Source organism: Amblyomma mixtum, chromosome 2, assembly GCF_055824585.1.
Source record: "Amblyomma mixtum isolate Tamu chromosome 2, ASM5582458v1, whole genome shotgun sequence".
Lineage (NCBI taxonomy): Eukaryota > Metazoa > Arthropoda > Arachnida > Ixodida > Ixodidae > Amblyomma > Amblyomma mixtum.
In genome coordinates this window covers 215,616,409-215,760,271 of record NC_143013.1, presented here as the reverse complement: position 1 = coordinate 215,760,271, position 143,863 = coordinate 215,616,409, and the positions used below count along the sequence as shown (strand labels likewise).

Sequence of the window (143,863 nt, the reverse complement as noted above, 5' to 3'; positions counted from 1 at the left end):
AGCTTGAGATACTTTAATACAGGGTGTTTCACCTAAGACTTTTCATAGCTTTCAAAAATAGGTTTTTTGAGTTAGAAGCGCACTTTTTTTGGCATAGTATTTTCAGCAGTCTAGTACATCAGAATACAGCTAAGACGTGCTAACTAACAGGCCTTAATTAATATTAAATGGTTAACTTTTTACCTGTTGCAGTTAGGCTCCTTAATTATAGAAAGGCTACTAGCCCCCCGTAAATAATAGGCATATCAGTTTTTAAAATTTCAAAAACGCGGCTACCGTCGGCGCTAGGACCAAACAAACTTTTGGCTGTTTCGGTGAGTTACGTGCACTGGACGAGTTGCTTTGCCTGCAGGTTTCTTGAAAGCGCCTGTATTATGGCGTGATGTAGCCATAATTTGATGGGCCACAGCGCCGAGGGTCACCGCCTTTTCGGAACTCTAGGAACTCTAAGAACTGATATGGATATTACTTACGGTTGGCTACACGCATCTCTATAATTAAGGAACTAACAGTAATAGTTAAAAAGTTAGCAATTCAGTATTATTTGACCATCCTACTAGATAGCAAGTATTATCTGTATTCTGATGTATTACGCCGCTTGCAACGCTATGCCGAAAAAATCGCTATTATAACTCCAAAAGCCAATTTTTAAAACTTGTGTAAAATCTTAGGTGAAACAACCTGTATATTCTGGGTTCATCTTGTAATGATGTTCCGTTTGACAGTGAAACCTACTTCCTCAAGCCCTGATGGATTTTGCGCTACCTATGCATCTCCTCATGCTCAGGACGACGCAGAATCTCTCTTGCTGACTGCGGTTGATCCGAGTGTTGGGCGTCTTCCATAGCACGTTTTCTACGCCCTCTACTCTGAACCACAAAAAAAGACGAAGTGACGATGGGGGTCTGAATAGGGATAGTGCTTGCTTTGTATGCCGGCAGTTACGAGTCAGCGAAGCTGCCCACGGTTTTTTACGGAAAATTGTGATGCACCTTGTGGCGAAGCGCTCCATATTATCTCCAGCCAACTGGGGTCACGAGCTGCTCCAAGCTCTCATAAATGATGCTTGGGAATATTCGGTTTTTTTTTTCAGGAAACGTGAAGAGTAAAACGTGGTAAAAATATAATTTTATGATGTTCCAGGGGGTTCTTGAACCTGATTTTCTAATTAAAAAAAACGCCTTGATTTTTAAGTTGCGCCAAAAAAAGGCCCAAAGTAAGAAATCATGGATCTAGATAAGATACTTTTCGGTCACTCAATAAAACAACCCTAGTTCGTAGTTCACGATAGGTCATGATGAGCGAAGTATATTTTCTCTGTGCTAAATTACATTCGGGTTGTAATTTGGCCGGAGTGCGGATGCCCATGTAGAATTTTACATACCTAAACCCAACTCATAACGGTGATATTCACCAAGAAGAAAACATTCTCGAAAGTGTACCATCATGTCATGACCATGATGTGAAGCTGGGACTATCACCATGGTCATAATTTAAACGACGTCAACTGCAGGGCAAAGGCTCGCACCATTGTCCTCAGTTGACCCTATCCAGCTCCAGCGGCGGCCAACTCATCCCCGCCAACATCATGATCTCATCCGCCTGCCCACCACCTTTGCCACCTTCTGCTACGTGGGGTTCTAACTGGGTTCACTTATGGCCCAATGGTAAGGTCTGGTGCAGTGTAGTTTTATTTCGCACCCATCGCAGTAATTCCATCCGATTCCGTATTCGGTTGCATAGCGCCATGGGAGCCAAGGCTGCTATTATGACTAGGAAACTCACCGACCATGTCGCCCATAGCTCCCATGAGGCATATGGGCCAGGCTGCTTGACCTCGGTCCACATTGAATTCCTTCATTATTCCGACGTAGAGGAATCCCGACGATCGGATGGTGGCCGAAGCGAAAAGCGTGGTCAGAGCGCAGATGACGGCCACGTACCAGCACTGATCGACGCCTCGCGTTCCCTGTGGCGGCTCCTTCACATTGTCAGTTCGGCGTTCTTCCTGGACAGCCATCCTACAGAGAAAGTAAGAAGTGAGTCGTCCATGATTTCATGGACGACTCTAGCGTTTTGCTTATAGCATCCAGATAAACGCACAGTGGAAATAAATGCGAAAAGCAGAGCGTGTTCGCCACGTACTGTTCGCATTTATTTTTATCCCGGCTGTGTGCACCTCAGTGCGAAAAAATTACTTCCCCATCATCAAGCAATTAAATGGAGGTCAAATGTTAGAAAGAATTGAATAATTATAATGATCATTTCGGAACTCACTGCCGCTCCCTTGTAAGTCACCACTACGCAAAGTTGTGAAATGCATCCCAGTCACGTGATGCACAACGAAATAAAGTTAAGCGAAACTGAGTGCGCGTCTTTAACCCGAAATGAGCTTTTTCCTCGCAAGAAAGCCTCAGTTTCTTGCTCACATATCTTACCGCCCTCTCTACCATAGCAGCCCTGCGGGTTTCTTTGCAATGGGCAGCGCAGGTTAGGCGATGAACGAGGCAAATATCTGCACACTTTCCTAAGGAGAATTCAGCCCTATAAACGCTTCCCCTTGCTGCAGAATACTCGGAAGAGAAGTCTACAGGGAAATCAAAAGCATGTAATCAAGGCTATTGCCGTGATTACCTGTTTTCGACTATTGTCGTGGTGTGACTAATGCCAAAAATGCGAACTGATGCCGCCACCCCCGGTCACCGCGGACTTCGCACGAGAACCCAGCTCGAATAGAGTCATGGCCGAAGGCATTTTGTATGCCTTGAATGGGTTCTTTACAAAGGTTTTAACTGATTCTTCTAAATGTGCTTAGGATAGCCAAAATTATTATATATGTGGAGCAGATGGGCTGTAACAACACTGGTATATTCAACAGGGCTTCTTGGCGGGATAATTGGCGCATGAAGTTAGGCGCCTCTGTAGTTGTGTCAAGTCAGTGTCTTTTGCACTCTTTACTTCGCTTCATCGATGTAATCCCGCTGCAAGTGACGCCATTCCCAAGGCTCCCTATTTATTTCAACTAGTCGGGGTTCTTAAGCGTTGAGTAGCCTGGCAGACCACAGAGCCATTTTTGTATTTCGCCGTCACCGTAATGCGGCGGCCTAGAACAAGGTTTCCCTCCTCCCCCGCCTCCCTTCCCCTCTTCATTCGACTCAGCAGTGATACTCCAAAGTCGCTACGCTAGCCGTCGAGTCTAAGAGAGTGTTCATCCACTAAATGAGTCCATCCGCATGAAGTGTGCGTCAAGGCAGACACTGGAAGCGAGAAGCGCCGTACGCGGAAAAAAACTGTGTAATCACGTACCCCAACCCGGAACTATACCACAGGCTTTACCCCGGTACATACCCGACAAATATATGCAAGGTCTGCAACGCCAATGTAGCCACTTTAACTCACATGCTCTGGGACTGTAAGAAAAACCTTCACGGTGCTAATTCCGGAACCCTCCCGCCGCGGTTGGCCGCTGCCTTGCGCAGCCCCAGCCTCGGGGACCAACTCTGGGCCGTCCAGCAGGCCCGCGAGGCGACGGCGAGGCAGCGCCTCGACGTCCCCACGTGGGAGACCTAAGGCCCCGTCGGCGAAAGCTCTGCAGGACTATGAATAAAGTTGTTACCAACCAACCAACAGACACACACATTCGGAAAAAATCTGAAAATTTGGCACCCCTTTGCAGCACTTGACTTCAGTTAGGCTTGGTTTTTTTCTGCAACAGCTGTACGCATTGGCCAGTACTGCTGTTAGCAAGAGTGGCTCGCCCAATGCATGCCTCACCTAAAGTTGTGGCGCATATGATTCCATGCTGTTGATGGCATACGAATATGCTGATCGCAACCGGAGGACGCTGCGGAGAGCTTCAGTAGTACTAGGATGCATTTCAATAATGCTGGCATGAGGTATTACTATACTGAGAAAGAAGAATTTCGCTTGATGTGTATGCGTAGAATACGGGCGCCAGTATTTTGTGCTCGGAGCTAATCTCGGAGACGTGACTCTTAATTTTTCCTCTTCTGGTGTACCCACCAAGGAAGCAACTGTTAATGAGGGCAAATCGAGATAAGTTATTCGAGGTGTGTGGCTGTGCTTATCAGGTGCTACAGTTCAGCAGCTGCTCGGAAGGAAACGCGAATGTTATCTCATGCCCTGTGGGTCATGCCAAGGAAGGCAGTAAGAAGTGGAGGTTACAAAAGAAAGGTCAGCGGTAACTACAAGACATCCTATCCACCGTCTTTGTCTTGCGGCCAGTCAAGGTTTGCGCCGTTCCGTTGTCCTTGGTTCTCACAGGTTATTACCGTTATTATAAAAGCGATGTCAGGTGAATGTTTTTTGAAATTGTAAGGCGAAAGCGTTTAATGGCTCATACTGTCGTCCGTTAGCAGAGGCTGTCACCTTTAGCAGCGTGTGAATTCGGGAAATAAAAATGATAGGAGAAACGAATGGCTGCTCCAGATAGAGGAGGCAAAAATAAACCTAGACGCCACGTTTCATGACTGTAGAGTAGTTAGTTAATTAATTATAGTCAAGAATGTCAAAATTTTGTCGAAATAACGCAGAAGTCGATATAGCCACGGGAACGGTCTGACGTCATATCCTTCAGAAGTCGTCCCGGCATAGTGAAAATTCTCACAGAATGGTCGGAAAAACGCCGGATTTGTGCAAACTATATGGAAAAGTGTGTAATTAAGCGTAATTAAGAGTTAAGATCCCCGAAAGTTGTAGAATGTTGGTGTCGATATAGCCACGGAAACGGTGTGACGTTACATCCACAGAAGTCGTCACGGCATAGTATCCTCGGCTTTCGCCTCTCAACACTTTAATTGCCAAACTGTCCTCTCAATTTTTTTTTTCTGAAGGCAAAAAAGTACACTTTACGGTCTGTCAAAAACTGTCATGCGCTTTAATTATTCGGTTCACTTCAAGTTTCGGCGGCATCAACTGTCGCCTCCTTTTTCCTCTCATGCAGCGTGGTATATTTGTTTCAATTAGGGCAGTACCCCACAGAAGCCTTCAAATGTTTGGTTACGCTGGTGTGGGCATGATTATACATTCTTTCCGTCGGCTGACCCAGTGTGAGCTTTCTTCGCAAAACGATATGTATTGCATCGTCTCGTGAGAGACGTAGTGGTTTGAGACCACTTGCATGGTATACAGCTAGTCAATGTAATCGTAGTTTTGTTAGCGCCATAATCTGGGAGAGGAAGGAAAAAAGAGAAGTACGGAGCTTCGCGAGTAGTGATAACTGAGGGTGATGAATTACCTACCTACGGCCGACCCAACGGAGAAGAACAGAAAGAGTAGAAAAAAGTTATGGCCTTCGCTTGGCTACTCTTGAGGTTTCAGCTTCACGCGATGTAGAAACTGTCATACGACTAGTCAGTTTCAAATTCGAGGGACTAAAAGCTTGCATTCGTGATAGCTGTGGATCAATATTGAGAGCAGCGAGGCCTTTTAGCATCACTGTTTTGCAGCAATAGAGGCAGTTAATTGCCATTTTTACTTTGTGTTCGGCTCACGAGCTGAAGTCGCTGTGTTACTCAGCGTAGAAGTCTTTGGCGTGGACTTACTGCCTTCTATTGATAACTACGCGGATGATGGCGGAAATTTTGAGGCCAACATCTGGCAACTGCTACGTACTAGGAAAATAATGCTAAATGAATTTCGTTAGAATGGGGCTGTTTTGAAATTCTGCAGTCTAAACATGCACTCCAACAGGTGTGCGTAAAATGTCAATAGTTGACATCCTCAATTATAAGGCTGGAGACGACAGTATCATGTCCCCTTGAGTTCATCTGGCAGCGGTACGCACAGCCGGCGGCAAAATAAGTCGGGGCATGCGACAAGTGGCCAGAATCAGATAAAACTGCCTCACCGCGCCGTCTAACATGGCAATTCTGGGGTCGAAACATCACAGTGCGCGTCCTTTTATACTAGCAGCCGAATCTTTTTTCTCGATTTGATTTGAGTAGCTGATTATATGCAATATGCAGCGTTTGGTGGTAGGGGTCGGTTTCTTTATTCACTACGTCACCTTCGCACCTAGGCGGCGCATAGCAAGAGTGGAGCGAACTGCGAGCGTCACGCTGTAAATAAAGTTAATGACGCCTAACGCCAAAATCTGAATGCAATCAGATAGTCCGCTGCAGGCGAGAAAAAAGGACACGGCTGCGAGCAGGAAAGGACGCGCATTCCCACTGCAATGCTCAACACCAGGAGTGCAACGTCAGATGGCGCTGCGATGCAGTTTTACTTTCGGCCGCCTGTCGCGTGCCCCGACTTATTTTTTGCCGCCTATAAGTACGCCAGAAAACGGCTTTTGAGTACTGCTCTCTGTTTAGTTTTTATAAAGTCTGATTTTAAACACCATGTGAAGCCGCAATTTAAGGCGCCATGTGTTAAAGGATTAATGGATTGTATTATTGGGGTTTAACATGCCAAAGCGACTCAGGCTATGAGGGACGCCGTAGTGAAATGCTCCGGAAATTTTGACCACCTGGCGCTCTTTAACGTGCGCTGACATCGTACAGCACACGGGCCTCTAGAATTTCGCCTCCATCGAAATTGAACCGCCGCGGCCGGGATCGAACCCGCGTTTTTCGGGTCAGCAGCCGAGCGCCCATAACCACTGAAACACCGCAGCGGGGCTAGCCATGTGTTAAAGTACGCAGAGTAAGGTATCAGTTGAGTAAGGCAAGGACATTTTAAGGAAGAACATTGCCAGCGTGACTTTGCAGCCACACGGACACTGCTTATCTCAAAGGCAACAACAATGCTAGCGGAATCTTTATGGTCACAGTAACAAGACCTTGTCTACAGGCAATTCAGCCTGTAAACCGGATGCAAGCAAGAGAAGTCGATTCAGGAAGGCTGTCTGCCGGCAACATCTTGGCCACGGACTGCTTTCTTTTATTTACCAATGCACTTGCAGTGTTCATGCTCTTCCTCTACTTTCAGCGTTATGTACGGAGGCATGTTTCGTTCTACGCATTCTAATTTCTCAACTCAGCAACGCACTCAGGCTGTAGAAATGTCGCCTTCTTGAGTCTGCGCGATTCCGTGCAAAGCTGGTAAACTCGAGCGGATATCTCCGTAGGACTGCAGCCCGCTTTTTCGAATTTATCACAACATAACGTGCCATGCACTGAAATGAGAATAAAGAGTTATTTTTAAGGCCACCAAGTATGTTTCTATTGGGTTGCGTCGGCTTCAAAAGTGCGTTACGCAGGCTGTACGTTCACGTTCTGAAAAATATGCTATTCGCAGTTGAAAAAAAAAACAAAACGGCACATCCATGTGCAGATACCATAAAATATTTTGTTCTGTTTCCGTAGCGACTGATTTTTTTGTTTTGTAATATGTTCCTGCAGTGAATTTATGTAGTCTGTAGTTCTCTAGCACATTTTTTTTTTGGGAGCAACTGCACAAATTCTTGTTGTCATGACAAATACTTCTATTTTTATTGCAAGGTCATTAGCAAACAAAATTAACAAAATTGGTCATAACTGCATAAATTTTCGGTTTTGCTTTTCGACTGAAGTTTGTGAAAATCCTCAAACCAGCTTCGTTTCGACCACTCAGCCACGCACTGTTCTCCTGATAATTTACGTTTTTTTCTCATTCAAATATGCGCTTCTTGCTACGACCAAAACGACAGTCTATGCCTTGGTTCTTACCGTTCACCGAAATCTTCAAAAGAGAACCATTTTGCCTTTCGCTTCCGTAGAAAAAATCACTCGTGATAGGATACTGAAGTCATGCACCGTACCCAGCAGGAAAGTGAACAGAATGTCATAGTTGCTGAGATATCGAAGCTTACTACTTCGCTCTGGAAATTATAACTTATTTTTAACGTTTGCGTTTGTGCACTCATTTGACCCTTCAATTGCTACGTGCATGTCACTGACATGGAAGCGTTGTTTCTATCGCTGAGTATGCCGCCATAACGAAGGTCACACTGTCTAATTGGCCGCGAATTCTTTTTAATTTATTTATTTACTTTCTATTAAAATTGCTTCCGACAGTTGATTCAAAAGACAGTTGATTCAAAACAATGAAGAAGCGCAAATAAGTAAATTATTTATACGGATTTTAAAGTTTGTTGCTGGTTTTGGTGGTTTAACGTTTCAACGCTGCTCTGGTTATGATTGGTTGAAAAGACGCGCGTTATACTGGGAAGTACCTAGAGGAACAGACAGGATGAGCGGTCGCCCTGTCTGTTTCTGCTCCTTTGCCCCAGTCTAATGTGATAGTGTTTTTAATCAATCATGAACGACCAACTAAACTATCTTTGAGCCTGCACATCAAGCTCTGAGGGACGCTGTAGTGGCGGGGCATCAATTCCTTGCTTGAAGGCTAAAACATTCATAAACTTGAACGGACAACGTTAGAGGAAAAGTCAAAATACACGGAAAGTCAGTTTCGATCAACATTGAACAGATTCTTTATGAAAACGTCATTGCTGCTGAGCACTACATTAGTATTGATATTTGAGGGAGTTGGTGCAGCATCTTGACAAAAAGAGTGCAAAAGACGATATACGTAGAAAGAACAGACGCCACAAGCGCTCATTCGCAACTGATCGTTTCACACACTCACAAAACGCCAAGCAGTAGAAATCAATTCCGCGCGTCTAGGCATGAAAGCTCTCTTTCATGCAGGACAACTTGTTTGTCAGGAACACAGGCGTGCTCGCTCTTACATATATGATAGGCCTCTGACACCTCTTTTCAATTGATTACGATGCCAAAAAAAAAACGTTGTTTCGTCAACAGAAGGCTTACACCAATGGCATTTACAACAATGGTTCGCTCGACTTGAAGAAGGTGTTTTTTTTTTCAGAAATAGCTCGTGCTCCTGCGAGCGCACATTCAAGCATCGGCCAGTTTGTACGATACACGAACTACCACAACAAAACCTTAATTTTAGTAGACCATCGCTTTTTGACAACTCACGTTATGGTTTACATGATTCACCGCAGATCCCCTAGCCCTGCCACGCACATTATTACCAGTGCTTGCGCCGACCATAGGACAGATTCTTCCAACTTTTTTCGGGACCGAAAAAGCACATTGATACCGTACCTATTACCGATAGAACCGCTGCTTTTTTTCATTTCTTCGCATCTTCAGCAATCGTGGCTTTTGATATCTCGCTATCTTTAACTTTCTTAAGCATCTAATTGCAGGCGAGTGACAAGACGTCCCCAGGAAAACCAGCCACCTTTATTCTGCCAACTTTTTCACAAAAACTGTCATTGAATGACTCAATACATGACTTGCGCTAAGATGGCCCAAGACATCCCAAAGCAAAGACCCATTTAGCAATTTTATAATGTTCTCATTGAAAATTTGAGGTGAGACTTTGAAGTCGAGTTTAAAAATTTGGCTCTACAGCAGTAGCAATAAAAGCTATGGTCATAAAATTTGAAAGGAATATTGAAGATAGACGCAGCTTGCAGTAGAGTTAAAAATTAGTTTTAAATTTTGAGCAGTTTTTTTATTTTTGTTTTTTACTTTTTTATACGTTTGTACCTTTTATTTAAGATCTACTACCCGCAGAGTGTTCCAATTTTGTACAAAGGTAGCAACAAATGCTTCACAAAACTGGAACTAGAATTATGTTCCTACAACAAAAACTAGATTTGTTACGTTTTTTTACTTTTGCCGATGCATGAAAATTGCCACTTATGACCGGTCTTTTTATGCTAGAAAAAATAAAAATGCACCTAGACTATTTATTCTAGTTCCAGTTATATAACGGTCACTAATGAACACCTCAGAGAAGTTTTGTTTGCTTGTGCCCTATAGTTCCCGAGAAAAAGGTACACAAAGTTCCAAAAATGTTGTTTTGAGAAAGACGCCGGTAAAGTCCTTGAAAGCATTTTTATTCTTAAAAAATTCCCTGGGCTGTAGTCTTTTGAAATGGCAGCATCGCCATACCCTTTCTCTTTGTTTCTTCTGTCCTTTCCTGTTTCGCTTCAGATCTCAGCTTGAAATAATTTTTTTTTATCCTCCGTCTGTCTATAGATGCTAGCGTTGACACACACCGAGGCCCAGGGGTGGCTCCCAAATGTTTCAGCACCCTTACTCGTGCTACATTTCCATCATTAAAGAACGTAATTTCATTATTGACAGCTGTTTCAGCTGTCTTGAGACTGGCAAAGATGGTTTCAGGACACCTCACCCAGATTAATTGTTAGTACATCGACAGCACAAGCGAACAGCGTCGAAGATTAGCGCGCAGCCATAAACAGAAGAGCAACAGAAGGAGCCCTAGTGGCTTAAAGATGAACTACTCACAAGAATAAATTCGAAACCGAAACCGAATCCTTCAGAGCATTGACTTTTGCACGTATCGGAAACAAAGAGATTGAGTCGAGATCGGAGTTGAGATCAGTGGTCGAGATACACCCACTTTTCCTGACAACGTGTCGAAGAAAAAGGACAAACAAATATTTTTGAAAGAGCGAATACCCCAGTGTAATATATTTTCTGAAAGATAAAGAAATTCTCTATCAGATGACTGAAAAATCTCAAAACTGAATTTTTTGACCAAACAAAGTCTCACCCCACCTTAAAAGCGGCGTCACCGACCTCGGGAAATAGTTCCAGCGCACGTGATTAAGATGAAAACGCAGGTTTATGCCCAGGAACTGCAAACAGTCATCGGAGGGCGTCTCAAAGGTGAACGCAAGTCCAGAGACGTACAGCTTCGTTTTCAGCGGGATCACCGTATTTTGAGTTTTTTCTTTCTAAGATACTAATGATGTTGATCGCTTATCCTTTAAAAAAGCCAAACATGATGAAAATACTGTTTTATCCTTGTACATACTGAAACAGTTTTTTTTTCCACGCGGCATGTTTTTCTGTTTTTCTTCCTATGCTTGCGCCAGAGGTAGTATACAGCGTGTGTCCCCAATAGATTTTACAAAATTTATAAATCGGCTCTTAAAGTTAGAAGAGCGCTTTTTCCGCACATCATTGTCAGTGGTGTAGTTCATCATAATACAGCTAAGACGTGCTAACTAGCCATCTGGTTAAAAAATATTGAACACTTAACTTTTTAACTATTGTTGTTAAGCTGCACAGCTACTGAGTGGCGTGTAGCGTGCCGTATTATTATCCGTATCAGTTTTCAGTATTTTGATGACGCGGTTACTCTCGAGGCTGCGGCCAAACAAATTTGGGCTATTTCGGCGTCTTACGTGCAGCCAATTTTGCTGGCCCACAGCGGCGAGGGTAACCATCTTTTTGAAATTTTAAAAACTGATATGAATATTACTTAAGGTGGGCTCTACGCCTGTGGACAATTAAGGAGCCTAACAGTAAGGGTAAAAAAGTGAACTATTCCAAGTTAGTCAAACAGCCTGCTAGTTAAAAAATCTTAGCTGTATTCTGAAGTGCTACAGCGCTGACAATGTCATGCTGAGAAAGCGCTCTTCTAACTCAGAAGCCTGTTTTTAGACGGTGTGTACAGTCTTCGGTGAAACACTGTATATTCTCTTCAGATATAATATCAGTGTAATGTGCATTCTTCTTTGAGACGCCTTATCGTTTCTTTCAACATCTCCCCATTCCCCAGTTCCGTTTTTCCCCCTGCTGTCCCTCTGTTTCTCTTTTTAAGTTGTATTGTATATTGTTCTCTTCAGCATTAAGTTATCTTCTACCCTGCACCTCCTCCTCTCATTTTTAAGGAACCCTTGGATTCCACACTTTTTCCGGACCCTCTTGCTTTCGCGCTTTCTCCCAATCTGCCCCGGCATCTCTTTTTTCTTTAAATTATTTTTTTGTCTCCCGGTATTTTGTTCTGCCATGCTGCTCAATTCCTATATTGAAGTTTTTTCAGGTCAACCGCACCAGCCAGTCGCACCAAGCCACCTGTCGCAGCTGAACCAACAGCCTTTCAAGCCCACTCTCGCTCTCTCTCCACTTTCCACACCCCGGAATTCCTTTCTCTACCATGATACTGTACAAACTGGGGCTTACCTGAGTATCAGCTCTGTCCATCGCCATTATGATGAGGTTCTGTTGCCATGTGTCGCAATTCTTTTTCTACACTGTAAACTTTGCATTTCTTCAACACTACTTTCTTTTTGCGTGGCGATATTATAGTTTCGCCCACTCACAAAATATCGTAACTCTTGTTCGTACATCTCCAGACACACTGCTCGCGCGGACTTCAGTGTTGATTTCACAGCTGCAAAGGCGTACAGCAGCGTGGGCTTTTCTGGAGCATTTTACGCGGAAGCTCTTCCTTAACTTATTTTCATTGCTAATATTAGAGTATCCTTCCAACACTAGCTAAGCCTTACCCGCCAAGCGTAACTTGCAGTCTAGTTAAACACATTAACCGTTTCGAAACTTGGATCTACACACAATGTTCTAATGAGAAGGTCTTGAAATCGCAAACTTCGTAGTGGCAGTAAGATGAGGTAACAAGAACAGCGCATCGCCTTAATATAGGCGTCATGCTTTAAATAAATCCCTAAATCCTTCACCCTCGTTCAAAGAAAGCATTACTTGAAAAATATTTGAAGCACTCAGGATGAAAAAAAAATGCTTCTTTGCGTGATCAACCACGCACGCCATCTTCCCTCAACCCTAAAATCTACAATCGCGAGTTCTTACTGCAGAAAGCAGTTTTCTCATCGTGATATGCTCTAATATTATAATTTCATGTGCATCAGTTGTGCATCCAAATTTCTGGCTAGATTTTACGTAAGCATAACCTTTACCCAGGGTTTAAAATTAAAAAGGAGGAGGTCAAGAACTGCGCGTACCTTTCATGTGGGTGTTGCAGCGCGATGACGAGTGCACTGCACTGAAGGGAGCACGCGACACTCATGCGTAAACTGGGAGGCAGTAGAAAAAGGTGTTATCTGATAAGCGAGGGAGCTGCTATTGACGTATACTAAGCAGAAACAGCTTCTTCGAGGTCTTGTGCTGTCGGCTTTAAACTGCCTCAAAGAAATGTAAGATGACGGCCTGTGCTCCGGCCTGTGGAACTTTGCCATGAAAGTCACGCTGGAGAGACTCCATACGTCTTATAAAAGGTATTCTCGAGGAGATTAAGAAAAAACAGGAGCAATTCTTCTCTTTTTCTTTATGAAAGCATTAATTGTGGCAAGCAACAAAAAAGACCCGCCTAAAAAAAAAAGAAATACGTACGCTTAAGCGCAAAGGTAGTGATGTCCTCAGGCCTAACAGCACACTTGTCCTGCGCTTCTTTGTTTTTTCAGCTGTCTGCGTCAATTGGCGCAGTTTGCCATGATGCCGTTCGTGGACATGATTTTGTCTAGATCGAAATTGGCTTCCTGGGTAGTACGCAATTCATTTATGATGAAACAGCACTCGAAAACGATCACAGGACGAAAAGGCTATAAGCGAAGCGCTGCGTCTAAAAGACACGTAACAGAAGCTTTAATTACTACGCCGGTGATGGCACACTGCCTCGAACGGGTCGAAGTTGCACAAAGTAGGGCTTTCTTTGGTATGTCTTAAGGGATACAGGGCGAAAATATATCTAAAAAAAAGCTACACTTAGCCCTGCTGGACAAGGCCTGAAAGAAAAGGAGAACGACGGTACGGCTGGAAAATCGCTCGATGGCACGTCAGGGCGCACGGTCTCGAAAGCGTTCTTGATAGCTCCTGCGTAAAAATGTTCTTATTGATCATGTGTAGCAATCTTCTAACGCCTCTTCCAATAGATGCCCCTCCTCTAGCGCTCTGAAGGGAAACGATGGGAATGAAGTAATTTTTGTACGCAAGCCATCTTAGTTATCTATATGTAGTTACTAATCCAGTTATTAATATATTATTTCGTTCTTTTTACTAATCTGTGCCCACTCCTACCATGTCTCGCGTATTAGACGGCAGTATTTGTTAATAAAATAAAAGCGGAACACGTGCACCTCATGAAAAGGAAAAAAAAATCCGCACTTTCCGCAACATGTTTGCTTAACTTTATTAACATTGTTCTTGTGTTCGAATTTTTTGATAACACTGGTTTAACAATTTTTTGCTACATGTGCGATAGCAGCAGTAATCGCTCCAGCACTGGCGTCCTCAAGTGAAGCCAAGTACGTAAACCGTATGGTTGAAAGTTTTGTAATAGGCCCGCAGATAATAAACTTGAAAGTGCTACATAATACCTCTAGTTCATATATTGACTCTATTTTTCACAATTTATTGATTTGTTATGTGGCTTTAAATGACGAGTAATGCATAGCATGAGTGAAAATAAAGATATAATGAATATATCTTGATATAATGAAAATAAGTTTTGAATTTTTTTCTAACTTCTAGCTTTCACATTAAAAAAAAAACAGCGCAAAGGACGGGTCAAGAAAGTAACAATAAGGAAAACGCTGACTCTCAACTGACGTTTCATTTCAGAAGGCAGTAATAGATAAGGTTTGATGGGGGGGGGGGGATGTGTGGTAAGAAGGAAAACCAGAAAACACAAAAACAAAAACAAAAGTGCCAACAAAAAAGGTTTATACACAGAGACAACAAAAAGGCTAACGTGCGGCTTAACGCATGTCGAGCAATGTAATAAGAGATCGTGCGTTGACACAGGCTTGATTCTCCATGTGAATGATGATGGCTTCCCAGATTTCGCGTGCGCGTTTGTCGTGATATTTCTTTAAGATGCTTGTTGGGTTAAGTAATGGTAAACAGTCTGCACAACTGGCGCAATAAGTAGCAAGGTTGCAACGTGCTGCCGATCCAAGAGAATTGTGATCTCCAAGCATCACTGATGCACCTTCCCGTTTGTCCTACATACGATGTTTCGCATGACAAGAGAACCTCATACAAGACATGCGTTTTACGATGTGCAGACCTTTGCATGTGATTTGTGCCACACGCTACAGCTGGGGCCTCAATTGCGGCCTGATTTCTGGCTCTCTTCAAGGGGTGGGAGCGAAAAAAAGTAACAAAGAACAGGTTAAAGAGTACCTGCCGCAGCATAGCTACGAAAAGTTTAAACCTGCAAAAATTAAAAAAAAATGAAAGAGAAAGAAACCTGCGATGTAATTTAAATAAAGCCCCAATAGGAATAGAAGGGCCATATTACGCCTGTAGTAGAACGCCAAAACAAAAGAGGCGGGAAGGGAACAGAACGTTGGCTAATGCCCGAAAAAGATGAAAGCCAGGAGGCAACTGGAATGGCAGTAAAAGACAATAAAATAATGCTCCGTAAAAATAGGTGGGATAGTAAATGAGAGGTTTCGTGGTCAAAATACATTACAGCCGAAAATCGAAAAACGCCGCTAGGCCATCCAATTAGGACTAGGGATATAGACAAGGCGGAGGAGGTGGCAATAGCTTTAGTCATCACGGAAGCAAACAGAAACAACAAGAGCTACACAATAGTAACAGACTCACAGGCTGCATGCAGATGCTTCCGATGGGGAAGAATAAGCAAGCAGGCCGGCACCCTCCTCAGGGTGGCGACAAAACTCTAAAACATGCAGAATGTGGTATTGGCCGCTGGGCACGGAGGAGTGAAGGGAAACATTAAAGTCGACGCGATAGTTCGAGGTTACACAAACCGAGCGAGCGACGACAAGGGGGAAACCAACAGTACTCCGAACAGCTACGGAGAGCTCATTATGTTTTGGAAGTTAGGACGCCGTAAGTACCCGCTTACCCACAAGACAACCACAAGACATCACACAACTACATGGAGACGGCTACAAACAAACTCACAACCAAGTCGCGACATACACAGTAAGATTTGGCCTACGCTCCAGAATGCGTTTGGTGCGGAGAGAAAGCCATAATCTACCACTCCGCATGGGGCTGTCGGGCGAACCAGATAGAGCCCAAAATTACAAACCCGTGAGTCGAGCAGTGGGAGGAGCTTCTCTCCAGCTGCGACCCGCAAGATCAGCTTGCGCTGGCTGAGCGGGCCGAGGAGGCAGCAAGAACCAATGGGATCCTGCACCTAGGAACACCACCTGCAGCTGAAGACCCCTAACACTAAACCCATCCCATTTTGCGGAATAAAGTTTTATACTACTACTACTGCCAAATATCCACGCGAACAAAAATAACAAAAGAGGCTGGAAGACTGTAAGAAGCAAAGAATTGACGAAGAAGAGAAAACAACAACAAAAATTCATGGTACGGAGTATGTCAAAACCACTGCAGTTCGGTGCAGCAACCAAAAATAGAAATATTAAAGACAATTACCATGCAAAAATAAATGAAAAAAGAGAACGAAAAGAAAAGAAAGAGGTAGGCAGTGAGGGATTCGGCTATACGGGAAACTCCTTGCAACTTCTTCCGCATAGGTATCTGCACCACGAGCATAGTACCATTACCTTCACACAATGGTGAAGAAATAGAAAGGGATCAAGATAGGAACGGTAGAAAAAATATATATGTCATCGGAATGAATAACAGTGCGGCGGTAGTCGATTAATACCATACTGAAAATTTCGACCGGATCTTTTCAGGCGGCGTGCCTGTGGAATAGCAACTGGTAATTCGAAAGCGCGGCACAACAATGCACAGGCAGGATGCAACAGTTTTGACTAGCTATATGTGACTTCAAAGGACCATGCTTTCCTGAGCCGCGAACGGTTGAAGATTGTTTGGGACAACTAATAAGCTATTCGTTATTTGGAGCTAAAAAGCAGCAACGATATAAGCATGAAAACGTATCGAGAAACTCAGTATCATTGGACGAAATGCTGTACAGATGGAGTAGGGGATTGGAGGATTTGAACAAAGCTGCTTCAAGGTTTTTCATCAACACTGTCTGCTGCACTAAACTTTATTTGCACTCTGGCCAATCCATAAGTCACGTCTGTCGCATCAAAATACTTGTGGGCCAAAGGACAGGAGATCACGTTCCCAGATTGTGACTAGTGGAGCCACTGCTCCCTAGCGTCTTCTTATACGGACGGTGTTAAATTTATGCCTCACCGGTGCATGCTCCCTAAATTGTGCAGCTTTCTTTCTCTTTGGAAAAGCTTAACGCGCGAAAGAAAAATATTCAGGAATACTACAAAAAAAAACATTTGGCGAAATTTCACTCTTCTAAAGCTTGTTATACAAAGCGAAAGCTCGGTTTGGCTAGGTGAGGTAATCATAATTCAAATGAGCAGCAGCAGCAGCCTCCACCGCTAACAGTTTGGTCTTTCTTTTCTGGTCGTACTTCCGTTGCTTCGCAAGTCTAGCTTTTTGTTTTCAGCGGCTCGTATAACTCGCGTCCTCTGCAGTACGTCTTCTCGGCGAGCTATATCAACTGGATGATCGGACGCAGCTTGACGGCGACGCCGAAGACTTACAAACTCGACACGGCGCGCACCTCATCCATGGCGAAACTGAAGGAGATATCGTCTACGCAGCAACTCTTACTCTCTCCTAGTCACGTGGTTTTACAACGGCGGAGCGGCTAGCGAACGCAGCTGCTCCTCTCCTAGCCTGTCTTCTTGTAATCACGTCGTATCACAGCAGCGGAGCCGGCGAGCACGCGCCGGTGCGCCTCTGTTTGTTGAGTCACGTGGTTTGCCCGCGCTCCCAGGCCTCAAGGTCAAATGCGCATCAAGATTGACCTCAGTATTCATTTAGTAATAGAGCTTTCGCTCCAAAATTCAGGGCTGAAATGCTTGGCATGGGATCTCCGTGGAAGACAACTACGCCACAAAGAGTCAAGCGCCTGCTGGGCATGTCCAATTGTATAACATCATGAGCGTGAATACCAAAAAGGTGGGACTTGAGGAGTAGAGGGGTACTCGAATTTCGCGAGGCCCGTAGACTCCGTAAGCAGACCGCATTAGATCCAGAGGTGCGTTGCAAGGGAATAATGACATGATGGCGTACACTGAAGGTAGATGAAGTACACAAGTTAAAGAGGGCATTGCTCCTCTTTTGAGTTCTACTTGTTTTTGGCCGACGTTCGAAAATCGTATGGGTACCTCCGCTCACCTAATTCGATTACCAACGCATCGCAAGACCAAGTGGCCAGAATTGCAATGAAATCAGCCGGGCGCGAAACAGCAATCCATCGGTGCGCTGTGCCAGCACCGATATCGCAGAAACAGCCCTTACTTCTCTCACAGTCCTGATTCGCTGCAAGCTAGTATAATTATGCCAGTCACATCATTTGCCTCGCAACAGCAGTATTTTGGATGCTTCTGATGCGATGTAGCGCTCATACGGGCAGCGGCGACTTAAGTCATATCATGAGGAGGTGGCATGGCTCATAACCATTTCTTCGGATCAAAGTAAACAATGTAAAGCTGCTTTCGCCTATTTACCGTCATATCTCTCTTGTAATCGGTGCTATTTAGTAAGGCTACTAAATGAGATCGAGTCAAGATTGCATGCTCAGAAAACATATATGAGAAAATCGCCTCATAATGCCTCAGACTGCAATACAGGAGGTAATGACCGGCGCTATACCATTTTTACATTTTTTTGGGTAGTCGGTGCTCTGAATAGGCTTATCTAAAAGCATGGTTCCTCTGTTACGATTTAATTTTTCCCACAGCTTTACCACCATTTTAGAGGAAACCCCCAGTGCAGTCTCGGCAGACATCAAACATATAGAAAACTTGAAGGAAAATCAACTGCAGTGGCACATTAGCCCAGGCGGTCTTCATTTTGTGCATTTAAAATATGCTTTCCGAAAATGCATCAGTGCAAGCGTGGGAGCTGATAGTTTTATATTAGAGCTGCCCCAGGCTAAACACAGTACTTAGACGAGGCTCACAACTGAGCAAGGCATGTAGGGTGCTGTTAAGCGGGCGTTGCTTACAAAGAGTTTTTAAGGAGCAGAAAGTAAAACGACAGTATTTTTGCCGCATTTTTGAAACTAGTCCTGAGGTGTGCAGAGAGTGAGGTTATGCATTTAGACTGACCGCTTTTCAACTCCGTAATTTCCTAATTTTGCTCTTCACTAGACTGGGCTCCTGAAGATCAGTACAGCAGTTTTCATTAAGTTGCGGACGAAATCCAAACGAATTCTTCCGTAAGAGGGAAGGGGTCGGTGGCAGTAAGCCCTCGAGAACAATATGGGCAATCCCGCTGAGAAGGTTACGCTTCAAAAACTGGTACGCACTCTACTCGAAGAGTGTAAAACTGACCGCTGTATGCTTTTTACCAGCTGTTCAATAAAAAATAAAGACACCAGCTTTCTCAGCTTTTAAGGGGCAAACCTCCAACACATCATTCTATTGGTTCCAAAGGATGATTTGCTGCTGCCTTCAGCTATTGCTCTGCCTGTATTATTGTTTATGGCGCTGTGCACTGGCATGGGCAGTATCGAAGATACGCATGGTACAGTCAGCACTTCCCTTCTTGAGAAACAATACCTAAAACCGACACACAAAAAGTACCGAAATATTAAAGGTGTTCAGAATAACGTCACTATCACAAAAAATTTTGCGAGCATGCCTGCTATAGTCTGTTTACCGTGCTTACCCATAATGCCTTTACGCAATACAATAAATTTCAAAAATGTGCGTTTCTGTCGCGCTTCCAACGGCAAGTAAGCAATACCCAGGCAATGCAAATCATTCTAGAATGTGTGTAAGAAATGTAGAAAAGGGGAGGTATACGCTTGATGGTATCAGCACTTGCTTAGGGAGCCGTATATGACAAAAAAAAATTTCTATTGCAGATTGTTCAATTAAACCTGAAAGAGCTGCTTGAACCGAATTTTCCATGGCAGAGCAGTATTTTTATGCTACACTATAATGCTCGAGTCCGTGCTATCAATAACAAGGAACGCACCGCATTTTTTTCACGTTTTTCCATCTACGCTTTAGGTCAATCGATTTTTGGCGCACTTCAGTGCTCACGTATGGTAATCGCAAGGTGCTTCAGAGTCTTGCTAGTGGCTGGAAATGAGGTCTTGATGGTACGCATCACTTCACCGCCGAGGGGGAGCCAGAAGAGCTTGGTGTCCTTTATGCGCCAGCATTGTTGCTCTATGTCCAGGATGTGCTGATGAGAAAGGGACGTGTTTAAGGCGAGAAAGTCTTTGAAGAGGGTTACTTCGCGAACCATTGCATTCTGCGAAGCCTGCGAGGAGCAGTACACGGTGAGTAGGAGCCGAGTGCCCCCATGCCTAGACGTCTCCAAGATATCCACTATTGGCGTTAACTGGCGTATGACATTTGTCATGGCTCCGACAACGCTGAGGTGCACCCGCGCGAGCTTGGGAAACTTGGAAAAGGCTGAAAGAAGCAAGTTAGGGCCGCTAAGTGCGAACACTCTGATGCTCTCAAGGTTTCTGCATTCGGAAAGCATCCCTAGGGTGTCGGGACCAAACGCTCTGCCGTTCATGCCAATGTGCCGAAGCGTATCGCGGCAACTTTTCACAATCTCTTTAAAGTGGTGCCGCTTCATGGTAAGTCCAGGAACGTCCAGGTGCTCGAGCCGCCGCGGCGTCCTGAAGGCGGCGTCGAACCACCCGCTGCCGCATTCACCCCTCACGGTAAGCACTTTAAGCTTAACGAATCCCTGTAGTGCCTGCGCAGCGGTTACGTCGTTCTTGTTGTGAATGATCCCTATTGAGAGCGACTCGAGGTTGGGACAGCTCTTAGAGGCATGCAGCAGTCCAGTCGTTGAAATCTCGGTGATATATAGACGAGTGAGATATTGCAGGCACTGCAGGCATTCCCACGTGTCTTTGCGAGAGATCCAATCTGAATTGACCATGAGTCGCTGGAGATTGGGACAGCTGGCGCATATCTGGTGGATACCATCGTCCTGGATGCGAAGTGGGTGCGCCATCAGCACCTTAAGGCAGCTGACGTTTTCTAGCACGCGTATTTCAGTGGGTAGCAGAGTGTCCTCGCCGCAGAGGGTTATACCGCTTAGCGACGGACTGTTTCGCAAGATGTCGGGCGTGGAAGGATGTGATAGCGCACGGCTCTGGATCGCCAGATGATTCAATCGGGAGAATTGCTTCGAGGCCGAAGCTACAACGGAGAGGTGAACAGTACCTCCCGAGACGTCCAACTTACGGATCATGGTGGCCCTGTCCAGGACGTCACGGACATCTTGCGCACTCTGTAGCCGTGAATCAATGCACACATCAGTCCACAGATAGGGATCGAACGCCAGCTTTTGCCACCTCTTTGACACATTGGCGAGAATAACTAGGCAGGCTTGGGAAAGGTAGGAGAATATTTTCAAAACGACTTCCGCGGGCAGGTCCTCGAAATGCATTGCGTACTTCGTCCTTTTTGCAAACTGCGCTGTAGCGGCTTCTTCTTCAACGTCAACCTTATTGCATCAAGCGTGTGTACTTCCCCAAATTTTAACGCCTAAATTGATTCCAGGCGTGCGAGCAAAATATCTGGGAACCAAGTTTTTCATCATCAAACCTTATAACGTGTTGATACTTTGCGTCAATGCTCTTTCGTTTACGGTTCGCGGTGACGCTTCGGCATCTGCGCTGCGAAACTGTGGTATAATTGAAAGCTAAGCACGCCCTGGTGTCAAAGAAGAGGACCCAGTTCTTTGATATCATATGCGGTGGGCCTGGCGGCTAATAGCGTAGGCTGCACACATTGTTCATTGGAAGGAGGACATGCCGTCCTAGTTATCTAGATGAAAGCTTTGTCTTACCCGCTGCGAAACTTGCGAAATGAAGGAAGTAGGAAAGAATAAACATTGCATTGAGGAAGAAAGAGGGTGACTGAAAAAAGAAGGTGCAGTCATTAGTTCGAGACCCCACTGGCTCTGGTCGACGCAGTTGAGGTAGCGATGAGCGCCTCCTGAGGCTTCCAAGAGGGCTCATATATTAAATAACGGCGATCTGATTGCTCCAAAATTCGGATGTTTACCGATTGTAGCGACGCTAGTGCTAAATAGCGTAAACGGTGCTCAAGTTACAAATTTCAGGATTGTTGAAACAAAAAAAAAAAACACCTGCCTTGAAGGAAGCAGAAAATGAAGTCTTCAAAGTGTAGAAAAATTGATATCTTTTATTGCCGCTTCCAGATGGAGCTTCCATTCCTAAACACCCGCAATCTCCTGCTACGACTAGCCACTTTTCAAAGAGTTGTTTCCCATCTCGTATGATCGAACAACTCTAATCTAGATGGCCATTGAAGAGTGATATTAAAAGAGAAAGAAGTAGTAAACGACAACAAAGAAAACATATCCTTGACAGAATATAGCAACACACAATGGGCTTCAATGGGCAATCGATTAGGATAGATTTCTGCAGTAGTGACATGCAGTGCATTGAATTCGTACAGCAATATTTTCGTTCTGTTCTGCGTCTGGCGCGGCAGTTTTAATATCAGACAGTTCCCAGCTTGCCTGATCTTTTTGAATTGCTGCTTAGATAGCTTTCGTGCCCACATCGTTAGTGTAACATTATGATACGCCATTTTAGCAACCATTATTCTTATGGGATGCTTAAGAACCGAGATGACAGAAAAGACTTATTTGCTTCTGTTTTATTCATTAAAATGGTTTGTTTCTCGAAACTTAAGGTGGCCGCGGCAAATAAGCGTTTTCAGCATTTTCGATTTATCGCATTTTTTTCATAATCCACAGGTCTTCCACTGTCTTGTGATTATAAGTGTATCGTTTCCGGACATCACGCAAGCGGAGCGGAGCACTATGCGCTTGCCCCTGTCCTTCCTTCTCTGTCTTTTTTCTTCGTCGCAGCGCTGGTGAAGTAGGGAAGCGGAGAAGCTGAACCAGTCAATGGCATCTCAAATATCATAGTTCATTCACAGTCATCCGCTAACCTATCTATTAGCTCCGCCTCGATAATCTCGCTGGTTGACATTTGTTTCTCGCGGCAATGGTGCATTCTTTGTAAAATGGCACGAATCTCAAGCTGGGACAGGGCCTTTGGCTGCAACTTGGTGCACTGCTGATGTCACTTCCTACAGTGGGCATCATGGAACCCTCCCCACTTTCCCCCTCAGATTTCTACAATGCTCACGGTGGTGGTCGCTGACACACCTACCACTTTTCCCAACATATCTCTTGACGCATGAAACCGGTAGATTGTACACGAGGGTGTGTGTAACGTCTTTCTATGTCATGTCTGTGCGCTTCTAGTTTTTCGAATGTCTCGCCAAAACACCTAAACAATCCCTTTTCCGCCCATTGGCTTACGCTTGTGCGAGTTCCTCCGAACTAACCCGTGCTTACCCGAGTTAACCCGACGCTTCACGCAGAATTCTTGGTTTGGGCCGCGTTAAGTAGTGCCTTCGCAATAAGTTTTAATTGCTACGTCCCTGCTTGAAGGGCTACTGATAGTACTGATACTGATGAGCGTAACCGTGTTAGCGTATGTTACAGGGCGGACCAAACCGCAGTTCCGCGACTAATTGCGGTTATCGCGAACCGAGCTTGGCGACCTCGGTTTGCGTCGTTAACCGAGAATATGGCGGCGTCTGTGGACGGACAGTGCCCGTAGGCGTCCGAGTTTCGAAAAGCGTACGAGCTGGTGAACTTCAGCAACGTACTTTTTTCGTGCGAAGTCACGTTTCAAGAGCAATAGATTAAAATAGGCAGTGCGTAGAGTGCCGTCCGACGGCACTTTGGTGCAGCCTCAGAGTGCCGTCCGACGGCGCAGCAACAGCGTACTGCAGCATCGTCCCGCGATGCTCGAACTTCACATTCTAGCGCTGTAATGTCGAAAAAGAACCGCTACCTGCGCCGCATCTTTAGAGTAGGCGACAAGTGCGCAACGCTCGCTGCACCGGATTTCGTGAGCTGACTGCGGTGGTGCCACCTGCGATCGCGGCGGACGGCGGCGCTCTGACAGTGTGCTACTCCCTAGTCGCCGCTAGGCCTAACTTGTTTCGCATCGAAGCCACAGCGGACGGCGCTTTTCAGTTGACCAGCGCTACAGTAATTGGTGTACTGATTGCACTGCCTTACAGACTACCCCACTGTCTCATGCTAAAAGAAAATATATGATCGATTTCAGCGACAGCTTAGCAGCGGAGCTAGCGTGCAAGAGATCGGATCAGCCGCAGTACACCAGCGGCAGCTTCTACGCCCTAGCTTGTATCGCAGTTATTAGACTCGGTACAGATCAGCGGTCCTCGAAGAGGAATCATTTTTGACATTCCCTTCTCCCGGGGCTTATTATTTACGACAGCACGAAAGCTTAGCACGGTTTTCAGACGCTGGCGCCAAGGCTCCGTCGCAAAGGCGTCGTCTTGGCGCGGACGGCTTGCAGGAGGTGCGCTGATGTATGTACTACGGCAGTGGAGGCAGTACTGCCACCGGACGGCGCCGTCGGATGGCACTCTAGACACTCCGTTGTAAGATATTTCAAAAGCTGCTTCGCTCGGCCGATCATCTCGTCATTTCGTTCGTTGAACCCGGCCGGTGGGTGCCGAAACCGAGAACGGTAGCGAGCCGTGTGACAAGGCGAACCGCGGTTTGAGATAACCACAGTTAAGTTCGGCAACCACGGTTACACTAACCGCTGTTAACTCTGCCCGTGTAACAAGGGTATAAGTAGACGCTAAAACCTAAGGTATAATTCAACATGCTTTTCTTGTGGTGCGTTTAACACCGCGTCAATGCTGCTTGAGTAGACTCACCAAGAACGGTCTGACTTCACATTACTTAATGCTTCGCGTGTACGATGCTTATACGGCAGGGGCCGTGGTTTCTTCAAAGAGGGACCCGATCTCGAACCGAGCATTATCCAACCTGAACTATTTTCTGCAAGAACTTTTTCTGGCAGTGAAACGGAAGCTAGGGACCCGATACACGCCCTGTCTTGCTACGCAGCGTGGTATGCTCTCCGAGCGCACTTTTTAGTTCCATCATAAAACCCAGTATACAGGTTGATCTTTTTAACGTTCACTGATATTTATTTGAAACATTTTCAGACATACGTTGGAGAAAGGAGTCAATGCAGGTAGATTGTACAGGAAGGCAGACATTGTGTACTGATATGGGTGAATATTTCAGGAGTAATTAACTAAAATTATCTGCTAACTTTCTTCTTCCTGATCTTAGTACCAAAGTTATATTTTTAAATTGAAGGTCATCAACATCGAAGGTGAGCTTTGGTTTTAAATTTTATGAATTGGCAATTTCCTGAATCGTCACTTTTTTAGAATTTTGATAACGCGGGTACCCTCGGCGCTATTGCCGAACAAGTTTTGGCTATTTCGACGAGCTGCGTGCAATAGAGAGATTGCTTTGCCTGAAAGCTCATTCGAAAGGGCACGAATTTTGGCGCGATGCCGCCAAAATTTGTTGGGCCACAGCGCCGTTGGTAACGGCGTTTTATAAATTCTAAATGCAGATACGGATATCATTTACGGTGGCTACGCACCTCTCAAAATTAAAGAACCTAGGAGTAGAAGTGAAAAAGTTAAAAAAAGTTAACTATTCAATATTAGTAAACATCCTGCTAGCTAACACGTCTTAACTGTATTCTGATCCGCTAGACAGTTGATAATGCTGTGCCGAAAAAAGCACTCTTCTAGGTCAATAGGCGTATCTTAAAAATTGACTAAAGTCTTACTTGAAAGACCCTGTATATTACGACGCCTCGCTTAGTTATGTTGTGTATACGAATGGCACGCCTAACGCAGTTATCACCTAAAGACGCGAGGCCGATAGTTTAAGGCCGGTTTAAGCGTAACTAATTCGCATCTCAATCAGTGGACGCGAAAATCAAATGCAGGAGCACTTTAAGGTATTCGAGGTAATTAAGGTATTACGATACTGGGCAAAAAGCTCCTCTCTTGAATTCTATGCACAGAATACGGCTTCCAATGACTTATGCTGAGGGGTGGTCTGCCAAAAGAAAGCAGCCCTAGGTTTTTTTTAGTGGACTCAGCTAGAAAGCAACTGTTAATGAGGGCAGTGCAAGATAAGTTACACGAGGTGCGTAGCAGCTATTATCAGATACTAGACGAACAGGTTACTAACCTAACCAGAACACATGCTGTCCACCCATTCTTATCATTTGGCTAGTCATAGGTTTCATCTTTTTGGGCTGTTTGGTGCAGAGATGCTGTCGATTTTACTTTTTTAGGAACGCCAGATAAATTTTCTTGAAAGTATATATATTTTTTTTACCGTGTGTTCAAAACTTTCATGCGCTTAATAATCAGTCCTTTTCAAGTTTTTATGCAATCAGCTGTTGTTTGCTCGTCGCTACTTGAGAATGGCATAAATATTGCAATTTAGGCAGTACTCCATAGGAGCACTCAAATATTTACTTACTTTCGGTCTGTACATGATCATTCTTTGTTGTAAAGGCTGCACATTTGTGAGCTATATTTCACGGAAAGAGATACAACACGTCCCTTACAAGACGTTCCGGTGTGACAGCGCTTCTAAGGTACACATAGGGTCGTCAATAAATGATAGAGGAATGGAAGAAATGCACACACAGGTTGCTCGTGGTTTTCAAGAGATTTCGGAATTTTACGAGTTGTGCTAACTCAAGATGATAAATATGCACCTAACGCCAGCCAGACGCACAGCACCAGAATGAACATACAACAGAAATGGCGTGCTTTTGGCCGCTCTTAAGGTTGTAGCTTCGCGCGACTTAGGAGCCGTCATATTTTAAGTAAGCTTTAAAAGCAAAGTGCTATGTGCTCGCATTTCCGATACCTGCGGCAGAATGATGAGAGCACCTTCTTAACATGTATGGTTTGCAGCTATTGGGAGAGGCGACTGTCATTTTTCTTTCAATTTCAGTTTAATTGATTTTAACGTCACAAAGCCACTCAGGCTAAGATGACTGGAAATTTCCGGAGTAGATGACTCAGGAAATTTCTACCACCTGCGATTCCTTAACGTGTGCTGATATCCCACAATACACGGGCGTATAGAATTTCGCCTCCACCGAAATTTCACCGCCGCTCCAGGGATCGAATCCACGTCTGTCAGATCAGCTAGCAGCCGGGTGCCATAACCACTGAGGCAACGAGTCGGCTTTATTTTCAATTCAGTTTTGGCTTAGGAGATCAATTAAATGCCCTATGAAGTAGCTGCGTCACTCATGGGAGAAAGTTTTTGCCAGTTCACACTTGTATTGATAACTACGGGGATGAAGTAGAAAATTTTGAGGCAAATAGAAGGAAACAGTTGCGTGCTAAGAGATGCGCAGTTGCGCATTCCTAGTCGAGAACGCAAGGAATGCGGCATCCTCAAAATTTCCATTGTAAACATGTACTCGTTCTGCTGTGACTAAAATATTAATGACCGACTGTTATTTACTAGACTGGCGCCGACAGTGTTACTTCTTTGTGAGTTCATCTGGCAGCATAACATACGTGCGAAAATGGCTTTTGGGTATTGCTCTGTATTTAGTTTCCAAAAGATCTTATCCTGAACAGCCCGTGAGGTCGCAATTTACGTGTGGTATAATATAGTGCAGAGAGTGATGCACCATTTGAGGTACGCAATGACCTTTTTCCGGAAGAACACTGCTAATGTGACTTTGAAGCCGCACGGATACCGCTTATCTCAATAGTAACTGCACTGCTCGCGCAATCTTTACGGTCATATTTAGGGGACCTTTGTCTGCCTGTAAACAGGAAGCACGCAACACAAGTTTAGAGTAGCGAAGGCTGTCCAGCGGCAGTATCTTGGCCGCAGACACCTTTATCTTTCGTACCGAGCCACATGTGGTGCTCTGGTCACGTGGCTCTTGACGTCATGGGTGCATTTTTACGCAGACATCTTTTCGTCCATTCGCCGAGATTCCTCTGCTAAACAACGTACTCAGGCTGTAGAAATGTCACCTTTTTAAAGCGGCGTAAATCAGAACAAAAGAGAGCAAACTCCAAAAGATATGCCGATATGACAGCAGTCCGCGTCTGTAAATATGCCACGACATCGAGTGCCGCGCAGTGGAATGAAAACAAACCGCTCTTTTTTGTAGCCCGCACGTTTTGCTCTTATTGCACGGCCTGCACGGCAAAACTGCGTGATGCAGCTGTCTGCAGTTATTTGCCGGGAAATATATCAAAAGTCACAGCGCAGCCCCGTTCTGAGCACCCAGCCTCGAACTGCTCTGTTAACAGATTTAAGCGCTTTTCGAGTTTCCAAGCTGCGCTTCATGCTTTGAGCAGAGCAGTAGTTTATGCCTTCAGCTACCGCTTAATTCTCACCATGCTCTCAAATCTAATACATTACCGTTTTTTCCTTCCACCTGCACAGCGAAATAGCCACTCTTCGTAAGACCCTAAACTCATGTCACAGTACCCGGCCAGCATCAAGTTGAGGTTAATTTCATTGTTACTGACCTACAGGAACCGAAAACTTCGCTCAGAAAATAATTATCCTGCAGAAATACTTTCGTGCACGCATTCCTCCCCTACACACCTTTTATGGCGGTGTGTAGATACTTAACAAAGGATAAGTTATACTCCAACGAGCTACCAAAGACATAAGTGCTCACGGGCCATATTCTGTAATGATTTATGTAATGGTTCATGCAACGAAAGCGACAGAAGATGAGAAAAGAAATGGCCAATACGTGACACTGCTGGTGACGGTTTCCGCGCCTCCTCTAACCGCATTCCTGCCGCCGCATCCAGGCCGGCTGAGCCTCACTGCGCCAGTTCATCGCAGCCTCGCCGCGGTGGCTCAGTGGTTACGGCGCTCGGCTGCTGTCCCAAAAGACGCGGGTTCGATCCCGGCCGCAGCGGCTGAATTTCGATGGAGGAGAAATTCTAGAGGCCCGTGCACTGTGCGATGTCAGCGCAGTTTAAAGAACCCCAGGCGGTCGAAATTTCCGGAGCCCTCCACACCGGCGTCCCTTATAGCCTGAGTTGCTTTGGGACGTTAAACCCCAACAAACAAACAGACAAACAAGCAAACAAGCAAAAAAACAAACAAGCAAAAAAACAAACAAGCAAACAAGCAAACAAGCAAAAAAACAAACAAGAAAACAAGCAAACAAGCAAAAAAACAAACAAGCAAACAAGAAAACAAGCAAGCAAACAAGCAAACAAACAAAACAGTTCATCGCACAAAAGAGGCCCAGTTTCATCGCCCAGACGTGATTAACGGTGGTATCGCTCCTGAGGCGTGCCGTACTTGACCTCGTGCTGCGTCATTTCTGGGAGTCACCCTCGGTCTACCAATGCGACACAGGCTTGAGACGCGTTTGTGAAAGTAAGCGGTATCAAGAACGCGTTTTTTTTTATTGTCGGCGTCACGTCATTAATGATACTCTACGTCAATGGAAGAAGTAACAAAACTCGGGAATTGAGCGGAAATGGACCATTGCAGAATGTGGTCCGAAAATGCGCGAGCGCCTCCAAAAAATATCTCGCTAGATTCGATCCGTTTTTTTTTTTTACCACCATGCTCATTTCTGCTAGAAAGCACGGTTGTCCGACAATGCTTCCACCAAAATTCAGACGGGTAGCAGTTGCGAGCTGTTGGTACAAAAAAAAACAGGTATAGGGGTGCGTTTATTAGGCGTCCTCAAGAGACCGAACCGCCGTGCAGGATCTGGCAGCGTAGACGGGCGTAGCCAGCACCAAGAGAGCGGGGCAACTTCGTCGTCGTCAGGCGCAGCGGAGTGTCGGCGCATAACTTCGTCGTCGTCAGGCGCAGCGCAGTGTCGGCGCATGGCGGTAGCGGAACCTGTCACAGTTGGCACACTACAGTTTCCCCCCGGTGAAAAGGAGCCATCCTGGCGTCTTAAGGGGAAGGAAGAACAGAGGGGTCGTAGTACGGCTTCAGTCGGTTGACGTGGACGGTTTCGCGGCCACGGCGACGCAAGTCCGCAGCGGGTGCAACAGGCTCAACAATATAATTGACCGGAGATGTTTGCTTGAGAACCCGGTAGTGACCATGATACCGATGCAGCAGTTTCTGCGAAAGGCCGGGAGTTGTGGGAGGCACCCGGAGCCACACAAGGGAGTCGGCAGGGTAGGAGGTAGAGGCCGCGGAAGTGTCGCGGTCATGTTTTTGCTGCCACTGGGTCTGCGTGGTAAACGAGCGAGCAAGCTGGCGGCATTCTTCGGCGTACCTGGCAGCGTCGGACAGTGGCGTGGACTCGGAAATGTCGGGTTGGTAGCGAAGAAGAGTATCCATCGTGCAGGGGGGCTCGCGGCCGTACAGAATAAAGAAGGGAGAGAATCCAGTGGTGGTTTGTGTCGCAGTGTTATATGCGTAGGTGACGAAGGGAAGAACTTGGTCCCAGTTGGAGTGGTTGGCGTCGACGTACATGGACAGCATGTCACTGAGGGTTCGGTTGAAACGCTCGGTCAGGCCGTTGGTCTGAGGGTGGTAAGACGAAGCGGTTCGATGGATAATGCGGCATTCCTTTAGGAGGGCCTCAAGAGCGTCAGACAGGAATACGCGTCCACGGTCGCTGAGCAGTTCTTGAGGAGCACCATGGCGAAGAATCAGGTTCTTTAGAAGAAAGGAAGCCACGTCGCGGGCGGAGGCAGATGGTAATGGAGACGTTTCAGCATAACGTGTGAGATGATCCACGGCCACGATAATCCAGCGGTGACCAGCGGGAGTGGGAGGGAGGGGGCCGTAGAGGTCTATGCCAACGCGGTCAAACGGGCGGGCAGGGCAGGGTAACGGCTGCAGTGGAGCAGGCGAGGTGTGAGGCGGGCATTTACGCCGTTGACAGGATGGGCAAGATCGCACAAAGTGGCGAACAAAGCGGTACATGCCACGCCAGTAGAATCGGAGACGCAGACGAGTATAGGTTTTCAACACGCCGCCGTGTGTGCACACTGGGGGTCCGCATGGAAAGCGGCGCAAATGTCGGTGCGTAGATGGCGGGGGATCACGAGGAGCCATTTGCGTCCGTCGAACAGGTAATTGCGACGATAGAGGAGACCGTCCCGAATAGAAAAGTGACGGGCTTGACGTAAGAGGGAACGGGACGAATTATCAGTCGTAGGACTCGAAAGGAAGTTAATAAGAGTGGCGATCCAAGGGTCTTTCCGCTGCTCGGTGGACATGTCGGCAGTGGCAAGCGAGGACAAGTCGTAAGCAGACACAGGAGCAGGCGATGAAGCACTAGGTAGCGGCGAGCGGGAAAGGGCGTCCGCGTAATTATGCTTGATGCCAGAGCGGTAAATGACATGAATGTCATACTCCTGCAATCGCAGAGCCCAGCGAGCTAGGCGGCCTGACGGGTCTTTGAGAGAGGCCAGCCAGCACAGGGCATGGTGGTCGGTTACTATACAGAACGGGCGACCGTAGACATAGGGACGAAATTTTCCAATAGCCCAAATGATGGCCAAACATTCTCGTTCGGTAACAGAATAGTTGGCCTCCGCTTTGCTCAAGGTCCGACTGGCGTAGGCGACCACATATTCACGGAAGCCAGGTTTGCGTTGAGTGAGAACGGCACCCAGTCCAATACCGCTGGCGTCAGTGTGGATCTCAGTAGGCGCAGTCGGGTCAAAGTGGCGCAGGATGGGAGGCGAAACCAAAAGGCGGCGCAAGGTGTCGAAGGCGTCATCGCAAGCAGGCGTCCAAGCGGAGAGGTTGGAGCTGCCTGCGAGTAGCTGGGTCAGAGGAGCGATGATCGTGGCGAAATTCAAGATGAAGCGACGGAAGTAAGAGCAAAGGCCAACGAAGCTACGGAGCTGCTTCAGTGAGGTGGGCTTCGGAAATTCGGCAACTGCACGAAGTTTGGCGGGATCCGGAAGAATGCCGTCTTTAGAGACTACATGTCCTAAAATGGTGAGTTGTCGGGCAGCAAAGCGGCACTTTTTCAAATTCATCTGGAGCCCAGCGTCAGTAAGACAAGTCAGAACGCGCTCGAGGCGGATGAGATGAGAAGAAAAGTCCGCAGAAAAGACGACGATGTCATCGAGATAGCAAAGACAACTCTCCCACTTGAGTCCACTAAGGATAGTGTCCATCAGGCGTTCGAAAGTTGCCGGGGCGTTGCAAAGGCCAAACGGCATGACGTTGAACTCATATAAGCCGTCAGATGTTATGAAGGCAGTTTTTGAGCGATCAGCGTCAGCCATGGGCACCTGCCAGTAGCCTGACCTCAAATCCAGCGAGGAGAAATACTCAGCTCCCTGCAAGCAGTCCAGGGCGTCATCGATTCGTGGCAGGGGATAGACGTCCTTGCGTGTGATGTTGTTGAGCCGGCGGTAATCAACACAGAACCTGATGGACCCATCTTTCTTTTTTACCAACACAACAGGAGACGCCCAGGGACTGTGGGAGGGCTGTATGACACCCCGACGGAGCATGTCGTCCACGTGATCAGAAATGACGCGGCGCTCAGAAGCCGAGACACGATAGGGGCGCTGGCGAAGAGGGGCGTGTGTACCGGTGTCGATGGTGTGCGCAACGACAGACGTACGGCCCAAGGCAGTCTGAGGAAGATCGAAAGAACTGAAGCGCTGGAGGAGGGCGACGAGTTGATCACGTAGCGCGGGTGGAAGGTCGGCGTCAATGGCACGGTGGAAGACGTCGGAGGGCGGTGGATCATTCTGAACATCACAAGAGCTGAGCACATCGACATCGAAGGAAGCGGTGGTATCGAGAATAGGGTAGGGAAGGCAGGAATCAAGTTCTTCAATACGCCCGAGGCATTCACCTCGGAGCACTGCTGACGGGCACGAAGATGGGTTCGAGACGTAAATTGCACTTTCTCCATGGTCGATCGTCAGAACAGCAAAGGGAAGCAGGAGGCAGGGATGGCGGGAAGCGGTTTCGGAAGGCGTGAAGAAAACAGTTGAATGAGGGACGCCGACACAGGAGAGCGGCACGAGGGCAGCAGAAAACGGAGGAATGTCGGTATCAGTCGCGACCACAAGTTTGGCAGACTGCGTAGGTACGTCGCAAAAGGGAGCGTCACACAGCGGAGAAAAGGCGATTTCAGCTCGAGCGCAGTCAATAACGGCACGATGAGTCGAAAGGAAGTCACATCCCAGGATGATGTCGTGTGAGCAGTGAGACAGCACAATAAACTCGATGGTGTACAAAACATCTTGAATGAGGACACGGGCCGTACATGCGGCTGAGGGATGAATGCGCTGTGATGAGGCGGTGCGAAGCGAAAAGTCAGAAATTGGTGTAGTCACTTTGCGGAGTCGGCGGCAGAGAGCTTCACTGATGACAGATACTGCAGCGCCCGTGTCGACGAGGGCGAGAACCTTGGCACCTTCCACGAACACTACGATTACATTAGCGGGACGACACGGAGGACTTGAGGAGTTCGAAACAAGCGCAATTCTTGCCCCCGGAACTGCGGCTGTTAGTTTCCCTCAAGCGCGGAGCTAGAACGTCGCAGCATCGGAGAAGGGGAACGGCGTCGAGGGGAAGGCGATCGGCGAGTGGTGTAAATTTGGCTATCAGGGGAAACAAAGGGGGGACCAGGTGGCCTTCTCGGCGAGGATAGTTCGGCATCGTACGGGTAGGAGCGCAGGTCAGGTCGCGAAGGCGGAAGGCGCTGGCGGCAAAGCCGCGCGACATGGCCGGGCAGACCACAGGCGTAACAGATGGGTCGGTTGTCCGCAGTACGCCAGGGATTGGTAGGATGTGGGCGAACCCTTGAAAACGGAGCTTGAGACGGGGGCTCTGACGGCGGCGGAGGACGCAAAGAAGGGGCGGCCTGGTAGGAATCGGTTGCCGGCGTATGTCGTGGCCTGGCCACCGCTTGGGCGTACGTCAGGGGTGCTGTCACAGGCGCGGGCACAGGGCTGGACGGTAGCAGATCAGCGACTTGGTCTTGCACGACACGGCGAATGGTAGGAGCCAAAGACGGGGTCGAGTCAGGAACTTGGCGGGCGGGGTCTTGAAAATGGGATATGAGGGACAGCTGGCGAGCGACCTCTTCACGAACGAAGGCTTTGATGTGGTTGAGAAGAGGGGAGTCCTCAGGAGTAGTACCGCCCAGGGCCAGAGTGGAGAGGGCTTCGTCGCAGACACCGGCACGCCGTGTAGAAGCGCGCTGCTTGCGGAGCTCGTCGTAGCTCTGGCAAAGCTTAATGACCTCACTGACGGTGGTGGGATTTTTCGCGAGGAGCATCTGAAATGCGTCGTCAGCGATGCCTTTGAGGATATGGTGGATCTTGTCCGCTTCTGGCATGGAGGCGTTGACACGTTTGCAGAGGTCAACGATGTCCTCAATGTAACTTGTGAAGGTCTCGTCGGTGTGTTGAGCGCGGTCCCGTAAGCGCTGTTCGGCACGGAGCTTGCGCACCGCAGGGCGGCCGAACACTTCCGCAAAGCTCTTCTTAAATACGGGCCAAGTGGGTAGGTCCGCCTCATGGTTTCGAAACCAGAGGTTCGCCACGTCCGTGAGATAAAAGATGACGTTAGTCAGCTTGATAGTGTCATCCCACTTGTTATAGCTGCTCACTCGCTCATACGATGACAACCAGTCCTCAACATCTTGGTCGGCAGTCCCACTGAAGAGGGCAGGGTCACGCTGCCGGATGGCGCTAGAACAAATGACGGTGGTTGAACTGGCCGCCGGTGTTGGGGCAGTCTCATCTGGCATTGTTGACACAGGCGGCAGCGTACGGCTCCGGAGTTCCAGGTTGGTAGGGGACGAACTCAGCACCTCCACCAATTATAGGGGTGCGTTTATTAGGCGTCCTCAAGAGACCGAACCGCCGTGCAGGATCTGGCAGCGTAGACGGGCGTAGCCAGCACCAAGAGAGCGGGGCAACTTCGTCGTCGTCAGGCGCAGCGGAGTGTCGGCGCATAACTTCGTCGTCGTCAGGCGCAGCGCAGTGTCGGCGCATGGCGGTAGCGGAACCTGTCACAGTTGGCACACTACAGAGGCAACAAAAGTTTGTGACACCTTATCAGGTTGCCGGCATACGCGAGAAGCACGCCACAGTCTCTCCTCATCGGCGGGATCACTTCTATACCACGTGTGACAGGGAATATTAAGAAATTCTCAAAAATAGGTTTTTTCAGATAAAGATATGAATTTTCAGAATAGTATTACCAGTGTTGCGGACTCCAGAAAACCGGTGAATTGCTTTAAGTAGTAAGCTGGCTAGCTAAATTTAATAATTCACTTTTTAACTACCACAGCCAGACGCCTATCTGCAAACAGATTTGTTTTGTAGCCAGGTGTTAGTAACAGCCATATCAGTTTTTAGAATTTCGAAAATGCGATGACGCTTTTCGCTGTGGCTAGAAAAAAATTTGGCTTTTTTTCTAGTTGCGTGCACTGGAAAGGTTGCTTTGCCTCAGTGCTTCACGAGGAGAAGGAAGAAGAGGAAAGGCAGGCAGGTTAAGAATGGTTCTCGAAAACGCATATATTTTGGCACGATGTTTGCAACTTTTGTACAGCTGCAGCGTCGAGGAAAATCGCGTTTTCGGAATTCTAAAAACCGATATGGCTACCATAAAGACCGGCTAAAAATCTCTAATTGCAACCAGTTGCCTAGCTTTGATATTAAAAAAGTTAATTATCCCAAATTTAGTCAACCAGGTTCCTATTTAAGAGAATATACTAGCTCTCCGGTGTGCGCTAACACTGGCAATACTATGCCGCAAAAGCTATATTTTTACCACAGAAAGCCTATTTTTGAAATTTACTTGGTCTTCTCTGAAACACTTGGTATATAGCCCCAAGCACACGCAAGGCAGAGCCGGCGCTTCCAGACGAGCACCCCTCGACGCGTGACATGGACCTGCCTATCTTTGGACCACTCGGTGACGCAGCGTGATATGTGAGCAGGGGCTGCACATTCTGAGTACGTCTGTTCCTCATAGCAGATGTATGCGACTGGGAAGCATCATTTTCATGACTCTGCACGCAAAACAACGAAGTTTTATGTCTGGCCTATATGTCGAATACAGCTTTCAAAATTTATTTTAATGCAAAAGCTATCCTCGGCGCCCTTGCACCGACAAGGACACGCCGAGGTGACCCAGCATTTCTCAAATCTTAACCTTGCGTTTGGCGCATGATAGCCGCCGTTGCTTATGCGCCACTGAACCCAACTCAACTGAACTCAATGCAAAAGCATGGCTAGTTCCATAACTAGAATACCCGGCGACGTGTGTGCGTGCGCGCGTGTGCGTGTGTGTGTGTGTGTGTGTGTGTGTGTGTGTGTGTGTGTGTGTGTGTGTGTGTGTGTGTGTGTGTGTGTGTGTGTGTGTGTGTGTGCGCGCGTGTGCGTGTGTGCGCGCGTGCGTACGTGTGTGTGTGCGTGCGTGAGTGCGTTGCATGCTCGCAGATGGTGCAGAAAATGTCTACGATAACAAGAAAGATAGTGTGACGTCATCAATGGTGGCATGGCGCACACATCAGGCCGAACACATTTTTTATTTATTGCCTGGCTTTGGCAAGTAGCATTTAACCTTAAAAACACTAATACGGCGCTGTCGTGGTCAGTCAACACGAGTCTGACATCGTCGGATTAAAATTCATGTGATATACACAACGACTCTAGTCTTGAGATCCACTCGGGAGGCTCCACAGCGGGTTTCTGGATGGCAAGAAACCAGTCCATTCTTTCCCGAAAGTAAATTCGGGCAGATTGTGCATCCGTGCCACAATGATAGCCTGCTGTTCTTCAGCGCCATATTTGTAAGCAGCGCGAAACAATAGATCATGTGTTTTTTTTTGTATTGCTAGAACGGGGTTTATTTTTGGGATGTGTTAAAAAGGTCAATAAAGAGCTACCACTTGACGCGCCGGGAATTCATTATTTAAGCACTGATAATGAAGATGGTGTACCATTTGATCTCATAATGTTCTTGGGCCTCGATCATGCTGAACACTGCGAATTCGCATTTTCCTGTGCATGCCGTTGGTTAATGTGATACTCGCCACTGGGCGACCTCAATGTGGAGCCAGTTCTCCCAACACTCGTACCAAAATTGTGACGCAACCGCTTGTCGTACAGCGCGATGGTGTGCACCGCTCGTGTTGTTGGCTTGTCCCTGAGGATACCCACAGAAAAGACATTGTTGCAGCGCTTCACCTATGCAGTCTAGATCTGATCATCAGATAGCTGTTTATAGAATGGCACGCAATAGAGAAGCTTGATATCACTGGTGACGAGCCATTGTGTGCATTGCTGAACTTACGCCACTCGTTTCGGGTCGACCTCCAACAGAAACATGTGATGGAAATCATCGCCCACATGGAATGCCTTCGTGAGAAGGAGCTGCGATGGGCTGCACAGCAGTTGTTGGAGTGAGGTTGAGGCTTGGAGCATGCCTATCCAGTGATTGTGCAGAAGACGGCAGGCTGCTATTCTGAGCGCACAAGGCCACCACATTGAGCAGTGGTACTTTGACTCCACGGTCTGCTTGAATAACCTCAAGAATTAATATATTATTTTAGCAAAGTGTAAAATCAATGAAAAGCAAAGAGGCTACGTTTAAGAGAACCAAATATATTTTCTTTACACATCACTCAACACATTGTTAAAATGCTTGCAGTAGACTCTTTGCAAATTCCGAACTGATCAGTTAGACACTTCATAATCACCTTGCAACGTGTGTCTGCATAAAGAGTCTCCCAAAAGATCAATGTGCGCTGTTATATACTGGGTGTCGCAGCTAAATGTCACCGAGCTTGTAAGAAAGAATATGTTCCCTAGCCCAGTGAGACCAACTGAGGGTTGTTGTCAGTCGCGTGTCCTAGTCTGCGGTAGTTTTTCATTATACAAAAGGAATTAATTAGCAGAGACTAATTAGCTAACTTTTTAATTATTGCCTTCAGGAAGAAAGTGTCAAAGCCGGAGTTGTAAAACCCATAGAAAAATAACCGTTTGCCCTGTTTGCAACTAAGTACCACTGATACAGTTTCTTTTATTTGCCTTAAAAGAAAGCCAGCGAAATACAAAAAGAACCACGTGATAGGGAAGCAGTTTCAGCGCTCCTAAACGACCGGTCAAGCAACGACATTCGCTTATGTTTGCGCTTGCTGTCCCGAACAGAGTTCGGTGTTTTGAGGTGATGGCGAGATATGCGCCAGGAACTGCATATGCCTCACGGAAAGTAAGCGGGCGCTGCTTTTCAAGGAAGTGAGCGCGGCTCGCATGGAGCGCTTTTTCACGCGAAACCTCACCTCGGGTGATAGGCATGTGGTCGTGCCTCCCAACTTGCACCGTCACGCGCTGAACTTGCCCCGTCACGCGCCCATGCGAGAGTTGCTGCCGTATATCTCCCAACAATCGCAGAACGCCGAACCCTGTTCGGGACAGCGGTGCAAAGATAAGCGAATGTCGTTGCTTGACCGGTCGTCTTGAAGCGCTGAAACTGCGTCCCTATCACGTGGTTCTTATTTGTATTTCGCGGGGTTTTTTTTAGGCAAATAAAAGAAGCTGTATCAGCGGTACTTGGTCGCAAACACGGCAACCGGTTATTTTTCTATAGGATCTACAATTCCTGCGTTGGCACTTTCTTCCTGAAAGCAATAATTAAGAAGTTAGCTAATTAGTATCAGCTTATTAATTGCGTTTCCATAATAAAAAAAAATACTGCAGACTAGGACACGCGACTGGCAACAACCTTCAGTTGGTCTCACGGGGCTAGGGCACTTCGTCTTCTTTAAAAGCTTTTAGCTGGCACACCCTGTTTATGCAGTGTTCAATGATACTGCATTGGGAACTTTATACCTTGACTATATGTTTCTTACTACTCTAAGCAAAGGGGCATTCACAGTAAACAGAAAATTACTACTAACTCACGGATGTTTCTTTTTTTTTTTAAATCCCGCAAAGGAGATCGAGAAAAATAACGGGGAAAGCATACCATCAGTTTACCAAATGTCAAAACGCAGTCACTGGTCTAAGGATTGCGATTACTTGCAACCAACTCCGTTTACTTTTCAAATCACTTTGCTAATTACGCCCTCTATTCGGAAATACGCAGTTCATGTCCAACATACCTCTTCGAAAACTCCGTCACGCACGCCTACTGCACTTGAGCGGCCTAGCAGACCGCACAGATGGCCGCCGCCGGCACCCCTAGGAGTAAACGAGCCGCTTGTTACGCAGAAGCAAAAGTGCAGTCTGGATCGCTGCATTCATCTGTGTTCAGCGGCCACGACGGCTGTGTCATGGCGGGAGTTATAGACTTCTTTTTTCCAGAACTGCCGCCCCTGGTCCGCTGTTTTCGTTGCTGGCACCTCTGCATTTAAAATTTCGGCGAGCTCCCGCCACAACAGCGCTTTGCTTGCTTTCGCAATTTCTGGCGTCAAAACAGATGACCCTTTCTCGAGGCATGGGTGTTGCTCCATGAACTCCACAAGCAAGGTACGCTGTCGCGGAGAAACATGGGGGCCAAGAGACCGGCGAGTTGCTGCTTGCGCCATTGGGAGTCTTCTTGTTCGAAACTGAGCTTCAATGCGCGCCAAAGAGCACATGGTTTCCCAGATGGCACACAGATGGTGCCACGCGCGAGCGCGCGCATGCCGCACCATCTACCGACACGAAAAAGAAACATGTACCTAAAGAAACGTCAAATTAGTTGTTTTCTACACTCTCTTGCACATATTGGGACTTCTTATTAAATAATACGCATTACCACTTATTTGCGATATTTTATTTCTTTTTTAAAAAAGCCTATTTTTAGTGTACGGCCCCCGAAAAAGCCAGGCAGACATGGGCCGGGCTCCTGCGATGTCGGCCCCTCGCCGATTGGCCGTTGGCTTTCCCTTCTTTCTACTCACGTACTTCACTGTCGTTATTATGACGTCACTTTGAAAAGGAACGTTTCGGAGACGGAACCGAACTGGAATCTGGCCCCAGATTATTTGCTTTATCTGGTGGCAGCGTGGCGAATGGAAGATTTGGGCTAATGGATGTAAAGGGGCACGCTTGCGTGGATCACTGAGAGAAGCGAACTTGTGTTACAAAAAATAGGAAATCGTGATGGTTTCTTTATCGAGAGACAGCCGTATTTAATACCGAACTTGAGTTTTATTCCGTATATAGATTTGACATTGAAGTGACCTTCGGTCTAAGTGATTTCACATCAACAACCTTAAATCAGATGGCGAAGCATACTTTGAATATAGCCAATGCGATTCTTTTCTTAAATTTGGCCCTGGTCAATATCAACATCCCCCACCCCCCCAAATTTAACCCACCTCCTCCCCCGAAACTTTACCTTCTCAGATTTCAGCCAAAATCGATATCCAACCTGATTTGAATGTGCCGAATACGATAGTTACCTCCAAATCGTAACTGGGTCATTTCCAAGTTCAGCCCATCCACAGCGCCGAAATTTGCCCCGCTCGGATTTCGACCAAAAGTGATATCCAGGTTACTTTGAATGTACGCATCACGATGGTGACCTCCGAATTTCACCTAGGCCACTCCCCCCATTCGGCTCACCCCATCCCCGAATTTTGCCCTGGGATTTGGAAAAATCCATGTTCAGGCTAATTTGGATATGCTCGATACGATGGTGGCCTCCAATTTTAGCCTTGCGAGTGATTTGTGCAAAGATGAGAAAAGTTGATCTGCAAATAATAGAAAACTGATTTACAGACCTCAAGACGATGTTTGTCAGGATCGGTGGAAATCAAGAAGTTATAAATTGTTAGAATTGCAAACTGCGTACTTAATCCGAGCACAAATAGCAACGGCAAGCAACAAGTTAAGCCGAAAAATTACAAAGAGCAAAGTCATAGTAGAAGCAAGAAAAACTACCACTCGACTTTCGGTGTAAAAGAGTTAAACCGCTGTCATTTTGTTTACATTTTTATTCAAACACACTGCAGACAGTTCGCCTCATATGGAGGTGCCATGTAGTAGAGAATATGTGGCCGATCGTCAATACAATAGCTGCCTAAAAGAAAAAAAAAGAAGGTCAGAAATCATCAAGGAAATGAAGGAAGAGTCAAGGAAGTGACTCCTTTATGCACAGAAGCGTCAAGAAGCATAGGGTGATACAAAAGTTTGAGAGAACCAACATCAGATATTTCGAAAACAATAGACAAAAGCACGATGAGGTGTTCACTGAAATGCACAAAAAGACGTCGACATTTTTCCTTTCGTAACGAAGCATTTAATTTCCAGAATACCCGCCGTGGAGGTCGAATTTTGATGGAGGCGAAATTCAAAAGCCTCCAGTACTGTGCGACGTCAGTGCACGTTAAAGAACCCCAGGTGGTCGAAATTTCAGGAGCCCTTCACTACGGCGTCCCTCATGGCCTGAGTCGCCTTGGGACGCTAAACCCATAAACGCCAATAAACTCAGACACTATTACCTGAACAGTTAAATTGGCTGCCAAAATGTGGTGCTTCCGCTGTGTCAATGGTTTGTAATCTTTGATACAAGGCCACCTGTGCCTCAGAAATGCGGCGATCCAATTTTTGTCATAAAAAAAAGTTCAGATGCCTTTGTTGCATTGGTGTGAAAACCGCGTCGCGCTACTTTCGCTACATTTTGAATTGTTGAATTTTTACCCTTTTGCTACCATTAGATCACCCCTTAAGAAGGAAAGCGTGTGGGTCAAGAAAGACGTAGGCGGGTGGGATTCTTGGTGGACAGCCATTTACTTGGCTGGACCGGGTAGTTGTGCATCGAATTGGTTTCAGTTGCGACTTCCTGTGGGCTTGCAAGGAAGCAATAGCGTTGAATCTTTTTTTCTTCGTTTCCAAAGCGATGCATATCGCTGTGCCCTTAGGATTTGCTTTTGTGATAAAACGTTGACTGCTTCACATTCTCTCCACCAACCGCCAAAAAGAAAACCTGGTGGGATGAAGGAATAGCAGAAGAGAAAGCTGACTCTTTCATAGGAGAGTCAAATATGTCCCCCAAAACAACCATGAAAGAAACGTGAATTGTTCTGTTGTCGGTTCTAGCACCAATACTAACCCTTCATTTTATTTATGGATTTGAGTTTACGGCGGTAGGCCACGCATAACTATAATGCGTATCTGTAAGCAATGCAGTACAAGCTTCAGGGAGGAAAATAATGAAAAATAGCTCACCTTTTCCCCGCTGAAAAAAACAGGACATCATAAGAACTGGCATCTTCCTACCAGGTGGTGCTTCAACAAGCTCCTTGCAACATAATATATTTTGTAAATTTCTGGAACGAAAAATCAATAAATCATGATCAGTACACCTATTTACACACATTCTCGGTACTGGAATGCCAAGAAAAGTAAATAGAGCTATCCTAACGCACACTTTCCCAAAAGAAGTGCTAGCATAAATCAAAGACGTTGCGATGATGTTCTGTTCTGAAGCGACTTACGTCAGCGCTCTGCTGTGTTCGTTTCTACTCTTCCCTCTGCTGTTTTCTTAGACCGTATGCTGTTGCGCCGTTTGACTTCCCTCATGCAAAACCAACTCCCAGAACAGTTCGTGTGTTGATGTGTACTACAATGTTTACATTTTCTACAGCTTCAGGCGCCGTACTTTTAATATAAGACAGTTCTGAACTTCCATGATATATTTCTGCCTTATCTGCGTTGTTGCTGTGAAATATCTTTGAAGTACTTACTCTTGCCTGCACACAGCGTTGGTATTACTTCTAGGTTTTGTATTTCGGCTACCATTCCTGAGAAGGGAAGCGATATAATCGAGCGGCTGACGTTTCCGTTTGTTTCTTTTAATCAATAAAGCGAGGAATTCGGTGAACATAAATCGACTATTGATACTGAAGCCCTACCAATACCACAGCGTCTGGAAATCCTTATTGCTCGCTGGCGTTTAAGTAGGCGTCTAAAGCCTACAGCTCTATGGGACGTGCTTCCATTGTGGCTGAAAAGAAAATATCCGATAAATGTTGGGCCCGTTGCGAAAATGAATTTAATTTAACTGAGAAAAGAACACCAATCATGATTGAGACAATACGAGGTTTCGGAACCTACTGGATTTAATCGCCAGGCGTGACTGTGGGCGATGTCATATTTGTAGCGGAGTAACTGTGGGGATTCGATACATTTTGTCATCCGTGATGCGGGTGAACGAAAAATGGTGTTCATTAGAAGACGGCGGTGCGTAGATAACGTGAAAGTGCTCTTCGAAGCATCTGGAATTGAAATGTGCACTGGATACGAAAGAACCACAAAGAAACGGGGTAGACTGACCAGTCGAAATGATGACTTAAGTAGCACACGAAAAGAGGCTGGCTGAGTACTGTTAAGCTAACCTAGCGGGACGGAATCAAATCGGCCTCGGAGCATATGCGGTAAGCGCTTTCTGCGGGTGTTTGTCTAGCTTTAATTTTGGCAGTTGTTCACGAACAAAAACCTCCAACCTTTTTTCTTCTTCAGTTTTAAGCCCTGTCGAAGAGACAAGTTTTGTGGGGTCCAATGATCACCGACAAACACTGGAGGAAGCCAAGATCAGCTGTGTTAAGTCGGGCCTTCCGCGCCTTGCTCATGCAACCCTGTTTTTTGGACTCTGCATAAGAAGGCTTTTACGTGTTTACTGTTACTCTCGGCTTTTGTTGGAACTCGGTGCATGTCGTCAATGTCGGAATCGGTGATGGGACACTCGATTTTTGCTCCAGTTACCTTTAGGCGGTGCAGTCTTCACCCTGACTGCCGGGAACAAGTTTAATTTCGATGCTTTTTTTTTTGGCGTGAGTACTTCTCAAGCTCGGCGCCCTTCTTTAACAGAGTGTAGTTGTGAGTGTTCAAGGCTGTGTTTGCGGAGACGAAACTAGCATTTCCTTATCATCTTATACGCAGACACAAACTGGCCACGGCTCTTAATATGAAATTATAATAAAGAATAACTAAGTGCACCTGAATAACCAGCTGCTAATTAACATTGTTTAAAAAAAAACTAACATCCGCAGAGACTGCCAGTTTATTTTTGCAAAAAGTTTACTTCATTCTATTTCAAACTTCTTAAGTCTTGAAATATTTTGGAAGTGTTGCCTGGAACAGCCGGTTTACGTGTAATAACGTGGCCAGTGCATGGAACAGTACACAGAAGGCTCGGTGTGAAAACATGCAGTGCGTTTGAAGGTACGGCAAATCCAGCGTACTGTTCTCAGCACAGAGGAGTAAAGTGTGGCAGGATGCGGCATCATGCTGGTTGCTCTGTTTTTTGCCGCATGTCGTCTGCAGCACTGAGGGGTTCTTCAGCTGAAGCGGTTAAAAAATATTAGTGGCATATAGTGCCCAATTTCTTTTTAATTCAGCTTGCACTTAAGACTGCTCACGTGCAGCAAAGGCGAAAGCACTAGTGTGTCATCTTGAGCGTTTGACCTCGACGCAGGGTACGCACTGAAAAATTAAAAGAAGACGTGCCTCCAAACGCAGATTCCACAAACCCTGAATCCACAAAGGTCCGATGGAAACAATGGGGCACTCGGTTCGAATACCTGTTTCGAGCTAGCGTCCAACCTCAGAGACGTATTTATTTATTTATTTATTACAATACCCTCAGGGCCCGCAGGGCGTTGAGGGGGTGGGTGAACAAAAAAATACATAGTAAAAAAGTACAGGCAAAAGGCAAAAAATCATGATGCAGACGCCTGTTCGATGATATACTTGGTGATAAGTGGCTTGAAAGATGACGCGTCTACAGTGCAGGCGATATGGGGTGAAAGGTGGTTCCACTAAGTGTTAGTCTTTCGTTAGAAAGAATTAAAAAACACATTCGTTTTACACTTGGGATGGAAACTTTATGCGGATTATCAACACGTGATGACACGTATGATGGTATAGATGAAAAAAATTCCTGTTTTAGTGTCTCGTTATGAAAGAAAATGCTGTGGAAAAGACTGAGGCGTGAAATATTTCTGCGAACTGCGAGATTAGTCAGACCAAGTTTAGTTTTCATTAAAGAAACACTAGCCGTGAGAGAATAATTCGAAAGGATGAAGCGAGCTGACCGATTTTGAACAGATTCTATAGCATCGATTAAAGTGAGTTGTGCGGGGTCCCATATTGATGATGCGTATTCTAGTTTTGGCCGTATTAGTGTCTGATATAAAAGTAACTTCAAATGGGATGGAGCCTGAGAGAAGTTTCTGCGTATGTAACCAAGGGCGCGGTTAGCATTGTTAATAACATTTTCTATCTGCGTGCGCCAGGATAGGCTGTTAGTGACGTGAACACCCAGATATTTATAAGATGAAACTTTCTCTAATGAAACTCCATTAATCTTGTAATCGAATGTTTTAGACGGGTTAGATTCGCGTGAGATAGACATAATTTTGCACTTTGATCGATTGGGAACCATAGACCATCTCTGACACCAAATTAAGACTTTAGCAAGATCGGACTGAAGGAGGGAACTGTCGTTAATGTTATGTATTGCACGAAAAAGAACACAGACATCAGCAAAAAGCTTAAGGGAATTGTTCATGCCAATTGGAAGGTCATTAATATATATCAAAAAAGTAAAGGACCCAGAACAGAGCCTTGAGGAACAACAGATGTCACAGCACATGGGGATGATAGAGAGTCGTTAGCTGATACAAACTGGGTGCGGTAAGTCAAGAAACATTCAATCCATTTAAGGAGATTAGGGTCAATATTAAGGGAACTCATTTTAAGAAGAAGTAAGTGATGAGATACCTTATGAAAAGCCTTAACGAAGTCAAGAAAGATGCAGTCGGTTAGTAAACCAGTATCTAAAGATGACACTAGGATATTTGTGAAAGCTAAGAGTTGAGTCACGCAAGAAAAATTTTTGCGGAACCCGTGCTGACAGGAGCTTAAGAAAGAGTAGTTACTTTCCAGAAAAGAAGCGAGGTTAGAATATATAATGTGCTCTAGAAGTTTGCAAGGAATGCTTGTTAATGAAATTGGTCTGTAGTTAAGGGGAGAATTCGGATTACCTTTCTTGAAGAGTGGACCCACCCTCGCTACCTTCCAGTCAGCCGGCATTATGGCGTGTTCGAGAGACTGAGTGAAAAGGTGCGCTAAATACCGTATTTTCCGGTGTATAAGACGCACCCGTGTATAGGACGCACCCACATATATGCAGGCCCTCATTGAAAAATTTGGTATATATCACGCACCCATGTATAAGACGCACCCGTGTATAAGACGCACCCCAGTTAGGCTAGTGAAGCTTAATTAAACACGCTTGCGTGACCATCGCGAAATGCACCGTACCTGTGAGAGTTATCGGAAAAGGCAACATTCGCTCCATACCCGCCCACTTTTTAACAAAAAAAAAGAACGAAAAACGAATGAACTCTCCTTATGTCCATAACAACATTTTTTTTTACTCAAAACCTTCGAGGACTGCATCTTCGGATGCGCTATCAGAAAGTTCGCCCATTTCTGGAGGCAACGCAGCTGAAACATTCTCTTCGCGCTACGTACGTACTACGTACACGGAGCAAACAAATTTGCAAAGGGTCAATGAAAAAGAACGCGGGCTTGTCTTGACAATGGCGAGAAACGCGATTGTCGCCATCGTTTGGCATTTCACATTACTTTTGCTTGGGGCCTCCGAAACGGCCATGTGTTTGTGATCCCGAAAGTCGTCATCCCCGTTTCATGATAAAGTTCACTTAAAAATGTTGCACGCGGCGGTCTCAGTATTCAAGTTTTAACCGTGTCACAACCGCGTTTTCGGTAGTGATATTCTCTCGGTGAAAATAGCTTGAACATGAACCTGAGTAATTTATGGACACGCAAAAAAAAAAGAAAAATTCGCGTATAAGACGCACCCTTGTATAAGACGCACCAGCAAGATTTTTGAAAAAAAAAAAAGGCGCGTCCTATACACCGGAAAATACAGTATATGCTGGAATAAACAAAAGTGTTCTTCAAAAACTTCGAATTGATGTTGTCGACACCGCAACTGGACGATAACTTGAGGCTCTGGATTAACGTCACAATTCCAGCAAAATCGATGACAATGGGGTCCATCAGAAAGAAATCGTACTTAAGCACCTCTGGAACAACATCGAAGGAACAATCATAAAATGATTTGGCAAAGTCAAGGTTCTAGGCAGTACAGCATTCTTCAGTTGTCATTGTATTCCCAACACTATCAGAAAGTTGGATGACTTCGTTCTTTGGGCCTGATAATGTTCCAGAACTTAGATGGACTAGTAGAAAGGAGTGATGGCAGTGTGTTATTTAGGAACACGCACTTGGCTTCTTTGATAGCTAGTCGGTAAGTTCGGCGAACATCACTGTATGCGGACCAACGTTCCGCAGTGTTTGCACGTTTTGCAAAGCGAAAGAAGCGCTTCTTATTCAAAAGTCGTTTCATGGCGACGGTGAACCACGGTGATCGGGATTTTTTTTAAATTCGGCGGATTGGGACGTACTTATCGACTAGTGACGAGACTGTATTCTTAAATGAAGCCCAATTTTGGTCAACGGTTCTCTCGAAGAAGGCAGGCATGCAGTTATCTATGAAGAGTGCTAGTTCGCTGTTAATTGATATGTAGTCACCCCTGGAATAGTCTCTAGTTGTCTTTATGCTACTAACTTTTTTAGCAGTAAGCGCCGTTATTTCGAAGTGAACAAGACAATGATCACTCAAACCGGGCATGTAGGTCACACGATGTAGAAGATCAGGAGCAGTGGTAACAATTAAGTCTAACAGGTTATATGTACCCGAACCAAACCTTGTAGGCTCTGAAACAAGCTGTGTAAGGTTAAACTGCATGCATATGTTCAAAAAGGATTGGCTACCTGTGACAGTTGGAAAGAGACCGGAACAATCTATTTGGGCAACAATTAAAATCACCTAACAGAAATAAAGGCAGTGAAGGGAATTGTGTAACCAAAATATTCAATACATCGTGTAAATCATCACAAAAAGATGGTGCCGCGTTCGGAGACCTGTAGCACACACAGAATAAAGCACTTTGGTAATGAAGGTCTATGCGGACACAAAGCATTTCGAGGTCAGTAGGGACAATGACGATGTCTGATACGAGGTAATCGGAAATGGCAATCAGTACACCACCTCCGTGTTCGCAGTCCTTTCTTGGCGGTAAATGGTGTAATTTTTTTTCACAGTCAAGCAATTCTGTATTGCTTATAACGTTTGAAAGCCAAGTTTCTGTTAACACCACCACATCGGCAGCGCAAGCATAAATTACAGATGATAGATCATGGCGTTTGTTTACGATACTCCGGATGTTTGTGAAGAGAAACGATAGATTCCGACGGACAACATTAGGAGCACGTTTTTGGGTTAGGATAAAGATGTATCTGCGTAGGTGCTGGTAGTGCCAGGCGAAGACCCGGATGGACTGCTGTCACTGAAAGGCCCTATTTCGCATACCGTGTCGGTGTGCGCTGAGTAAACATAACATGTATTGCCAATGTGAAGCTTGGTATAGCGTACGGAAAATTTTTGCCGCTTTGAGTACCAAAATCGAAAGCTTTTTTCTCTCATTTCTTGTCGCTTTGCAAAAATCTTCACTCACGGTTACCTTGGAAGCTTTTAACTTGTGTTTTGAGGCAAAAATAGTTTCCCTAAGTTTAAATGAGACAAATTTAACGATAATGGGACGACATTTGTTGGGGACAAAGCGGCCGAGTCTATGGGCTCGAGATATGCGCTCGTCGCTCTCATCTAAACCGAAGTTAAACGTGGTATTTAGAACGGAGCAGATTTTTTGTTCGGATTCGGCTCATGTCTCTTGACAACTATCGTCGATACCGTGGAATATCAAGTTCTCTCGGCGTGAACGATCTTCAAATTCGTTCAGTCTCCGATCAAGTGCTACGACATGAGCAACACTTTCGAAGTGAGACGCCTCAGATTTGTGAATACTGTTTTCCACTGCAGTGAGACCACCATCAATATCCGCTATCTGCAGCTACATTGAATTTTGGGCCACTCTAAGTTCATTAAAAGCGGTCATAACTTCGTCGTGTCTAGAATCCATTTTATCATGTAAAGATTTTATAAGTGAGACTAATTCATCGTATTGCTGGGAAGACGCCTCCTCAGAGGGTCCAGGATTCAACTCAACGTCACCGGACATTGTTAACGACTTCATGACATGAACGCAATCACAAGTCAAATAGAGCAAAACTTGCGGACATGGAAGTACTAGCAAAAAAATATCGTCAGATTTTTTGCAAAAGAATTCAGGAGCTGAACCTACCTGCACCAAGAAACGAAATGGCGTTTGATGCATGTTCGCTGTTGCCGTACTTCCATGCCCACTAAGAGGATTCCAGGGGCGCCGACTTATTAAGTAGTGTGCCGGAGATGATGCATCAGTCGATGCCGATGTCTTGTCCAAGGAGGGCTGCGGTAAGTGGTCTTCAAAGAAGGGGCCGTTCCCTCGCAGCGAAGCGGTCCGGCTGGCGATGAATCGAAAAACTGGAGGCTGTCATACGGCGTAGGCAGCAATGGACGCAACTGCGCAGTCGTGGCGCCGAGACGATGATTCCACGCGGCAAGCAGGATCAAGATGTGCACCAAGAAACGAAATGGCGTTTTATGCATGTTCGCTGTTGCCGTACTTCCATGCCCACTAAAAGGATTCCAGGGGCGCCGACTTCTTAACTAGTGTGCCGGAGATGATGCATCAGCCGATGCCGATGTCTTATAGGCAACGAGAAATCGTATGACACTATTCGGGAATGACGAACGGCTCTGTCATAGTATTAATGCAAAGATTACTTTCTGAGGAAAGGAAATGGCAAAGTAGCTCTCTAATCTCGGTGGAGACCTCAACCCCGCCTTAAAGGGCAACTGAAGCGGTTTTAGAATTCGATGAGTTTAAGGCTGCCGAATGTGCAAAATGTGCAGGTAAAGCCTGCGAAATTGTTTTCCTCCAGCATTTGAAATGGTGGCGAAATCGCCGAATAAAGTCGTCGTCGGCGTTCCGCTTCTTTGAAGTGCACAGCGACGGGCAGAGGCCCCGATAATGACGTCACGTATGACGGCACTACGTTTCCAGCGAAAAAAGGGTTATTCCATGAAAGGAAACCGACGTCATCGAAGGTGAAGGTCACGATGCATTGTATGGCGCTATCTAACGACGCACAGCAGCATGCAGGCGTAAGCACCGTACATCTGAAATTTCGGCAACAATGACGTCACTGCCGAGTTTCCCCGCACTCCTCCAGCGTAGTGAGGAGAAGCCTAAACATCGTCGCGGCTTTAATCGATGATTATGTCACCATTTTAAATGCTAGTGTCAAAACACTTTGCATGCTTTATCTAGAAGCTTGATAGATTCGAATTCTTGCATAACCTCGAATTCTCAAAAAACCGTTTCAGCTTCCTTTTAAGAGAAGAGGTACGAGTCTGGGAAGGCATACAAGTGAAGGGGAATATGTCGTCTGTTCGAATCTCTGTCGCAATCTAGCTTCCGACTAGACTAGCACACTTAAGCTATATTCAACTAGCAGTCGTATGACACCACCAGGAACGCTGTAGGACAAATCATAGAGCTAATATACCAACTCTAGAGCGAAAGCGGCGGCAGCACTCCCATGTAAACCCTCTCCACCGTTTTTCTAACCATGGACGGCAGCCATCTTGTTACTTCGCTCATGGTTCCCTGCATGATCTAGACGACCTAGACCAAGTTTGACGGCTTACCGTCAGTTACAGCGTACTAACCTGGCAACTTCGTGCAGCATGGCCGCGCGCTTCTTAGTGCGCGTTACTAGAAGGTGCGTTAAAAAGCTGAGCGAGGAACGTTGTTTGCGGCTTCCTTACGTACTGTGTTGAATTATTTTCCAGTTCATGTGCAAAATGTTCGCAATTGTGCGCGCACGAAGATAGTTTTAGATGGTGGTGAATCCTGTGCCGCTCATTACGCGTTGTTTGTGTTGGTGTGAGCCAAGATCAACGAGTATTGTTGGTGAGGTTCAGCAAGGTTCGTTTTGATGTACGGGGTTATAAAACATGCATGCCCCATTCCTTTCGGCGTTACCTGGAGTCCCTTTAGTAAAATGTGCACCATCGTCACCTCCTGTCATCTCCAGCGCTCAGACCTCGTTGTTGTTCCATGGTGGAGACGAGGCAACAGGTAGACGGCTGCGACATTGCAACTAGCGTGGAAACACAAGGACAGCGACACAAGAAACCGACGGGACAGCACGCTAGCACGTCGGTTTCTTGTGTCGCTGTCCTTGTGTTTCCACGATAGTTGCAATGTCGCAGTCATTAACGAATTCACACCAACTAGCCCAACTGTCTTCCATGATCAGGTAGACGGCAGACGTGCACAGTGCAGCGCCTGCCTTCTGTACCGTTTTCATTTTCTACCGCTGCTTGTCAAGATGCGAATTCAGTTTGAATACAGTGCAAACAGACTCCGTTCTGAAAAGTTTAATCTGCGTGCAACGAAGCACCAAAGCGTACATACATGAAATAACTTTATGCGAGAGACATGTGGGTTAAGTCGCGCTCAGAGAGCAGCAGCATAGTATTTTGCAAGGTAATGATAGTAGAGAGAAATGTTGGAATGCGGTTTGCTCGCGTACAGCTTTCGAAATATTAAAAATTCATGCCATGATCTGCATAAATTGACAATCAGGGTATCTTCGTAATCACAAGTATGTGAGATTATTATACAACCTGCCACTGTAAAGTTACAGCTGGTTTCATAGGTGACAGTTATTTAACATGAGCAGTTATGTTTGTGAATGCTTGCTGTTGTACAAACTAGACAAATAAAAATATCATAGCATGTAAATAATGTCTCATTCATGCACAGTGTAGCATTCAATACCTTGCACATCTTTTCACACATTCGAATAATTCACATGAAAAAAAAGAGATAGAAACAGTACCAAGAACTGTGCTATTAATTGTTCAACACCTAACAGGGATGCCTTGATGCAGTATTCTAGGTAGTTGGGAAAAGAAAAAGCGTGTTGAACGTAGTATATCTTAATACAATGATTTTGCATGAACAATGTCGGAATAAATGTCCCATGTCACTCTTCATCACAACTGTTATCTATAGCACAACTGTGTATTTGGTGCAGATCCCTTCAGAAACAGCATCCCTCGTAGCGTGTCCCACTCTGGGACGTTAACCACTACAAAAAAATCAGACTGTCAGAAAAGCACATGAGTGTCTGTGTAAAAGCTGAAATGTGCCAACTGCTTTGCATTTAGATTGCTTTAACACTAATAAACAACTGAGTACTTGCTGAACACTTCAGTGACCTTAGCTTCGGAAACATTTTTGTGCACTGAGGCCGCCACTGTGGCTCTGTGGTTATGGTGCTTGGCTGCTGACCCGAAAGACACGGGTTCAATCCTGTCCGCGGTGGTCGAATTTCGTTCGAGATGAAATGCTAGAGGCCTGTCTGCTATGTGATGTCAGTGCACATTAAAGAACCCCAGGTGGTTGAAATTTCCGGAGCCCTTCACCACAGTGTCTCATAGCCTGAGTCGCTTTGGGACGTTAAACCCCATAAACCAAACCAAGCCATTTTTTGCTCTGAACATTGTACTGGTGAAGAGTTTTTGCTTTACACATATAAGGTGTGCTTTAAGAAACTGCAAGAAAAATACATATTTCCTCTACTACAGTCAACAGACATATTTGTCTTGCGTTTTGCATATCATTGACATTTATCTGACGTAAGACACAACACGAGATATTTGCCATGTAAAGGAACACAGGCCTGAATTTGACACTGGTATAATACTTTATAAACATGCACATTGGCCAGGTTCATTCCGACAATGCACTGGTGAAGCTACCCCACTACTGCCACGTATCAACAGTTGTTGATTGCCCACTTTTTATGGTGTAATGGAGGAGGATTTGAGAGAATATACGGTACGGCTCATTGGAACAGCTGGTGCTGTGTATTTTATAAATTTGTGGCATGTATTAGAACCACGGGATCAAAATTAATAAAAAATTCTCTTCTGCAGCATGATTTATACCCAAGTGCGACTTTGCCTTGTAAAAATTTATTATTAATATTTTATTCTTTGTTTCCTTCATTCCTTGCTTTCCACTAAATAATTGTCATTAAGTTGCCGAGCAGACAAAGGCAGATAATCGAGGGGCTCGTTATGACATATGCACCGACTATTCACTGACTGTTTGCGCTCCTTCATGCTCATGTCAGGTTGATTAGTGCAGTTGGATGTGGTTGTTATTGGTGCTGGAACAAGATTTGCTTTGTAAGCAGTGCTCTGACATAAGCCCCTCTTGCCTTCTCTGTTATCCTTCTAGCCTCCTCTCTTAGTCTGAGTGTCACATATTTCTTCAAAACAAATTTGATCACTCCAATTACATGTGCTGGGTTTTCTTTGTAATGCTCTACTTCCTGCAAGCTTTTCTCATGCCGTTGGCAGAACTGCTGGAAGGACTGTATGACCAAGCGGTCAACATTTTTCTGCCCTTGCTCGTTACTGCAGCGGAAAATGTGCTCCGCAGTGCACAGGGTGTGAATTACGAGCTCTGAAGGCATTATTAGGCCTCCATTATTTCGAATGAAAATGAGGACACTTGCGATGTCGTCCTGTACCAGCATCTCTAAGCACGAACTGCAGTTTATGCTTTTTGACACAACCCTCACAATAAAACCACCTATGTAAGTGACAACCTCAGTGCTAAAATTAGTGAGTCCGTAGCCAAGGCAGCTGTAGTCATGATCAGTTATGGAAGTAGCAATGTACATGTCAGGCGACTCATCAGCTTCATCGTCGTTGCTTCTGTGCCCACGCTCATGGGCCACTGTTGCAATTCCCTCAAAATCTGGGGCAACATTGCCGGTTGTCACAGGCCGCACATCGGCATGCACCAGTAGGCTTCTGTATGCATACCGGAACTGCAGAGCTGAGGGGTTATTGTTCCATCCCCCTCTCTGGCGGATGCAGCTAAAGAACATTTCAAGGTGGTCTTGGCTGAGCCTGTATGTACAAATGTAGCTGTAATGAAAATGAAAACACCATGATATTTTTCAATTGCTTTCCTGCCTTGGCAAACAGAATGGAGAAAATATGTCTCCATTCCTAGTTCCTTGTTAATGCAGTGAAGTGAAATAACAATGAAAGCTTATCCAGTGAGTGCAGTTTCTAGTAGTGCTCACAGCAGCATAGCTATTGCTTAGCTTGTTTGTTTTATAGCCAATAACATTACACTTTTAGTCAGCCGTGCTTATTTGCATCATGTATGTTGTGTTGCGTGCGTTTAGTGGCGCATAAGCATCCAAGGCTGTCATGCACCAAGCTCAGGGTGTAAGAAAATTGTTTTGGGCAGAATTTCACCAAAAAGTGAAAAAGATCGGTGGTATAAAGGGCCTAAAAAGTTAGTTGCTACTACATTGTAATGCTGGGAAAGAAATTTTAGAAGTGGCTAGTATTAAAACCTTTAAAGAAGATTGAGTAAGCTCAGTGGTCAACCTTGGCTAGGTAAGGTTCCCGAGGCTCCCAACCAATCAAGTAAAGACCTCGGCATTCTTCTCAGGTACAAGAAGACTACTGAGGTGTATAAAAAAGTGAAGCAAAGTAGTGAGTCTGAATTTATAGTCTCTCGAGAAAACTTATTTTGCATCGTGCCTGTTGCAGCCATGGTAGTAAGGAGAGCCTTCTACTTTCCTTTTTATAGTTACTGAGCTTGGTAACAATATTTCCAGCAATTTTTTGCTGTCCTCTTTATGTAGCTTCACTTTGGATTTTATTTTCATGGAACGCTTAAATAATTTGAGAGAGTGGTAGTTCATACTTATGCTTCCACCATAATGGTAAAATGATTGGATTGCTTTTCATTTTTGTTGCTTTTGGTTAACTTTCTCAACCCTCCACTGACCTCATTTGTAAATGCAATAACATGAAAAATAGTTTTCTTCATTTCCTTTCAAGAATTGAAGTGTGTTTATTCTGTATCTAACTCCTCATAAGTTATTGTCGGGCCATTTTATAGCAAGATGCCTTGCAAGTAGGTCAAAATGCATGGTGTGCTGTCCTATTGTTGCTCTGTACTTTTGGCTACATTTGTTATGAGCAGCACTACACGGAAAGTCACTGGGCTTGAGTTTGGACTGGCAGATATGTTCTGTTGTTGCTTTAATTATTCAGCGATAGACTGAAACTGCATGCTATAAGCATGTCTAATAAGATAGCATTACTTCTATAAATTGGTTTTAGCACATGTTTTAGAGATACTTTCCCGTCGCTGTCACCTTGCCATGCTTTCATTGTTTGTGCTTTAGCTTTGAATATTCTGTATAGTTAGGACAAAATGCATTGCCTTGAAACTGCATTAAGATGCCTTCATCTGCATGGTTCAGCACTATACGAAAGGCCCTATGATCATGCACTCTTTTTATTAATAAAGCAGCACTGTATATGCAGCTTTAATTGTGTTTTTACTTTTCAGTCATGAAAGTCTTGTTCATTTGGATTGCACACTTGTGTACTGACATGCATTAATAGTATATGAAACACAATATGCAGGCCTACCTGCAAACAGTGGAATCGAAGAGCTTCTGGGCAAGTTCTGCAACGTTCTTCAATGAAAATGCCAAACTTATGACAGACATTCTCCTCCCCGAGGTGGATACGAGCTCACGAGATGGAAGACGCAGCGACATGAGCTTTGCAGATAGTTGGAGCATCGTCTGCTTTTGAAGATTGAATGTTGCTGCTCGGAGTGGTGCTTTGAAGTCCATTGCAGTTGGACTGTGTGAATTTAATATATCAAAGGCCCTGAAAGAAACATTAAAGGAAAATTGCATTATTTATGCAAACGAGAACTTTGCTTGGTAACTCACCGATCAACGTCAGCAACAAATTCTGCAGTTCCACTGGACCCATTGAAGTTTTGGATTCCCAGCTCCTGGGCAAACTTCAGGCTTTTGCTCACTGATGCACTGAATGTTTGTGCAGCCAGTCGCACTTTCATGATTTGCCTATAGAACTCAATATGAGCTCTCCGGAGCTTATTTGCTGCTCGAAGACCTTCAGCTTCTTGCAGGTCTTGCAGCTTTTCAATGAAGCCCCATTCAATTGACTGCAAAAGACAATAAGTATATTAGAAGCAAATTACACTATATCAAACTTGAATATCTTACTCCATATTCTTTGCTGTGCAGTGTTTTCTTATCGCCCAGGAGGTTCCTGAGTAATTTTAATCCATGGGCAGCATCAAATACCAGGGACACGGTCCTTGACTGGTTGCAGGGATGCGGAAAAGCCGTCACAAACTGCTCACTTGTGGCTTCATGGATCCGACAGCCAAGCAGCTTGCCCATGGATACATTAGCTGCCAGAGCATCGCACACAATAGCAACAACGTTCAGTGAACATTGTGTCAGCTGCTCAATGGCCTCATTTACTATGTTTCTGAGCTGCTCCCCACTGAGTCCATTATTGAGGAAATATCCGAAGGGAATTTTCCATGGAGCTGCCACACCAACTGCCATGAGCACAAGTGCATCTCCAGCTAAAGATGAGTCATCGGTGTCCAGTGGACTCTGACTGTTCCCCAAGTCAACATAGCCAATAAGTCTCCCTGTCTTTGTGTCCATCTCACACCTTTTTCTAATGCTCATTCCGTCTAGCATCAGGCAACAAAGCCGCTCTCGGTCATTTTTTGTTTCAAATGATGTTTTAAGATGATTGAGAGCTTCACTTGTAAATCCTGGCCATCCGTCAATCACTTTGAGCCAGGTGCGAATTGTCTGCCTGCTTGGCATTGGAAAAATGCTGGCCACATATTCATATGCCCTTGGAGACTGATAATACAGTGTAGTGGCAAACTTCCTCATCTTCTCACTGTATCGTCTTTGTGATGGCGCTTTGGGCTTGTTAGAGCGCCAGCTTTTTACAAGCTCTTGTGGCAGTTCTCCAAATGCCTCCAGTGCTTCTTGTCCATTCGGAGAAATCAGTTGTTTTTCTTTCATTTCATTTAGAAGGCTTTTGAGGTCAATCATTCTTTTCTTTTAACTGTCGTGTGGCTGAATAGAGTTTTCTTCGCGTGACAGAGAGCTTTTTCTTGACTGTTCACAGTCGTGTTCTTGGAGATTGTGAAGCAATGTACGGGTGATCATGGCTTACTACTCCTTTCTTTTTGCTGGAGCTTTTCAGAGATGGTGTTGTCTGTGGGGGAATAGAATACTGCGTCAGCAACTAAGCTTTCTTAATAATCTGCATGTGCATACCTTATGTTGCACTTTCACTGCTGCTTTGGCTGGGCTCGTTGCACCTTGGTTCTCACTGTGCATCCTTGAGCTTGCTGCAACAGGTGTAGATGTCTGCTGAGGCAGTAAGAGTGTGTCAGGGGAGACAGTGCATCTTCTACCTTTCGCATGTTACCTGCAAGCACTTGCGTGGAGATTTCCTTTGTGGCGCTGCTACTGAACTGGGAGTGTGTGGTGTAGACACGTCCTGAAGAAAAAACAGTTTTGACCTGAGGTTCTAGGTATTTATATGGAGCATCTCACCTGCTTTCGCTTGCGTGGGGACTTTCTTGTGGGAGTGTGCAAGTGCTTGCCGGGGGATTTGCGTATCAATGAGGTGGCTGGTTGGCTGAGATGCTGTGTCACACTAATGGCCGGAAGTAGGAACATTTTCATTACCGGAGACACCAGCATTCGGAATCATTGTTTTACCTGGAGGCGTGGGGACTTTCTCAATGGTGACTGATCTCGTGAGGAGGGTGAAGGCATTGTCTGTGAGCTGGTTGCTTCTGGGCTTGCCTGCTCCTGCATAGATATGAAATGAGTTAAAAATTTTGTTGCCTGAAGTACTGGCCTTTCTGCTCACTTAACCTTACCTGCTTGCGTTTTTGTGGTGACATACGTAGCGAAGACTGCAATGCTGAAATAGCACCGTGAGATGTGCTTGCAACCTGAAGTAAAAGTATCGCATGAGCTGAGACAATCACTCTATTATAACTTATCACCCTATGCACACGGACTTGATGAGACACCATGGCCGCTCTCAGAATTTTGTTTAATAATATAAACATGCTTGACGCAGAGTCTCTCCTGCATAAGTCCTCCTATTTATGCATCGCTCTTAACTGCTGATAGATGGTGTATTTTATTTATTTATTATGAACTTGATTCTTTTTATGTTCTATTTCTGCCTTTACTTTCATAGTGACATACCAATTGGTAAATTTTTAATTGTAACTTAAATATTTAGTGTTTTGTTGAAAAGTTTAGCTTGCCTCTTTTTACTTATGTTTGGCTGTAAAGGCTGTAGATATCATCAGCTAGGCTCACAATAGCTTTCATACATATCAACTTACTCGTAATGAGCATTGAAAGTTTCACACTGAATGCAGGTTCTACCAAACGTACACAGAGCACAACCACAATTTGCACCTACCTGCTCACTCTGTACACTTTGGAATATTGTTGACACTGCATCCGGTTTCAAAATGTGCCTGGTGTGGCCACTGTAAAAGCATGACTGCTCAAAGTGTCTTGAGCAGATCCTGTGCCCTATATGTAAATTAGGCAGTGGTGTCCTAATAGCGCTGAGCCACTTTTGTAGCAAATTTTTATTGTTCTGAGGAAAGCTGAAACAAAAAAGGCCCACTTCACTTACTTTGCATATACTGTGTCAATGCCAAGCCTGTACTATATACCGCTAAGTGTAAGGCTCTACGAATGCCCGTCATGCTTGCTGCATGCACACAAGAAAATCTTAAAAAAAAAAACGCGACAATGCCGTTATTAATTTTTCAGAGAAGAACAGTACTCACACGTGAAGCGAAATGCCCGATCCCTTTTGGCATCTTGTTTTGCATACGATGCACGATGGCGGCATTCTGCTGAAACTCTGTGCATGAGCGAGACAAAGAGGCAGATCGCGTCGCGCAGAGCCACAACGTGCTTCGTGCCTGCGGCATCTACTGGAAAACTGACAGGCGAGCGCGGATAAGGGGACGTTTCTGTTCTCTGTGTTTTTTTTTGTCTGTTCATTTTCTTTTGAGCGAGGGCGGGCTAATCCGCTCAGCTGACTGCTCTGGCGGCCTTGGGTGTGCGCTACAGCGCTGGGAAGGCGCGCGATCGACCAATGTGCGCACAGGAAACGACTCGTGTCTGAAGCGCTTTCCTAGCATCGAACCAAACATCCAAAAACAAAACCAGCAGAGAAGTGAACGTTCCCGCGAAAGACCGCGGACCGAGCGGCGGTCTGAGTCCAAAGTGCGAAGAGCGGCTAAAACGTGCGGCCGAAAAAGACGGAGACCGCTCACAGTCGAGTACACATGATGCGGAGAGGTGTGCAATGCAGTGTGTATTGGACGTATTAAAGCAACGTATCTTAATTCTGTCCTGCAGTCTACGCTGTAAGTAGTAATCCCCTAGCACACGTCGGTAGCCTACAGCTAGTACAGCAGACGAAACGAAAACGAAACTTTCTTCTCTTGTGCACACCTGCATATTTCGAACTTTACAACAAAAAGAATGAAATGTAATGCTTAAACACTTCCTTTGATGTTTAAAGTTATAAAAATTTATTTTTAATGTGCTTTGCGTTGTTCTATTAAATATAACTGCTTAATTTTTAATACCTCAAATCACACATAAGTACAGGCAACTATGGGAGTAACAAGATGGCGTTGCCCGAGTGTATCACAACCTCCTCGCCGCGCTTTACCCCCCTGGGACAAATGTTTGCTCAAAATGGTACTAATGTAGTCGGCAAAACTGCCGCCGCATTGAGGTCAGCCAGTGAGGTGTAATTACGGACGAACGAAATTATGATTGTCTAAAATGGCAGTGACTGGCTTGCTGTGTGAGTCCTACGGCGGCATGATGGCGTCATCCTATTTTTCTTACCATCGCTAGAATTTTCTGTACCATTTGCGAGTACATGCACAAACTACCATACTAACTCACGCCGCTGGTTTTTCTCGTAATGGGACTAAAAAGCTTTCACCTTAATATCAGCAGGAGGACGAAATTATATGTTGAAGAGTGCCAACATGACAGGTGCGGAGTTTAACCGTGCGTTCTTAAAATGGAATCAACTAAGCACAGATTATTGTACGCCCAGAAAACTTGCGTTGCATGCCGTGAAGTGGAAAGAATGCTCTCACCTTCTTTGCTGTGAGGGCTGTCAGCGAACCACAGCTAGAGCAGCGGTAGAGGTAGTCCCGCAAAAGAGAAAGAAAGGAAGAACACAAAGATAACATGCATGCCGCGACATTTGGGTCATGGTCCAGCCAACAAAAACCCAAGATACTATTGGGCGACTTGTCTAGGAGGTTCTGGACGGCACCCCGTCAGGATCATTTTTTTTGGAGAGTGTCTTCGCCTGTGTCGGCACTCAGGGGTCAGAGAGGTTTCTTAACACGGTAAAGTGAAATTAATGATTTGTTTCTCATCACTCATTACCATCAACTGGATAAACTAAACTGCTTTTGACGCATTACAAAGCTAGGAGAACAAACACCTGTCGAGAGGATAAAGAAGTGAAACGTTTCGGTGAGTGTATCAGACATACCTCTAACGACAACAGGCGCCGCATAAAGAGACACAGCGTCAGGACGCCACACTTGCAACGTCCTATTTCAATTTCATTATGTCAGCTTGCCTACAGTGTCATAAAATGTTGAAAGCAGCCGCTCCATCTGTTTTGCCTCAATTTACCGATCATTTTCCGCTCCGAAAGCTATAGAAGCGACCGAATATTTCAACGAAGCGAGAAATAATAAAAAAAAACTAATGGGCTTCCTCATATGTCAAGATTGCTCTCCCGGCGTACTAATTCCTGTCTTAGTGGACGTCACAAAAATTTTTGTCGTGTTACGTAGCAAGCTGATTCAATTCTGATAATTCACAAACTTTTTGCATTAACCACCAAATTCTAACTGCCGATTCCTTAAATAAGTAGAACTTTATAGATTTTCAAAAATGAAGTTGAGCCCTCCGTTACGGCGCCACAAATGCTGATGCGCACGGAACGCCGATACAAAGCCGCTAGGCCGTAGAACACGAGCAGCGGCGCCACCAAGAAACGGCTCCTATATTTGTTTTAAAAGCTAGCCACATCATTCACGTCGCCAAAGTTTGGTTAGTTGCCGTGACGTGGCGCTAGCTGTATGAAACGGGTAAAGCACCCTCTTACCAAGCGGCTGCTTGGAGTTCCTTGATTTCATTTGCTTTCCATCGTAGAGAGCCACCAATCCAGTACTCTTCCTAACAGCCCCAACACAGGCGTGAAGGCTTGCCGGAGAGGGAGTAGCAAACCAGGAGGGCCTCAGTCAGTCGGTTTCGCCGTATGCGGCTGGCGCTGAGCTGTGCAGGTGGCGCTGGGTACCTAATAACTAGAGTTATTGTAAAAACACCTAGAGCTGCGCATTGGTCTAAACAGTTGTCTCAGAAAGCATCCAAGATATGAGGGATAGCCGTAACTCTTGTATGCAGGAGGAGGACTTGGTGCAGTGCTTACAGCGAGCGCAGGCTAAATCTGCTTGATTCTGACTACCGAACATGGTTTATTTTAGCCAAATGGCTGCTGCATTGAATGGATCAGCTTAGTAGTAACGCGACGCTGCACCGAGGAACTGGAGCCGTTTCAAGTAGGATTGACTGTATATATAATCAGTGAAACAGCCTGAACGAAAGAGTGAGATTACGTGTAAACTCTTATAGCCTTCCACTTTTGTTTATCTCTTTGAGTACGCCTGCTTTCGGTCCTTTTTATTTATGTAGAACTTTAATAGAATAGTTCGATGCCCGGCTATCACTCCTGCTACGACCGGCAGTTCTTCTCTTCCCGCTTATCATATCGCTGTAATAATTATATTTGTGAAAGCCGCATTTGTGCTGCCCGACTTGAATACCGAGTTAGCAACGGTCTGTTTTTTCTATATACAGGGCGTTTCACCTAATATTTTACAGTTTTTAAAAATCGGCTTTCCGAGTTAGAAGAGCGCTTTTTTTCGGCATAGCATTGCCTGCGGTGAAGTACATCAGAGTAGAGCTGAGGCGTTCTAATTAGCAGGCCGCTTAACTAAAATTTAATAGTTAACTTTTCAATTATTTCTGTTAGAGTCTTTAATTATTGAGAGGTGTACAGCCCACCCTAAGTAGTATTCATATCATTTTAAGAATTTCAAAAACGCTGTTACCCTCGGCGCTGTGGCCGAACAAATTCTGCCTACATCGCGCCAAAATACAAGCGCTTTCGAGAAGCTTGTAGGCAAAACAACCTTTCCAGTGCACGCAATTCGTCCATATAGCCAAAATTTGGTTGGTTTATGGGGTTTAACGTTCCAAAGCTACTAAGGCTATGAGGGACGCCGTAGTGAAGGGCTCCGGAAATTTCGACCACCAAAATTTATTGGTCCAATGTGCCGAAGGGAAGCGCGTTTTCGAAATTATAGAAATTGATATGGATATTACTTAAGATATGCTACACGCCTCTCAATAGCTAAGGAGTCTAACAGCAATAGTTAAAAACTTAATGATTCAAAATTAGGTAGCCAGCCTACTAGTTAAGCACGTACAAGCTGTGTTCCGATGTACTGCACCCCTGACAATGTTATGTCGGAAAAAGCGCGCTTCTAACTCAAAACTCCTATTTTAAAAATTTTTGTGAAATCGGAAGTGAAACACTAGGATATGCCACGACCTCATTATATGATATGTCACGATGTGCTGATATGGTATGATATGGTATGATATAATATGATATGATATGATATAATATGATATAATATAATTTGATATAATATGATATAATATGATATAATATGATATAATATGGTATGCCACGATATCCTGATATGCCACAACCCCCGACCGGGGCCCTTTTTGCATTTGGCGTGCTTCGACGAGGAATTGCGCTGCCCATAAAAGACTGCGATTCTTTGCTGTTAATGCGGCGTTTTCCCATGCTGCCGCATCCAGCCCACTGTGATAAGCGTGACGAGCGCCATGTCAAGGTGTATTGTACACTTGCCTCAGCACACACTCCAGTACTTGCCGTAGTATCAAACAAAGATAAGGGCTGCTTTGTACGTGCTCGGGAAGAGAGGGCTGGGGTCAGTGGCTTGTGCTCGAATTTATCTCATCTTTTACTGTACCTAGACGCTCGTAAACTGTGTGCGTGGTCTGAACCTTTGGACAAATGGGACGAGAAAGGCATAACTGAAGGCAACACTGAGTTACTCACAGTTCGTTTCACTGACATTCGCGCATTCGCAAGTTCCGCAATATTTTTGCCCGTCTATCGAGGTGTGACGAACCGTTATTTGTGAGCAAAAGGTGCAGAAGAGGAAATAAGCACCACCGGTTATATTCATTCCAGACAACAAAGGAAAGATATACTTGCTCCAGAAAAGGTAAGCTGTGTTGTACACACCATTATTCATTCATCGTCTTTTTTTTCTTGCTGACTTGCGCACCAGTAAATGGCACCGCATCGCAGAAAATCACAATATAAGCAGCTTCAAACGCCTCAGAAGCATTTAGTTTTCTTCATTGCGACTGAGGGTTGCCCAGATTTGTGCAGACTACGCACACTTCTGAACAGTTCACTACGTCGTTATTAGCGAGCGCTTCCAGAAAAAACGGTCGACACAATTGTACTGCAGCACAACTTTTTTTCAGAGACTGTACTTTAAAGGCTGCGTTTTGTCCCCTAAAGTAAATGAAGAATATTATTTTCGAGTTATTAACGAAACGAAAAGATTTTGTACCCTTACAGTTCAGTAAACAAGCCACTCACCAAAAGTCACTGGTAAGACAGTCGGAGTCGCTTTTTACATGACGTGCTACTAACTGACATGACCACACTGCGGCTCGCTTTTTGCTACCACTCAGTGCAATGAGCTTTACTGCACGTTTCGCCAGCCGGAGGCTTCAGATTACGGTAAAAATGCCACAGTGACGTTCCTAGGGTTAGCGGGCGCTGATGCCCCCCCGTGCCCCACCTGTTCTATTCTCATTCCGCGCTGCGCTCTTGAACTGAATAAGTTGCATGCTACGGGTAATTAAGCAAATTATTACGAGATAAACCTGCGCCCCTACCTAGCTGTCCACGCAGTGCGGTCTCTAGTGACAACTCCTCAAATCGACGCCCGCCGCGTGGTAAAGGGTTTGCGCCGACCAAAACAATTAAAGGGCAACTGCGGAGGTATTAAAATTGTACACGCTTAAAGGAATGGAATCTGTCAAGATTACAGGTGCAGAATACGAAATATTTTTTGAGTTATATTTGAAATGCTGAAGTAATCATCAATTGAAACCGAGACGACTTTCAGGCTTCTCCGCAGTGCATAGAGCTGATTGGGGGCGTGCGATGAAGTCATTTGCGGTGCCAGTACGCCTCCAACATAGAAACGCATGAGTTTAAGTAAAAACATAACAATGCAATTGCAGTCAAAGCCCGTGGAGTGTTGTTTGGGAGTATCCGACGAGGCCCGGCTGGATTTTAGCGACAGCGGAGGAAATTTTAAATCTAACCGTCCGTGACATCATCACCGCACTCATCTGCACTTTTCCGACACTGTGTGGAGAAGCATAAGTTTTAATCGATAATTATGTCTCTAATATGAGCGCTAGCGCAATAATCTTTGCATGTTTTCCCTACAATCTATATAGATTTGAATCTTTGAATATCGCGGAATTCTAAAGAGTGGTGCAATTTCCTTGTACGACCTATATCCGATCCTTGTATAGTATTCGAATCGAACCGAACGGCGCTTACGACTGATAGGAGCAAGAATGTATACTCTTTCCTGGCACCTCATCCATCCACTACGTCTGCACGTGCCTTAGTCCTTTGGTGCTTTTGTGCAGACATGAATCTCTGAAGAAAATGTGCATCAATCGGTTTCCTCACTTGAGCTTCTATGGAACGTGAAAATATTTAGGGCGACTTAAGAGATACTGCCGTCAGTGTTCCTTTGCCGGGAATAATGATGCCTTCGGTTGACACTGCAGAGAAAAAATTACATAATGATACGACATCGACTAATTTTATCACAATGCCTTAGCTCAGTCTGCGTCCTGTTTCATCCGGCCGCATTTTATTTCCACTAAAACATGATCATCCGCAAAAAAAGTTAAGCATCTGCAGAAAACTTATCATACTCTCTACTGTGTTTCTACCTTTTCTATCCTCTTACTTCCTGCGAAATATCACTCCACACCCTTCTATCAATAGGGTGTTGCTGTGTATTGTATTTTGTACCACTCTTATCTTTTCTTTGCATTGTTATTTTTGCTAGTCTTTGCTCCCACCGTTACTCTACTGATTAGCTGATTAAAGAAGTTTACAAATTTTAGAATGCCAGGTTCCGCCTGCGGTCTCGTACCGTGGGGCTTTTTGTTGTATTTTTCGCGTGTAATTTGTTCTAAACTGTAAATAAACTTTAAACTTCACTTTCACATGGTACCTATCACTGTAGCCGTTGTGATGGAGCATAAGACTAGACACATGGAAGACTCATTGTTTCCTTTGATGGATTGTACACTTTCATTTGTTGTGCACTTATTTGCAGCAAGTGAACCGTAGTTTTTATGCAGTGGGCATGCCTACTATAACTTACCTGAAACTAACTTTATAGTTTTCTCAGGACCGGTCTATATGGGAAAACCATGAAGGGCTATACTTCTTACGTTTATCGCCTGACAACCAAAATCTTGTACCGTCCACCGCACTGAGCTAAGTAGAAAGGGCACTGCACTTTTATTCCGCCAGCAACTTGCCCTTGCGCTGCACAAGCCTCTCGGTTATCTCGACGCTTTTTCGGCTTATGTGACTCTCAGTAGAGACATTGCTTCAGCACATGCTGTCATCTTTGAGTTAGGTGAAACACTTGCGTACTGGCTTTGCTCAACACGTATCTTTAATGTTATGTGTCTGCTGCGGTGCTCGTAGCGTTTCTGTTGCATACGACATCAAACGACATCACTTTCCTCCCAAATATTCCGTTACGCCCTCCCCTCCACTGCGTTGCAAGCAACCAACTTCGATTCCATGTTTTCTGCTTGTGAAATTGCTGTCCTCTGTAAAAGGACACCATGATAGTATGCTGCAGTTTGAAAAAAAAGATGGGTTACTTTTATTTATGAACAATAGCATGACTGTCTTCCGTGCAGGCTGACTCTGCTGCCTTTGAAAAAAAAAAGGCTTAGTTGGCATTGTAACGATGGGCCGCTGAGAATGAAGAGGTATGTGTACGATGCCTTTTCAAACGTTTGTGCGTGCGGGGAGGGGGGGTTGACCGGCGTGAATTGCTTGATTATTAACGAACAAAGTGACTGTGATGCATTACAACAGGATTTGTGTAAAGTGGCCCAGTGGTGTGAGAACTGGGGAATGCATATTAACTTACAAAAATCTGTACATATGTGTTTCACTAAAAAGAAGGTTCCCCCTATTTTCACTTACAACATAAATAATAGCAGACTGCTTTCAGTGTTGGAATTTAAATATCTTGGTGTATATTTAACAAGTTCAATGTCTTGGCATCGTCACGTCGATTTCGTTACTGCCAAAGCCTGTCGTGTGTTAGGCTTCCTGCGACGTAACGCTAAACTTTTCCCCTTAAAGACTAAAGAACTGCTGTATAATACAAACGTTAGAAGCATACTTGAGTATGCTTGCACAGTCTGGGATCCGAAATCATTTCTTGACGTTCAAAAGCTAGAAAGAGTTCAGAATTTGGCCGTTCGTTTTGTTTTCAATAACGGTGGGCGGTATTTTAGTGTAACGAGCGCGCAAAAATCTTTGGGTTGGGACTCCCTTCAAAAACGTAGGAAAGTTCTGCGTTTAAAATTTTCATAACATTTTTGATTCTAGAACTTGAATAGACAAAACCAAATATATAGCCAACCCTGATTACGTGTCTTTACGAAGAGATCATCTACTTAAAGTTAAGGAATACAGATGCCGGACTGACCTTTTTAAAATGTCTTTTTCCCTAAAACGGTTTCGGAATGGAACAAGCTGCCTGAGGAAGTAGTGTCCATATTATCAAATGATTCATTTTCTTCCATGCTATGACATTTTTTATGTATAATAATTCCGTGTTCTTTCTATCTCATTGTTATCTTTTTTTTTGTAACCACCTGCATGAGGTAGCATTTGTGTACTTTTTGTTTAACCCCCCCTTCCCCCCACTGTAATGCCAGACAAAGGCGCTGTGGGTATGATGATAAATAAATAAATAAAAAACAGAGCTATTTCCTTTTTTTACTGCAAGTTTACTAGTTTTTACTTTCTGAAAAGCGATGCTCCAAGGCTCCAAAGGGCCTGCATCTACCGACACTTGCGCGTAGAATTAAAAAAAAAACAAAAAAGAGAAAAAACTTCCACGGATAATTATATTTAGAGGTATAACGTTCAACTTCCGTCCATTGCAAATACGATTACATCATTTATATAGAGAATGCTCCGAAACGGAATCACGTCTACGAACGCTAGCAGCTGGAAAGCGCATCGAAGTTCACGGTTTTTAGGCGTTTAACGTACCAAAGCTACTCGGGCTATGAAGGATGCCGTAGTGAAGGGCTACGGAAATTTCGACCAGCTGGGGTTCTTTAACGTGCATTTACATCGCACAGTACACGGGCCTGTAGAATTCCGCCTTCATGGAAATTTGACCGCAGTGGTCGGGATCGAACGCGCGACTTTCGAGTCATCAGCCGAGCACCATGACCGCTGAGCCACCGCGGCGGCGGAAAGCGCTTTGAGCGAAAACACTCATGCTCAATCCAATTTTTTGGAGTGAAGAATCAGTTGGAACGAGAATTATGAAAGCATGCCAGTTTGGCGCTGTGGATACTAGACAAATCATTATGTAACCAAATAAATAAGTGTATATTCTGTGTATGTCAGCTAGAAGTGCCCAGGAATTTTGAGAAGACTATGTCCTAGCCGAGTAATCCCGGTTTAACCGGAGACGAAGTAAGAATTCTTCGACTCCATGATAAATAGCGTCGTGTTCTTAGCGCTTTTAGTACTATTCATGTATTTTTGACCAACGGGACCCCTGGCGCATCTCGTTATTAGGGACAATCACGATAAAATTAATTTTTTTCTGCATGCATCGAAGAGCCAAGTAGTGCTCAATCTCAAAATGAACTTGATAGCGACGCGGTGATATAATGGCATGTGCCGCTATTGTATATGCATTCAAAAAAGAACTATAAAGGAGACGAGCCACAGAAGGTCATAGAAGCACGCCCACCTTTCCCTGACCACCTTCTCTACTTCACCTGATCCGAGTAAATGCCAAATTAGGCAGTCATTTTTCATCCAGCGACCCCAGCTTGGTAAGGTGCGCAAGCGTCCATAAGTAACGCTTTGATCAGCCATGAACAACAGCTTGAATGCTAGAACATAAAGAGCATGAACTGTGTTGAACAACGCGTACTGCCAAGAAAAATTGATTTCACACGAGCTGAACGAGCTCCTCTTTAGAAAAACTGTTTTTAATTCTTGTTTTAGAGTAAGTTGCACGCATCCTTATTTATTTATTTATTTATTTATTTATTTATTTATTTATTTATGTATTTATTTATTTATTTATTTATTTATTTATTTATTTATTTATTTATTTATTTATTTACTGCAAATACTGTTGACCATGGGCCGTTACAGTGGTGGGGCGTGACACTTGACACATGAAGAGTAACATGTTTCGTTGATTATATAAAAATACAAAGTTCATCTTCATCTATACAATCATATTTGTTGCAGCGTAATGTTTCTCTTTTTATACAGAAGCAGTGTTAATATTATTCACTTGAAAAACAGTTATTTCAGACAGAAAAGAAAAAAATAACAAAAACATTTCTACATTCCCGGCCTTCACATTAGGCTGGTTGTAATCACCAAGTGATAAGGCATATGACACTAAAAAAAAAAACCTTTTTATTCCGTAATAGAGATAGCTGTTTCGAAAATTGTTAATGTACTGGACTGCAAGAAAGATGCTGGTAAATTATTCTATTCTGCTATAGTCCTCGGAAAATAAGAATTAGTATGCACATTAATGCGTAGGTTTAGGGTTTGATAACAGTATTCATTGCTTGCTCTGAGATGTGTAAGTTGTTTTCGGACCAAGTAATGGGAGCTATTGATATTGAATGAATTTCTTGAGAGCTGAAATAAAAATTTTAGTCTGGTCACTCGGTGATGTTCGGCTAGAGGTGGCAAATTAAGAAGACACAGCATCTCTGCTACAGAATCAGTACGCTCATATCTGGATATTATGATTGGAGCTGCTCTTCTTTGACCATTTCAAGTTTTTTTATTAAGCCACTTTCTACGGGCCGGCATATTCTAATGTTGGTCGTACATAAGTTAAATAGGCAGCTAGCTAATGTTCCCAATTTGTTTCTTTTTTTGGTGTGCGTCTAGATCAGCATGAAACTCTACACCGAAGAAAGGAGTGCGAAAGCTGCGCACAAGAAAGCTCCCCCAGACACCTCCTGGCATGTGGCCGTAATCGCGTGCCTGCTTATTTGCCTCGCTGCGGCCCCAACACGTTCATCAGGATTCCTGTACGTCGGGATCATGGATCAGTACGGGGCTAACCACGAGCAGGCCTCATGGCCCATCTGCCTGGCAGCCGTATTGAACAACATGTCAGGTGAGAAGGAACACAGTTCAGTAAACCGCAAGTTAAACGGGGTCATTAAACCGGATCTCAGGAAAGAAAAGAACGCAACTATATTCGTGGCCATGCAAGGAGCAGCGATGGCGTAGAGGTAGAGCATCCGCCTCGCGTGCAAGAGGACCGGGGTTCGAATCCCGGTGCCACGCAATTCTCCACCGGATAATATAATTAAAAATTCCGTGTGTCGATGGAATTGCATAACCAGGTTTGGAGTGCGGCCTGATTTCGGTGACCAGAGCCGACAACGCACTACCTCATCAGAACAGGATTTGGCCACCCTGGTGTAGTACTTGGCCACAACCTTCTATGAACAAACCTCGGCCCTCAGTACCCAGCGGCTGCGGAGCAACTGGCCAAGGCGACGGTCAGATCTGTGACGCAGCGGAGGGTGCTAAGAATCTCTGGCTCCGGACAGGCCGCCATTGGAAACTGAACCTGGCAACGTTTAACGCAAGAACCTTATCAAGTGAGGCTAGCTTAGCAGTGCTGCTGGAGGAATTAGCCAGTATTAAATGGGATGTCATAGGGCTTAGTGAGGTTAGGAGGACAGATGAGGCGTATACAGTACTAAAGGGCGGGCATGTACTGTGCTATCGTGGATTAGCAGATAGACGAGAACTAGGTGTGGGATTTCTCATAAATCAGGATATAGCTGGCAACATCAAGGAGTTTTACAGTATTAACGAGAGTGGCAGCTATCGTAATTAGGCTTAATAAGAGGTACAAGCTGAAGGTGGTGCAGGCCTACGCGCCTACATCAAGCCATGATGACCAGATAGTTGAAAGCTTCTATGAGGATGTGGAATCGGCAATGACCAAAGTAAAATCACAGTACACTGTACTGATGGGCGACTTTAATGCAAAGGTAGGTAAAAAGCAGGCTGGAGACAAGGCGGTAGGTGACTATGGGATAGGTTCTAGGAACAGTAGGGGACAGGTATTAGTAGAGTTCGCAGATAGAAATAATTTACGGATTATGAATACCTTCTTCCGCAAACGAGCAAACAGGAAGTGGACGTGGAAGAGCCCCAATGGTGAGACTAAAAATGAAATAGACTTCATACTGTGTTCACACCCTGGCATCGTAGAGGATGTGGATGTCCTCGGTAGGGTCCGTTGCAGCGACCACAGAATGGTAAGGTCCCGTATTAGCTTTGATTTGAAGAGGGAATGGAGGAAACTGGTGAATCGAAAGGCTATTAACGAGTTAGCATTAAAAGGGAAGGTAGAGGAATTCAGAATGTCGCTACAAAAGAGATTTTCCGCTTTAACTGAAGAAGACGACCGTAGTGTTGAAACAATGAATGATAATCTTACAGCTATCGTTACAGAGTGCGCCGCAGAAGTAGGTGGTAGGATGGTTCGACAGGATACCAACAAGCTATCCCAGGAGACTAAAGATCTGACTAAGAAACGTCAAAGAATGAGGACGTCTAACTCCACAGACAGGATAGAACTAGCAGAGCTATCTAAGCTAATAAATAAGCGCAAGGTAGCCGACATAAGAAAGTTTAACATGGAGAAAATCGAGCATGCTCTAAGGAATGGAGGTAGCCTAAAATCAGTGAGGAGAAAACTGGGCATAGCTAAAAACCAGACGTATGTGCTAAAAGACAAACAGGGCAATGTCATCAGCAATATGGATAAGATAGTTGAATTAGCCGAAGAGTTCTACACAAATCTATACAGTAGCGAATGTAATCATCAAGTTACTGAGGGAGGCAGTCGAGCACAGCAATGGGACATCCCGCCAGTAACGAAGGAGGAGGTAAAGAAAGCCTTAGGAGCAATGCAAAGAGGGAAAGCAGCTGGTTGGGATCAGGTAACAGCAGATTTGCTGAAGGACGGAGGAGAGATTGTGCTACAAAAACTAGCCACCCTGTATACGCAATGCCTTGTGACTTCGAGAGTACCAGAAGCTTGGAAGAACGATAACATTATCTTAATTCATAAGAAAGGAGACGTCAAGGACTTGAAGAATTACAGACCGATCAGCTTATTGTCCGTTGCCTACAAGGTATTTGCTAAGGTAATCACTACTAGAATCAGGACAACCTTGGACTTTAGTCAACCAAATGATCAGGCAGGCTTTCGTAAAGGATACTCGACAATAGACCACATTCACACTATCAATCAGGTGATAGAGAAATGCGCAGAATATAACCAACCCCTATATATTGCCTTCATTGATTACGAGAGAGCATTCGACTCAGTGGAAACCTCAGCTGTCATGCAGGCATTGCGGAATCAGGGTGTGGAAGAGTGCTATGTGAAAATATTGGAAGATATTTATAACCATTGCACAGCTACTATAGTTCTCCATAAAGTCAGCAATAAAATTCCAATACGGAAAGGTGTCAGGCAGGGAGACACGATCTCGCCAATGCTCTTCACTGCCTGCTTACAGGAGGTATTCCGGGGACTGGAATGGGAAGAGTTCGGGATAAGAGTTAATGGAAAATACCTGAGTAATTTGCGATTCGCTGATGACATTGCCTTGCTAAGCCACTCAGGACAAGAACTGCAAAGCATGATCAATCAGCTAGACAGGCAGAGTAGAACGGTGGGGCTAAGAATTAACATGCAGAAAACCAAAGTAATGTTCAATAGCCTTGCAAGGGAACAGCAGTTCGCAATTGGTAGCGAGGTGCTAGAAGTTGTAAGAGAATATGTCTACTTAGGGCAGGTAGTGACCGCAGATCCGGATCATGAGAGGGAAATAACTAGAAGAATAAGAATGGGGTGGAGCGCGTATGGCAGGTTCTCTCAGGTCATGAATGGTAGCTTACCAATATCCATGAAGAGAAAATTATATAACAGCTGTATCCTACCGGTACTCACCTATGGGGCAGAAACGTGGAGGCTAACAAAGAGGGTTCAGCTTAAGTTAAGAACAACGCAGCGAGCTATGGAAAGGAAAATGATAGGTGTAACGTTAAGAGATCGGAAGAGGGCGGAGTGGTTGAGGGAACAAACGCGGGTTAATGACATCCTAATTGAAATCAAGAGGAAGAAGTGGGCTTGGGCAGGGCATGTAATGCGAAGGCAAGATAACCGCTGGTCCTTAATGGTGACGGAGTGGATTCCAAGAGAAAGCAAACGTAGCAGGGGACGGCAGAAAGTTAGGTGGGCGGATGAGATTAAGAAGTTTGCGGGGATACAGTGGCGGCCACTAGCAAAGGACAGGGTTAATTGGAGAGACATGGGAGAGGCCTTTGCCCTGCAGTGGATGTAGTCAGGCTGATGATGTTGATGATGATGATGATGATATTCGTGGCCATGCACAGCGCTCTGAAGAATTTCCGTTTTCGTGGTGATCAAATTATGAACCGCAAAAATAGTTCTTCAGCTTTTTAACTTCGGGGGTATACAAGAAAGCTTTCTAGCTTGTTGAAGCTACCTTGGAGGGTAAACGCAACTACAAGAGAGTTTTTTTCCCGCTGACCTCATTTTCTTAAAGAGTACTTCTGAACAGTGGGCGCGGAAGCCAAGATGTGCCCAGCAGGAACACGTCCTGCGAACATGCCGCACCCGGCAGGGCATCACTTTACACTAACCGTCAATATGGCACCTGCGAAGCTACAGGCCTGCAGTCCTGCACTCTAAACACGATCACGCCTATAAAAACGAATTACTCTCTCCTCGACAGCCTAATTCTCCACAGCCTACTAGGCTGTCGAGGAGAGCGTAATCTCTTTCCATTCAATTCTGTCCAGAGTGTATCGCTATTATGGAGAGGTCCCAAACATGCGGCGCTCTGTAGCTGCACACATTTCAGCCAAACTGCATAGATAATTTAGTAGAGCAGAACGTTGGGCCAGTTGGTGTAGAGACATATTCAAGAAAAATTTGCGCACAATAACACAAGACGGAAGGGAAAAACACGTACACACACACGAGCGCAAACTTGCAACGGTATTTTTCGGAAACGATACGTCGCCTTAATAAGTAGAAAGGGCGCAAGCGTATGATAGCAAGTGCAACACGTGTGGGAGCACTTTGGTACAGCAAAAATAGCATCAGTGATAGGCACAAGACAATTCAAATTCAGCGGTAATGCCCAAATGCGCTCGTGTGTGTGTACGCGTTTCTCCCTCCGTCTTGTGTTATTCTGCGCAAAGTTTTCTTGAATATGCATAGATCACTTTCAGAAATAGCCACAACTGGAGAAATATTATTTCCTTGCTTTATGTTCAATCTTTAATTGTCAAATATGTTTGCGCATTTCAAGACACTCATAATGTGTTCATAATACTTTAATCTGCTACTAAAAATATCCTTAACTAAGGGCAATCCTGCATTCCCACTTTAGAGAAGTATGGCTTGTTTTTTTTTTTTTTGCCCGTAGCCTACTTGCGGTGCGTAGAACGCAACGTAAGTCCTCAGTAATGTCTTAATAGAACTGCTTCATGTTTGAAGACTTCAGCTGCTTTTATCGATGCAGGGCTCGTGGCTGGACCCCTGTGCCAAAGGTTCGGAGTCGTGCCCCTCCTGCACGCTGGAAGCATCACCATGTGGATAGCGCTCATAGCAAGCAGCTTTGCCCCGAACATTACTTGGCTGGCGGTGACGATGGGCGCTATGTTTGGTGAGCCTCTACCGGTGTTGTGCACGAAGCGCTATTTGCGCATTTTGTGCTGCTCGCGTTAATTTCGACTCTCGGCGCGTATTCCATAAATATCATAATTAGCCCAACTTCATCCACATAATGACAACGACGTCTACCAGTGACCTGCAATGAAACTTTTTCGTTTAATTGCTTCTTAAAATCTTCCTATATAAATGAAACGCGTTGCAACAAACAGACGTTTACTAGGATAAGATTTCAAAGTGATCCGTTTGAAACGAGTCAAATGCAAAGCGTCCAGCCCTGTTTTCTTCCCGAAGTCACGCAATTAATTTAAAATATAAGCCTCCATCTTCTCGCCTTATTACTTGTGTCCTCCTCATTGCCAAAGCCATTGGGAAGATTTTAAAAGCACCAGATAAATTGTTGCACTTCACTCACCGAGTCATCATAAGTACTACGGTGCGCATCTGACATACTGCCCACTGCCCAGCCTATCAGACGACCAAAGTTTTCGCTCGCCAGTGAGTTAACTCTTTCATGAGTAGCGGCACTCGCGACCGAGCAAGCTGCGTGCGAAATCCAACTTGTTTGTAATTTAGCTTATATTTCTACTTTCCAAAAGTATCTGTCAAATATTCCATTTTTCCATCCTTCCGTGCTCCTTTGATGACCTATTTTTTTCTGCTCAGGCTTTGGTGCCGGGACCATCTTCATGATGCTGCACATCTTCATAAACCAGCACTTCGAGAAGTACAGGGGGCTTGCCCTGGGCATCATGTACACAGGCTGCACTGCATCTGCCTTCGTTTTTCCACGACTGTTGCTCTTCCTCGCCAATACGTACGGTTTCCGCGGCAGCATGCTCATATTTGGTGCCATCACTATGCACGGGACTGCGTTCACCTTAATGCTGCAGGTGTCGGATTCAAACCAAATAAGCGAACTGCAAACGAAGACAAGGAGCGCAGTAGAAAAAGTAGCTCGAATCGAAACAAAAGCCGAAAGTATTGGACGATCTCTCACCGAGCAAGAAGGCAGCAGTATGCGATCGCTCGGACAGAGTGAGAAGAGCCTTGTGTACGGTCTGACGGTGCTCAGGAGTCCTGTCTTCTATGTAATTTTGCTAACGTACCTTGTATTGAACTTTACATTTGGCGTCTTTATGACAACAGTAGTGGACTTTGCTATTGACCGGAGTACTCCGGTTACCGACGCCGTGAGTCTTGTTCCGCTTTTCTCCATCACGGACACAATGGGCCGTCTGGGCCTACCTGTGCTGGCAGATCGGGGATACCTGAAGCGGAGCACCCTGATGATGTTCAACTACTCGGCGATGGGACTTTGCCTGTTCGCGTTGCCTTTTACTTGTTCCTATGGCACTATGCTCGCGGTATGTCTGCTGGTGGCTCTCTTTCTAGGCTGCGGGCTACCTATGTACCCCGCCCTCATGGCCGAGTATATAGGCCTGGAGAGGCTGCCCATTGCCTACGGCTTCGTCGGCACCACGGCTGGTCCTCTTTTTCTCCTGAATCCGTTATTCATTGGTAAGGAAATTTCCTTTTAATAAAATGGGCCAAATTCAGGAATCATTTGCTGGTACGAGGCTTCGGAAAGTACGGCTGCCATAATTGCTGTATAACGCGACACGGTCGAAGATTTTAAAAATGCAAAAAAGGTACAGCGTCTGGCTAGAATTTACTGCAAACCGCTGGCACCCATGTTCTGCAGAACGAAGAGGTTTTAATGACTCATCGCATTTAATATTTTTAAGCATTACGCCAGGATTTTATTTTCTTTTCACAACCACTATTATGGTTCGGTAAGTTGTCTATGAAAATAAAAAAAAAATACTTTATACTGTTGTTTACTATAAGATAGCTCTTCCGTCCCTGAATTTTCAAGCCTTAAAAATTTTCCCAAACTAAAAAAAATGGAGCAGACAGTTTACCTCGCTCCTCCTCACTAGCATTATAACGCAGTCATGGGTGTCTTCAAACAAAGAACTCACCCCCAATCAGTACTCCTTTTCGAAAATCTAGAACGCCTCAGCAGTTTTCGCATTGCCTCAGTTGGTGAAAATATGGTGCAATGAAAAAGTTTTCAGGGGAAAATTATTTCTGAAATAATAGTCTTCGATCAAATTGTCTATCTAGTCTAATAGTCTAGAATCATCTTCTTACTTGCGTGGTTGTACTTGGTCCCAGAACTGTACGAGCAAGCTAATTTTTTTCCGCAATGGTGCCAGCTTCCTTCCTTCACCCCCCCCTCCCCCACCCCCCCAAAAATGTGCGTTGTTCTTTGGTAATGAATAGCATCGGGGTGTTTTATACTTACCTCAAAATTATTGTTCATACCAGATGTCCATGGATGTGCGAAAGGCTTCAACGCTCTTTCCAATCCCACGAAAAGGGCTCTGCGCGAGATAATTAGCCTCCTGCCACAAAGATCGAGTAGAGTGAAATTTTTTATGCACGGCATTCTTGGACAAATATTTTCGTTGTTGGAGTGTTGTAAGTTAACTTTATGTAAATATTGAAAGTCATGATCTGTTCTTCCGATGAATAGCAAAATCTTTCTTTTAAAGGTTTTCTATCGCTCGCGTCGAGCAGTTAAAATTTGCATAGAAACCAATGGGGAACGCATCTGACGATAGCAGAAACGTTAATAGGGGAAAAGAATGTAAGCCTGCCGACGGGAGATCTGTGGACATATTTATTGTTACAGAGAAATCTTACAATAATGATTTATTTGATTGATTGATTTGATCGATTTATTTTCTATTTAAAGAAAATGGTGGTAGCTGAGGTAAAAAGCTGCATAAAGGAGGTTGAAAGGTGCTCAGTCCCCGTACAATGGCAGCAGCAGACGAAAACACATGCACAGTTTCTTATAACACTGTAACGGATAAAATGAGTCAGCTTAATAAGTTAAACAACCGGATAAATTTAACAAAACTTGATCAATTAAACAACAATTGATCGCACACACATTGGAAGATATTGATACATGATTTTGTGGGTGTTTCACAAACATGTATAATAAACAACGCTTACATATAGAAACCTTTTGCAGCAATTGCTCAAGAAAAAATAATTCAATGAAATTGTGTATGTTGAGCTCAAGAGTTTATAAATTTCTTAAAGTCGGTTGGCGAGAGGTTACAGATGTTTATGCCTTGTGCGAAGCATGAATTCAGTAGCCTCGGAAGTGTATTACACAGCATGTGATGTCCATAGTTGGTTCGAGCAAGCGGAACATTATAGATTTCTGGAGAGCAAGTGATGTACGCTTTAACGGTTTCATGCAGATTTGCAATTTCTCTTAGAGTAATGCTGTTTTGCCTAGAGGCAAAATAGAATTTTCTGAACAGAATGCATTTGTATACGAGGTATACTTATGTTATATGAACAATATATGCTGATGAACTCTTTCCAACTGAAAAATGGTTTTGTCCAGAATTGCTGGGAATGTCCGTCAAAATACTGTCGCACATTGAAAAGGTAATGAGCAGATACGTAACAAACGTTGCGAAAATGCAAAGGCTGCATCGGGTAAAGGACGTGTTTTTGTCGTTGCATTTTTCGTGGTGTCTCTCATCCAAAGCTGTAACTTCAGCGCTTAATCACAGTTATGTTTTCTTAATCTTTTCAAAACGATGGGCGATTGCATTCGTGCGCTATTTTCTGCCGACCAGGCATTGTAATTCAGACACTGTACAAATTACTAGGCAATGAGGATATTAGCAGCATTAGACAAACAGGATCTTAGCAGCATCCAAGCAAGCATATATTTAAGCTTTCAAAACTGCCAGCCATGGCCTTTACTAGATATATAAAGGAATGTCGGTGAAGTATATTTTACCGTTCTCAATATGTCGATCACTCCATTTAATCAAATACGAAATGTATTAACTACACTGTTGCACGGTATATGTGAAATGGCGGCATTTTAGAACTTATCAGCAACTTAATAACATACAAAAAGTGAACACAGTTTACAAGGAAGATCTAAAATATTCCATGCTATTAACGAATGCTAATAGGTTTGTATGATTATTCCAATAGGAAAACAGGAACACGCTAGGCACCGTATGCTACAAGAATTCATAAGAAAGGGGTACACATTTTTCATTTCATTTTAAGTTATGTCAGCATGACGGCAGCATCAGAGCTAGGCGGCAAGCTGTTAATGACATCGACGACAAGTTAGCTCGTCCCCACGTCGTGGATAATCTTCGCTGTTTGCCGGAAGTACCGGTTAACCATTCTCTGTGATATACAGCGAATGGCGAGATCCGATCGCCAATAAGCGAACGATCCAACCGCTTCCTACGGACGCTTGATAGCCGAAGCTGCGTCAGCGAACAGAATTAACCAATGCCTAGGACGACATGGGCCATGGGATTCTCGTAGAGTACGGCCTCGGGAAACATTTAAATGTAAGCCTGTTCGATTTAAACAAACAGACATTGTGCAAAAGGGAGCCTTTATTTGTATTCATGTGGACGTTAGGCATAAAATAGTGCTTGCGGAAAAAACTTACCGGCCTGCAAGTACATTATAAGTATTCTACGGAGAGCAAAACCTACGTATGAGATATCTAAGCGTCCTGACGCAATCTTTTTTTGTGCGTAAGGCCGAAGAGAGTTATGGCCAAAGTAAAGTCAAGCGTAGCGTTGTCAGTACGCTTATCACCAACGCTCGACAGAGTGGCTTAGACTGACTTCAGAGCCGGGAAGCGTTGGCCCCTGGAGCCGAGACAATGCTCCGGTATACTCTCCGGCGGTTGACAATAGCTGGAGTGCAGTTCCATTTGACTCGTCTTTGGCTCTTACGGGCCCGTTTCACCACGTTTGGCTCGCGACGGCTATCTCACGCGCGCACAGATTGCATTGTAAAACTTTTATTGTGTCGAGAGCAGGTTGCAGGAGACACGTATTAAATGGCCGCTAGCCATTAAATGGCGGCATTCAAGCATTCAAGGCCCGCTCCCGACGCGTAAGTTTCAATGATGTCAACTGCCTGCTGCAGGGTATCCTCTATTTGGCCGTCATTCCCAGTGGTTACCAACAGGGTGACGTCGACCGCGTATAAGGTGTGCTGCAGCCCCGGCAAGGCGGCGAGTTTTGGGGGGCAGTGTAATGAGTTCAAGGTTAAAGAGGGAAGGCGAGAACACCGAGCCTTCGGGCGTGTCTAGGCTTTCTAGAGGAATGGGCTCCAATTTCAAGCCACCTAATGCAAGCTCTGCGGTCCGCTCGGATAGGAATGATCGGACGTAACTGAATGTCCGTTTTCCCGGGTCTATTTTAGAGAGGTTCGTGAGAATGGCCTCATGCGAGACGGTGGCGTAGGCCTTGCTGAGGTCTAGGCCGAACACTGCCTTCATCCCGGTTCTGCGAGGAGTGTCCAGCACGTTATTCCTAAGCTGGAGCATTAGAAAACACGTTGCAGTTTGCTTATCTCGGCAAACCAGTATGGCGTGCGGCAGCTCGCGGGCCTTTCGATTTTGAGAAGAAAGCCGCAGCTTGAAAGAAATACCGGTTTGGAAATGCGGATAAAACGAACGTTCGTGGTTTTTCTTGCTCAAGACACGCGCAGCTATTTCGTCCCGATTTGCTAAAATGTATTTGCTCCCGAGCAGTGCGTGGGCAGACGGGAAGCCGGGCACTAACCTCCGAGAGCACTGCGATGTGCGCTGTCACAGAATCAAGGACCTGAACAACTCTAACGGGCAAATACATTTGTTATCCTTCGTTACAAGCACCACGAACCCCCGTTTTCTCCGCTGTTACAAACGTTTTTTATTTATTTCAAGCGGCAGCTTTGAGGCCAAAATCGAAGCGCGCGCAAGCTGCCCCACGTCACGCTGAATTTCCCAGTATAAGCAAACTCTAGCGTGCTTCTGTGCGTGTGCGAGACCGCAGGCACTATCAAAACGCGGCGAACTGAGCCCGTCAACAACGCGCTTTCTTTGTTCGGTAAGAGGCAAGCGAACAAGAAAAAAAAAGCGAACTGCGCTCTAGCTATCGCGAGGAACCGCATGCCTGCCGAGCCATTATCTCGGCTCCAACGGCGAATGACACTGGCATCAGTTCAAGCCACGCTATTGAGCGCTCGTGTTAGGTGTGCTGACGATGGTACAATCAGTCAGTATATGCTATCGTAAGGTTGCCGCGGTGGCTCAGGGGCTATGGTGCTCGGCTGCTGACCGCGAAGGACGTGGGTTGGATACCAACCGCTCAGGTCGTATTTTAGATGGAGGCGAAATGTTATTGGCTCGTGTGCGCGTTAATAACACCATATGGTCGCAATTATCCACAGAACCTCCACTACGGCGTCCCTCGAGGCTTCAGTCGCTTTGGGTACGTTGAATCCCATAAAATGCAACCAACCTTTAGGGCGACCCATACCCGGTTTTTCCGAACATCATCAACAAGCGTAATCTGTTGGCCGCAGTTGCTAACATCGCGCAACTGAATGGTGATATTTTAAACTGTCAATTCTGAGGAAACTACAGAGTGCGGCAAGGTATTTTTGTGAGAGTGGTGACGGTCGTGCCGACTTTTCCTGTTCGCGGCGAAACATGACCTGTGAACGTTTCCTGCATTCTCACCGACTAGTTACGATGACCGTAAGAATATCAGCGTAATATTCCGAACACTGCACATTAACGCTGTGATGTTTACCGTTCAGCAGCACGCGGCACGCTGTTACTGTCATGCAAAAAAAAAGCGCTTTGTCAAAATTTCTTCGCGTTCTGTATACATAGATTGTATTTTACTTTTAGGTTACTTCCGAGACAACGTTGGGTCTTACGACAGCATGTACAAGACGCTAGCAGCAGGACTCTGGCTTCTTGGAGCTGCCTGGATGGCCGTGGTATGCGTCGAGAGAAAAACGAGAAGAGGATGGCACCTCAAGAAGCAAGAACCCAACAACGCGCACACTGCCAGAAGTTGCACTCCCTGGATATTTGACAAACAACAACGACCAGTTTTAGGCAGGAATTCCGCTTAGGTGCTCACAATTTATCAGTGTTCTATGAAATAAGATTCGTGACTCCAAAGTGAGATTTGGTTTTCTGGTGGGGCCACGCACTTCTTCAGTTTCGCAACTTAGAAAACCATCAAAACAAACATTCCACAGTGAGAATACAGGTGACACTCAGCTGCTTTTTAATGACAGCATCGTGCTACCCTGATGGCGGTTGAAAACTGCAGACGGTTGAAAACTTGCACGGGTTAATTTGTGAGTATATCTTTACCAGGAAAAAGTGAGTATTTGCAGACGGTAATCTGAATGAGACGAAACAAACTGTCCCAACGTACCATTTGTAAGGTGGAACAACATTTACTTCACTTCAATGCTCAGTTCCCCTTGTACCAACCTCCAAAGGAGCTGTCGCACCGGGACGCTACAGCAGCGTTTTCTAAGCTGTAATGTCCTGGCAATAACGAAACTTATTTAGGTCACATCCCACAATCACCTACGCCAATGGGCGGATGAAATCTTGCCTCTCAATACGAGAGCGATGCCGCCCGATAACTTCTTCGGTGCTAAACAAGCTCTCCCATCTGCCTCTGGATATCAACATTAATTAAATGCCCCAATCAATTAAGCTCAAAAGAAATGAGACGACTGTGGTTACCCTCTCCGAGAATGCCATTGATAATTGGCCTTTAAATAGGTGCTGGAACATGCGTGTGCTGTTATGCTGTTATGCCCTGCCGAGAGGGCGCCACCTTCAACGCTTATTTCAACGGCTCCGCGCTTTCCAGAGTTCAGCTCTATAGGAGCACCGCACACTTCAAAAGCAGCATCAGAAAAAAACACCAGACGGAAAATACATAACAGGTCATTTTTACATAGATTGCATTGAACGTCGTCCTCGACCCGCTCAAAAAGATGACGCTTTTGTTTCTGTGGAGTGGTTATTTCCCACGAGCTTCCAGAGTCCCAAGTTCCTAATGCCGTGTAGGCTGTCCATTTTAGCTTTACCTAGCTAATATAATAGGACATATTCATTCAGGTTCTTCTGAATCTTCAATTACACTGTCCGTCCTGCAGTGCGCTCCAAAAATTTACAAAACATAGAGGAGGAAAGAAATTGAGATGAATAATTAATTCAAATATAAGTGCTTTCTGCTGGAGACGAGAATTCATTTGCCGAAATGTGTTGGACATTGATACAGATAATCTGAAAGTATAAAACCCAAGCCTTGTATATACAAAGGACGCCAGACAAATAATTGCATTTCTGCAGTGTCTGAAGATAAACTTCAGGGGCTAGTAGCACACTGTCACTGTTTACTTCGTTTCCCATTTTTCGCACACTCTTCTTGTCACCAACAATGCGCAGCAATTGTCGAACGCTCTGCCTTCGTCACATCATCGCGTCACCACAGGGAAATGAGAGCCGATGATACACCGCTACTGCTGAATTTTGCTGCTGCCTCAAGTAGAACATGGTACTTCGACTTTAACGGAACGGCAGTTGCGTCTATGTTAAGATATGCCACAGTAAAGTTCTAACCTAGCTTTCGTAGAAATCCACACTTCCCAAGCACGACGGTGCATGGCGACGTATCATGACCTTCTAGGGATGCAGGGGCAGCTGCCAGAAAACACCAACACGTGGTTTCTCAAACACGAGTTTTCGGCACGAATTATAAAATATATTTCTGAGCTTCCAGTCTTGGCTGTCCCTAGTCTTTCATTTCATAGATGGCTGGCTTTCAGTGTACATCTGTCTTTCAGTGTCGGTTGAGCGAAGTATTCCCGAACACCTATGGACCATTCCAAGTTGTCGTAGTTTGCTCAACAAGTGAACTTCACTAGTATTTTTATGTGCCTACCAGGATATAGTTTCTTGATATAGTTGTATGGACTTATGTCAGCCCACTCCCCTGCTGTAAAACTTGGGCACTCCAAGGAAAACTGAAATTAAAAATAACATTGTAAACCCAGAAAAACAGAAAAAGGCGCTTTTCTGTCGTATTCATTACAGCAACAGGGGCTGCCAATTGTTTTCACTTCCTTGCTTCATGTACTTTGAAAATGAGGAAGATGGTTTTCAAGTAGTGCTCTTGGTACGAAAATTGATTCGAATGCTTAGGGGAGCAAGCTTTTCATGTTTAAAATGGCAAATTAAAATGTATAGGCATTTAGCGCAAAGTGATTTTTGTAAATTTAATGGTCGAAAGCTTTCATTCTCCAGGAACAATTGTCGGTTTTCTCTTTAGGCATAAACTTTCTATATGAGCTCCAAAAATGTCGATTGGCATCAGCATGTTCAACGTACACATACGCGCTGTTTGTGCGTGTAAATATGAGTCAGCCCTTATGCACTCATTTCTCGCCCACGATGAGATACATGTGTTCCTTGCGCGGTTCAAATACCCACTTTGGTGTAATTTATGCACGCGGTTCATGTCTGCTACTAACTCGACAGTTGCATTTTTGCAATCGTCGAATTACTTCCTGACTGAAAATGGCTCAGAGAACCAAATCCTGATTTAGCTTCCCGGTTTCTCTGTGCATGGAACAAGCATTATCGAAACGCGTCTATGATGTCTCAGGGTCATTCTAAGTGTCCTTTAAGCTTTACATTAGTGAGCGGTGATCTACAATAAGATGTTGAGTGACCGGGTATTCAGGAAAAGTAAGCAGATAATCAAAATCTGGAATTTGCGCAGGCATTTCTCTCATGTTTATTTGTCTCGTAATTTTTATAAGAAACAAAAAGCTGAAATATTTTCCACTTTGGCTACGCAGACTTAGCCCCTGAAAAGGTAACGATTGATAACTATTGCATCTCCGGGTCTACTTTTTAAAATGAGAAAATCGTTGCTAATGGCTAGCCATTAACCAGTGACGCCAGCAATACCATCGGGTGACGTGTTGTGTATTTTCATTTTTTTCTCTCATTTTAACGTTTTTCTTCGGCGAGCATATTTAATGGTTGCTCACCAGTATCCCATAGTGTCCTTGCGGCACAAAACAAGGTTGTTAGCCAAATGACTTTTTTTCTCTGCGCCGGCGCGGGCATTTCAGAACGAACCTCTGGAATGGGAAAAACAGGTAAAAGTGCCGAATTTATGCCGGCAAACAGGAGCAAACATTGAGGCAAATTAAGGAAACTGCGAGAGGATGACCTTCAGTGGCCATTGTGGACTAATGAACCTCCACACGTCGTCGAAAGCAAATAATGGCATTTATTGCATAATCGCGCGACGACATGCTACATAGTTGGGGGCTCTTTGGCCGATTGTCCAATGCGGTAGGAAGTCGCGCATCGACTATCACAGACGCCGTAATGAAGGCCTTCAAATTCAAGTCACTTCAAGGGGGGAGGAGAAGTGTGGTGACATCGCACAGCACGTGGAAGTTTTGGACTCACTTTCCGTCTAAAAGAGGCCGCTGCAGCCAGGGTTCTATATCGTGCTTTAGGCTCATTTGGCTGAAGCTGTAGCGACTAAGCACACCAACAGGTGCAACATCGCTGAGGTAAGCGCCCGCAAGGTTTGTATACTTTGTCGTTTCACTGTTACTGTTGCCATTTCAATTAACACTGATCGCGCGACATTGTCAAGAACAAAATTAAGCCAGCATGCCCTCAGAAGTTAATCCACCTGATGAAAAATTAAGATAGCTTATGTGGAAGGTTTCCAGCCAACCCTTAAATTTAGCGCCAGCGAGTACGACGCCCAGGCTAATCTACCACGACCTCTGTGGCATCTTTATCGCAAAACAGGCGAAGCACACACAAAGGACTCGTCGGAACAAGTTTATTTCACCAATTAAACTGAGCTGAAAAATTGCGCTTGTTTCTGGATGACAAAAATAGTGATGATTTGAAAAAAAAAGAAAAAAAAATTTAAGACTTTCATTGCAATAAATACAATATAAACATCACGATGTCAACCTTGCTCGCAATCTTAGCCCAGTTATACATTCGCAAGTAGGAGTGCAATATTCCGTTCATGTCACTTATACGAGCAGTGGTAAATTCAATTTTGCGTTGAGGGCTCAATATTTTTTTTTACCTGAAGAATTCAAAAGTCAGTAAAGTCGAAGGAAAATCGGAAACATTGCCTTCTTCCGGGATATGCCACTATGCCACTTTTTGAAACGTAAGGCAGCGCGTTGTACTCATATCTCAATTTGCAAATATGCTGCTTGGGACGAGCGAAGTACAGTGGGCCTGTTGAAACACTAACAGCGCATTGAGGTGATCTTGGTCAGGGAATTTATATACCTTCATATATTTGACTTGTACCATCTGAAGTGCTATTATTCCTAACTTCAGGCAGTACCTGCAGTTTCTTTTTCCTTCTGCGCTTGCGTTGGAACAACCCCTTCAATAACGCCTTCGACGTTGATAATACTCAAGCCCAACCACATTAGCCTAGTTCAGTAGCCGGATATGGAAAGAGCTCCATACCGCCATGACACCTTGTTCGACGTATATTTAAGCCAGAGCACTCGATCTCTTTCGTCTGGTTGTCGGCTGCTGGAAACTGGATATATTGTGGTTCGCTCGATACGTATATCACACCACGCAACTACAGCTTAGCGGGCAACGGCTTTTTGTTTGGCGTGCAGTAGTGGCCACCAACACAGGCAGCTCAGGTCGCCAACATTTACTGTAAATGGCAACATTTACTGTGAAAATGAAAATATGAGCTTATGACAGACATAATGCATTTTGACGTCAGGTAACGTAGTTGGTTGGATGCACTGTCTTGCTCTCACACCGGAGTGTCCTGCACTCTGTCGTACTTTGACAGCGGTACGCAGCTGCGGCAAGTGTGTTGTCGACGGTCGCCTTGTGTTCCGGGCTCCAGCTGCGCTTCTTCCTGCTCTCAGCACACACCACGATGAGCCACACGAGCCCCAGCACGATCAGCGCAGACGCCAGGAGCCTGTACATGCTATCGTAGGCGCCGATATTGTCCCTGAAGTAACCTGCGCAAGAATCATAGTGGAGTGCGAGTTGAGAAGCGCCCATGTCACGCCTTCTGGTGGATAGCAAAACCTTCACGTGGGGAATGCCTGCAGTGCAACTGCTCAGACGGGCACCGTTTCGCAAACACCAATACCTCGACCCGGACATTGCTGTTGACACTGCTGATTTTCTCCTTAATGTTTTCTGAAAACTTAAACTTCGGAATTACACTGACTACTGCGTAGTGCGTTTGCGGGACACATGTAAAGAGCCAAATGTGAACTGAATATTTAAATGCGCCAAGAACTGGCAAGGTGTACACAGGACAGAGATGGAAACCGCAAGGCACCCTTCACACAACACACTAAACGCTTCACCACGCTCGACGGCGTGATTTTTTGACGCGCCCTCAGCAGCCTCTGGAGCTTATCGCGGAACCGGCAGCAACAAGAAGCTCTGTCGTGGGAAGAGGAGAAGACGCGAATCTGGCAGCGCTTTGCCATGTCGCGGGTGAGAGAGGTGTGATCGCCACTCATTCGGGAACACAGCACACGCTGTCACGTCGTATCGTTGTGTATTTCTCGGGCTCTCGATTTTTCCTGTCAGAAAGCGCTACACTAAGGCTACACTCAACTCGAACCTCGGTAGAACCGTGTTTATGGCGCTAGACAGATTTCTGATTCCCACATGAGCGTTTAATGCCTTATCTAAAGTCGCTCAGTAGGTGAAACAACCAAATGCTGACCGGTAATTTGCATAACTCCTAACAACATTCACTTCCTTTAAATTCTGATGAATGCTTTTGTTTTTCTTAATCTGAACCCATTTCATTTGGCAAAACCTATAAATGTTCGGCAAATATGATACAAATACCATCTTACAGCTCTGCTGTTAAGTACACCGGAGATGGAATAAAAAGGCGTAGAGTGTTGCCGCTAACCGAACTAGCGAAGTGTCGTTCACTCTATCGGAGAATGCTTACCGAAGCCTATGATTTGACTGAACCATCGTCAAAGGCAATTGTATCATCACAAAGAACAGACTTCAACACACATACCGAATTCCAAAAGTACGCTAGCAAAGCAACAACTTTTGGCTTATATTCTATCTTCCTTCACGGGTCCCGATCAAATTGCCCAATACCTCAGTTTTAAGAACTGAGCGCCAATCCCAATTAGGAGGGCACTCTGTCCATGAAGTGCACTTCTCTGCGCAAATTTATATGCAGTGTTTGGCCAATTCACGATCACACTCAAGACGGAAGAAGATTTCTACACTATAAAACAATGGTACTACACTGACAGAGTGTCAAATATCTTTCAGAAGCTACTTAGTCAGGCCAAGGAGGATATGTTGCATGGGCAACATATCGTTTCCTTTCACCTACGTTCGCTGATTGTATCCCTCACCTTGTTTAAAGTCACCGCAAGGGCTTACTGCTGGAAAATGACGCAGTTTTCTGCACTTGGGGCGGCCTGAGAAGCCCGCAGGATAGAGGTGCCCTTTCACCCAGTTTGCGCATAATTTGCGCCTAGATGTGCTGATACCATGTTTAACTGACACCCTGCTCTCATCCAGCCTTAACTATTTCTCCTATGGAACATCTCAATTCAGCCAGGCATGCAGTAAAATTTTCTGGTTTTGTGAGCGTAGAAATGTTTTCCGATTTTATTCTAGCCGCCACAGAAGTTGGTTACTACTATGCCTGGAGTCTCTCATAAGTCTGTGCCTTGCATACGGTAAATATGAAATTCAAAGCATGGCCTGACCCGTAACTGTTAAAATTTGTAGTCCTGATTTACGATTTATTGCAAATAAAAACTTACCTATGAAGAACGGCTTGAGAAGAAACAGTGGACCGGCGACGGTGCCGACGATGCCATAGCTGATGGGCAGCCTCTCAAGACCGACATACTCAGCCATGATGGCAGGATACATTGTCATGCCGCATCCGACGAAAGTAGCCACACACAAACACACGATCAACATTGTTGCGTACGACGTAGCCCACGGAAGGCAGAAAAAGCACACTCCCATGAGCAAGTAGTTGAATGTGACGAGGGTGCTGCGCTTTAGGTAGCCACGATCCGCTAGCACAGGCAGGCCTAGACGGCCCACTGTGTCCGTAATCGAGAATAGAGGCACGAGGCCCACGGCATCAGCCACCGAAGTGCCACGGTCGATGGCAAAGTCTGGCACCGTAGCCATGAAAATGTCGAAGTTGTAGTTGTAGATTATGTAGGTTAACATGATGACGTAGAACATTGGGCACTTCAGGACTGTCATGCCGTACCGCAGGCTTCTGGTGTTGGGCGCTGAGTCCTTAGACGCCGGAACCTTTTCGGCAATGATCTTCACGTCGCCGCTCTCGATTGTAAATATCGGGGCCTTGGCCCTCTGGGCGGCGACTCTCTCCAGATGTCGCTTTCGACGGATCCAGACGGGCTCTTTGAGTACGAGGCTGATGGCCGTCACATGCATGACAATGGCGCCGAATATCATCACGCTGCTGCGGAAGTTGTAAGTCTCCTTCAAGAAGAGCAGTAGCCGGGGAAACACAAACGCTGAGCTAGTAGAGCCGGTGTACATGATGCCTAGGGCGAGTCCTTTATACTTGTCAAAATACTGATTGATGAAGACGAACAGCATCATGAAGACGATCCCCGAGCCAAAGCCTGCGAAAGCGGGAGGAAAATGCTATGAAAATTATGTGCTGAAGAGACTACATTGTTAGCTAATTATCACGTGGCTCTCAAGTCATTCTTGAAAAGATAATGTAGGTGGTTTTAGCATTAGTCTCATTACTGGAATGTGCCACTCCAAAAAAGCGATAAAAAAACAATCACTACTTTTTTAGCACCTAGGTAGCTGCAACCAGATCCGTCCAAACCACTACCTTATGCCCGATTTTACAGCACTCATTAAACATCAGTGACAATGATTTTGTAATCCATGTCCGACATAGCTGGACTGAGAAAAATTTGTGTTTTGATGTGCTACAGTAATATTACGGCACCGCCTCTACGCCTCCAAGCCGCGTGCCGTGGATGCACCTCACACTAATTTTCAGTTCAATCAATTCACTCCTTTTTATTTTTGTTCAGGATAGCCTTCCATTATATGATTTACAAACAGATGTCCCTTAGCCCGCACAAATAAAGGATGCATTTCCGCGTGGAAACGCTGAAAGAGTTGTTGCATGGCGAGCCCAGTGTCCAGCTTCAGATTAATTACGACTATCTGTGTTTATTTAGCAACCGCAAAAATCCTAGCGCCTGAGTATATTCGCGAAAGGTCACTATTAAAGTAGGACGGACACGCATGGTTCAAAACCCGTGGTTTCCTGCTCAGTAGAAGACCGCTGTAGCAGTCGAGGCAAAGCGGCGCCTCCCTACCGACGCTGAATGACTCGGTTCAAGCTAACAGCCAAGAAACTTCGCCACACTTTTTCCGTAAACTACGACACAGGTCCCGCTCGTACTGCTTACGCTTCCGTTAACTTGAATTCTACAGGTGGTCTGCGAGGTCAGCGTAGTATAGCAGTTGTAGTCGACTGCACTTATGATTATTTATTTTTTTCTGTTGTCCTGGCACTCCTCTTGCACGCGGCGTTTATCATCAGCGTATAGAGGGCAGTTAACCTGGCCAACTGCCAGAAAAAAAAATCCACAGTGAATCTCAGAATGGTGCCATCCTGAATTTGATCATCGCTGCTGAAGGCATGGTGAATAGCACAGAAAAAAATGGAATGAAAATGTCAAAACACTTTCAGCAGTCTTCAAACTACACATCGCGCTCACCGAAAAGAATTCCCAGCGTGGCAGTCATCCAAGTGATGTTCGGCGAGAAGCTGCATGTGATGAGGCCCATCCACATGGTCACACTGCCCGCGTACATTACGGGCACTGGTCCGAACCTCTGGCACAGCGGACCAGCAACAATTCCTAAGGAGAAAAATTAATGATGTGTGAAAATAATCAACTAAAAGCCTGTGAACATTTGGAATTGTTGAGAGCGTTGGGCATGTATACAAGGGTGGACTATACTTTTATGCCTAATTTTCTATTAAATAACGCCTTTAACACTTCGAAGTGGTTTACTCCAACAAAGAAACTAAGATTTAAAGTGAAATACCGATACAGAGTGCATGGTGAGGATTCTCCTGACGTGTCACAGCTACTCATAGGTAAACAGACACATTCAGATTTAACCTTCCATATAACTAGGAAATAACTAGAGTACGTTCAGCTATTCTCAAAACGCAATACCCTGGCGTTCTTCCATTCTGCAGCCATCGATACGTGGCTGCTGCGGCTGAAAGCAACCTCCGAAATGGCAGCCATCACTTGACCGTGGTAAGGTCTATTCAAGCGCTTCTGTTTAGGCGTAGGCATATACTGCAAACCGTGTAGCATTCTCTAGCGCTTGGCTAATTTGCGACAAAAATCTAAAGCGGCAAAGTTCGAAGGTACCGTCTTCAACATTAATACTTCTGCTGTTTCTGTTAGTGTCATTTCAAAGTGCTTCGTTTAATAGTTGTTGAATAGTTTTTCTGAAGTCTAAAGCAGAACATAATGCACTTTCCTTTACGATTATGTATATACCTTCCAGGAATATTACTCGGTTCCACTTAAACACATTACTTTGCGCAATGGCCACCCACACAGTGTGTCATTGGCGGTTATAAAAGTATCCTAATTATTTACGAACGCTGATTTTTCTTTTCTTCGCCTTCTCGTTTTCCAAGCGCGTTCGTCCTGAAACTAAGCCTCGTTAGAAGTCAACAATGAAGCGACAAATGTCGCTGAGCTAGACGGGCTAATTTTATTATCGCGGTAACCACTGGTGAACACATATTTACAGCAAATGTATTTGTTCGAAAGATGCCACCATGGTCTTTTCTGGACATCGGTCATCTTCTCGCCATTAAAGACTTCAACGATGAATTTCGGTATTTCTTCGCAAAACACCCAGCGCCATTTTCAGTGCTGATATTCTGAAGATTACAGTGCACAGTGCAATTGCAAACTTCGTGCAAAATATGTTCATGGGAAATGCGGCTGTCTATCCGCACGAATACTTTTTATTCGCCCGTATTAACGAAGGAATCATCAGGGCGATAAACGCAGTGCAAAAATCGGCGACCTTAGTCGATCTCGGCGCAACACAATTAAAATTTTAAAAAATCGTTCATCTGCTCAGTCTGATAATTACAAGAGCGCTACTGGCTGTGGATAGAATCGCTAATACCAAATGTTTCTCCAAGAGGATCTGCAATTTTTAACAGTATGCTTTTTGAACCAGAACACTGCCTTTTTTTCGCAATAGCATTATCAGTGTTGTAGCGCACCAGAATAGAGCTAGGACGTGCTAACTAGCAGGTAGGTTAGCTGATACTGAGTACATAACTTTCTATCTATTACCCTCTTTACTCGTTGAGAGGCGTGTAGCCCACCGTAAGTTACATATATATCGGCTTGTAGAATTCGAAAACGCAGTTGCCCTCGGCGCTTTGAGCCAGCAATTGTTTGCTACATCGCGCCAAAATACATGCGCTTTCGAGAAGCCTGCTAGTTAAGTAAGGCCACCAGTGCACGTAACTTGTCCAAATAAGGAAAATTTGATGGGTCATAGTGCCGAGGGTCAGAGCGTTTTCGAAATTGTAATAGCTGATATGAATATTAATTACAATGGGCTACACCTCTCAATAAATAAGAAGACTAACTGTAATAATTAAAAAGTGCTCACTAAACCATCATCTTAGTTAGCATTTCCTAGCTGAATTCTGATGCGCTACACCACTGACAATGCCATGAAATAAAAAGCACGCTTCTAAAAAAGAAAACCAATTTTCAAAGATTAGAGATCACCTTAGCGGAAACACCGGGTATATCTGAATCGCTGGTCGTTATGGTGCCTCACCTGCGAAATTGCTGACGGCTCCGAAGAGGCAGATCGGCCAGGCCGCTTGTCCGCGGTCGACTCTGAACTCTTCCATCATGCCAATATAAAGGAAACCCGACGACCGGATTGTCGCCGAAGTCATGAAGGTGACCAAACCGCAAAGACCAGCCATGTACCAGCACGTGTCCACCGCTGCCTCATTCTGTTTCGTCTTCTCTGGTGGCGGCTTTGTGCCCTCGGCATCCGATTGGAAGCTGCTTTTGTCCTCGGCCATTGTTCAGGTGCACTGCCTGTGAGACCAGCAAAACAAACTACTCATTCGTAAGGCAGAATGACGTCACATTCAGTCTAGTGTTCCCAGCGGATAGATTCAATTATTTATGTAAGAAACAACTTCAGGCAATGACACAACATAATGCGCCATATTGCGCATTAATAACTAAAAAAACACGAATTGATTAGAGGCGAGTGAATGATTCCTCATTGACATCCAAGTTCTATGTGGAATTATTTCCACAGGGATATCGCTCCTGCGGTGACCCAAGGGCCTTCTTAGTGGCATATGAGGCCGAATCTCACACTACTCCAAAAGTGTCAAATATTCGTCTCGGGCGGCCGTCTTTTTATATTTCCTGATGACCAGCTGCACACTGATGCTCAGGTGTTCCAGCGCACGCAAAAAGGCTGCTAAGATTACACGGCACACAAAAATGCTCAGAACTTTTGGCTTCTAGAAAAGACGAACAAACACAGAGGTCCATGTTGTTCTATAAGTGCGTTTTTTAGACCTGCCTAGCAACCCTGGTCGCTTCTTACACCGCGCACTTCGTCTTAGAAAATATGTTAGGATGGTATATACTATGGCATCTTTCCATAAGTTGTGGCCGCTTGTCGCCAGAGTTAATTTGTTCACTGCATCAGCAAGCAGTCTGCATTTCACTTATCCAGGGTTTTAATTCTGATCTGTCTCAGTAACCTGAGCATATGGAAAAACAAAGTACTACACGGCACGACCGACCGAAGATTTTCAACCAAAAAAATATATTTGTTTTTTTTTTCCGAAAAATATAAAATAAAAAAGACGATGCCAAGAATGGCGCACAATGCGTCCGAAATGAAGCTTCAAAAAAGCTGTCAAAAAGGTGCTTCTTCAGCGTCTTTCTACTTTTTGGTTTTGCAGTCTAGGTGCTTTATTTTCATTCGTGAATGAAAAACAGAAAAGAAGTCTTTTGCAACTCGAACTTTTGAGCACTTTCCTGCGCGTAATGCGATTGTAAAAAGGAAAAATTGACATCCTCTGTTACGTAAGCTGTGCGTGCCAGAATATAAGAATTTTTTTTTTTGCAGTATAAAACTCGCCGAATTTCGCTCATGCCAGACGTGAAGCGGCAACTATGGCGTTACCACTGTGCTCCCCCATGAGAATCACTCTCCATGACCCGCTATTCTCTATGTCTTATCTGCATATGAATAGAAGATCTTTGCCTTAAAAGCAGTCTGCCATACAGCCCTTGCTACAAAATGTCCGAATAGCGGCACGCGTATTCCGCGTGAAATAATAGAAAGCTTCAACAGAAAACACATTCGCTTAATTACATCAGTCCTGCACAAAACTAGAATAGTTGCTCCCCTGCTTCGTCGCGCTTAAGAGTGAGCAGAACAGTGTTAGGCATAGCCGCCACAGCGGACTTGCGAGGAACCCTACTAGTGACATAATACCCAGAATCGTCCCCCGCTTACCTGTTAGAAAATCCTGCTTGATGTCACCAACTTGTACGCGACAACGTGCTTGCTGCGTCCACTTTCAGAGGTGAGGCACTCAATCTACTGGATTACAAGAGCCAGCAGCCGTGGCAGCGTTCAGAAGTGAAAATTCAGTGAGACAATAATGCTTTCAGCAGCCTCTCTGCGTTTATATAACAGCCTTTATTGCGCTTGGCACCTCGTGAGAAGGTCAGTGCTTGCATTGCTCGTGCATATATATATTTGCAATTTCTTACGCCCTCCAATGCACGTGTCTGCCTCAACACGTGCCGAGGGGAAGAGAAACAACTGCTGCCTTCACGGCTACCAAGCATGCAGAAACAGGCCGGGAGAGGAGGAAGGTAAGGAGGAGCCCACACTCACGCTGCGTGTGTAGCTTAATTGCTTTACAACTTTCCTCGCGGACACCGATAACGGTCACAGCACAACCGCGCCTTCCTCCATGCGACTGGTCCAGTCGGGTCACAGACCGGCCGAGACGGCGGCCGCTACGCGTGGCATGTAGCTTTCCCTGCACTGTCAACAAAAGAGCTGTACTTTCTTCCATAGGCGTACGTATCAAACACCGGTACTACAAACATTTACTCCGCAACGCCTTATTGCTGTAATCTATGATCCATTATGTTAGAGCACCTTAAAACGAAGCAGTCCACATAATGGATCCCTGCCAACTCGCCCGAATTCCCAGCTTTAGGCAAGAACGCTCACTACGCCAAAATCTTTAGATCGTTGGGTATGAGAGCAACCCCTAGTTATTTTTGGAATTTCTAAAGCAGTGCTTCTTGAAGATATCTCACCAACGGATAGCGTTTAATGTCCACTTCTTTGACTTAGGAACCAGGGGCTTATGTGAAATTGGTGCGGTGTTGTGTTCACGCTTCGGGAAAAGGGTACAGAGAAAAAACTAAACGTATGCACAATACGCTTCCTTCTAAATTCTACTTTCCCATAGCACCCACCCGCGGAGAAAATGGAACGTGTCAATGAAAACTAATGCAGGGGACATGATAGGACATGACAGAAGAGCAATTATGAATTCTTCTCACAGATCCCTTGTCGAGCCCTCATCTCACCTGAGGTAAGGCTGTTTCAAAAACGATTTGCATTCGTGACAGATAGTTGCGTTTGTGACAAACTAGTTTACGAGGAAAGGGCTCCAATGTGGTTACAGCATTTGTATCTTACAACCGAAAGCACTTCCATTCACCCGATGCCCAATAACAGTGTTATCCAAATTATCATCAGCCGTAAGGATCTTTCGCTTGGGAAGTAGGCGCGTTTCAACATGTGGCAAGCATCCATAGTCCATTTTCTAGGGGTCGTTAGCAGAACGCATTTGCTGTGTTCTTCTAAGCGATCTGAGGAAACTGCGAAACCCTCAGGAGATTTTTGTCGATGACGAAACGTCATCATATCGGGTATGTTACGTTCCTTACATCAAACTGTAGCCGCATTTTATTGTTAGTTATAAATGGCATCAGATTGTAAACGTAAGTTTTAACTGCGTTCTCATTTAAAATATGACTAAAAGGGGTGAGATGTTAATCCTGTAGGGCAGAACTTGTTTGACTCAACCATACGCCCTTTTCAGTTCTAAACTGGACTAAGTGTTGCTTTTCTAAAAGATGGGAGCAACAGCTGTTTCGCGGAAGCAGCCTTTAAAGGGTACTGTAAGTGAGCGCCATTGCAGGGAAAATTATTTGTGGTGTATTTACTGATATCATGGATCACATGTATTCCAGCAAAGGAAGGTTTGAACTCACCAGCTCTGGACGATGAACCAGGCAGATATTGCACTAGGCCTTCACATCAGACGCTCCACACTAAGAAAGGCAAGCCTCATATATGAAGCGCAGGCATTTCACCCTATACCGCTTGTATGTTTAACGGAAGTGTGACCGGTTAGACCAAATGTGATCACGTTAGAGCGATGTGCTTTTGCAACACGCTGGTGTAGGCCTTACATCACTTGCTTTTTGGGTCATTAAAGAAATTCCGAACCTTATCTACTTAAAGCCTGCTAGTTCGCAACCGCGATAAAATTTTTTTCCTCGTTCTTTTCGGCGCCTAAGTTCCAGTCTCATTTGCAGGAAATGGCCGCCGCACATACCGAGCCGGTAATACAAGGCGTGTAGCTCAAGCATTCCTTGGTTTTTGTTTACCGACGCGCAGCGGCGACGGGAAGTGGATTGTTTGCCACCCGCACCCTTTCGCTAAAAGCTCCAAATGCTTACAGAGCGTCACATGAGGTGCCAAGTTTACAGTAACAAAACGAAATATTGCGCTTCCTTCCCGCTGACTCCGAACTATACACCAACACGTATCAATTACCTGCACCGACGTCACAGCAGCAGCCAAAACGGCCAGCCGGTAGCGCTGCAAGGGTCTACCTCTTTCTGACATCCGCTTAACACCACCTTTTCCGGCCTACACCATGGAGTCTGTGTGTCGATGACAGTCATAAAGTCCATGACGTAAGCTCTCTGTTGAAGAACGTCCTATATACTCACGGGTGTTCTCAGCTGTTGATCGCTCGAATTCCATGCAGTCTTTTATTTCTTGCGCGCAAGAATATCTGTATCGGGACGAAAAGCTCCTGTTCATTCACTGGCTTTAAGTTCTAGCTTCCATTTATAGAAAAAAATTAGTCATAAAGAGTTCGAGCCTTTTTCACACAATTTTTGTGCTGCTATGCTATGGTTCGTTCCCCACTACTCTCCTCCTCAGGCTCCCATTTCTCGCAACAGACGTCCCATGCGCGATCGGACTAGGCTGCTAGGTTTTCAAGGCTGCTGTTGTCTTTACTCCACCCTTATACTGGTTTTATTTTTAGTATGTGGTGAGGCAAGCCCAAGTTAACATCATCGGTGCCTAAGGGCTGTGCCAGAATTAAGATTGCTCCCTCTCTGAAAATGTAGCATAGATCTTCTAATACTTTTCTTTGCTCTCAGCAGTATTCATTTTGCCCGGTCCTTCTTTGTATTTTCCAGTGGAAGGGACTTCTAGACAAGAACGACTTCCAGGACGCAAATCGCATGGCCGTCATCACAGTTACCCTTTATATGTAGTAAAATAAAATGCTGCATTTTTAAACAACTTCATTTTCGTCGGTATGCTGAATCAGCAAGAGTAAAATTGCAGTTTAGCTATCTTGTTTGTCAGATAAGCATACAACACAGCTCGATTAAATTTTAATATTTGGTACTCAGCTGTATGTACTGCCTACTGGCAAACATGAACGAAGTAGTTTTACCTTAAGGGAGTTACAAAGTAAGGGCGCTCAACTGTGAGACTGCGTTGACTACTCTAGCACTCGCTATTTTAATGATGCTACAGGTAACAGCGCATGATTGCGCGGAATATGCTTGATGTGGATGGGTCAACGTAAAGCTTACGTTGACTTTTCACTTCGAAAATTCTCATCAAATTCTTTGTCAAAATACACTATAGCGTCGCAAACTGCGAGGAATAAATTAAGTTGGGAATTCAGTGGCCTAACGCTGGTTCCGCCACGAAGCATAGTACCAAAGGCCACCCGAATAATTTCGTTCGCCGCATTGGAAACCCATTCAACATGTGTTTCTCTTCGTGATAAAGGTGCAGTTGCAACTGAGGAGCAATTGTTCAAGATTTTACTCCGCAGCAGATTGACACATTCACTGTACCATCCCGGCAGGTACATTTATTTGTATGTAAAATAATAGAGAGTTTTAGTATAGCGTTAGCGTGATAGCGGACCTAAGGGAAATTGCGTTAGCGTGCCGCAAGCAACTTATCCCCACAGACAGTTTTAGTGTAGCGTTTTCAAAACGCTAAACGCCATCTGCTTGACATGGATGCCAAAGTTCCTTCTAAAATGGTTGACATTGCCGCTAACTTGCCAAAGTATAATATTTCCGAGTTTTTTAAACGAATTATTAGTGCAGCGTTCATTTTCTTCTGCAAAATGACCCCGGAATTGAAACAAAAAGAAATACAAACGTAAAACATTGGTGCCATCTATTAAAGGCAATGTTAACTACAAGCCGTTGGAGCAAGATTGCCATCACATGACGTCTAATGTTAAAAAAACTATTGTAAATTTAATATAAACTCTATTTACTTAATTTAAGTCCATAAAACACCGCGAAAAGCCTCCAAATCTATTTTTGTCTTGTTCCAGACGTTTTTGCTAGGTTTCTGCTGCATTTCGGGCCGTTGCAGACGGTAGCAGTGCAGCTTGAGGTTCCATTAGGCTTGCGCGCTCCAGAATCGAGAGCGTATCTCAAAAACTGGGCTGAACTGCAGCTTAAACTTTATCGTCGAAGCAAGGTAAATCATAGCGAAAAGCAAAAACACCAGTAGTTGCCGGTAAACATGCCGACCGGAATCGCAAGAGCTGCTGAATCGGCTGAAGCGGGCGGCTGTCGCTTGAAAGGACGACGCCATGTTTCCATGCTAAGGGCGTAACTGCCGCAACGCTAAATTCTGAAAATTGCGTGCGTACGCAAACGCTATTTCCCCGTTAGCGTTCTGCGCATGCGCACTCTGGACCCGCTATTCCGCTATGCACGCAATTACGCAAATCCCGCAATACTAAAACTCTCTAATTGACACTCCACATTGATGCTCGCATTTGTCCTGTTAAAGTATAACGCACTGTATAACTGAACGTTTGTGTTTTAACAACACTCTCGGCTGCTACGGTGGCTCAGTGGTTATGGCGCTCGGCTGCTGACCTGAAAGACGCGGGCTCGATCCCAGCCCCGAAGGTCGAATTTCGATGGAGGCGAAATGCTATAGGCCCGTGTACTGTGCAATGTCAGTGCACGTTAAAGAACCCCAGGTGGTGGAAATTTCCGGAGCCCTTCAGTACGGCGTACGTCATAGCCTGAGTCGCTTTTGGACGCTAAACCCTCATTACCAAACCTTAACAACAGTCTCTCCAGGAAATTACGTTTAGCTTCCACAACATATCATTCCCCACCTCTGCAGCCCCGAACGCCGAGATCAAGCGTGTAATCTGGGTGCTACAAAGAAAAAAAAATATTCTGTTAAGAGTGAGCGAGAAATGGCGGCCAACACAATTTTCACCAACACGTGGAGGTAGTCTGAGGCCAGTTTAAATGGCGTTGTTGTTCTCAGTGAGCAGCATTCGGCTCTGGGCCGCACGTGCTGCCAAACCGGACCGCACTAGAACTTGCCGCGCGCAGCCGGCGTCATCTCTCCGCGCGGCTTATCGCAGGACTCGTGCATGCCGAAACTGGACAGACGCGTAAATGCTTATCAAGACAAGCCCAGAAATAAAAACGGAACTAGCGGTCACCCAGCGGCCTTCACGTGGGAAGACCACTCTTCTTACTGCGAGACGCTCGTACTTTTGCTTACTCAAAGCTCTACATTCACTGCATTTGCATCTTTGGCGCCACTACCCTCCGAAACAAGAGTATAGGCGCAGTACGCTTTATAATTTACTAAAAGAAAACTCAGACCACATCTAGTCTCGGCAGTAAGGACGTCAATAACAGCTCGAAAGTGTGTTCCAAGTCAAGTCAATTTTGTTCCAGACATGTAAAGAAAATCACATGGCTGAGGAGGAGGGAAAAAAAGCCGCAACATTGCGGCTTTTCCAAAAAGGAATATCCGGCTAGGAATAAAAAAAGAAAATAAAACTGTAATCATGGAAAAAATTGCAAACTGCTTCAGCAAGACGAATATAAAATTGAAAGCACGTAAATCATAGCTATAGTATCAAAAAATTTCTTGCTGGTAATCCATGCCAAGGCAAGAAATTACTTTCAGTGATGGCGATAGAGAAAGTCAAGATAGAGTTAAAGAATTTGTTCCAGTGGAAATCAGAGTCATGGAATATATACATGCATGTTCCTTGTGTTTCGTTGTGGAATTAGTAATCCAGAATAATTAGGGTTGCGTGCGAACGTATTATTCCATTGAGCAGTAATTATTCCATCGTGTGGTGTTTTTCCAGTAGGTGTAATTCACTATTCAATGTAAACGCGCTTAGTCGAAACCAAAGCAGACTTCTGCAAAACTACTTCTTTGGAAATTGTTTCGGCCCTGTTAGCCGCTGCCTTGATTTGGCGCGTATGGCAACTAATTGGAGCCAAGTTTGCAGGTGTCGAGTGTCACGCGAGTAGTATGTTTCTCTTAAAGCTGCTTTCGAAGCCGTAGCCAGGAAAGTGCTACCAGCGGTTGGTTATTTCAATCTGTTTTTTCCTCGGGGCACTCTACACGTACTAGATTGCCAGAGCCGGCAAAAGACATTGTGACGTCGCTGGCATCAGGTGGTAGCCTGTGCCGTCACTCCCATATCCTGCTACATCAGGCTGTACGCCAACGTCACAGATGGAAACCACCGTTGATTATGGAGAAAAAAACTACAGAGAATGTTTACTACATTCGAATCGGAGCGAAAGCACGGATTTGTGCTACGTAGAAGACGACAGTGAGTAGGCAGTGCCACGGGACGGAGCAGATGGAAGTCGATGAAGACGACGCTCTCCAATGCAGAGCGCGAGAGTGTGGTGCACTTTAACACTAGGCGTGTTGGCTGCGGCGATAGCCTAGTCGTCTTCGTCTTTCACGGCGTTCCGAACAGTCGCGTTTTGATGTTCTTCGCTGGAATAGGCCGGGGTACTGTTGTGGAGTCTGCCGCCAGTAATACTTCTTATCGTGCAGTTCTGCCCCGTCTACCTGCTCGTAAGCTGGTTTTCAACTCCGTTTTTCTACATGCCGACCTTGCTGAACGTCCTTATTGTTCCTAGGACTTTAGAGACGCCTTAAGCGGTGTCGTAGATTTAAGTGAAGCCAGTTACGTCGGTCAGTTCCAGATGTCACACGTGTGGATGGTAACTTCCAAGACAGCGCTAGCCAAAGCTATGCTTTTGAACTCCGGAGAGTCACTAGTGAAAAACCGTCGTTGTCTGGTCATTGACCCAAAACAAAAGACCGTCAAGCTAAAGCTTCTTTGTCTCTCAGAACACCTAGAAGATGTCTACATCCGTGACACCCTTCGAGCTTGCGGAACAGTTACATCCATCACAGTGGAGCACTGGAGAGTTTCGGAAGTGTAGGGGATGCACACTTTGAATGGAGACATTGCACTGACTCTTCCTGATGGCGTCACTGTCAACGAGGTACCTCATCTCTTGACAGTTCGCGGTCTACACAGACTGTTTTTGATTCCAGGCAGGCCTCCCTTGTGTCTCCGTTTCCACAAGGTTGGGCATACATGCTGTCACTGTCTTACTCCCCGGTGTCATGATTGTCGCCGATTTGGCCATACTTCAGGGGAGTGCGTTGCGTCGTATGCAGACAAGCCCCGCAGTGGCACCCGTGCCGTGGACGACACTGTGCTGGAGTATTTGATGGACGCGACAGAAGTTTTGGATGCTGCTGGTGGCGGGTCCATCGTTACACCCCCTGAGTCACCAATTGATCGCCTCGTGTCTTATGCTGGTCCTGACCTTCAGCGTGAGCCTCCCACGCCTCCCAAGGCGGGGCAATTGTCTGCAGATATGGATCGCCAGTGCCTGGCTGAGTACACAGCGGAAATGCACTGCGTCAGTAATGAAGCTCTTAGTGTGCGTTCCTGCCTTGTGCGTGAGTCGGAGAAAGAAAAGGGCGGTGGTGTGGCTGCGGCGCCAAGTACCTGCATTGATGGGATACCTGATGCCTCTGTTGGTTGTGACATGCAGGTGGTTGATTGCCAGTCTGTCAGCTCACTCCCTCACGGCAAATGTGAGGCGGATGTGCCAAATTCAACTGCGTCCTCGAAGCCTGGCGTGTCACCGAGTTCTGCCTCCTCTCAGGAGGACGCCGCCCCTGCATCCAAACACAGGTCCCGCCGTCGAAAGTCAAAGACGAAGAAATCTTCTCGGCGCTCCAGATCGAGGAGAAAGGGTGCCAGCTCTAGGGAGGTCCAAACTTCCAGATGGGCGTCCGACATCGCGTATGGTTGACTTATGTGCACTTCGGTCACCATGGCGAATGTCCAGAGGGTTGATCGTCGCCACGCTCAACATCTGTGGGCTCCAGACTAGGCAGAAACAGGTATAGTTGCGCCCAATGTTTACGGGCACTCGGCTAGACATTGTTGCTGTTCGAGACACTAAGATCGAAAGTGTATTGGATACAGAGGTGGCTCTGCGGCTTTCTTTACAGATTACGATGTCTGTGTCTCACACTCGGTAGGCCTTTCGGCGGGCTGCTTTCTGTTCTTCAAGAAGAGTTTCATTTATTGGTTTATTTGGGTTGAACGTCCCAAAGCAACTCAGGCTATGAGGGACGCCGTAGTGAAGGGCTCCGGAAATTTCGACCTACTGGGGTTCTTTAACGTACACTGACATCGCACAGTACACGGGCCTCTAGAATTTCGCCTCCATCGAAATTTATCCGCCGCGGCCGGGATCGAACTCGCGTCTTTCATGTCAGCAGCCGAGCGCCGTAACCACTGAACCACCGCGGCGGGGCTCTTCAAAAAAAGTATCTCTGTTTCTGACTTTATGTACCAAGTTGGCACAGAAGGGCGCGTGATATGTCTTGAATTTCGGCTGAACGATGAATCGTGTATGTTTGTCAACGTGTATGCTTCAAATAATCGGGCGCAGCGAGTAGTTTCCTTTGAGGGTACGGCAACTCTTCTAGACTGTGACCGGTACGTCGTACTCATGGGTAATTTTAACTGCATGTGCGACCCACGTGACCACGCAGGTCCAAGTGAAAATGCTTATAAGAGCTCTGCAATTTTACCGGCTATCACAGAAAGCGCAGGATTAATTGTTGCCGGATTGTCATGCGCCTTCACATTTATTATTGGAGCCTCGCATTTGCGCCTAGATCAGATTTACGCTTCCGAAGATCTACTTAAAAGGTGTGTTTCTTGTGAAGCCAAGCCTGTTTCTTTCTCTGATCATGTCATGGTCATTGCGCGGATTGGAAAATGGGCCCGTCCTAAATATAAGCCACATTGGCCACTATGGAAGCTTAACTCTTCGTTGCTAAATGAGGAGAACTTCAAGCAGCGAGTGAGGACGGCTTTGGAATCTTGCTTGACTATGAGAGTCTCATTATTTGCAGCTTGGGAGCTGATTATACAGGAAGTTCGTGGCGTAGCTATTGAGATTGGCTCCATGAGGCCTTACTTTAAGTATGATGAGAAGAAACAGCTGCTTCAGAGCCTTTATAATTTGCACGGACTCAAAAGCGAGGATCCAGGGTTGTACACAGAAAAAAAGGTTCGATGCAGAACGCTTTCGAGCGGCCCGTGAGCGATCCCGCAGTAATCGTGCTTTGCACTGTGAGGAGCCAACTAGACAGGCCTTGCTTGATGAGCATCGGCACGTGATTTAGCTGGTGTTGGGTATGTGTTGGTTTGTAGTCTCCTAAGGGTGTTCTGTGGTACCCTACACTATACTCTCCGCAGTGCCCACACTGTGGAGAGGTAGCTAACCTCTACCATATGGTGTGGGCATGCCAATTTAATCCCTTACTTGACCCCATTCCCAACCCCTCGGAGGAGCAGTGGGAGGCTATTCTGCTCAGCGATGATCCTGACCGTCAGCACTGGCTGGTGGGGAGGGCCACCGCAGCAGCAGCAGCCAATGGACTACCGGACTAGGCGGCCCACCCACATGTTCTGAAAATACTGAATAAATAAAGATGTTTTCAATCAATCAATCATCGGCACGTGAGGGCCAAGCGCGTCTCTGAGCTCTACTGTGGAAGGACCCTGGTCGCACGTACAGATAAAATAGTAACCCAGTTTTCAAAATACTACACGTTGCTTTTTTGCTGCCGCTTCAAGCATTGCTGACGATGTTCATGTAGCGCGCTGGGTGTCTTTGGTTCCCCAACTTTCTGAGGATGAGCGCGAGATAATAAATGGCGCTATAACCTTGGGTGAATTGGAAGATGAAAATGATCGATTACCGCTTTCGAAAACTCCAGGTCCTGACGGCCTCTCTTGGAAATTTTATAAGAGCTTTAAATATGTATTATCCCCTGACCTACTCCAAAATTTTGAGCAGGGTATTGATGTTGGATTTTCGCCACAGTTATTTAAGAAAAGTCATATGGTCTTAATACGAAAAACTGACGATAGGGAGAAACTACAATTTTTAGTTGGCTACAGAGCTATCAAGCTATTTAATGTTTATTACAAGATCTTCGCTATAGTCCTCTCAAATCGGATACAGCTTGCATTGGCTACTTTGATTGCACCTCATCAAACATGTGGCTTGAGGGGTCGGTCCATACAATGTACTCTACATATAGCGCACACAGTGTTGCAGTATTGCAGTAACACTCATGAACAATTAGCACTGATGCAAACTGACTTGGGAAAGGCGTTTGTTCGAGTGTCTCATTCCTTTCTTTTTTCTCTTCTAAATCACGTCAATCTTGGTTCAGTTCTTTCTACTGGGATACGCCTTTGTTACAAAAACAGTTGAACCCGCTTGATGGTTAATGGCTGTCTCTCACAACCAGTTAAAATTCAGTCCTCTGTGAAACAGGGCTGCCCACTTTCTCCGCTTCTGTTGGCATTACAATTGGAGCCACTTTGTATATGAGCAGCTGTTCGTTGTTTTCGTATTATGGGTCACGAACTGAAGGTATTTCCCTATGCCGATGGCCTCGCGTTTTTCTGATCTGATAAGCCAACCATCGATGAGGTTGTTTGTTTACCTTAAGAAGGTTTGTTTGGTTTATGGGGTTTAACGTCCCAAAGCGACTAAGGCTATGAGAGACGCCGTGGTGGAGGGCTCCGGAAATTTCGACCACCTGGGGTTCTTCATTGTGCACTGACATCGCACAGTACACGAGCCTCTAGAATTTCTCCTCCAAAGAAATTCAACCGCCGCGGCCGGGATCGAACCCGCGTGTTTCGGGTCAGCAGCCGAGCACCATAACCACTGAGCCACCGTGGCGCCTGTTTAGCTTAAGACTTCGGTTCAGCGTCAGGAGCTCGTATTAGTCGTTCTAAGAGTTGCGGTCTCTGGTTTGGTATGTGGGGAACGGCACCTGCCGGATATGCTGGTAGAAAATGGACACGTGCCACTAAAATATTTTGGCGTTCCTTTGAGTGCCTATAAGCACAGTGCACATTACTGGAAAGGCCGCGTGCCAACTCTTCAGAGCTAAGCTGAAACTTTGTGCACCATGGTCTCTCGCGTTTTGGCAGTGCGACCGCATGCAATGTGTTTCTCGCCGCCACTTAAATTTATTATGTACTGCAAATTATTCATTGCACAAGGCTTTATATCCAACGTTTCGACAGAGGTTTCGCATATTTGTGCGGGGTTCGTCTTTTGAATCAACGAAGCATGATAACTTTTTCGGGCCTGTAAGCGCTGGTGGCCTTGGTTTAGTCCACCTGTATGTGCGACAGGTGGTTTCACGTGTCATGTTTTTCCGGGACACTACACACCCAATAATGTGGGCATTCCTGCTGGTAAATTTATTTCGTAAGTTATCGAGCAGCACTGTGTCTTATAATGCTTTTGATCATCCTTGTTTGTGGGGATTCATGCATGAGGTGTATTTATCTGTTCGTTTCCTACTTTCGATTTTCTCCCGAGTTCCTTTTTTTTTCATTGTCGAGGAAACGCTTGCACGAGGACTTAATCTGTATTCTCGTTCCTCCGCCACTGCATCGCTTCGTGTATTTTGGTTCACCGGGACATCAAGTACTCAAGACAGAACGTAAAATGCTCTCTCGCTGTGAGGGGAAAAGTCCACCACGTAGATTCGAGCGTCCTCCGAGGAGGTGTGGTGCCCGGAGGATCAAGAAAACTGTCGCAGACCGTGCATGTGAGTAGAAAGAATAAAAGTAGTTTTAATTAAAATGAACCAGTTACTAATAGGCAGAGAACTGTGCGGCCGATGGTCATTGAGTGGTCCCGGAAGGGTAAGTTGATGTCCGTCGCCAGTGAGGCGGCGGGGCAAGTACCGCCGCGGGCCTGATCTCGCAGCGGCAGGAAATCAGGCGCAGCGCTCTCTCCGCAGGGGCTTCGATGACTACCAGCCTGTGCACTTCAAGGTAGAGATGGCCGCCCAGGTCCGGGCACCTGGGCACGGCAAAGAAGGTAGCTTCTCACGGCGCAGCAGTCGCTCACCACGCGACGGCAGGCACGTACAGTCTGCAGCGCTAGCAGGATCCCCAGGCGGGAAGCACCTGCCTGGGCCCGGCACGGCGCCCGCTCTGCGAGGCAGCAATAAGAGGCAGGCGGGAGACAGGAGACAGCAGGCCCCTGGTTGCGCTCAACCGTGCGAAGACGGCTTCCCCAGGCCTGGTCACCCGGGTTCGCAGAAGCCGTTCATCCGCAACCTCGCCTGTTCGTCGCCCATGCTTCATCAGAAATGCATCTCCATTCACTCCCTACACGTCGTGACAATAAACAAGCAAGAGCACGGTGACCATTTGTCTGAGAAATATCTCACACCACCAACAACACATTTTTGATCTAGAAGAGCAGTACTAAAGCTTGGATACCCACTTCAATACGATAACAATGGTAAAGCAAGGCGAAATGAGATCCACACGAGACGTCGGAAGAGGCATACTTAAATAGATTTTCTATTCGTAGTTTATTCAGAGCCCACACTTTCCTACACATACCTTGGATTTTTTTAAACTGGTACCCGGATTGTAATTTTTCCTTCGCAAGGTTATTCTGAGGTCGTGCTCTTCAAGAACCATTTTCATGAAACTAATGTGTAAATGTGATTTCAGAGCACCCTGTCTCCTACAAAGGCCGTGAGATAGCGCTCTTTTTTTTTTCACCGCAGTGAGCAGCCATTTGAGATGGAAAGGCTTGTATTTGAGGAGTATCATCTCATGAAAAAGTGCATCTTCCGTGCTGTTGCAGGTTTTTTTTTTAGAGAACTGCACAAAATAGAGCTTCAGAGAACCTAAATGAACCAATTTCATTTCATTTATTTGTCCCTTAAAGGCCCGAAGGCATTACATAAGGGGGGGCGTACATACAGGTTGGAGAGTAGTGGCAGAGAACACACAAAAAAAAGAAAGGGGTCGCGCCCATTGAAAGATCGCGCCCATTGAAAGTTCTGTCAGCTGAAACAAGCAAGCAGCGTGTTACTTTGATGGGCACAAGTATACGCTTGTAAAGACATAAGGGATTCTTCTAAAAACACGGCGCAAAGAAAGACACACACATATGAGGAGCGAAAAATATTCAGGGGGCAGTTAAGACTGCTTACGTTCTGTGAAGTCGAAAGCATTAGTGTGAAATCGTGAGCGTTCGACCTCGACGCAGGTTCCGCATTGAGCAATGAAAAGAAGAAATGAAAAATCGGAGTGAAACACTAGGACACTCTCCGAATACCGTCGCGAGCTAGCCTCAAAACTGACTAGCGGACGCAACGAGCACGCGCATACAATTTTGATATGAAATTAATTTTTGCATCTCAGTGGACAGGAAAGGAGTCTGGGAATGCAAAAATTAAAGGTGCATATGTCGTTGGTTCGAATCCCTGAAACAAGCTAGCGCCAAACTTGCGGCCGGCAAAACTGGTGGCACGTGGAGACAAAAAGCTTGGAAATGAAACAGAAAAATAGCAAGCAGTGACGTCATACAACTCTTGGCTACCAATCTGAGTGCACGTTTCATTGTGCCTGGCCACGGCCGTAAGCACCCAAATAATGAGTAATCTTCCTCGAACGGACGACTAGCTGAACACGGCTGCTGTTAAGACTGAAGTGATACGTGTCATAGTCTTATTCCACCGTCAATGCCAGGGGTTGCAGCAGCCTTGTCCGAAGGAATGATTTCTGAAATTTCCTTCTTGCCTTGCATGCGATCCTCCTGGTCTTCTGCTCTCTGAAATTTTACTTCTGTATTGAACGTACTTCCGGTTCCCCAGTAACATTTTAATGGCAACTCTAGGTGGGTTATTTATAATCTTTGCATCGAGGGTATAACAACAACAGTTCAAGACTCCTTTTGTGTTGCGAGAGCATCGTTCTGCGTACTAAATCATCCCCACAAGAGGTTCATGTGCTAGTGGTTTTTGTTCCCACAAAGCACAGCCAGAGATTTAAGTTAAAATGGGCGCTATGCTAGTGGCTCTCGCCTGGATGCCACATCCATGCTCCGCGCTTGGTTTGGAGGCCGCTAAGGCAACGTGACAATATCTCTCCGTTCCACTTGCGCGTTAAATTTATCTATCTAACCAAATCACACCACAAACTTGGGCTGGTGTTTAAAATCTGCCCGTACGGCGCTGTCGCTGGAAGGATAAAAGAAATATTTCGAAAAACAAGGGGTTTGACAACGAACCTGCCTCCGAAGCTCTGTGACGAACTTAATTTTCTGCAGTATTTCTGTCTGTTCCACAGCTCTAGTTGTGAAAAAAGACTAAAGACAAAATACAAAGTCGCTTAGAGAAAAAAAATTGAAGTAAAGAACAGCATTAACAAAGTTTTGTAAATCAGCTTTTTCACTAGGTAAGCACAACCAGACACCACTATACAACGTTTCAAATGAGTAGTATATTCGTTTCTAAGGCGAATATTTTTTATTTCTATTCATTATGGTAAGTATTATATATAATTCTATATACCGACACGTAGGCACCTGAATTATGTGTCACAGCGGAAAATAAAACGATGAGCTCTTGTGAAAAAGGACCTCTCATGATCACTGACTACTACTTAGGTGTCTCAAAAAAAAAGAAAACAGCAACAGTATGGACAACATAAAATATGTGGAAAATGAAGAAAACTTAATACAAGGGAATCTAAAGCGAGCAGGTGGTGAGAAGGGTGAATGGTGACACTTTAATTTATTCCTAAAAGCTTAGAGGTGTCACGGGTCAGTTTCCGTTGTGAGCAAAATAAGACTATTACTTTGGCTTAGAAATGTGCGAAAAAATTTTCTTACACACAGAATTGTTCATTCTCTGCATTCATATATCACTGGGAGTCCTCATACCACTCCTGGCGCAGTGGTGCAGCGGTTAAGCGATGCGCCACTGCCCTGCTATGGCAGGAGCTGCCACCGTCTGACCTTGTGCGACCCAAGCTGCTCTTCTTGAGCGACTAATCATTGATTCATCGCAAGGTAAGTTGACCTAGGTGGCCCACCTGCCTCCTAGGTTGCGACACTCGACATTTCTTGTCAATTTTTTGCGCACGGTAAACGGCGCAGACGACGCCAGATTTTGTGCGACTTGAGCGCCTTAACGTAATCGCGTTAAAATAAATCGTGCACTCGGTCGAGTAGCAGTCCTTAAGCAGGTGCTTGCCCATTTATCTCTTTCTGCTCATGTTGCACATTGTGCTCCAAGAAACCGGAATTTCGTGTACAGCGCGTCAGGTACTACATAGTACGAGCCGACAAATTTCTTGCACCTGGAAGCATTTATGCGTTCCATCCTCCTTCAGCTGAACTTGCACAATTCACTGAGCTGCTTAGCGGTGAAAACACATCAAAGCCGTAGTTGCCCGCCGCTTTCTCGAGCCCATGGTCAAGTCCACCACCTATTTTGTTTCGTTTTCCATTCAGAAACATTTCATCGCTTTGACGAATGTACGTAGGTTTCCCGAACCCATGGATATCAAGCAAGCGGGACGGCCGTTGGAACATCATTTGCTAGCCTCTGACAAAACGCTTCCGCAAATAATTGGCTGGCAAGATATTTTTATTGCTTATTTAAAGAAAGAAACTGTAATGCCTTCTACCTTAAACTTTCTGCGACGCATGCGTCGTTTAACATCGACCCTATGGTGACAACAAGACGCTTGCTTCTCATAGAAGGAAAAAGCCGAACGTAAAAATGAAAGTTACACATCACTAAGAATCTTCCTTCCGATTACAATCTGCAGGCTACTTAAGTTAACCTCCCTGCTTTCCTCTTCAGCCTCCTTCTCCTCCTCTGGGTCCCTTCCGTTATATAGACTGTTTGTTGAATACATTTAGTTGCTAGCAGGCGCTGGTCCCGGGTCCTTTTTTTCTGTCTAGATTAACTCGAGTATACACTGACACTGAACACTTGCCAATGAGCCTAGATCTCAGCTTTGATCATTCAACAGTCCCGGTACGAAGTTCTACCTCCTCTGTTATTTGTAATTGATAGGGCGATGAAAGTGCTTAATTATGCCCCTCTCTCCAGAACGCCGCCATGAATTAATGTAGTTATTTGTAGTTTTGCTTTGCATGTTGTCGTATATAAGTGGCTACTTAACGTTGAGCGCGAACATTTTTCGTAAAAGCATATTTCGAGTAGTCTAGTCTCCCAACCACGCTCTCGACAAGGTTAAGAGGTAACGCCGCGAACAACGCTAGCAGCATTTAAACTAAAACCTAAGTCTGCTACCGCAAAATGCTTCTCTTCTTGTCCGGGTGCAGCTAAAATATACCCAAAGCCCACTGCACTTTCTGTCACCATAGGAGGGGAACCATACCGCTAGGGTTACATAGCCTTGGTGCGGGAGTTTCACATTCGACGATGTGGGTGGTGCGCTTCGGTTATCAGTGAAATTACGGGTATTAATGAAATACACACCAGGGTAGCACCGATTTGTACACAACATTCATAGCTTCCACGTTTACGTCTCTCCGATTTTACCACAGCAGAAGAAGCTAAGCATAGGTGCGGTAGTTTTCTAGTACAAGCCTTAAACAGATTACAACTACAAGCCTTGAACGTATCTGCTCTAAGCAGCCTCTACTAAGTCTTTCTTTGCAGGCGATGACAACCTATATATATTGTTTTTGGGAGGCCGCCAGAGTGTTCGTGCGACAACTTTTACTAAGGTCACCTTCACTTCTGCTGGTGTAACTGTTTTGCCAAGTACACCTCCGTCGTTGACGTACACCTTGGTCGTTTACGTGCACCTGTAGAGCAATGCAGCTCCGCGGTGAAGGGTGTACTTGCCACTGGAAGTGTTCAGAAACATGCCAGTAGCCCAAAACACGCACTTAGCTTCGATATGAAAAGGATTTAATCATTGCTTTCCGGAAAATATTTGTCAAAAGTTTCACACACGAACCATACGGTGCCCCACAAAAGCAAGATTATGCGCTCAGGGTAACACGTTTCATTCGTTTACGATCGTACATATTATTCGATATGGAATACGTAGAATTATTGGGCCGGCACTTGCTCCTTTTTGTTCCTTAATGTTTCGTCTTTGCGGTGCTTCAACATAATCGATTCCTTCAAACTCTCCAAATATTTCCACGCCTTTTCAAACATTTGTTAATTTGTAAATGAACTCACTGATTAACGAATACCTTTTGTAGAGTGATTTTTCTTTCTTTTCAATGACGTGAATGGTAGTAATATATTCATGACGGCTCTACATATTCGATTAGAGCGCCACTTTCCAAACTTTACAATTCTCGATTTCTGATTCATTTTCATCGCAAGAAAACGCTTGCCGGAAGGGCGGAAAGTTTCTCAGAGGTACATTAACTCTCCATTTCGCCGGAGTTACCGCCAAGCGTGGTTGCGTTGTGCTGGACATACTGTACTCTTCCCCGCAATACGCCGATGCATAGTTGAAGAAAAACAGTTGCTGTGCCGTAATATTTGTCCGTGGCACGATGTAGTACTTGTCCGACCAGTTGAACTTCTTGACTGCGGCGTCGTACAGTTTGTAGAGAGGCCAAAGTATTGCATTGTCCAAGAAATCTTCCTCGAGACGAGACAGCGTGGTGGTCATTCGCTTTTTAAGGACTGCCTTGTAATCTGCACCCGCCGCTGTATCATACTGGCGCCGAAGACATTCAGATGTTCTCTTATAAGAACGCACCGACTCGACGCGCCACCACTGTTGAGGCCTCACGTGGTCATCGATGATAGAGTTGCTCCTGATAATTGCACGCAACATGGCCCGGACAACGTGCTGAAGAACTGTGGGGTACAGTTGGAAGGGGATATTGTTCGAAATCTCGCTCAGGTAACCCACGACCGCGTTCGGAATGAAGATGTGGTTGTTTGTCGGCTGATACTCGCTGCCCCACTCGAAGACGGACATTGCGTAATCATTGTCGTACGCTGCAGGCCTCTCGCTATCGTTGGCGAAGGTGTTCCAATATACGGCCGATGAGTAGGATAGCACTTTGACAACGGCATCGAGAACTGTTCCGTTAGATGCGACGAATAGACTTTCAGTCTTTCTGTATTTTTCGTAATCGATGAAGTTATGCCTCGTTCCGAACGCAAGCGTCATGTTTTCCAGTTTGCGCTGAGCACGCCGGACATCCTTAGAGTGAAACCACGATCCGCCGGACTGTAACAGGTGTTTCAAGATGGCACGTGTCTCTTCGAATAACGTGGCAAATTGTTCGTCGCGATGCTTCCGGTAGATATTGGCAAACTCGCGACTGATTGTAAGCTTTGCAGCAATGCCTACGCCGTAACGGTACATCTTTTCCAAGATCGCTGTGCAGGCAACCAGACGCTTATCCCCGTGTGCGGTATTAGTATCTTTTGTTAAATTCCCAAGGAATTCGAATGTCTGGGGCATGTACGGCCACAGCGTGACTAACGCCTTGAAGCCGACGTAATTCGCAATGGCAGTCGGACGGTGTCGGTAGAATAACAACGCAAACGCTGCGAAGAACGCAGGGTCCTCAATGAAAACAAGCGCAGAATCTGTGACTGCATCCTTAGCAGCTAATAAAACTCTGAAGTAACGCCGCCAGTCCCACCACTTGTTTCTTCTCAACGTCTTGACGGTAGCGAAACGTTTAACTGAGAATTCTGGGGAAGATGTCTGGAAATGGCTCGCGTTTTCGAGAGCTTCTTCGAGCTTCATCGTTTCATGTGCCAACTTGGGCATAAAGGAAGAGTTTCGATATGTGCTCAAAGCTCGGACTAGAATTTCCTCATACTGTTTCGCGTCGTTTCCTCTAACAGCGCTGGCGACGTAACGCCTCAGGTATGTTATTGGCTTTGTAATCAAGATCTGTGGTTTTCTGCCTTTCTCTTTTCCGCCCAAGACGTTGACTCTGAACAGTGTCTGCAGCATCAGGCGTCGGTCCGCTTTGGACACGACCGTCAAAACGTCGCCAGTGAACTTCTTGTACGGCCAAACACTTATGTTTAGTGTATCCAAAACTCTTGCAAAGGCATCCAAAGTGGCTTCCACGTTCTTCGAGTTAGGACGTGCTCTGCACTTTTTGTATAACCAGTTTGCCTGGAGGAGAAAGTTGTCATTGATTCCACGCGGAGGACCTTTCTTTAGACCCAGGAATCGATCGAAGAAAAGGTCGAACTCTGACATCAGCTGACGGGTACTCAGCGCAGCGTAGGAGAGGTTCATCGGTTTATACTTGTTCCGGTTCAGCCTAGAAAACAAGAAAAAAAACAGCGTCAGTGTACAGAGGCCCTTCCCGCCCCTACTCTGTGAAGTTTGTAATGGGAACTGGGGACGATTTGCTTCGATGTGTGCCTCATGCATACGTGCCATGGGTGCCTCATTAGAAAACTGCATACTGAAACATTTCAGAAAGGTCTTCATGCGTGAGATAAAAAAACCTAAATCTGTTATGAATTCAGGTGGTTGAAGACTTACAGTATGTGTTATCAGGAAATAGCAAGACAGTACTGTCCTACTGATAACAATGAGACGACTGAGACTGCATGTGCGCTTCACAGGGCGGGTATTAGTCAAATATGGGTAGTTTGAGCAGTAGTGAGAAAAGGCCTTATTGCAACTGCAGTTGTAGAAGATACCTTATAAAGTAGCGAAGAATAGATGGTTCCTAAAACGTCAAACTGCTACTGTGTCATGGCAACAAGGTGCATGCGCTTCCAATGGCGATATAAAGTTCTGTCGCTAAAATTGCTATTTGGATACTTAAGAAAGAAATATAAACATTTGCTGCGGTCGTTATCAATTATACATAGTTTTAAGCTAACCTTTTAGTAACTGGATCTAGTTAAGTAAAATAGACTGCGCACCTGTTGTGGCGAAATTACGACATATAAAACTCAAAAATCAAAATAACGACAACACATATGCGATCCCGGTGTTTAAGCGTTACACTAGAAGTTCGCTTAATGCAGCAATTTCTTTTTCTGATTGAATCTGTGCATATTTGATCGGTAAGGAGTTTCTTGTTTCAGGAGTGGGACAAATATTTGTACACCTTGACTATCAAGGTTAGCGTATCATAAAAAGCTGTTATAGCTTTGGCTTCGCCTTATGCGCCATCGTTTTGCCATGGAACCACCATCAGAGCGCGCATTCCTCCGCCTTCCTCATATCCTCGCTGCACGGAAGCCAGCCTCCGGATTTCTCACATGGCAGCCACATTATGGTTGCGCAATCCTGCGCTATCATCATCACGTACCAAGAGACTCGCCACCCGTCGCCTCATATTCGCTTTCTCTCTCCGCTTTAGGACTTTCCTTTTCTCTCTGCTTTCTCTTAAAATCGGAAAGCAGATTTTCCTCTTTTCACTTTGGGACTTGCCTCTGTTGGCAAGTTGCAAATTATATATTAAATTTCAACAAAATTAAATCAATAATTTTTTCAACATCTTACGCCAGACGCTTTCTATTGCACAGGTAGTACCGAGCTCTATGGCTCAACCACATGCGCAACAATTTTCTCTGCAGAAATACACTAGACACTGTTGGTGCCATACAGGTCAGCTGTCTTTGCGTACGTTTGGAGACATATTTAGGTGTCGTTTCTTAAAGCTTCTGTGAATTCCGTGCGCTGTAAAAGCATATATATTGTGTTAGCCGAAATGCGAGGGCGAGTCAAATGAAGTGAGCCAATGCGATTACATGGGAAACGGGTACTTTATTAAAACGTAGACTAGTCGCGTGATTACAGTCTCGTAAACCTCCTTGGGTTGCTACTTCAAAAATTCATAACTGACTCTTTCTCGTAATCGTCAGATACGAATCTGGTTCCCTGGAGCTGTTTTTTTTCAATTTCCCGAAAATGTAGAAGTCACAAACGATAACCGAGATGGCCATGAATTATGGTGTGAAACCAACCATGACTGATGTTCACACGCTGTTCCAGTTCACCGATGCTTGTCCTTCATTCATGTCTAATCAGCTCATAAGCCTTTGCAGTTGTGTTGGGGGTGATTGCACAGTGGCTTTGACCCGGTCTTGGATCGTCTTTGCAATTTTCACGTCCTTCTCTGAACCATTTGCTCCAACACTTCACAGTGGCCAATGAAATGCAATGCTCACCGTACGCCGCGACTAATTACTTGTTGGGAAACACCTTCAGCTGTCAAAAACCTCACGACACCACGCTGTTAAACTTTTGAAGCATCTATTATACCCCCCAGCCGTGTTCAACCTAGTGCATGAGAGCAGTAAAAACATTTGTCGTCTTACCCACGTGTCACTTTCGAAAATGAGGGATGTCTGTTACGCGCATGCCTCATAGGTAAGGAACCGAACCATTATTGCGCGGAGTGGGTTGGCTCACATTCATTTGACTAGCCCTCGTATGTTATGCGTGTAAGATGGGGTCATATTATTTCCTTCAGAAACCAGCAAATATTTGCCCCACTGCTGCGCGACCATGTGCGACGCTACGTTATGGCTGCGCTCTCCCCTGCTCTGCTCGGTCCGCGTGCGTAAAGCATAGACAAGTTTAAACCATAACTTACTTGATTGCTCCACAGACATGCTCGTAGAAGTCAAGGCAGGGCCAGTTGTTCCGTTCTCCCACGTGATGAAGGTACTCAGTGTTCCAAAGGCACACCATCGACGAACAGTTATTCTCCTCGATGAACTGGTAGTGCAGGGAGCTGGGCTTGAACTGAAATGGCGGCAATAGCCGCTGCGTTTCCAACTGCAACTGAGTAGTCACCTCCTGCGCAGAATGGGTTCCTATGTGTTCATTCTGTGCCGAAGCACGGCCGACGCTGCTTAAGATCTTAACATTCTACTTGACATTCTAGGGGCATCGTGCCTCGCAGACCTCAAGCTCTGCCCCAGGAGACGATCGCCAATTCGTGGTCATGCTGAAGTCACTGGCTAACGCCACCGAGAAAAGGTTTAAAAACGACAGTCGACAAAGGCTAAAAGTGTAATGCAAGTCTTAGATGCCCCACTCCAATGCTTCAAACCCTTCAGTAATGAAATTATTTTTTCGTAGCTATCCTTCATTGGGGACTGGATTGAAAAATTTTATTGTACAACAGAAACGAGTTTTCTAGGCTTCCTGCCTAGACAACGGCCAAGAGGTCTGGAATTTTGGCGGCGGCTTGGGCCAGTCGTTGGATTCCTTAACTAGAGATAAGTAGTAAAGCCTCCCATTGTTCGAGTGACTTTATTATGCGACCCTGTGGAGGGTCAAGAGGGCATTCCCAAAGGATATGATTAAGGTGGGCTTTATTTTTGCAGAGCACAGAGATTTGAATATTCAGCCGGGTAGTAAAGGCTGCACACCACCGGGTTTATAAATGTATTCGTTTGCAGTCGACGCTAAGTGAGGGCCTAGCTTTCGGTTAGTGCTTTGTCGGCTGGGGGGGGGGGGGAGGGGGTACCTAGTCCTGCTGAGTATGTAATGATACGTAATTTCTTGGTAACACGGTAAGAGGATCCCTATCTGTGAAGGCCGTGCCACTCATGCGACTCATCCGCAGGATCGCCAACAGGCGACACGGAATGAATGAAAGAAAGAAATCTAATTATACTCGTACAAGCCCCCGGAATAAGCAGGATAACATATGCACCTCCCTTTGTTAATCTAAAGGAGGTGCAAAAGAAAAGGCTCGATGGAATTATTCGCAGGTGTCAAGCAAGAGGTGGGACTACCCTTCCGAACCCGCTTTGTAAAGCTACTAGAACTGGGTCTCTGAAAACAGGTTGGACAAAATTATAAAAGTCGTAAAAATCTCGAAGCACGATAAGCTGTCGAGGAACGTGATAAATAGGGAGATCGCAAAGAAACTAGGAATAAATTATGCAAATCAGCAGGATTGAAGAGTAGGTATGCTTAGAAGTGTGAGTGTTAGGCTACGGATACCACCACTGCCCATGAACATGCATTGCATCCACAACAGGGATCGCAGAGAGAAGCAGGCTGTAGCAGACACGTGGCATGCGCGGACGCAGCTAAATTGAAAACGGGAGAATGGTGATAGCGGTAGCTATCGCCGAAATGCATCCCAGAACTGGCGCCTCAATCACGTCTGGCTGCCTGGAAATCGCAGAGGAAGCTGCCATCATGCTCGCGATTGCGGGCACTAAGGCGTGAATTACAGTATTCGCCAAAGGCAGGATCTCGCCATCCGCAACGGACGATCGAACAATTCAAGTAGTCTGAATACCTGCACACCCATCCCTCGCTGGAAATGAAGCAGCTCACGAAATGGCTCGAGCTCCAGTGGAGAAATATTCAGAATTACAGCGTTTCCGACGCCAGAGACTTATAGTGCACGTACTTTGAATGTTAATTTGTTTCTTTAGCATTATTAGTGTTTTGAAAGCACGATTAGTCATTATCGATTGTTATACCTAAGGACGAAACGACTGGAACGGATCTCTTTTTTGCTGCTTTCTCTTTCACTCCCTTGACTTTGTCCTCCTCGCCAAGCAGAGCAGCTAACCAGCAACTGTGCCTATGGTTAACCACACTATGTCCTTCCTCACTGCGTGCAGTCATATACACGGTCATGTTATAAACACGCACGCACGCACATGGACACAGCTGCGTGTGTTTTTAATGTAGGCTGATAGACACACTTCAAAATATAACACGTATTTAATGAAGTTTCGACTTGGGTGGAAACCAGTCTTCGTCAGAGTGGTACATGGCTGTTCCACACCAGTACTTATAGGAGTTTAAAGAGGCTGCTGCAATTCCCCCGCGCTAGAAACCCGAGAAAAAAATACTTAAAATGCACATGCGTACGCGGCAAGTGATTAGTCTGTGTCCAGAAATATTCCTAACGACCACACTCGGGGCCCAAAACAAAACGTCAGAACGGCCACAAGCACGAGACAATGCACACAAACAGGTCACCACATCGAGTGAAGTTTTCGGTACAGTTCAGTATTCATGGCATCCGGTTGCTTAGTCAGGACGAGTTTTCTTGATTTGAAATTTGCTTGCTCTGTGATTCATGGAAGGACACGTGTCACACAGATATCAAGAATTGGTTTCCAAGTATGTGGGCGTAGATCGAATGTCTACTCCTCAGGGATTCACATATCAGTGTTCTAATTTCAAAACCTGTCTAATGCGTCAGTGATCTGTGCATGAGCAAAACCCTAGCGGCGCATTGTGAAACCTTCCTGGACGGCGCTTCATCAAATGGTGTTGTTTAAGGTGCGGCATTAGTGACCGCCGCTGTAAGTCATTTGGTACAGCAGGCGATTCGACATGCAGAGGTGCATGGCTGGATAACATACATGGCGTGGTTCTCATTTCTTTAATTAAAAAAACATCTGCTCTTCAAACCGAAACGCCCCTAATTTCTAAACTGGATTAGCACTTCTCCCTAAAAAATGTTAGTCCTATTTGCATTCCTCTATTTGAATGGCTATTGTGCCTTTCCGGTCGTATCACAAGAATTTTCTCTAGCACTCTGCAGTTCTATCTGGACGACCGGCGCATGGGGTGCGGTCTTTACGACCATCGGTTCTGAGGTCACAACTAGAACTACCTTCATTCGAAAGCCAGGTGTAGCAGTGAATAAAAAATATTTGTCGGAGCAGCTGAAAAATATCTTTTTCCTTTAGCCAACGAAATGCCTTCTTTTATACTGAGGTTTTAACCGGATGCGGACGTAAGGCTAACAAGGGCTCCACCTATATATGGGTACGGAAGGCAAGCATCTAAAGAGGTATGTTTAAACTCTTAAATTAAGTTATATTTTACTCCCATTCTCGGCATAAATCTTCAAGGATTAGGACGCCGCCTTTCGAACATTCGTGATATATCAGCTCTGACCAAATTCTTTCGTCTTCACAGCAGCCTGATAGCGTTATTCTGTCCATCAAATTTTTTTTCCCAGCAAACTTTTTCTTTTATGATTTTATGTTTGTTGCTCGCTCCTACGGCCCATATACTTCCTTGTACAGGTGCTGATGAGGTCTTTAAGATTTCTACTTAATATTTATCCGTCATAAATTTGGCACTAAAATACCTGAGAGCGTTTCCTGCGCAATCATGGCCGTTCATACTACTTGCACATTCGTCCAAGAAATATATACTCAGCTATTTGCAGTGTGTGTGCGCGCGCGCGCGTGTGTGTGTGTGCGTGCGTGTGTGCGTGTGTGCGCGCGTGTGTGTGTGTGTGTGTTTGTGTGTGTGTGTGTGTGTGTGTGTGTGTGCGCGTGCGTGCGTGCGTGCGTTCGTGCGTGCGTGCGTGCGTGCGTGCGTGCGTGCGCGTGCGTTCAGCCGTTTACTTCTCCTCCTCGCTCGGAGCGCATAACGTGTCGCATAAAACATAAAATGGAAAGAAAAACAGTGTGCATACCTTTGATTTCATGTTTTCTTTTTAATAAGTTACATTAGAGGGCACGGATGTCTGTGCCGCTTGAACGGAGCGACATAGTAGTTCAGTTTAGGCATCTCCAAAGTGGCTTCTTGCGTTGCAGGGCAACAATGAAGGACAGTGAGGATAAAAGGGAGGTGGACGGTGTATGTTACCATGTTCTGATTAAAAAGAGGCTACTTTCACAAAAATGATAGTTTTGTAAGCTAGAAAACGTCGAAAAATTAAATGCAGGTTTTTCCACCTCCGTTCGTTTTTGCTATAACTTCGGTGGCGTCAAGACAGTTTGCTTCGGATCCCTGAGGCATGTCGCCATCTCAAGTCTCAAGCTAGAAAACGTCGAAAAATTAAATGCAGGTTTTGCCACCTCCGTTCGTTTTTGCTATAACTTCGGTGGGGTCAAGACAGTTTGCTTCGGATCCCTGAGGCATGTCGCCATCTCAAGTCGATTTCAAATCACGAATTTATTTCCTGCCTTGACGGCATTAGTCTGAGTAGATTGCCGAAAAAAAATATTCTGCTCTGTTTTTGGGAATATAAACTTGTTTTTGTTGTTGTTGTTGCCTTCCGAGCATCTATATAGGTCGAAAGAGCGGCGAATCGATTTTTATAGTAACAGGAATTCGATTCAGTTGTCCTCTCTGTAGTTAAGCCGTAACTGTCTTCTTAAGCGCCGCAATTGAAGCCTATTGCTTTCACCTTAAAAACCCTCAGTGTCCTCTCTCCCAGGCATTGATCTGTTTTATGTAGTGCAGGGAGCGGTGACGCAGTTCTATATCGTTACAATTCTCTCAGCGCAGCCGAACGTCAATGGTGGGAAATGTCGAGGGACGTCAACAGCGCTGTTTAGCTCGAGGAAGAGAGACGATGGTGGTACGCGAAGCATCGAAAGAAACCAGAAAGTGTCACTCTCACAGGAATGACGGCTAAAGTGAGAGCATCTGTTAGAGACCCTTTGTTTTCTGATGTAAATGAACTATATTATCCCACGATTTGCGCATCTAGCGAAATGGTGACGAAACCATCGCGCTGTCGCAAAGAGCAGGTCCTATTTTGTGGTGACCGTCGGCCATCATTAGAGTACGGGGGGCGAGAGCACACTGCAGCTGGCGGTAATGATGTCAAAAAGCGATGTTCTTTCGTAAAAGATTGCGTTTAAATCTTTCAATTTAGCACAGCGTCTTTGATTTTGCTGTTTCATAACAATTGCAGCAGAAGGGCGAAGATATGTTCACAGCGCCTTTTACACTGGTGGAAGATGGAGGAATAATTGGTAACAATATAGAGGCAAGCAACGTGCAAAACATCTCAACTCGAATGGTTTCATCCAATGACAGGAGATTGGTGGAGTCATCATGCAGGGAACCACCTCCAAAGGAACCATATCACCTTTTCGTGTCGAGATTTATTCCTGACGGATACTACTTTAGACGATCTACTGAGGGTCGGGCAAAATCCGTACAAGCGCGACGCGTGCGTCTCACGAAGGGAGACATTACAAAAAAAGGAATGCCTACCTTTTCGGTGTCGTGCAGGCCAGGTTTTGAATAGGCAGACATTAGTAACAGCGAAGCTAGCAGGCCGAGTGCCACCAAGATGACCACGAGCTTCCAGAAAGGACCCGAAGTCGAGCAAGACGATTGCCGTTCCATGAACAGCGTTGATTGTTGGCCATTCATCCGTGGTCAGGAGCTGATCATTCCAGACTGGAACGGGCCTCAAGGGCGGAGAACATTGAATCCAAGCAATGATGGTGATTTTGTTGTTCTTAGCCTTTCACAAGAAATCACATACCCACATTAAGGACAGCGTAGCTTCAACTTCTTCTCTTTGTGCAACAGGGATCACTGTAATATAAGCAGCTTCGCTGTGAAATCTGATAAGCTGCCAAAAATATTTTTGCTCTTGTACATTCTCGTTGCCAAATGTTTACATGCAAAGCAGATACCTGCTGAGCTCCACGCATCGAAAGTTTCTGCAGGCCAGTTTTGAGGCATGCCTGCCGAAGTACAGTCTTCATCGTTTTCCCCTTCGAGTGCTCGAGGCTCTTCGCTGAAAAGATTTAGCGCAGTTCATAACTGGGAAAGATTTTTGCTGAACCGAGAGAAACAATTCGGGCTTAAAACTATGTCATCGCAAGTATTTACTTTGGTGCCACTCGAGGACACCAGTCCTAAAAGGAGATTGACGAGTTGACCCCACAGCGAAAGCATAACTTCACCCACTTCGCTCCGGCCATACAAAATAAAAGTGAGGGCAGCTTTTTGTAACCTCAAACCAAAAATTAAATGTTCTTCGCAACTCTTAACAGCCCTTTATGATGCGAAATAGAAAATAAGCGTTCAATTTGAAGGATCGCAAATAATTTTATTTTTAATTCATAGGCAAGGTTAGCTGAGATTCGAAGAAAAAAGTTTTATGTTTGGCTCTCAAACGGCATCCTTGGTAAAGTTTCCAGTCAGCTACTCCCAGTGTTGTAGGCGTTACCGAAAAAAAAGTAACTAAATACGTTACTCGTTACGGTATAAAAAAACGCGTTACCGCCCTACGTTACCTACAAAAAAAGGTAACGCGTTACCGTTACCGTTACCGAAAGAAAGTATCGCACGTTACTTTGCCGTTACTCCATGCCCATAAATTTTAATCAGTGCGTCTTCGCCTTAACTCTAACCGCTAACTCGTCTTCTCTGCAAGGCATGTTTTCTAACCAAAAGACCTCAAACCCAGGCGACACGTTCATATTCTTCAAGCGAATTAAACCTCCTGATGGTCTCACTCCGCTTGCAACAGAGTCTAGGCAGGAAGGAGGGAAGCCGTCCTTTGTCATAGTGCTGTGCGAAGTGGGTTGTTCCTTGTTCTGGCTTGGGGAGAAAGGGGGGGTTAAGACTATGAAGGGGGAAAGTTGGAGCGACAGTGTTGTTGAGCAGAAAATTTTTAGAAAGTTTAGCATGAGGTAGTTCACTACTGCCGGCACGAGAACAAAGGCCCATTGCCTTCCTTTTTCCTCTACTTCGGTGCTGCAGCCGGTTTACTGCAATCCCCTTTTCTGTGCTGTACCATTGTACCCTTTCAACGGTTTTCATGGGGTCATCTTGAAGTAAACTGGCGACGTTCCCGAGTTTACCCGTAAGAGGGAACTGCTTCCACAAAGGATGCGAGAGTGTCGCCTGGGACCGAGACCTTTTGGTTCGAAAACAAGCTTACGGAGAAACTGACTTTTCTGTAAATGGTCCATTGGTGGCTCGGCATGCGTACACTCTTTAGAGAGTTGTGTGTGTGAGTGGTTTCGGGGTGAAGACAAGTGTTTGAGTGCGGGCTCGTGCTTTTTTTTTAGTTGAGTGTAACGTCAAGGGAAGGTGTTTTCTCGCATGCGAGCCGCAGCAAGGGTCGGTGAGAGCACCTGTAGATTTTGTTTATTTGCAAATTATTTTCGGCGTTTTTTTTCTTATAGAGAGGCGGAGGGGGACAATTGAAGTAAAAATTAACTAGTAACGTGACCCCTCACGTTACCGAAAAATGTTAACGTAAGTACGTTACCCGTTACAGTTCTGAAATGGTAACGAGTACGTTACTAAGTTACCGAAAAAAGTAACGCGTTACCGGTAACGGCGTTACTTGTAACGCGTTAATGACAACACTGGCTATTCCTCTAGGGAAAAAAGACTCCATAAAGCGAAAGTGTGTTATACTTTTCTTGCTCTTTTCCCTAGCAGAATACGCGGACAATAAAGAGATATTTCTCATGCCAATAAGTGCATAAATAGGGTCTTTCTTGCAACTTGAGCTAGGCATACGAAACAAAGCGGAGCACCACAGCTCGATAAAGCCAGCGAGATTATATCGCGTCGTGTAGCGCTCCTCAAAGTTCCTTAAATTGCTCTTAATTGAATATATCCCTCAGATTACTTTTCAAAATTTTCTAATGCATTGCATTAACTGACAGAGGATGTGCAGAAGTATCCGATCGAGTTTTTTGTGACCACATACCTATAGTACGGGGTATTTCCTTACAGCGTTTTTGTCAACTATGTTACGGTGAGGAGACATAGTCTCAAACGTGTAGCCATTGAACTTCTCATTAACGTCAACACTGCGGTTTTTCTGTTCCTCTCACTCAACCTCTTCCCTTCCTCTGCCTCCAAGTTTCTCGCAACCAATTCTGTGCTGCTGGCTACGTTCGACCCACCTTATTTGCTCTGCCTCGTTTTTAAAAGGCGATTTGTGGAAACGGCCGTTTCGTTCGCGAAGCACCTAATCCTTTATTGCAATCACCACTCGCTGTAATATAGGACACTGCCGCCACCCGCCCAGCAGAGTTCAGTGACCTGTCTTCCTCAACTATGCGAGGCAAAAAGTGCCACATCCTAATGGGGTGGCATCCGGAAACGACGCACCAGCAGTCAGCGATGCTACCCACGTCACGTGTGATCGAAGGCGATGACAAAGCTTTGGCTGAACGTGAAGACAGCCAGCAGAGGTAGACTCTGCGATTGAGTCTAAATTTCGTTATTATATAAACGCCTTGATGTGCGAAATTTCGAATTTACTCCGGTTCCGTCTGCCATGGGACAGACTTCTACTGCCATGGGGCGTCTGAGGCTGATTTGATGCCACCAGCAGAAAGAACTGCGTAGTGCATCTACATTAAGGAAATCTTCCTATGTAGTTCTGACAACGGCAGCCTGTGCTTTTTCATCACCGCGTGGTAAATGGTTTATGATCAGTAAATGACACCTGTCTCTCCCATCAAGTGCGTACATAAAAGCAGAAAACGCTAAAAAGAAATCATTTACTCTGCATAACTACCACAAAAACACCAATTATCAAAACATTTGCTTTGCCGACTAGATATTAATAGTGCTTAAGCACAAGCAGTTGCATTCCTAAAGGAAGAGATAATAACAAAAAATGTGGTACTTTCACAGAAGTATAGATCCTTTGACAACACGTAAGCTATGAGGCATCGTATTCGCACTTCTCTGCTCGTATATCTCATACGGCGCTGTAATTCGTTGTTCTTAAAAATACAGGAGGATACAAAGAAAAGAAAACTGCATATATTCTCGCTCCAACGTTTTCTGTTTCTTTCTATGCTAAAACAAACAACAAGCAAGTGTCACATTGCTATCGCGTTTTCTTTGCGCATGCACAGGTAGTGAAGCGAGGCAATGTTAGTCGCTTGCTTCGTAGCTTTGCGCATTTTACGAGTATCAATACCGTTTTTGTTTTCTCTGCAAGGAACAAATTTATTGCGCAAACCAGGATTGTACACCTTTGTATAATCGCAGTTCTTGGCGGGCACGATGAGATAGGTCATCCCCGCGACAAGGGTTTTTCACTTACACTGGACGCTTCAAATCCCGCCATGAAATTCCGCCAAAGTTATTAGAGTAATGTTAATGCGAAAGCATTATATGCCTCACATTCGAGGTCATGCCCGAAAAATGTGTCCGCAGAAAACGGCACCATGTGACGTCACGAACCAACGTCATATCGTCACATGAAAAGTATGTAATATGACGCCATGCCAAGTCGTGTGAAAGCGATGTAAGGTGATGTCATACTAATTAACGTGACAACCATGTAATGTAACGTCATGTCAAGTGACGTGACAGATTATTGCAAGCAGTTCAGGCCACTTGACACGCAAGCTACATGCGAGTCCTAAGACCATACCCTGATCCCCAGCCCCTAATCGATCAAGGTGTAGACGAAATCCCAGCGATGGCATCACAGTCTGACCTCAGTGTGTTGGCAGTGTTCCCGACTACATTCGCACCATAATTTTGACCAGTCGTTCGTCGTACAGCGTTCTCGAGGTGTCACAATTTCTCTTTTGAATATAGATTATATAGTTTAGTCAAGTTGGTGGCTAGATTACGACAGAGGTTCGGACCGATGACATATGCACCTTCAGTTGTATGGTACGCTTTTAAGGCGCGGTTGAGGTGTCCACCACGGTGTCGAGATGTGAGAGCTTCTGCACTCTTTCCTTTCCTCATAAAACATGCCATTCTTGCATGCGTTCGGAGACTATTGACTTCCTTCATTTCTTGTGCAGAGTGGACCTCAGGGCTCCAGCAGCCTTACGGACCTTACGGCTCCACTTTTTCTCTGTTCCGGAAAATTATGTTGGGCAAACGCTTGGCAGCCTTCACTCTTTTTATTATCATTTCTTCTCGATAACGAAGCAGTAAACACTTGCATTATAGGAGTTGTGGGCGAGGCGATTTAGGTGCATAGCTTCTCAGTCGCTTTCCCTCGAGCGTAGAACAAAAACTGACCGTAAGCTTCCCGGCTGTGACGAGAGCTTCCCGGGGATCGACGCGGACGACGCCTCAGTCGGCGCGCACAAAAACAGGTGGTGCCAGTGCTGGCACTGTGTGGTTTCTCGCGAACTCACCGAGTGAACGATGCGAACCTGCCGGGATTTAGCGCAGAAAGGTAGCCTTCCTTGGGAAATGGAGACTTCCTCTATCTGCCAAGCAATGGACATAGTAAGATTAAAAACCGACGACACCAACGACAGTGACCCACTCCACCCCTCTTTTTCAACGTGCTTAAACATAGCCGCCTCAGAATCTGCCGCATATTTTTGGGGGTATCTAGTATCGTTTAAATACAAAAAAGGTAAAAAGGTCTTCACAAAACCGTTTTCCAAAGTGGCATTTGTTCTAAAAGTGGCCAGTACGTGAGGTGAAGTTTACTGCGACGCGGCCTCGTGGGAATTATTGATAGACGATGATAGACTGATGACAACAGGCAGGTGATCTTTTCACAGAAGGGCATTTAAAATATCCCATTTGAAAACGTTTAAAACGGATGGTGACGTAAAAGCTAGTTAGAAGAAGTTGATTTTTCTGAAACTTGGGCAACAATATGTGGCCTATATAGTAATTAAACGACGTGCATTAGTTGCGAGGATAAAATCTTTCATTATTTAGCACCCAGAGTCACACATTTCGCATCCTCAAAATGGGGAATGAGCAGTAAAATCCCCAACTACGAGATATGGCTCTGGAAGTTCATGAGGTCTTCTAGATTCTGGACTGATAATGCGAGATGTGGAGGAAGGCATTCAGAACATATTGCCATTGTTTTGTAACTGATGATGCTGGCCGCAACCGCCTCAAAATTTTCGTTTTTGACTTTGATTTCTTGCCCGGGACGCCGCTTAGAATGACAATTTCGACGCCTCCTGAGTATCATTTGTATGCTTGTGATCACGTCGAAATGTTTTATAATGCCTCAGGTCATTCACATGTTGTGGACAAAGTTGACTTCCTGAAGACATAAAACTACAGGCAACATTGACCCTGGAATCTGAGCTATGTCACTGTAACTCCTGAGCAATCTTCTACAGTTAGGTTTAACCAAGAAAATCATGTTTGTATGCATTTGGGTGCGGTTGAATGGGATTTACTTCTTTTCTGGGCTCATTATCAGGGCTCTATTTCTTTCTTTACTCAAGAGAGCTGATCAGCCGGTGCAAAGCGGGCGGACTGGGAGTTACACCCATTACCCCACTAGAGGTGCTGGAGGACCGCGGTGAAGCCGCGGGTGTGTTTCTTTCCGGGCTACCCCAGCGTGGAGAAGTCCTGCGGTGCTCCAATCCATAATCTGGCTCTCCCTGCTTGGAGATGGCAGAGCAGCGTTTGCTGTCCCTGCCTGGCGTGTGGATGACCCTGCCATACGCATGGTGGAAGTGGCCTAGGGAGATGTCGCGCTATGTGGTGCACCGTTCCTGTGCACCACATCTGGAAATTTGTTTTTGTGGAAACGTTTAAGCGGTTCTTTGCGTGGAAGAGTAGTCGCGCTTCCTTAAATGTGATATTTTGTGTCGCCTTCAATGTAAAAATCTCCCACTCGTTCTTCAATGAGGGACATGACCTTGAATAGTCGTGGTGATCCCCTTCGCAGTTTTCGCAGCGAAGTGCTGCTCCTTCACATATTTAGGAAGCATGTTCTTTTGAGGCGCATTTAGCGCAAGTTCCGCGGCTACGGCAGCTTTGCGACCTTCGACCGTACCTTAGGCATTTCAAGTACATTCGTGGATTTGGAATCTAAAGTCTGACACTGATTTTCAGACAGCCTGCTTCTATAGATTAAAGGAGTGTGCTCGAGTTGAAACTCAGGACCAGATGTTTCGCGTGTATCTCTTTCTCTGTCTTCCTTCTTTTGATATATGAACATTTATGACGTTCTGATCTCTGGGACCATCAAGCATCTCCTCCTCAGTGAGCTGGATGAAATCTCATTCAGAAATTACACCACGGACGGTGTTTAGAGATCGGTGTGCTTTCGATTGACGGAGGGATGTTGCAGATGGACGCTGGGTTATAAAGTTTCGAGTATTGCACAATGCCTTCGAGTTCGAGTAGTAAATCACCAGGGGCATCTTTGACAGTTTGTATCTTGGACCAAAGCATCAGTTATAGATTTCGAGAATAAGCACGAGTTTATAGTTCGTGCAGTTTTTCTGTTTTGTCACTATGGGAATGAGAACTTTGGGAATGTTTCTTTTGCTTTCTTGAAAAACTCGGCTATGAGTTCGTTCCGCCCTCTTTTGTGAGGGCGATTATTTTGGCGTGAAGGGGAAGCCACGAAAAGTATGTATTGTTCGGTTGAGGTGCCAGCCACCCACCATGGAGATGAACGGGGAACGGGGCCAAAACTTGCGAGCCAGTCCTGCCCACGCCAGTTGCACACCCACGACTATAACCAAATATCGGGCAACTTTGGCCTCCAGCATTTCACCTGCGTCCGCGGTAGGGCAAGTGTTTCTATATATAGCCCTTCTGTTCTTCAATAAAAACTAGTTGATAGTCAACGCTTGTTTGTGTTACTCTTTCGTCGTTCGTCTTTCCCGTTCTTGTTGCGCTGTGAACAAAATCATGGATCAAACCCACGTCTTTCGTCTGCAATAAGACTCATTATCTCATCATCGAGTTTTCAGCATCCCATTACTTCGGGCTCTACACTGCATTGAACGGTTCACTTATTCTCCAGTCATATAGAAAGGAGACTTGACGCCTTCTTTTAAATTTCCTCCAGGGTTTGGATCTGAACTCCTGATGGTGACAGCAAGGGCTGGCTGGTGACTATTATGGGTGATTCTGTGTATAGCTTAGTAGATCAGCCAGGTCTCAGGAATGTGCCTGATTTGCGGGCTTTATTTAACATTTAAATGTCGCTACGGTGGAGTAATTGCCGGCAGAATGAGCAAGGCATAATCCTCCCTGTAGGTTGCAATAACGTATACCTAGGGTTATTCGTTTTCGGGTTTTATATTTTCTGAAATTCGGGGGGTAAAAATCGGGCGTTATTTTTCGGCTTGATAATAGGGGAGAAATCGGGTTTTTTGTGGAAAATCTCCGAAATTCGGGTTTTATCGGGTTAAATTTGCAAACTAATAATTCATTCCATTTGCTCTAACCGGCGGGTAACAATTAGGGCTACATTTTGGGCTGCTTTCAAGAAAGTAGTGCAAAATTTGACGTTTCTTTGGTAATTAATTACTACTCGCAGTGAGAGGCAACGGTCAGTTTTGAGAAAAGAAACAGTTCATTCACGAGGGCTGGTCATCGACGTTCTACGCGTCCTTATTAAAATACATAATCATCTTCACATAATCATAATTGTTTGATGCGCAACATCTCGGTTTCCATCCGAGACCTGTCTGGTCTCTGCAGGTACCTTAGCTGAGAGAACGCTCGCTCAACATCACAGCTGCCATTAGCTAGGCACAACAATGACAACGCTTGGGTAACGCACAGTTGCGTCGTTCCAATAGTCATTCACTTGAACACCTTCATTTGTGGCGCTTGTTTCCAGCAAGTAGTGGTTAAACTCCTCGCGAAGCGAGCCTACATCGTCCATCACGGAAATAAAGAGAGGTCGGCAGTCATCAAACTCAGACTGAGCAGCCGCTTCTGGAACGGATCGAGTACGGCTCCCAGTTTCCACAATGTCAACTGGTTTTCTTCTTTGTCAGAGACTGGAGGCACAGCAATTCCGTGGGCACAATTGTTTCAGAAATCGGAAAAAATCGGGTTTTACCCGATATTTTAGGACCACGTTCGGGGCGCAAAAATCGGGTAACATCGGGTTTTACCCGAAAACGAACAACCCTACGTATACCTCGTTCATTGCTCACTTCATCCTCTTTCCGGTCACATTCTGGAGTTGATAGAGCACGGGCACGTCCCGTTTGTTCATTCTTCTTTTTGAACAGGGTCACCACCTTTTGGTTTGTCCGTCGATGGACCAGCTTCGAATTCATCATCGTCAACGTCTGAATCTGGCAGCGGTAGTTTAGAGAGAAAGTCGTAATCGCTACTTGGCTTCTTCCCCGCTAGTCACCAACTCTTCTCACAAGCTGAAGCAGAGTTCAGCAGTTCACTTCGCGTAAGAGAGCCCCCCCCCGCGGATTCGCAAGGGTGAGAGAACGTAGGTATACGTTAACATGGGCAGCTTACTTCGTTAGCTCTGGCGCGCAAAAAAAAAAACAGCAGAGAGGTATTGCAGCACCCTGACTTCGACCTCTTTTTTCGAGAGCCATGTTATTCTCACTACCTAATAAATCGTTCCCTGCACCGGACAGCAACGAAAAACTTACCAGTCATTTTGAAACCTTGTAAGAGCGAACAAGGGGGAGTGAGTTTTTAAGCAGCAATCTTCACAAAATGCAAACTTTCAGCTTTATTTACTGGTGGCGCCCTCTACAAGAAAATTTAAAACTTGCCGCTAAAGTACTGGTAAAGACTCTCAACAGATGGCACAGCAGGGCCCCGCAGCGGAGTAAAAAGGTTTTCTCTGAGAGGGACAAGCAGGACCAACGTGTACTGTTATTCGTGAGAAGGTGGCAACAACATAAAGAGGACGTTCCAGAACTAGCGAAAAAGAAACAAACTTTTTTCAGTTTCCACTCATGGCACACAGGCCGCAGAGCACGCCAAAGTACAAAGTGCAGGTACGGGTAGGTGCTGCCACCCTGTGAATACCACTCAAACGAAAGCAAAAAAGCTTCCTGGAACTTACACGAGGAAGTGCATGGAATTGCGAACAAGGTTAGGAACGCAGTGTCAGGCGCCCGACGAACTAATGAATGCTGCGCTTTTAGGCTTGCAGGTCAAAAAGAGATTACGAAAAAAGTTGTACGTATGTGTCCCGCGTCTCCAAATCATAAAAAATAGATAGAAACAGTTACATTCCTTAAAATACTTTGTATATAATCTTTATTCCTGCTCTTTTAATTACGCCGACGAAAAGAAAAGTGTAAGCAAATTATTCAGTGAAGTTTCCAAAGTAGCCCGCATTTCAGGCGAAATGGTGCTTAGAGCGACTAAATGAAATGTCATAAAGTTGACCCCCATATCAAAGCTCTCGCATGTACGCACCGGTGGGCTGCTGTGCGCAGGGCCAATAAGGCCTCGATTGTTTTGGTTATAATATTTTGACAAACTGTGTTCCTGTTCTCTCGAGTGTTGCACCCTTGCTAGAAGGCACACGGTAATTAAGCGCTGATTATAACGCAATAGTATTACGGAGCTCGTGTCACAGAAAATCCGCCATCGTCATCGGTGCCGTGGGCGTCGTTGACCATGAGCAAAATATCCACAAAATATCCCCGGAGAAGATTGGTTTTGTGGTTTTGTGGGGTTTAACGTCCCAAAGCGAACCCCCCCGGAGAAGGAACCAAGAAGGCAGGGGGGTGGGGGGGGGGGGGCACCTAGATCATATCACCTTGTGGGGTCATATAACCTGCCAAACGGGTTGACATTGAACTGCGCACCATGGCAGGCGACAGTTAAATTAAGAAATTGGTCTCGAGAGGTTGCTCGCCAAGAGCAACCTGGGTCGCAGCCGATTCACCAGGCAAGGGGCTCTTTATTTGGATATCTAAAAAAAAAGAGCATGTTGACATTGTTCAGAAGTGCTCTCATATTGGTGGCACAAGAGTTAAAGTGTGATTTCCCCAATCCTACATGAATAATGCCTGTGTTGTTAAGGGTGTGCCAAAGTGATCCTTAGGAAACCACCTTCTAGATCACTTGAAACTGCGCGGTGGTTTTCACGAAAGGAGTGGGCAGTGGAACCTACCAACTACGTTGTGCTGACGTTCGCTCCCAGCACAGAGCGCCCAGGAAAAATTGACCTAGGATTCATAAAACATGCAGTCACTGAGTTCACTGAATCTCCACCCCGGTGTTTCAGATGGCAACGGTTTGGGCATGTGGATAGTTTGCACCAAAACCCAGTGGCGCAAGCGCTGGGAAGCAGCCACGACTTTAAAGCTTGCAAAGCGGATTTTGCTTTTGCCAACTGCAGTGGTGACCATCCAGCGAGTTTCGGTGGCTGTCCTTTCGATGTGAGTGCCTTAAACCGACGAATCCTTCATTATGGACCCAAAACCCCGCCGTCTCACAAGCCTGTGCCCTGAAGTGAAGAATTCTCAGTGTGCGAGCCGGTTTTTCTAGCAACTTCAGCAAAAAATATCTATGTTCCTGAGCGACCAGATCACATCCAGACTCGACAGCAGGGAGGGCTCTCCCATGCCACACAAGCGACGAGAAAATCAGTTACAGTGGCGAAGAGTCTGTCCCAGTCCGAATCTTTTGTCGACATTGTGAGTTAGAGCATGCCAGAAAATAAGGGGCTCAAAAATGAAGGTTTGTACGACAATCTACGCGCTTTGTTCGAGACCCTTTGTTCACAAGTTCCAGCGATGCCACCTACACCTTGAAGAATTTCCTATAGCTGGTGCTTTCGTTTGAGTCCATGATTACCGCCTTCGCTGCGAACTTCATTTCGCTCTAACATGGGCAGTGTTCAATCTCACGGAAGCTCATAGAAACTTACTGGACCTAAAAATCACCGAAAAGTGCCATTTATAATGCAATGGAATTGCGCTGGTTTCTAAATTGGTTAGCTGAACTGAAACTTTTCTTAAAAAAAAAATGGTGTTCCAGTTCTTGCCCTGTCGGAAGCTGGCCGCCAAGCAGGAGATCTTTGTCGGGATATTTCGCTCATAATAACTACTACATAAAGCCTTATCCATCACGAAGTGCAGCGCTTTACATACGCCGCGCGATTCCACATGTTCCTTTGAACGCACCGATCTGTGCGCGGACGACATTGAGGTAGCGGCTGTGAGGCTACAGTTCGGCTTTCTAACTCTTTTTCTTGAATCCGTTTCGTGCCTCGGCGCAGGAACGTAGCATTGGATTTGTTTCTTCAGCAGGTTAGTGATCGTTGCCCAGGTCTTCAATTTACCTGCGATAATTTTCACGCCAATCATACCGTCTGGTGCGACAGTAACACGGATTTCCGCGGACCCAAACTCGTCGACGTCATTGTCAATTTGAACCTGTATGTTGCCAGTGGCTGAATCCCCACTTTCTTCCCACTCCAGCCTCAGCCACAACTGTGGACCTAACTTTGGTTTCACCTGACGTCCGGGTGAAGTAGTCAATAGCTCCTGACCGCATGAGAAGTGACCCTTACCCGATTTTTGTGTTTGCTTCCGACTTCCGTACCTGGCTCTAGAATCCGACATGTTGTCAACTTTCGCAACTACAGAGAACCGTTAGCATGTGCACCCAGGGATGTCATTGACAAAATATTTCGAGGAAGATGACAGCAACTTCGGCGGTCAAGTTACCTGACCATTTTCTGGCCCCGGATGTAAACCTTAAGAACCTTTGCGCAGCGCACAAAAGAGCAGAGTGACAACTAATTCGGAAAAAGGATGGCAGAGCCTTGAAGAGTGCCTTCAATACGCTGAATTCTGCCATTCGACGACACACGAACAAGCTCTACAGGCCCCAATGGGCCTCCTGTCCTAGCTTGACGACAATATGGCGAGTCTTTGGCAGTATTACTGGAGTATACCTCTATTTTCGAAGTCTTTCGAAGCTCTGGCAATACGCAAGCAGCAGCGTCATGCGTGCTTGGCAAAATAATTTGCAGATGCATTTGTACGTGCAACTTCTCTAATTGACCTCGGTCCTCCACCTGCTTTCAGCACGTCTTTAACGACGTCCCGGTCACGCTTAGAGTGCTCCAGACAACGCTAAACGGTCTGTGTCATAGGTGTACTCCGGGTAACGACGGCATCACCAACCAAATGCCGCGGAACCTGCATCTGGAACACAGGAAGGCGCTCCTACACTACTTCAATCGAGTTTGGGAGACTGGCGACGTTCCTCCGTAATGGAAGGAGGCTTGTGTTGTTCCAGTGCTGAAGCCTGGCCAAGAGGTGGTGGAGCTGGCTTTGTATCGTCCTGAGTCGCTGACATCCTATGTGGCTAAGCTCATATATAAGCTGGCAAGTTAACGGATATCGTGGCGGCTCGAGGACAGCAAGGCACTACCAACATGCACGCCTGGTTTCCGCCGGGGTTAATTGCGCAATATAGTGTGTGGGTTTCTAAGTGGACACAGGCCACCACCCACCGCGGGTTCGAGCTTCGCGCGAGCCAAGGGCCCCGATCAGCCGTCACCACACTCACACTGGGACACCGTTGCAGCGCACTCAACCTCCGCTGGGAGGAGAGCGATTCGCCGCAAAGAAATAGGCCTCCAAGTTCACAAAGGAGACGTTTATTCACGTCGTCCTTCAGCAGTACACACACACTCAATCGTCACCCCGTCCCGGGGGCGCGCGAGGAGCAAGGCTCCGCTGCGCGCACGAAGCGACTCGAGCAATGCGCGCCGCTAGCACGCCGCTGCAGGAGAATGTCCCCGCGGCAGTGCTGTGATCTCCCTCTCGTGTCGACCGTTGGGCCGGTTGCGAGAGAGAGTGGGCAATAAACGCAAGGTACGCCTGTCGGAGGTCGCTGGACCCCGCTGGACAGGCTCGAGCCGCTGCAGGTCAGAGGACACGTGCGGGCGAGCTCGAGTATATGCACTGGTCCGAGCGGCAAAGGCCGGCAGGGACAAACAGTAACGTACGCACCTTACGCTGTCTCGGAGGAATCCTACTCTCTGGGCCCCGCTCGGACGGTCGCGCCGTGCGCGGCCGCCCGTAGCGGGTCTCGGATTCCCGCCAAAAGGCGCCAATGGCAAAGGCCGTTGGGGAGCCGGGGCGGAGCTGTGGCCAAATGACAGTGATTAGTCACCCAGCCGCCTCTCCACCGCCTGAGGCGGGAGCAAGGGAAAGAGGAGAAAGAACGCAGGAAGCCGGCACAGCCGCGCAAAGGCAACGGCGGAAAGCCAGGATTCCCACATCCCCCTCTCCTTAAATGCCCTCCTACCCGTCGGCAAAGCATGCGGCGAAAATAAAGAAATCAATAAACAAAAAAAATAAGCTACACTTCAGTTCCATAATAAAGAAATGAATACACAAAAAAAACTAGCTACACTTCAGTTCCAAAATAAAGAAATGAATACACACAAAAAAAACTAGCTACACTTCAGTTCCAGCCAGAACAACGTAAGAAAACGAAGGGAAAAAACAAGGCAAACAAACAAACACTGCCATACGCTTCAAGGAACTAAACAGCACGCAGATTATATACACGGTTCACAAGGAGATGTGAATGCAACTGTACAGCTGTGTTACAGGTGGATGCCAGCCTCAAAGTTCGATGGCGCGGCCCAGTGGGCCTGTCCGCGACTCACCGCTCGCAGACTTCAAGTTGAACGGGTTGGGAGAGGCCGACGATTGATGGCTGTCTTCTTTCCGTTGATGACGACGGGGCCGCGACAGAGCACTGACCTCGCGCCCTTGGACACATCACGTTCGGGCACAAGACAGTTAGTGCACCCCTTTCACGCCGGCTGAAACGGGCGAGGACGTTCGGCGGCGTCCAGATGTGTAACCTTGTCCACAGCGAGGGGTCCTTCTCATCCTCGCGCTCACGCAGAAGCACACAACGGCACAACTCACAGGCGTCGCCTTGGCTCATGGTTACGCGCGCACACAGTCACAGCCACAACCACGCATACACCGGCAAGTGCGCGGACGCTCTTCGGCGGCAACGTTCCGCTCATCAGAAGCGTCCAGAGGCGCCGCGGCGAGGGTCAAAGGGTGCACTTTCCGCCCCCCATCGCCCCAAACGCCCCGCCAACTTCCCCTCCATGGGGGCGCACAAAACTCGCACCGCGACACACGGCTCCTTAACGAGCCAACCACCCACAGTCGGGCCGGAAATGAGAAAAGGCGCGCTGTACAAACGACACCTAATCCGATCTATTCCTTCTAGAAGATAAGAGCAAGCACGAGCGGGCTGAAGTTTGCCTATGTACACCCTTTGTCAAAAGTTTAGAGCCCAGGGGGTTTGCTTCTAAGCACTATTGCGGCGCCCTTGTAGCACTAGCGGAAGTCCTACGCATCGGAGGAAGCAGGACCAAAAATTTTCTTACCTTCAGGAGACTTGGGACGCTGAGGACGCATTACGAGCAAAGCAATGTGGTCCAGAAGCAGACCCCCTGGGCTCTAAACTTTTGACAAAGGCTGTACATCTCGGTACGTTAGAACGAAAACAGACGAACAAGCGGGGAAACGAAAGTGGCTAGAAACTGACTCAAACAAAACAAATAAATAAACTGATAAACACACAAGACTGGAACTGAGCATACTGCAAAAACAAACAAAAAAATAACACACCGTGCTTCGCCTGGGTAGGGCCTGACGAGAAAGCTCGCCAGCTAGCTGAGGCTGCGTGCCTTCGGTTGCGGAAAAGTCCGCTGTCCGGCATCAATCACACCGGTGACCGTCGCCTCAGATTGTACCGGTGCTCCGTACGCTTGCGTTCCGCAGCACTAGTTGTGCCTTTGCGCTTGCCTTTGATACCAATGGGTACCGGCGCAAGCTCGTCAGACCGTGACGCGTAGGCCTTCAGGTCTATGAACCCCTGCTTGCTCTTGGGGAAAGGCCCCATCAAATCGCAGGTGGCCATCTGCCACGGACGCACACCGTCAATCGGTTTCATCATTCCAGGCGGCTTGCCGCCCCGTGACTTCACCGCTTGACAGACATGGCAGGAACGGCAATAGCGGAAAATGTCACGCTTCATGCCAGGCCACGTCACCGAATGACTCAGTTTTGCAAAAACTTTGGAGCCACTCAGATGACCGGCCAGTGGTTCGTCGTGAGAGAATCTCAACAGTGCACCTCTCAGACTTTTGGGGATAACTACCTTGAACGGGTCGATGGACTCGTCATCAGTGGCTATGTACTTCAGCACGAGCCCGTCATGGTCCAGCAAATATGAATCCCCGGGGTTCGCCGCGACACACGCTGGCTTCTGCCCCCCTGCGCCCGCTACAATACCAGTAGCGTCACGGCGCTCCGTCTCCCTGAGACCGTCGCTCACCTCGCGACAAAAGGGGTCATTTTGCTGGGCTTTCAGTAGCTCTTACGGCTGAAAACGATTCCAGTCATCCCAGAGGGGAGCATGGTCTCGTCCCCACTCAGGTTTGCAGCCAAAATTTCCGTTCGCGTCGGCAACTCCGAGGCGCTCACGAAGAGCTTTGCCCTCGTCCGCTTTGCGAAGCGCTGCTTGCCTGGTTAGCGGAATGGGTTAACCCGTTTGCGGGCTCCCCCTCCTTGCCGCCCGGCGGCTCGTCCGCTGTTTCGCCCCCTCCGCCTACAGGCGTCAAGGCGCCGCTGGCGAGTGGGGCACGGGATAGCGCGTCAGCTACCACGTTTGTGCTCCCCTTTCGATACTGCACCGAAAAGTCGTAATGCTGTATCAGGAGAGCCCAGCGCGCCAGCCGACCCGCAGGCTCTCGGAGCGGCATCAGCCAGCTGAGCGCACTGTGGTCTGTCTGCACCACGAATTGCGTTCCATCAAGGTAGACGTCGAATTTGCGCAGTGCAAACACGATGGCGAGGCACTCCTTCTCGGTCACGGAATAATTCCTCTCCGAGGGCAGCAAGGAGCGGCTGGCAAAGGCCAGCGGTTGCAGCACGCCATCGAATTCCTGTAGGAGAACTGCTCCTAAACCCAGATCGCTCGCATCAGTCTGGACTACGAACTGTCTGGTCAGGTCGGGTAGCCTGAGCTGCGCTGTCTCGGCAATGGCACTAGACAGGAGGCGAAAGGATCGCTCTTGCTCGGGCTCCCATCGCCACGCGGCAGTCTTTCCCAAGAGCTAGGTCAAGGGTGCCTGCACGCGGGCACAGGACGATAAAAGTTGGCCATTCCCACACAACGGCGCAGGCCGCGTACGTCCTTGGGCGCGGGAAATTCGAGTATGGCTCGAAGTTTCTCCGCATCTGGCTCAATGGAGCCCCGGCCTAAGCGACTGCACCCCTGCCTCAGTGGAGGCTTGGGCGGGCTGCACGAACGAGGGAGGCAAGGCTCCTAGTTCGATGAGCGGCGTGGTTTCCACAGGGAACCGGGCCAGCGCCTCGCCGTTCCCAGAGCAGAATTGACTGCTCGCGGGGCACGGCTGCTGCCGTTCGAAACTGCCGGTTGCGGCAGCGTGACACGAACTGCTTTCGCACTGGGCGGAAAGCGTGCACAGCTGAGGCATGTGACCAGCGGATGCACCGCAGGGTGCTTCCGATACAGCTCCAATGGGAGCCGCGTGGTCGACATTTTGGGTTGTGTCGCCGTAAACCCCAATGGGGGCCGCTGCCAACCACGGTGTCTAGCTATTCGAAGGAACAGCAGCCAGCGGATCAAACGACGCTACAACTCCGTAGGGAGCCGACATGTAGCTGCCGAGTGCCCCGCTGGGGGTGGTAGACATGGTGCGCAAGCGTGATCGGCAAGGTGACCTGCTCGGCTAATGTGCCATCAAAGGCGTAAGCGCCAATGACTTAGCACGTTGGGCACCAGTTGTGGGTTTCTAAGTGGACACAGGCCACCACCCACCGCGGGTTCGAGCTTCGCGCGAGCCAAGGGCCCCGATCAGCCGTCACCACACTCACACTGGGACACCGTTGCAGCGCACTCAACCTCCGCTGGGAGGAGAGCGATTCGCCGCAAAGAAATAGGCCTCCAAGTTCACAAAGGAGACGTTTATTCACGTCGTCCTTCAGCAGTACACACACACTCAATCGTCACCCCGTCCCGGGGGCGCGCGAGGAGCAAGGCTCCGCTGCGCGCACGAAGCGACTCGAGCAATGCGCGCCGCTAGCACGCCGCTGCAGGAGAATGTCCCCGCGGCAGTGCTGTGATCTCCCTCTCGTGTCGACCGTTGGGCCGGTTGCGAGAGAGAGTGGGCAATAAACGCAAGGTACGCCTGTCGGAGGTCGCTGGACCCCGCTGGACAGGCTCGAGCCGCTGCAGGTCAGAGGACACGTGCGGGCGAGCTCGAGTATATGCACTGGTCCGAGCGGCAAAGGCCGGCAGGGACAAACAGTAACGTACGCACCTTACGCTGTCTCGGAGGAATCCTACTCTCTGGGCCCCGCTCGGACGGTCGCGCCGTGCGCGGCCGCCCGTAGCGGGTCTCGGATTCCCGCCAAAAGGCGCCAATGGCAAAGGCCGTTGGGGAGCCGGGGCGGAGCTGTGGCCAAATGACAGTGATTAGTCACCCAGCCGCCTCTCCACCGCCTGAGGCGGGAGCAAGGGAAAGAGGAGAAAGAACGCAGGAAGCCGGCACAGCCGCGCAAAGGCAACGGCGGAAAGCCAGGATTCCCACAAGTGTCTTGGACTTTGGAGCCACATTGAATATGAGAGTGCTTTCGGCCTTTCCACACTAGACAGTTTCCTTGACGTCGCAAAAGATTATGATAGTGTCCTTCAGAGCACAATACGGAATAGTCTGCAAGATATAGGTGAGCAGGGTCACCTGCTAAGATTTATTCACTCCCTTTTCTCTGATCGTGCGAATCGAGTGCGGTTAGGGAGTATCATAAGCACCGAAAGGGCTGTATTGCGAGTTTGCCTCAGGGAAGTGTTCTTTCCCCCAAACTTTTTAAGTAACAGCTGGTCTTCCCGATTCAGTGCAGAAAAATGGCAGTCATGTGCGCGTGTCCATATATGCAGACAAAATTTTTCTGGTTTAGCGGCTACCAAAACAAGCGATTAACCTTGATAGCACGCCAGGCCTTACTTTCGGTACACGATTACTTTCAATGTGTGGCATTGTCCACACCAGTGGAAAAATGCAACTTTGTCCTGTTTCCAGGCATAGGAACAGGTTATGCGCGGTTGAATATAGACCATAGTCCCTCCTCCATTCGTCAGTTCAATCACATGCTGTTTTGGAGCGCCATTATTGACTTCCGCCTACAGTGGCGACAAGCTCAGGACTCGATTGTCTAGTCTCTATTTTAGTGTCTTAATATAATCCGTAGAACCGCAAGTGAGCAATGGGGAAACCACCATTCCTCAATGGTAAGACTTGACGAAGCACTGGTCATTAGTCGCATAATATACAAACTGCCTTTAACTTTTCCCTAAGTAGGCTCGAAATTATGCGCAGAAAGGGTCTAAGAAGAGCCTTTGGAGTTCTGCGGGTGGCAGCGGACGGGGCAGTTCTTCATGAGTTACTATTGAAACCTCTTAGCCTTATCGCTTCACAAAGGTTACTGATGCAACTTGGCCGCCTAAGAGAGACGTTAACTGAGCGAGCCCTTCTGCAGCGGCTGCGAAATAAGTCTGAGTCCCGAGCCTGCTTGGCACTTAATACTCTCAGTTCTTTAGGTCTTGATGTTCGAAGACAAAAGAAGCGGTTGAAACCACCCTGGCCTGTTCTTAACAGAGACCGTACAGTTGCCGGCAGTTAATGAAGGGATGGGCCATCTTGCAATATACAGGGTTTGGAAGAGTGGTGTGGCGTTGTCGGAGGGGGTTATTTGAGGTCAAAGCCTTAAGCAGTGCTTTGTCAACAGGATGATAGAAGCTATGACATGTAGTCAGCAAAATAAGGGGATGATCTGCACATCCGCCGTAAAGAGGCAGTGATTTTATTTGAGCCACTAAAACGCATCCAAGCAATAAATTTACGAGATGGGCCTAACGATATACACTTTTAGGCGCATAGTGTGCACAGGTTCAGGATTGTGCTAGGTGGCACCGAGTTAAACTTGAGCAGTCTCTGTGACGATGCCAATTCCCTTCAGTGTCGATGTCCATTACATGGTTGACCCGCATGCAGTAGACATCTTTTTGAAACGAGACGGAGCCATGGCAACCGAGGCTCGCAATAGGAATACTTCAACACTGTATGAGAGGTCAAGGGTGGCTTATTTGCATGCTCTAGCCTTCGTTATCACAACGAACACAAAACACACTCGAATTCCTCTACCACTATATTGAACAGCTACATTAGAATTATAATATATAAAGCTTAATGATCGGCGTGCTGTAGTGCGAAAAGAGCGCGCAAACGTTTGTGCCGGTCGGCACGCTGGTTTTATCTCAGAGATATCACTGCAGAGGCTGTGTAGAGCGTGTTATCTCGTCATAATACTTTCCTGATTATCAGTCTAAATACGTTCAATTAATAGCAACGCTATGCAGTTCTAAGACAACTAACGTAGGCGATGCACAGTCTGCGAGTACGTATCCTTTCGCATATTTTTTGTGAAAGAATGATTTACTTTAAAACACAAGAACAAGTAAACCCAGCTGCAGCGGTCCACGAAAGCCATTCAGCATCTTCCATTGCTCACTGCGGAAAGAGTCTTGTTTTTACGCAGCAAGCACAGCCCGTCGGCTTCAGTCAACGGGCGGCACAATCCGTCTATTATCGTAGCCCCTCACGCACATTCCTTAGTAACAAAAGGGATCAAAGTTATTCTCGTTTTTTGCATTTATGATTGAAGATACCGACAGCAAACAGTCTTTGAATGCTTGTTCGGACATCTGGCCTTTCTTCTAAACGAACACATGGAGGGGAACGCATTTTGTTCCACATCTTTGAGGAATAGTAGAGCGGATTTCTTCTCGTCCATAGACCGGTGTCCCTTCACACAGAAATCTTATCGTTCGCTTCCGCGACCAAAGGCGAGGGATAGCAGCTCTGCTTGGCGCCGCTGTACGGTCGGGGAACCACGAGCTGTGAACACAAAGCACACGGAATGCAGGATAAAGCTATTCGGCCGTCACGGCTGCCAGTAAAGGGAGACGCAGAAACGCAGGGATAACCGAAACCATATGCGCCCTGCGTCCAATGCATTCGGGTACGACGGCTTGCGGCGCATGTGCGCAGACTCTAATATATTCGAAGCTTTCGAAGCTCAAGCTTCGAAAGCTGCTGGAGAAGGAAGGGGTAGCTCGGGTTCGTTTAAGGGCGGCATTCAAAGTTAGCAGTGAGCATACGCCTTGCAATTTGAGTTTCATCACGTTACTTACCTTGCTTGCGATTGCCTAGCTTGACCACTGCTGGGAAAGCAAAATGAAATAGTAAATTAACGTCATCGCCTTTTCCTGTCTTTTATACCTAAGTTCGAGCCGCTTGGCCTTGAGCATTCATGAGATTTCTACGCTCGTCGCTTCCCCGAATTCTAGAAAGTGTTTTGAACTACATCACTGGGCCTTCCTTAAAGGGCAACTCCGGCGATTTTTCGATGTGCATCGATTGAAATGAAATTTTAAGTCTGTATTCTTTATGATAGTCTGATTACGCATGTAAAATTTCGCACCTGAAACCGGCGTAGTTTTTCCGCAAGCGAATTTTGCAGAAAAGCGCTCCTCGACGCGAGCAGCACCCACTGACCGAGCAACTTCTACAGGCCACCCTGTTCTGTGACGTCACTGGCGGGGCGGCGTGTCAAGCTGGTTGGGCGCGCGCTGGCGCTGGCAGTGCAGGGGAAAAACTGAAAATTGGTTTTTGAGGAAAGTAAATTACGCAGTAATGGACACCAGAACCGCGACATAAGGGAGGAGTGAAAGAAGAAAGGAAGAAAGAGGTCCGTAGTGGAGCTCTCCGGAATTATTTCGACCACCTGTGCAATTTCGCGCCATCTCAAAGTGCCTGATGTGATGTGTACGCCAGAGTGATGGATCACGGCAACTTCTGTTGTGCTGTGGGGTGCACAAATTCTTGATCTGTGACAACGGCCGTGATCTAGCGTAGGTTTCCTAGCGATAAGAACCTTCGCGACAAGTTGCTGAGAGCTGTCCGCCGTGTAAACTGGTCTCCGAGGAAGCATTCCCGCTTGTGCTCGGAACATTTCGCACCAGATTGCTATGAAGACAGCGTGTACTTCAAAGAGAGCTTTGGACTTATAGCGCCCGGCGACGCTATAAAGCGCCGGCGCTGAGATCGGCGTTACAGCGCGCGCTAGAAAAAAATAAAGATGGACAGCGCGTGCTCGGAGCGCACGCCCGGCACGCGCAGTTCGGAACTAGAAGCCTGCCACGCTGGTCGTCTCTCTGTGGTGCTCCGCTGCGACCTCCGCTAATACCTCAACAGTGGTGACCCGGCGAACCGTGCCTTCTACCGCAGCGGCGTCCTAGCATGGCGCACTGGCAGCACCCAAGTTTCGACCCGCCGCTCCCAGCGTTCCGGCCTGCCGGCGTCGGCGGGTGGTTCGCCCAACTGGAGGCTGCGATGTACCTGAACGGCATCACCATCCAGCCGTTCAAACACGCAGTCCTTTGCGACATCCTCCCGCCCGACCTCCTGCGTCGGCTCACCTACTCTGCCTTCGGCGGCCGGCCATACGATGAGCTGCGTGCGGCCGTCTTGGCGGACTTCGGCGCCTACTACGTTCCGCCGCCGCTCTACGACGCAGCGGACCCGTTTTCGCCGCCGCCAGCCTCTGGCCCTGCACCGGCCTCGCTCGCGCCCACGCAGCCTTCATCAGAATCCGGCCCGCCTCAGCAGCCCCTCGCCGCCTCGCCGCCACTCCAGTCCAGCGTCTCCGGCCCGGCTTCTTTAGCACCGACCGCACCAGACGCTACCGCATCGCTTCCGGCAGCACGTCTTGCTACCCCGGTTTCGCTAGCAGCACTGTGCGACGACTCCACGGCCCCAAGTCGGCAGTCATTCCGTCAGCAGCTCGATGAGGTGCCTGGCCCACCGCGGTTTGCCACGTCAGCGAACTCGGCGACAGATGCGCCTCGCGCCACCCTGTTCAGCGCCTCCGGCCATAACGCCTCCCGTACGGACGATACAGCACCACCCGACGGCTCTTCCCGGCACCTGACATGAACTTACCGGACTCTCCATCTCTGCCCCGTTGGCGCGCAAATTTCGCCGTTCCGTCTAGGCGGGGGGCCCTATAGCGCCCGGCGACGCTATAAAGCGCCGGCGCTGAGATCGGCGTTACAGCGCGCGCTAGAAAAAAATAAAGATGGACAGCGCGTGCTCGGAGCGCACGCCCGGCACGCGCAGTTCGGAACTAGAAGCCTGCCACGCTGGTCGTCTCTCTGTGGTGCTCCGCTGCGACCTCCGCTAATACCTCAACAGACTCGCTAAGGTTTCGTTCAACTGGCGCTTGAAGGCATATTCTGTGCCCACGTTATTCCAGTACAACCGTCTATCGCAGCGGCCAGGTGAACGAAGTGCGGCCGTCAAGAAGAAGCGGTATGTTGGATTGTAGAACTGTAGCTGGCGTGAACTCACTTCCAAAAGCTCGCCGTCGAGATAAAGCTTCGCAGAGAGGACTGTTGGTGATGCATGCCCCTGTAAGGACGTTGTGCACAGCGGCAATGTTCCGGCAGCACTCTTTCATCAGGCTGGGTCGGCCGGCACTGGCCACACGAACAGTTGTCGGCGGCAGCATCTCATTAACTTTAGTTCTGACGACTCTGTCACAAATGCATGCATGAGAAATGACTCAAGTAATCACTTCTCCGAGTTCAGACCGTCTCCGTGCTGCAGGTGACGCGGCCTGTGGTGTGACTCGGCTGGCTCGCGCGGCGGTGGATCATACCTGAAAGGCGACTCGTCCATCCAAAATCGTCGAATGAGTCGTCTTCTAAAGACACGCTGGTCTCGGAAAAGCTGTCCTACGCGC

The 143,863-nt window shown here is 46.1% G+C and overlaps 5 protein-coding genes and 2 pseudogenes across 5 annotated transcripts in view; 1 reads left to right on the top strand and 6 right to left on the bottom strand.

Moving 5' to 3' along the window:
* LOC149362547 (monocarboxylate transporter 9-like) overlaps nt 1-2,020 on the bottom strand; it is an 11,309-nt gene extending 9,289 nt beyond the window's left edge. The window contains exon 1 of the mRNA XM_089569751.1: nt 1,786-2,020. Coding sequence (XP_089425877.1) covers nt 1,786-2,020 — 235 coding nt within the window. The remainder of the gene's footprint in view (nt 1-1,785) is intronic.
* Nucleotides 2,021-36,738: 34,718 nt separating this feature from the next.
* Nucleotides 36,739-39,231, bottom strand: LOC149362546 (uncharacterized; annotated as a pseudogene).
* A 13,656-nt stretch (nt 39,232-52,887) lies between these two features.
* LOC149362545 (uncharacterized) lies at nt 52,888-55,452 on the bottom strand. Its single transcript, XM_089569750.1, has 2 exons — nt 55,212-55,452; nt 52,888-53,678 (listed from the first exon to the last, which is right to left on the bottom strand). Exons 1-2 carry the CDS (start codon nt 55,418-55,420, stop codon nt 52,901-52,903), a joined length of 987 nt encoding a protein of 328 aa, XP_089425876.1. The 5' UTR covers nt 55,421-55,452; the 3' UTR covers nt 52,888-52,900.
* Nucleotides 55,453-56,744: 1,292 nt separating this feature from the next.
* Nucleotides 56,745-58,529, bottom strand: LOC149362544 (uncharacterized; annotated as a pseudogene).
* Nucleotides 58,530-69,095: 10,566 nt separating this feature from the next.
* Nucleotides 69,096-80,934, top strand: LOC149362543 (monocarboxylate transporter 9-like). Its single transcript, XM_089568327.1, has 4 exons — nt 69,096-69,321; nt 73,793-73,936; nt 74,608-75,462; nt 80,705-80,934. Exons 1-4 carry the CDS (start codon nt 69,096-69,098, stop codon nt 80,932-80,934), a joined length of 1,455 nt encoding a protein of 484 aa, XP_089424453.1.
* A 4,313-nt stretch (nt 80,935-85,247) lies between these two features.
* On the bottom strand, nt 85,248-93,623 carry LOC149362542 (monocarboxylate transporter 12-like). The gene is made up of 5 exons (XM_089569749.1): nt 93,509-93,623; nt 91,787-92,058; nt 89,665-89,808; nt 87,691-88,539; nt 85,248-85,884 (listed from the first exon to the last, which is right to left on the bottom strand). The coding sequence occupies exons 2-5, from the start codon at nt 92,040-92,042 to the stop codon at nt 85,631-85,633; spliced, it is 1,503 nt and encodes a 500-aa protein (XP_089425875.1). The 5' UTR covers nt 92,043-92,058; nt 93,509-93,623; the 3' UTR covers nt 85,248-85,630.
* Nucleotides 93,624-107,262: 13,639 nt separating this feature from the next.
* LOC149362541 (neprilysin-1-like) lies at nt 107,263-132,547 on the bottom strand. The gene is made up of 5 exons (XM_089568326.1): nt 132,265-132,547; nt 131,851-131,855; nt 115,150-115,355; nt 110,994-112,851; nt 107,263-107,373 (listed from the first exon to the last, which is right to left on the bottom strand). Exons 1-5 carry the CDS (start codon nt 132,545-132,547, stop codon nt 107,263-107,265), a joined length of 2,463 nt encoding a protein of 820 aa, XP_089424452.1.
* Nucleotides 132,548-143,863: the final 11,316 nt, after the last annotated feature.

Excerpts from the sequence above, each read along its gene's own strand:
- LOC149362545 (XM_089569750.1), bottom strand. The coding sequence starts at position 55,420 with ATGGACTTCAAAGCACCACTCCGAGCAGCAACATTCAATCTTCAAAAG. Across the intron at positions 53,679-55,211 it reads TTCGATTCCACTGTTTGCAG|CTACATTTGTACATACAGGC; the intron begins GTAGGCCTGCAT and ends TTTTCATTACAG.
- LOC149362543 (XM_089568327.1), top strand. The coding sequence starts at position 69,096 with ATGAAACTCTACACCGAAGAAAGGAGTGCGAAAGCTGCGCACAAGAAA. Across the intron at positions 69,322-73,792 it reads CGTATTGAACAACATGTCAG|GGCTCGTGGCTGGACCCCTG; the intron begins GTGAGAAGGAAC and ends TTATCGATGCAG. Across the intron at positions 73,937-74,607 it reads GACGATGGGCGCTATGTTTG|GCTTTGGTGCCGGGACCATC; the intron begins GTGAGCCTCTAC and ends TTTTCTGCTCAG.
- LOC149362542 (XM_089569749.1), bottom strand. The coding sequence starts at position 92,042 with ATGGCCGAGGACAAAAGCAGCTTCCAATCGGATGCCGAGGGCACAAAG. Across the intron at positions 88,540-89,664 it reads CACGCTGGGAATTCTTTTCG|GCTTTGGCTCGGGGATCGTC; the intron begins GTGAGCGCGATG and ends CCGCTTTCGCAG. Across the intron at positions 85,885-87,690 it reads TCTCAAGCCGTTCTTCATAG|GTTACTTCAGGGACAATATC; the intron begins GTAAGTTTTTAT and ends ATTCTTGCGCAG.
- LOC149362541 (XM_089568326.1), bottom strand. The coding sequence starts at position 132,547 with ATGTCGGATTCTAGAGCCAGGTACGGAAGTCGGAAGCAAACACAAAAA. Across the intron at positions 112,852-115,149 it reads CATGTCTGTGGAGCAATCAA|GCTGAACCGGAACAAGTATA; the intron begins GTAAGTTATGGT and ends CTTGTTTTCTAG. Across the intron at positions 107,374-110,993 it reads CAACGCAACCACGCTTGGCG|AGAGCAGAAGACCAGGAGGA; the intron begins GTAACTCCGGCG and ends GTAAAATTTCAG.